The sequence below is a fragment of the Oncorhynchus mykiss genome, chromosome 6 (genome assembly GCF_013265735.2).
Source record: "Oncorhynchus mykiss isolate Arlee chromosome 6, USDA_OmykA_1.1, whole genome shotgun sequence".
Lineage (NCBI taxonomy): Eukaryota > Metazoa > Chordata > Actinopteri > Salmoniformes > Salmonidae > Oncorhynchus > Oncorhynchus mykiss.
In genome coordinates, this window is record NC_048570.1 from 85,564,960 (window position 1) to 85,709,138 (window position 144,179).

Genomic DNA, 144,179 nt, shown 5'->3' on the forward strand with positions numbered 1-144,179 from the left:
GGTATTTAAGCCCATCAGTCACAGTTGGGTTATTTAGGCCCATCAGTCACAGTTGGGTTATTTAGGCCCATCAGTCACAGTTGGGTTATTTAGGCCCATCAGTCACAGTTGGGGTATTTAAGCCCATCAGTCACAGTTGGGTTATTTAGGCCCATCAGTCACAGTTGGGTTATTTAGGCCCATCAGTCACAGTTGGGTTATTTAGGCCCATCAGTCACAGTTGGGTTATTTAGGCCCATCAGTCACAGTTGGGGTATTTAGGCCCATCAGTCACATTTGGGGTATTTAGGCCCATCAGTCACAGTTGGGTTATTTAGGCCCATCAGTAACAGTTGGGTTATTTAGGCCCATCAGTCACAGTTGGGTTATTTAGGCCCATCAGTCACAGTTGGGGTTATTTAGGCCCATCAGTCACCGTTGGGGTTATTTAGGCCCATCAGTCACAGTTGGGTTATTTAGGCCCATCAGTCACAGTTGGGTTATTTAGGCCCATCAGTCACAGTTGGGTTATTTAGGCCCATCAGTCACAGTTGGGTTATTTAGGCCCATCAGTCACAGTTGGGTTATTTAGGCCCATCCGTCACAGTTGGGTTATTTAGGCCCATCAGTCACAGTTGGGTTATTTAGGCCCATCAGTCACAGTTGGGGTATTTAGGCCCATCAGTCACAGTTGGGTTATTTAGGCCCATCAGTCACAGTTGGGGTATTTAGGCCCATCAGTCACAGTTGGGGTATTTAAGCCCATCAGTCACAGTTGGGTTATTTAGGCCCATCAGTCACAGTTGGGGTATTTAGGCCCATCAGTCACAGTTGGGTTATTTAGGCCCATCAGTCACAGTTGGGGTATTTAGGCCCATCAGTCACAGTTGGGTTATTTAGGCCCATCAGTCACAGTTGGGTTATCTATACTCTTTGAATTTAAATTAGAATTTAAGAATTGCATTTGAATTTAAAATCAATTTCTGAGTGGACTACTAGACTTCCAAACTCTGTCTCTCTTCAGTAATTAGGAGTGAACCACTAAGGGTCTGGGCAACATGTGCCCTATGCCTCTTCAAAGACTATGGTCATATGGGCTTGTCTTGTGAGTGGAGGACTGCTAAAGCAGACAGCCTTGGGCACAGATAAAGCATCATGAGGTCCCGTGCTCCAGAACATTGAGGCCTTTATCCAATAGCATGGACAGTCACATTCAACAGTCCCAGCAGAATGACGTGGTGTGTTTTGAGTGGTCACGTGGCACACCTTCCAAAATGTACTACTACTGGCTGATAAACGCCAATGGATAAACAAAAGCTGATGTGCAACAAACTGTGTACAGCGTGCCTCACTTAGAGACAAGGGAGACCAACAAACTGTGTACAGCGTGCCTCACTTAGAGACAAGGGAGACCAACAAACTGTGTACAGCGTGCCTCACTTAGAGACAAGGGAGACCAACAAACTGTGTACAGCGTGCCTCACTTAGAGACAAGGGAGACCAACAAACTGTGTACAGCGTGCCTCACTTAGAGACAAGGGAGACCAACAAACTGTGTACAGCGTGCCTCACTTAGAGACAAGGGAGACCAACAAACTGTGTACAGCGTGCCTCACTTAGAGACAAGGGAGACCAACAAACTGTGTACAGCGTGCCTCACTTAGAGACAAGGGAGACCAACAAACTGTGTACAGCGTGCCTCACTTAGAGACAAGGGAGACCAACAAACTGTGTACAGCGTGCCTCACTTAGAGACAAGGGAGACCAACAAACTGTGTACAGCGTGCCTCACTTAGAGACAAGGGAGACCAACAAACTGTGTACAGCGTGCCTCACTTAGAGACAAGGGAGACCAACAAATTGAGTGCAGGGCAGGTCAATACAGGGCGGTGACACACTGGACCAGTATAAATCTGCCTCAACGGGAGAGAACAGTCAAACACTCAACCTACAGCAGCTTATGTTGACACTGATGGGTGTGGAGCTTCTGTATGCATTAAGGACCATATGACCTCCACCTAACCAGCCACCTTAGACCCATTACAATTCACATACCACCTCCACCTCACCAGCCACCTTAGACCCACTACAATTCACATTTTGCCTCAACATATCCATGGACGACACAATCGCTGGTGCACTGCACACTGCCCTATCCCACCTGGACAAGAGGAATACCTATGTAAGGATTCTGTTCATCGACTACAGCTCAGCCTTTAACACCATAGTACCCTCCAAGCTCATCACTAAGCTCAGAGGCCTGGGTCTGAACCTCTGTGTGCAACTGGGTCCTGGACTTCCTGACGGGCCTACTCCAAGTGAAGGTAGTCAACAACACCTCCGCCAGGCTGATCCTCAACACGCTCAGCCTCCTGCTTTACTCCTGACAGCGTGGTCACACACATCCCCAACTCAATCATCAAGTTTGCTGACAACACAACAGTGGTAGACCTGATTACCAACAGCGATGAAAGCTTTCAGGGAGGATGTGAGAACTCTGGCAGAGTGGTGCCAGGAAAATAAACCTCTACCTCAACAGCTGATCATGAACTACAGGAGACAGTAGTGAGAACACGGCTCCATCCACATCAACGGAGAGGGTCAAAAGTTTAAAATTTCTCTGAGTGCACATCACTAACAACCTGAAATGGTCACTTCACACAGACAGTGTGATGAAGAAGGCGCAACAGCGCCTAAGAGCCTCACGAACTTCCACAGATGAACCATCGAGAACATCTTGTCAGGCTGTACGCATCATTACCAACGCATCACTAGGGCCACACGGTCTGCCCTCCAGGACATCTACAGCAATCGGTATCACAGGAAGGCCAAGAAGACCATCAAGGACCTCAGCCACCCGAGCCACGGCCTATTCACCCCGCTACCATATAGAAGCCGTAGACAATACAGGTGCATGAAAGGTCGGACCGAGAAACAACTTCTGGGTCATTCTCACGAAACTGACATTTGACCCACATTTTCTTTATACAAAATGTCCTCTTTGATCACAGATTAGGATCTGTACTTATCTATTTCATAATTAGGGTAAAGGGGGTGTTTGAGAATAAAAACATAATTCTGGAGGAATATAAGCAAATGAATTAACTTCACTTCTAATACTCCTCTAGATGATGCATCATGGGTGAATAAACATTTATTTAAAAACTGATTCTAATTTTTACAGGAACTTCAAAAAGTGTTACGTAATGAGACATGTCCACTGTGTTTGTACATAATAATTATAATAGTTTAATGCCAACTTTAATTAGTATACAATTTTTATGATTTACAGCAAAACATTGTTCATTTACATAAGTTAGAATTTTCCAAAATAAAATTGTAAAAAATTGACCAAAAATGTTATCCGTACGCACTTCAGTAATGATAATTTGGCGTGAAAATGTACAAAATTCATGCGAAAATGTAAAAATGTATTTAAAGGCACATTGTCAAAAACTAGGCATCTTAATCCTGAGAATGATAGTTGATTTTTGCAGATGCATCATGGTTTTGTAACTCAATTGCCTACAGACATGTTTAAAACCGGTTTCATGAGAATCCCCATTCTATCTCCAGGCCATTAGACTGTTAAACAGTCACCACGAGCCAGCCTCCGCCCAGTACCCGACCCTTAGCTGGCTAGAACAGTGACGACCACCTGTTACTCTAGCTTGCACATTAGAGACTGCTGCCCTATGTACATAGAGTCATTGAATACTGGTCATTTTAATAAATGTTTACTTACTTTATATGTATATACTGTATTCTAGTAATGGATCATCCTATATAACTACTACTATAAACACACCTTTTATTCATATTCTGTCCACACACTCTCTTCAGAAAGTATTCAGACCCCTTCCCTTTTCCCACATTGTTACATTACAGCCGTATTCTAAAATGGATTACATTTCATTTTCCCCCTCAATCTACCTACACACAGCACCCCATAATGACAAAGCAAAATGTTTATTTGTTGTGCTAATTTACTAAAAATAAAAAACAGAAATACCTTATTTACATGGGTATGGCATCCTGTTTCCATTGATCATCCTTGAGATGTTTCTACAACTTGGAGTCCATCTGTGGTAAAGTCAATTGATTGGACATGATTTGGGAAGGCAGACCCCTGTCTATATAAAAAGGACCCAGAGATGACGGTGCATGTCAAAGCAAAAACCAAACCATGAGGTCAAAGGAATTGTCTGTAGAGCTCAGAGACAGGATTGTGACTGTCTCGGAGATCTGGGGAAGGGTACCTAAAAAAATGTATGCAGCATTGAAGGTCCCCAAGAACACAGTGGCCTCCATCATTCTTAACTGGAAGAAGTTTGGAACCACCAAGACTCTTCTTAGAGCTGGCAACCCAGGGAGAAGGGCTTTGGTAAGGGAGGTCACAAGAACCCGATGGTCACTCTGACCAAACTTGTAGTGTCATACCCAACAAGACTTGAGGCTGTAATCGCTGCCAAAGGCACTTCAACAAAGTACTGATTAAAGGGTCTGAATACTTAAATGTGATATTTCAGTCATTTATTTATTATTGCAAAAAATTCAAAAAAAATGGTTCTTGCCTTGTCATTATGGAGCATTGTGTGTAGCTCTGAAGGGGAAAAAACAATTTAATCAATTTTAGAATAAGGCTGTAACATAACAAAATGTGGAAAAAGTCAAGGGGTCTGAAAACACTTTAACTATCTATCCATCCATAATATGTATAGGCCTATATATTATATTCCGGGCTCTGACATTTCTCATTCTGATATTTCTTAATTTTTCTGGATTGTGTGTGTATTGTTTATTTTTATTGCTAGGTATTACTGCACTGTTGGAGCTAAAAACAAGCATTGGACTGCGATAACATCTGCAAATCTGCGTACGCGACCAATAAACGTTGATTTGAAGACACAGGCTGCCCTGTGTCCACACCATGTGTCTACTTCCTTAAGCCACTGTTTGACTTCATACCAGAATGAGCTCAGGGTAAAAAAAACAACAGCCTTCATGCATTAATGCCCAAGGGGGGGATAGAGGGGCGGGGTTGAACAAGCACACTCAACGCAAGATCCCGAGTACCACAACTTAATCAAGTATGCTGCTTCAAATCAGGAGACCACGAGATGGTGAGCAAGGCATCATCCCCTTCTCACTCTCCCGATAGTTGTGCATCCACTCCTGCACTGCTTTCAGATTAATAAAATAAATAAACATCTGATTTTGACTTATTGGGGGGCACGCAGTAGGTGGTAGAGTAAGTATGTGTCAGCAGGGCTTATAGCAACGGCTAATGTTGCTAAACACGCTAATCACCTTAAATGATTAATCTGGGTATTCATTAGCTCTTGTTGTTGCATGAAATAGCACATTGTGAGAACACTTCACTCAGAGACAAGAAGACTGTTCGGGCACCCTGTCCAAACTCTCAAGCTATCACTCTCCCCAGAAAAGGTTGGCTGGCTCAAACCATGCCAAGGGCATTCAGCATCCACCCAATGCCTCTTACACTACCAAAAGGCCTGGGTTTAGTGCCTTCATTAGTTTCTCTCTTAGCACAAATAATGTGCTGGCAAGGAAGTCACAGGACAGAGCCCCTTCAACCGAGATGTTTGTGTTTTTACAAGGGGAGGGGTGGTGAGTTTAAACGTCAGACTGAGGCAAGAACAGATAAAGATGTCCGACTGGCAGGATCAATGTAAAGTAGGCAGAAGAATGCTAGGCCATGAAGCAAGAATGGTCATTGAAGTGGTCATTTTTCAGAATGTGTGTCAACACAGGATCAAGGAACGTCTATCAGGATGTTTTTCGGGGAAGAGGGTTGGTTGTTTTGAAGGTGGCATAGAGCCGGGTACAGGAGAGGGTTGGTTGTTTTGAAGGTGGCATAGAGCCGGGTACAGGAGTGGGTTGGTTGTTTTGAAGGTGACATAGAGCCGGGTACAGGAGTGGGTTGGTTGTTTTGAAGGCGGCATAGAGCCGGGTACAGGAGTGGGTTGGTTGTTTTGAAGGTGACATAGAGCCGGGTACAGGAGTGGGTTGGTTGTTTTGAAGGCGGCATAGAGCCGGGTACAGGAGAGGGTTGGTTGTTTTGAAGGTGGCATAGAGCCGGGTACAGGAGTGGGTTGGTTGTTTTGAAGGTGGCATAGAGCCGGGTACAGGAGAGGGTTGGTTGTTTTGAAGATGACATAGAGCCGGGTACAGGAGTGGGTTGGTTGTTTTGAAGGTGGCATAGAGCCGGGTACAGGAGTGGGTTGGTTGTTTTGAAGGTGGCATAGAGCCGGGTACAGGAGAGGGTTGGTTGTTTTGAAGGCGGCATAGAGCCGGGTACAGGAGTGGGTTGGTTGTTTTGAAGGTGGCATAGAGCCGGGTACAGGAGTGGGTTGGTTGTTTTGAAGATGGCATAGAGCCGGGTACAGGAGTGGGTTGGTTGTTTTGAAGGTGGCATAGAGCCGGGTACAGGAGTGGGTTGGTTGTTTTGAAGACGACATAGAGCCGGGTACAGGAGAGGGTTGGTTGTTTTGAAGGCGGCATAGAGCCGGGTACAGGAGTGGGTTGGTTGTTTTGAAGGTGGCATAGAGCCGGGTACAGGAGTGGGTTGGTTGTTTTGAAGGTGGCATAGAGCCGGGTACAGGAGAGGGTTGGTTGTTTTGAAGGTGGCATAGAGCCGGGTACAGGAGTGGGTTGGTTGTTTTGAAGGTGGCATAGAGCCGGGTACAGGAGTGGGTTGGTTGTTTTGAAGATGGCATAGAGCCGGGTACAGGAGTGGGTTGGTTGTTTTGAAGATGACATAGAGCCGGGTACAGGAGAGGGTTGGTTGTTTTGAAGGTGACATAGAGCCGGGTACAGGAGTGGGTTGGTTGTTTTGAAGGCGGCATAGAGCCGGGTACAGGAGAGGGTTGGTTGTTTTGAAGATGACATAGAGCCGGGTACAGGAGTGGGTTGGTTGTTTTGAAGGTGACATAGAGCCGGGTACAGGAGAGGGTTGGTTGTTTTGAAGGTGGCATAGAGCCGGGTACAGGAGAGGGTTGGTTGTTTTGAAGGTGGCATAGAGCCACAGTAGAGTAGAGGGTACAGTAGAGGGTTGGAGGAGGGGGAACAAACTGAGTGAGGAAATAACTACAATTTACCATGTATGCTAATCCCACACACATCTATTTCAACCTCGGATTTTCCCAGTGACAGTGAATATAAATTGGTCCCTGATCTGCTCTGTTCTTAAATGGCAGACGTGACGATACCCTGTTGACTACTTCTGCATGAGATAATTCCGTGCTTGGAAACAGCAAAAGGCTGGTGACGTTAATGAGGGGGTTGCTGTGGGTGAAACTAGATAGCTGACTGTCTGAAACCAACTGGCTGTATTAGAAAAACACCTTGAAGATGCATTGTTAGCCTAATCTCACACAGAGAGACAGACCTGTTTAAATAACACCTGACGTGATTTAACTAGCTAGCTACTACGGTATTCAAATGACATGTAAACGTTACAGGTATTGCCAAATGGTGAACTTGTCAATATTCTGACAAGTATTGGAGCTATAGGCTAATTTTACATTGATGAACATGTCAACACTTACTTGCTAGCCAACAGTTAACTAGTACCGTTGGATCGGCTTCCTGTCGACAAACTTCTAAATAGATACCGTAGCTAACCAAAAAAAGCACTACCTATAACAGACAAATCAAATTCACAGCGTACACCAGAAATACAACCTACTATAGCTTCCTAGCTGGCTTGCCTTCATTTTTTTATATAGCTAACGGTAGATACAACTAATAATTGTAATGATAAAAATGTGCCACATCTTTTTGCTACATGTTTATCCTTCCAAATAACATCAAAGACAATAGAACTGACTGCTTACCTTCTTATAGAGTACCAATACGTAGAATCCAGGGCTTCTCTGAACATGTTGTGGACTTAGCTATATACCCATACCATGCAGAGTTTGCCTGCACTGCTGCCATCTTGTCCTGGACAACAGGAGGGGAGACCTCGCTCTCGACAACACCCCCATCTCCCACATTTTAAACTTCAAATAACTTGAGCATATAAAGGTTCAATGACACCAATTTAACCCAGGATGTAACTATGCAGTTCAAGTTATTCTCTTGCCTCTTTGGGCGAGAAAGCCCATCTCTGAAAGGGCGTACGTTAGCCCTATTTCCCGAAAGATCTTCCCGTTCTGTCTGTCTCCAACACGTCCCTCTGCTCTGTCTAGCCCAGGCTGTGTGAAAATGTTTCTGAGTTGATGGCATTGAGCTAGACTAGACGAATCGATAGTCGAGCTGCGCGCGCCCAATGAAAAGCGCGTTCACAATGTGGCAGCTGTCAACATGTATATAATGGGCAACAGGGCCACTCATGCGTAGGATTTAGAGATGCAGTGGTCAAGACAAAAATATTTTCTTCCCAAAATAACATTAGATTCTTATTCTCATAAACTGTTTTATCATTCAAATGAATGGCAGACGAAATTGCAATGTAGGTGCCTGTTTATAGTAATATACTTCAAGACAAGTAATACAGAAACGTCATTAAATTCAAAATTGTCCATACTGATATGCGTTCAAAGATTATACATACCGAAGAAAAATATTTCCGAAGCTTGTCTAAAGGTGTTTCATAATATTTATAATATTCCAATGGGACTATTAGTCACTTGTTCTCCAAATCCATTCTCATGTTTGTTCAGTACAGTTGTGAATGTTTGGCTGATTTCTATATAGGTTTATAACTGTGACATATTATAGAGATGTTCATACTTTTTTGTATTTCTAAATTCCAGCAAAATGTTGACACTTATTTTTTTTAAATAAAACTTCTCCATTAAAGCAATAACTCAAGAGGAAATTGTTGTGTAAAATAATGTGTGTTATCTTCTTCGGGTCATACTGTACAATAATCCACAAATGTGTTGATGGTCACCAACTGTATCTTCCTCCAAGGTAGTCATTGGAGGAGGGATCATTGATATGCAAGTTACCAAGGAAACTGCCTTCTTCTTTCTCAAAAGGTCCTTCTATAGAACATGTTGTTGTCGATGGTTCCTGATTTGGAATTCAGTGTAAATAATGGAAACTGCTAAAATGAGTTACATTGACAAATATCAATGGTAACCACAGTGATCAACTTGGCAGCACGTGAGGCACTGCAGGGAAAGAAAGGTTTCAGGGGTTGGAAATACTCTGAAATGGTATTCTCTCCTAAAGAAACATGTGGGCTTGCAATTGGGCTTGTTTTGGACATGGTCTCAGGGAACAAAACAAAATAAAGCTTGAAGCCCACTCTTTCTGCATGATGTCATTGACATCAACTCAACGTATCTCCTCATACACCACTGCAGATACACCAATGAAAGGCAAAGACATAAATGTACAAACATCTGACATGCTGCCTCACAATAACCCTACAGTATAGGAACATGGACAATATGATTGCCATAGCAACTGTTCATGTTTGTCTCAGACATCTTGCTCTGTCCAGCTGTCAGGAACTGCATGAAGCATAAAAAGCCATTCACAAAACTTAAGATTCTGCAGATTCCCTATTTCAATCGGTGACGTCACTTGCTGTCACTTGCTCTGAGACCTTGAAGTAGTGGTTCACCTTGCTCTGCAAGGGCCGCGGTTAAACTGTTACACTAGCCCTAAAAGTGTATTCTACAGTTTCTTCAGAAATTCAGAACATTCATGTCAACCACGCAGTCATAATGCAGAGTTCCACAAAGACCACCCAAAGCAGTTATTAGAAATGTTCTGAAGACAAAGTGGAATCTTGCAGATATTTTTTTTCTTCTTCCTGAGAGCGACAAGCAAATACACAGCACATCCACAAACAGCCTGGAGGCACCAGCCTGACAAAGAGAGTCCTCACTGTCTGAGGTGGCCAACTGGGGTTCAACTGCAACCTAATCCAACAAGAGGCAACTGTCAATCCCAGCCCCCATCTCTGGCAGTGACAGCTCCTGTCCCTGCCTCCAGCCCCACCGTTGGGGACAAACCAAACTCTAGGCCTGGCTTGGCTCAGCCAGTGGCCTCAGCTGGTAAAGGCAACAGGTGTGAGAGGAGGGTTGTAGGGTTCCCCTCTCGCTGCCCTGTAAGCCCTTGCATCTGTCTGTTCAGCGGCTTTAGCTCCCCAGTCTTTGCAGGGAATTTGGACATATTTTTTCACTGTAGCACCACACTAACAAACCTAAGGGCCGAAAAATAGCACCCAATTCAATTCCTTATATAGCCTACATAAATGTATTATATAGCCTACATTCCTTTCTGAATTTGAAATTAATTCAATAAGTAATCATCTAGTTTTTCAAAAGTATCTGTAATCTGAATACAATATGTTTGCTGGTAACAAAACTGATTAGTTACAGTTTTCTGTAATAGGTTTAAACTGATTATGTAATCAGTCACTACCCAACCTTGCCAAGATAAAATATCAAAGGCAAATAAATGTTAATTTTAAAGAAAAGGTAAATCTGCAGAGACCTGGATTGAGTGGGAAGTCTGTACCATAATGGCCTGACCAGCTGTTTGGTGTAGGTCTATGTTGTGTATTGGCCTAAAAAAAAAGGGTCTCCTTCACATATACTATCTTGCAGTTGACATGGCCGTTAAACGTGAAGTCGTCTCACACCCTGTTGTTACCCTATGGACCTGCTCTCGTTAATCATTCCTAAAGTGAGCATTGCAATGCCTGCAGTGAGTGCAAATTACAGCAGATAATGTTTTTTTATTACTATTATAGCAGAACGTGTACGGATGATGAGCTCTGTGCTCGGTTGATATGGTCTGTTTATTTAGTCATAGTGTTGATGTGCATTCTGTCCCCCTCTGCTGTCTTAAAAATATATTACATTAAAAAAAAAAAGAGCTGACGCACACCCAGAATAACAGTTTGTGTGATGCTAACTGCGAATAAACTATAAACTATCAAAATAAAGAAAGTCACACATTCCATGTATAATATCCAAGCAATTTAATGGGTATTTCAGGCACAGTGATGCCGAATCGTTGGTAAATACCCATTAAATTGCTGGGAGATTATACATGGAGTGTGCGACTTTCTTTGTCTTGATAGTTTATAGTTTATTCGCCGTTTGTCAGCACCTCCACATAAACTATTATTCTGGGTGTGCGTCAGCTCATGTTTTTTTTATATTGTAATGAAACAGCAGGGAGCAGGTCTCGAACCCTAGACCATGCAATAGCATGCTCATGCGGCAGAGTCGATCTCCGCGTTTATAAACCCAGGGTCGTAACACTACTCCCTCCTTTCAAAGAGCGCGTCCTCGCGCTAGCTTGCGACTCTACGTCTTACAGGAACGCGCTCACCGGTCAAGCACACGCACTGTCGTGGATGCAAGGTCCGATCACTTCTGACACCAGTGTAATGAAACAGCGGGGAGCAGGTCTCGAATCCTCCACCTTCGAGCCCGAGGTCCGGCGCGCAAAAGCATGCTCATGCGGCAGTCCACAGAGTCGATTTCCGCGCTTATAAACCCAGGGTCGTTACAATATTATAAATATATTACAACAACTAGCTATGCAGACCATTTTCGGACCCAGACGTCATAGCCACGGCGTTTATAAACCTAGAGGCGCATCGCGAGACTTCCAGAACGCTTGCAAAACAGACCAAACAGAGTTTGGTCTTTTACTCAGTTATAAGGAATTCTTATCACTTTACAAGGTCCCTGTAACACCTAAAGATTTTGCAATTGTTTTAGATGCCATTCCCTCAGGTGTTACTCTGTTATTCAGAAACGTGTCAAGACCTGGCCCTCAGAGCCTACCTTCTATTGACCCTGTTGACTCATCAGTAGGAAAGATTTGTTTCTCTATTGGTCCATTCAACAACAGATCGATACGAACCTTGTTTCAGCAGGATGTTGTATACCTTATGTCATGCCTTATTGGAATGGATTTATTGATCATATATGTTGGAAAAAACGTTTGGATGTTGCCACACACGTACCTACTTGTTAACAAAATCAAGGAAGTTTCCTTTAAAATTATTCATAAATATTATCCTGCCAACCACTATATGAAGAAGTTTAAGGAAAACATCAACTCAAATTGCTCCTTTGTAATGACCACCCGGAAACAGTGTTGCATCTTTTTTGTCATTTTATTAATGTAAGAAAACTGTGGCAAGACATCAGTAGATTTATAATTTAACACATTTATGAAGATTTTACACTATTGTGGAGAGATGTACTGCTTGGATTCTTTACATATGGTAGAAATAAGCTGAAACATTTTTATGTAATTCATTTCCTTATTCTTTTGGCCAAATTTCATATATACAAATGTAAATTTACAAACAAACAAAAAACATTTTCTTCCCCACAAAAATAAATTTAACTGTATTTTAAGACAATTAAATACTCTACTAACAAAAAAGCGGTTAGATTTATTAGTGTACGTATGTCCCTTAAGGTCCTTGTGTAATTGCAATGTGATATTGTACCCCCTAGCTCGATTGTCCATTGTATATAATCTATATATACTTGTGTTCCCTCATGTACTTTTTGTATTGATTTGTTGTTAATAAAAAATATATAATAAATAAATAAAAAGAGGCGCATCGCGAGACTTCCGGGAACGCTTGCAAAACAGACCAAACAGACCAGGATGGAGTTTGGGGTTTGAGAAGTCAATGAGAAAAGTGAAAAATGATTCCTTAGTTGTTAATTTTCTCCAAATCTAAAGGTATAATCAAGAATCGAACCAATGTTTTAAGTGGTTGAATATGTTATTACTCAACATTCATGAAATTTACAAACTGACACGTTTTAATTTTCGTCAAAAACAACTTTATATCGAAGGAATGCCTTTGATTTGACGTCTTTGCTAGTCGACGTCGCCATGACAAATGTGATCGGGGTTTTCTATTGGAGAAGCAGTTTTAGCCTGTCTTCATAATGTACTGTTTTTGTCATAACGATCAAAGAGAGTAATTACATTCGTGATTCAAATGTGTTAATAATTCAATGACCCAGATATCCTATGAAAGATATTCCATTAGTGATTAAAATGTGTTGATTCAATTGCATTTTTGTGCTCTAAATATTGGTCTCATCCATACAGATATATAAAACATTAAAATGCTGTACAGAGCAACCTCAAATGTGATTTTTTTTGTCTGTAGGGGGGTTACATCCTCCAGAACATAAGGAAGTGAGCATTCAGCCACGCCATTTTGAGAAAACGGCCAGTCACAGCAGTGGGCAGACTGTGTTCATAGCTACTGGAGTCGTCGTGCAGTCATGCGATATAGCTGTTTTTAATTCAATATTTCTATGTTTAAATACTGTTGAAATTTGTAATATAGGTAAACTAAACGTAACCAGTAATGTCCACGGAAGCAACCGCCGACCAGGTAGAGCATTTCAGTTGTTTGTAGCGAACGGTTGCTAGTTAGCTACGTTACATTTTCACTCGTGTTGCATGGTGGTTCACTGACGTTAGCTAGCTAGGCCTACACCCTAGATACCGTTTAATATAGAATCTATGGATTTGAAGCGCTTTCTACATAGCTACCACACACTATTGACAATAATTACGTTGCATTATGTTTGAGAGATCTGCGGCTAAGCTAATTACGTGCTAGCTAGGTAACCTGCCAATGATTTTGGTCAGAAGTTAATGTCAGTCGACCAACTAACGTTAGCTAGCTTGTACAGGTAACACGACCTGATATGGTCTGAACGTCATGCTAACACGACTAGTTAGCGTGTGCTAGTTAGCTTTTGGCCTGTTGCTGAGAATAAACACTAGTTAATTTCGTTGCAAGCTGAAGTTAGCTACCTAGATAACATTACTGTTGCAGTTGGGCCGCGCTTTTTTGTTACGCTAGCTGACTAGCCCAAGCGTATGCAGCAATGGGTGCACGTTGTATTGCATTTATACAGTTGAGAGCTAGCTTATGGAGTTAACGGTGCGGTGTTAGAAGTTGTGCAATTGTGTTTTACATGATTAGCGAACTACCTTAGTAGCCAACTAGCTAACCATGTAAACAAGCAAGCATTTCCTCGTGTCTGCCGTTGTCCTACTCGGTTTCTTATGTGGCTAAATAAAGTAGTCCAAACTGGAAACAAGTGTAGTAGGTCAATTATAAACGAGATCTTCTAAAATGTACTCTTAAAATTGTCTTTAATATTGGCACCCTGATTGATTTATTTTCCAAAGCCACCTCTTGTTGCAGTGTATGCATGTCTGTAACCCCAATCATCTTTTCATGTCTTGCAGGCAGCTGAGTATATCCCGGAGAAGGTTAAGAAAGCAGAGAAGAAGTTGGAAGAAAACCCATATGACCTTGACGCATGGAGCATTCTGATTCGAGAAGCACAGGTTTAGTGACTCAGGGTTGCATTCCTCTTACCTGGGGTAATCGATTGGGTCAAGGGAGGGAGAGGGTGGGGCTCAAGAGGGTGGTGGGTGGGGATCTAACAGAAAAATTACAAATGTGTCATATAGGACTGTTTCAACTTGTTTGTCAACAAGTGCACATGTAAATGCATTCTACCCTTTTAGAACCAACCAATAGACAAAGCAAGGAAGACGTATGAACGACTTGTGGCCCAGTTCCCAAGCTCGGGCAGATTCTGGAAACTATTCATTGAAGCGGAGGTTAATATTTTTATCAATTTCTCACAACTACATGTGTGCATGGGTGTGCATATCCTAACAGGATCAACAATGTGACTTTCACACAACAAATAGGTCCACTTCATCTCAATGGTATTTTTTTAAAGTACGAGGGGTTTAGGTTACTATCTTAACCATTTATTTTTCAGGACGCAGACTGTATGTTCCTCAGTAGAAAAAACAACTATTTTCTACGTCTTTAAATGGGGTTAAGTGCATTTGTTGCATGTTTGATCTGCAACAGCATTAAAACTTTTTAATGGTATTGGAGTGCTTTAGCCTTTTATTCACTTGTCGTGTCTATTTATTGCCTCCTGTGTCATTTCTTTAAGGTCATTTTTGTTTTTGATCATAAACCGTATGAGTGAATGTGTTCAACTTAACATTTTTTTTCCCCCAGCACAGTTACGCTACCTTACCCCCAACAAGCGACCTATGTTTACTACGGAAGCTGTAGTATTATTGTAGGTCCCTGTTTATGCAGGCGGATGTTCACCCTGGTTTTGACCCAGCAAAGAATCCACATTACTCCAATATGTCTTTTAAAATGGTAGTTCACCCACATTACAAAATGACATTGGGTTTTTGTGGATGGTACCTGCTCCCATTCCTGCCCCCGGCCCTTATCACACCATATTGCCTACATCTTAGATGAGCCTTAAACCCCATTCCTACATAAGATAAGCTCCATCATTTCATGAGTATGCCATTAGTTTTAGACATACAAATGGATGGTTGTAATCCACTTATTTAGGGGAATAAAGTGGGTAAGTATGTGAGTTAAAAGCATGACTGACCAAGCCTCATTAATTGATGCCCACTACACGCAGCTCTGATCCGAACTAGTCATCTGGGCCCTGGGCTGTCTACAGCAGGTGAACAGAAGTCTGGGGAGGAGACCAACTCGTGCCCAGTTTAAAATCATGCCTTACTTCTTGTAGGTCTGAAGGGATTGAGTGGGAGTATGTGAACAGGTAATGCTTCACGGAGCCCCCTTCTTACACCCACAGCTTCCTTTCACATCTACAGGATTGACTAGTACATGGTGTCCCATCTTGGTCCGGCGGTATGCAGGCTTTTGTTCCAGCCCAGTGCAAATACACCTGATTCCATGTTGTTGAATCTGGGTAAAGTATTTTTTTCCCCCTGTTAATTGTGCCTACAGAACGTGACCCATGTGTGTTGGTTCTGGACTAGAGGGGAAAAGCCTGCACATACTGCTGCCCTACAAGATTGGGTTTGGACACCCCTTGTCTAAGGGTTAATTGATACCAGATTGCCTAATAGTCTCTAATGTTCAGACCGTCACCTTTGTTGGTGTATAGTGACTGGAATACAATCAGACTAGACCCTGGGGTATTTGCACCGTGCACATCTGTGAGGAGTTGGGCACATTGTTTTTAAGTCTAGAAGCTCTCCCATTCTATATACTGCTACCCTTGTTAGAATGGCCTCATTCAACACTGTTTAGCACAGCCTGTAGGTCATTCTGTAAAAGTTCAACCACCTGTTGACTTCATTTGTTTATAGCTATGTACCATAGTTTAAAGTTGGTCATTTGCATTAAAACACTTGAATTGTTTTTTTTCCCCTTCCAGTTTGGGTAGCCTTTGATTTATTTCTAGACTGCAGTCTAATCGAGCTTGCCGCAGTCTTTTTATCCCAGTTTCATTTGCCTCAACATGAGCAACCTGGGAAAAAAATAACACATTTTTGAACTTAACCGCAACCTGTCAAATAATATGGTGGTAGTTACTGCAGTATAGAAAAAGGTTACGTCAACATTCTAGTTTGGATCTAATGTGTAGAAAACGAATCATACGTTTGAATGTCTGACCTCTTCACTAACCTTTCAAGAAAATAACGTGTGCTTGTGAAGGAGTTATACAGAAACAATCCAGTATTGGGAATTCAGGTGTTTTACTTGTGAATTCACCCATTGCAGGACACTAACGTTCAGGTACAGCTTAGGGGACCATTGTCTTGATTCTGGGTCACATTTGACCTTTCGCACTTGCTTTGTGGTTTTTGTCTTCGTTTCAATACAGTTTCACTCACCTTGGTGAACTCAAGTGGTTGATCTGTGCATGCACAAGAATAAGGAAATGCATAAGTTGCGTTGTACTCAATTTGACTGTACCCTGCGGTTTGTTGAAAGTGATTTCAAGTTGCATACTGTTTAATAAAACAAATGACCAGAATTCTCTACTGTGACTTATTGCATCTTTTTCTTTATGGTGTTGATGGTTACTGCAGTCCAGTTCACAACCACCTCCTTTCCCCATAAACATTCCCATACCTAATCCCATTTTAAAGAATGCATTAGGCCTGGTGCTCTTGATTATCCCACATAGAAATTGTGCCTGTTACCTTCCTAGTTAATGTTTTTTTTTTTTTTTGGTTGGCTGCTGAGTGCGAGTTAGGTGGTAGGCCTAGTGATGTTGTGCTTGTAATGTGAATGCTTAGTTGATAGAGAACTGATGATAGCATGAAGAACTGGAGTAGGTTTGAATGTTGTGGAAGCTATATATATGGACATGTTAAACATTTGCATAATGAAGTATTTCTGTGTTGATGGACTTGGGTTTTTAAGCCTGGATTGTTGTGACTTCCTGATAAAAGCCCGTATTACTAATAGAATGTATTTTATTTGGTTGAGATTTATACAATATTAGACAATTGGATTGATTCATATTTAATTCCCCACTCGACTGGTTTGCCTGCGACGTAATAGAACAAAGTGCTTTAGAAGACTTAGTCTCTCTTGTGTCTTCTGGGTCTGGTTCTCATGTTGTAGCTAGGATAACTGAGTGAGACGCTAAAACTATTGTTAGTGAATGCTAAAGCCATGGGCTGCCGTGGATTCATACAATGACATTGTTTGCTGGCTACAGATTGTGTGGGTGTGCGTGTCTGCCCTCGAGGTGAGATGTTATCTATGTGGCCTACCTAAAGCTATGTCACTCATGTCACGGGATGTACTTCTCTATGCCTGCAGCTGTCACGGCTGGGGTTACGTCTTCTGTGTATTTTTATGTTGATTTATCTAGTGATTTACTTCAATAAATCATTGTTTACCAATCTTGTTTCATGTTGTCTGTGTAAAACTAGTGTTATTTTTCCCGTCTAACACACTTCCATAGGCTACATTTGACATAGGCCTAGTTCTCTTTAGGATCTGACTTTTTGAACAAATGTGAAATTGTTCGTCGTAATCTTGCAAGGATACTTCCCACCTCTAGATGTATACATATTGAATGAGTTATTTTCTTGCGCTGCCTATTGTTATTCCTGAAAAAGTACTTCTATTCAAGCCATACACTTTGAGGCCTAGGCAATATTTAACGTTGACAGATAATTTGAGAGCCCCTCTAATCAATGATTGTGTTAAGTGGCTTGCACAACAAGCTGAAAGCCAACCTGTGGGCTTGGTGACATTCCACTGTATTGTTCTTAGAATGGATGAGGGAAAGAAGCAGATGGAGAATTATCGAGGCAGGATTCATTCCAAGTTCAAATGTATTCTCACATTCAAACACCTGAATGTTTCTTGTCACTGTGTGTTTTGTCGTCAAAGTTTTAGGAGCTACTACCCTTGCAATTGCAACAGCAAAAGGCCTACAGTACAGGACATGCTGCTAGGCTGCTGCATTGGGAGTCCTGTGCCTGTCAAGGGCCTTTTGTCAGGGCCAGACCAACCAGTAGCTCCAGTAAAGATTGATGTTTCTCATTATGCTTAGTTGACACTGGTCTATGCTGGCAGGCCTTGGTAGAGGGAGAGTTTGAACTCCACAGGGCTTGCAGTAGGGACATAACTGATTGAGGACTCCCTCTCCCACCCAACATCAGCTGCCTGCCAGTGTGGAGACTCTCTCCTGCCACTGTCAGCCAATGAGTCACCTTGATGTCTGGCCAGGCTGACTGTCAGTAACATGTTTAGTGATTGGCACGAGCGTGGTCTTTTCCAGTGTAGTGAAGGGGCTAATATATGATTGTTTTTTAAATGCTGATGAAAATGTCAGTTTTAAAGTTTTTATTGAGCTTATATGTCTAAGTCTACAGTTTATTGGGAAGGTTGGGTATTCACAAATGGGGAAAATGTGTTCTTTACCCCATGGAACAAAGTCTAGACATCAAAACCCATTTTTCTTACAACTGCTTGATCATGTGACTCGTGTATGGTCCATGATGTACAATGAGAATAAACCCCATATCTTACAAAATTGATCTTGAAATGGTCTTTCTTGTGTGAAATTCACTTTGTTGATCTGAAAGGGATTGTATGTGTGTGTCAGAGGGAGTTTGCATGCATGCCTGTTTGTCCATATATACAATGGAAACACCTGCCTGTTGAATTAACACTTCGTTTACACTCTGTCCACAGATCAAGGCAAAAAACTATGACAAGGTAGAAAAGGTGAGTGCCAATCATACCAAAGTCTCCTCCCATTGGCCTTACAGGGGACTGAGACTGCCATGGTTGGTTGATTCTAAGGGAGGTTCCACCTCCCTGTCACTGGATGGAAACCAACATGGTTCTGACTCATCCAGTGTTGCCCTTAACAACTGAAGAAGCCATTTAAGTAACCTCTAATATATCAAGGATCAAGCCTAACCCATAAAATGTAGCTGCATGCTTTACTGCAGTACAACAGTTCACAGGAGTGGAAAATCATTGTTTATTGCCACTTGTTAAAGTCACAGAAGATGTATTTATAACCCACAGGAAACACTACACACTTAGCAGCTCAAACTGTTCTGTCTGGTGCAGATGTTTTTACTGTGTTGGTACTGTCTATTAACCATCCCCTGAAACTGAAAGGAAAAGTAGTTCTCTCATTTTCACCAAGGTGGGTTCAGTCTTTTATAGCAGCAGCGTGTTGCAAAGCCCTCGTGTACACTGCTGTTTATATCTCCAGCTGTGGTACAGTGTGCCTGCTGTCTGTCAGTGAGCTCTGTTCCGCTGGTTCTCCTGCCAGGGTAGGCTTTAGGTCACTTTCTATTAGGCAGCCCTCCCTAGAGGGAATCCCCTACTTCCCCTTTTATACAAGGAAACACACACTACAAATCACCCAGCGTATTGATTTCTCAGTATGACAGTGGGGAATAATTGAGTGCACACTGTTGTCTGAAGCGTTAATTTTCAGTAGACAGATATGTTTTTGAATAGGTGAAACTGAAACGAGGCCCTTCCCTCCTGCTGTAGTTGTTTCAGAGATGTCTGATGAAAGTGCTGCACATCGACCTGTGGAAATGCTACCTCTCCTACGTCCGAGAGACGAAAGGAAAGCTACCCAGCTACAAGTAGGTTCCCCTGTTACCCAGGAAAGGAATTGGAGGGGGACGGGCTCTTCGTGTGCTCACACACACACTTAACCATTCAGCAATGCATTTCACAGTGATAACACAACACCCTATTTTGACAAATGTTCCCAGTGCGTATCTTGATATTGTGATGTAACACAAGTCCTAACCCAGCCCTGCTTGACCTTCACCAGAGAGAAGATGGCGCAGGCGTATGACTTTGCGCTGGATAAAATCGGCATGGAGATCATGTCCTACCAGGTAAATCAAAGCATATTGGCAATTAAATGTTAAAACAAGTTGGTTGAAAATGTGCGATCTGAAATGGGTTTCCAAGCCATGATTTCTAATTCTTCTGCTCTCCCCTCAGATATGGGTGGACTACATCAACTTCCTCAAAGGAGTGTAAGCACTGCTCTTAACACAACACTTTGTTGTTTTCGTTCATTAAAAAGTACTTGAAGTCCCTAATTCCCAGGCCTTGTGTCCTTCCAGTGAGGCGGTTGGTTCGTACGCTGAAAACCAGCGAATCACGGCGGTGCGCAGGGTCTACCAGAGGGGCTGTGTGAACCCCATGATCAACATCGAGCAGCTCTGGAGAGACTACAGCAAGTATGAGGAGGTAAGACCAATGACCTATGACCCCTATGGATGGCTGAATAAGGAACCACGAGGGGTAGCAGAAAATTGTTTTCGTGTGTCATTGGTCTCATCTGTCAGTGGTGCTAAGTAGCCTGGTGTTGTACAAACAGGGCATCAACGTACATCTGGCCAAGAAGATGATTGAGGACCGCAGCAGAGACTACATGAACGCTAGGAGAGTGGCCAAGGTAAGGTACTCACAAACACACTATGATGAGGTAAACGGATTCATACTGTCTGGTAGATGATTTAATGATTGTGAGCTGTTGTTAAACTGTCTCTTCAGGAATATGAGACTGTGATGAAGGGTCTGGATAGGAACGCCCCCTCGGTGCCCCCACAGAACTCCCCCCAGGAGGCGGTGCAGGTGGAGATGTGGAAGAAGTACATCCAATGGGAGAAGAGCAACCCGCTCCGCACAGAGGACCAGACACTCATCACTAAGAGAGGTGTGGTGGGGGGAACAGTGATTCATATAGCTAGTGGTGGTGGGGGGAACAGTGATTCATATAGCTAGTGGTGGTGGGGGGGGAACAGTGATTCATATAGCTAGTGGTGGTGGGGGGGGAACAGTGATTCATATAGCTAGTGGTGGTGGGGGGGGAACAGTGATTCATATAGCTAGTGGTGGTGGGGGGGGAACAGTGATTCATATAGCTAGTGGTGGTGGGGGGGGAACAGTGATTCATATAGCTAGTGGTGGTGTGGGGGAACAGTGATTTATATAGCTAGTGGTGGTGGTGGGGGAACAGTGATTCATATAGCTAGTGGTGGTGGGAGGAACAGTGATTCATATAGCTTGTGGTGGGGGGGAACAGTGATTCATATAGCTAGTGGTGGGGGGAGGAACAGTGATTCATATAGCTTGTGGTGGGGGGGAACAGTGATTCATATAGCTAGCTAGTGGTGGTGGGAGGAACAGTGATTCATATAGCTAGTGGTGGTGGTAGGGACAGTGATTCCTGGTGGTGTGAACTTGATATAGCATGTCATCAGACTTTATAGTCACAGTAAAGTTGATAGAAATCCAGTGTTGCCTAGAGGTTTTGCTAGCATTGCAGCCCTAACGTTGTAATTGTGCTCCGTGTTGCAGTGATGTTTGCCTATGAGCAGTGTCTGTTGGTGCTGGGCCATCACCCTGATGTGTGGTATGAGGCTGCCCAGTATCTGGACCAGTCCAGTAAACTACTGGCAGAGAAGGGGGTAAGAGATGCCACTGATGGCACAATGTGTCCTAATTGGAACAGGGTTTCCTCCACATTTGAAAAGATACGTTTGTTATTTTAGACCTTACTGTTGGTTTGGTTTTTAAATGCCAGACTAGAACCCTTTCTTCCGCTCCTCAGGACATGAACAACTCTAAGGTGTTCAGTGACGAAGCAGCTAACATCTACGAGCGCGCCATCGGTACTCTACTGAAGAAGAACATGCTGCTGTACTTTTCATTCGCTGACTACGAGGAGGTGAGCTGCACAAACACCAATCATCTGTCACGGAACACTTGCCAAAACATGAGGTCATAATATGAAGATGTCAAGGGTTGCCAAGGAAATGTATAATTGACTGTCATCCATAAATGATTAGTGCATCTTTCACTGCAGACGTATTCATTTGTCTCGTCTCGTTCCTATTAAGATGAATTAATTGGATTATTCCGGAGCAATCCTTGTGTTGAGTAAAGTTGTGGAGTGTGAACCAGTATAAATGAATGTTGAATAGAGGTCCTGGAAATGTTTGACAGGCATTTAATTGATGAATGAGCTAACCCACATCTCTCCTCTTTTCAGAGTCGATTGAAGCATGAAAAGGTCCACAGCATCTACAACCGTCTGCTGGCCATCGAGGACATCGACCCCACGCTGGTCTACATCCAGTACATGAAGTTTGGCAGGCGGGCCGAGGGCATCAAGTCAGGCCGCATCATCTTTAAGAAGGCCCGGGAGGACATGCGCACGCGTCACCACGTCTACGTGACTGCAGCACTGATGGAGTACTACTGCAGTAAGGTGGGTCTACATAGGCTACGGAAAATTGTCTGAACATTTGGGATTGAGGCAATGGGACGGAGTCATCGGTTGACGGATGATGGAGAACCGAAAACAGTCGACTTGAAAATAGCGTTTGACGGACAAAAACTGATAATTGATGAATGCATATAAGATTTAATCTGTGTTCCTGTGTCTCTCTGGCCTTAGCCTGACACCCATGCCAACAGTGCAAAGAGAATATAAGGGGAAACATTATTTGTCTCAATGTTTGACTGGTCTTCCGTTACCTTCCCTCACAGGACAAATCAGTGGCCTTTAAGATATTTGAGCTGGGCTTGAAGAAATATGGAGACATTCCAGAGTATATACTTGCATACATCGATTACCTCTCACACCTTAATGGTAAGTGACAAGTGACGGATTCATTTATTGAGACTTGTCATTCACCCTCTTGTGTAACAATAACACAACCACGGGTAGCTGCCATGGCAACAGTCACTGAGATTGTATAGTTGTTTAGCGATGGTATTGAAGACTACAGGGGATCTAATATCAGTGTATTTGTTCAACATGCTGATCCTATTCTCTCTATGACATGGACCCAGTGACATCCTCTATCAATTACTCATATAGTCAAACTAGATCAAACCCAGGCAGAGGCGGTCTATAGACGCCGGTGTGTGTTTCTTTATTTCATTGGCGTGTATATACTGAACAAAAATATAAACAACATCCAAGATTTTAGTCAAGTCAAATTTATTTATATAGCCCTTCGTACATCAGCTGATATCTCAAAGTGCTGTACAGAAACCCAGCCTAAAACCCCAAACAGCAAGCAATGCAGGTGTAGAAGCACCGTGGCTAGGAAAAACTCCCTAGAAAGGCCAAAACCTAGGAAGAAACCTAGAGAGGAACCAGGCTATGTGGGGTGGCCAGTCCTCTTCTGGCTGTGCCGGGTGGAGATTATAACAGAACATGGCCAAGATGTTCAAATGTTCATGAATGACCAGCATGGTCAAATAATAATAATCACATGCAGAACAGTTGAAACTGGAGCAGCAGCACAGCCATGTGGACTGGGGACAGCAAGGAGTCATCATGCCAGGTAGTCCTGAGGCATGGTCCTAGGGCCTAGGTCCTCCCAGAGAGAGAAAGTAAGAGAGAATTAGAGTAGCATATTTAAATTCACACAGGACACCGGATAGGACAGGAGAAGTACTCCAGATATAACAGACTGACCCTAGCCCCCTGACACACAAACTATTGCAGCATAAATACTGGAGGCTGAGACAGGAGGGGAGACACCCCAAACAGGTAAGATATAACTCCACCCACTGCCAAAGCACAGCCCCCACACCACTAGAGGGATATCTTCAACCACCAACTTACCATCCTGAGACAAGGCCGAGTATAGCTGAGTTACAGTTTTAATATAAGGAAATCAGTCAATTTAAATAAATATATTAGGCCCTAATCTATAGATTTTACATGACTGGGAATACAGATATGCATCTGTTGGTCACAGATCGCTTAAAAACAAAAGGTAGGGGCGTGGATCAGAAAACCAGTCCGTATCTGGTGTGACCACCATTTGCCTCATGCAGCACAACAAGTCTCCTTCGCATCAGGCTGTTGATTGTGGCTGGTAAACTGTTTTCCCACTCCTCTTCAATGGCTGAGCAAGTTGCTGGATATTGATAGGAACAGGAACACGCTGTCGTACACGTCGATCCAGAACATCCCAAACATGCTCAATGGGTGACATGTCTGGTGAATATGCAGGCCATGGAAGAACTGAGACATTTTCAGCTTCCAGGAATTGTGTACAGATCCTTGCGTCATGGGGCTGTGCATCATCATGCTGAAATATGAGGTGATGGCTGCGGATTAATGGCATGACAATGGGCCCCAGGATTTCATCACGGTATATCTGTGCGTTCATATTGCCATCGATAAAATGCAGTTGTGTTCATTGTCCGTAGCTAATGCCTGCCCATACCATAACCCCACAACCACCATGGGGCACTCTGTTCACAACGTTGACATCAGCAAACCGCTCGCCCACACCACGCCATACAGGTGGTCTGTGGTTGTGAGGCCTATTGGACATACTGCCAAATTCTCTAAAAAGATATTGGAGGCGACTTAACATTAAATTCTCTGGCAACACCTCTGATGGACATTACTGCAGTTAGCATGCTAATTTAATGCCCCCTCAACTTCAAACACCTGTGGCATTGTGTTGTGTGACATAACTGTATATTTTACAGTGGCCTGTTATTGTCCCCAGCACAAGGTGCACCTGTGTAATGATCATGCTATTTAAAACCTCCTACAGGGTTGGTGTTCCCCCCGCGGGACGGTTGAGCTAACGTAGGCTAATGTGATTAGCATGAGGTTGTAAGTAACAAGAAAATTTCCCAGGACGAAGACATATGTGATATTGGCAGAAAGCTTAAATTATTTTTAAGATAACTGCACTGTCCAATTTCCAGTAGCTATTACAGTGAAATAATACCATGCTATTGTTTGAGGAGAGTGCACAGTTATGAACTTGAAAATGTATTAATAATCCAATTAGGCACATTTGGGCAGTCTTGATACAACATTTTGAACAGAAATGCAATGGTTCATTGGATCAGTCTTAAACGTTGCACATACACTGCTGCCTCTAGTGGCCAAAATCTATTGCGCTTAGATTTCGAAGTCATATTTTGGCCTTTCTCTTATTCACTTTCTCATATTTTGGCCTTCTAACGGCATGTTTTTTTGTAATATCTTTTACCAGATCTAATATGTTATCCTCCTACATTAATTTCACATTTCCACAAACTTCAGTGTTTCTTTTCAAATGGTATCAAGAATATGCATATCCTTGCTTCAGGTCCTGAGCTATAGTCAGTTAGATTTGGCTATGTCATTTTAGGCAAAATTTTTTGGGGAAAGGGTCTGATCCTATATTAATCAGCTTCTTGATATGCCACATGTCAGGTGGATGGATTTTCTTGGCAAAGAAGAAATTCTCACTAACAGATGTAAACAAATGTGCACAACATTTGAGAGAAATAAGCTTTTTGTGTGTATGGAACATTTCTGGGATGAAACATGGGACCAACACTTTACATGTTAACTTTATATTTTTGTTCAGTGTAGATAGTGTTATGCTGTAAATTAGGAGACGGATTCTGAGGCATTATCTGAAACATAGTGGTAGATTCATGAGTTTGAAGGCCTCACCTCTTTCTCTACCGCCCTCCAGAGGACAACAACACCAGAGTTCTGTTTGAGCGTGTTCTCACCTCGGGAAGCCTGTCGCCAGAGAAGTCTGGGTATGAGGAATTATGTTCTTACAACACCCACATTAGATCTGTCTGTTGTTGTGTTATTATAGAACACCCACATTAGATCTGTCTGGTGTTATTATAGAACATCCACACTAGATATGTCTGTTATTATAGAACACCCACATTAGATCTGTCTGTTTTTACTATAGAACACCCACATTAGATCTGTCTGTTGTTGTGTTATTATAGAACATCCACACTAGATATGTCTGTTATTATAGAACACCCACATTAGATCTGTTATTATAGAACAGCCACATTAAACCTGTCTGTTATTATAGAACAGCCACATTAAACCTGTCTGTTATTGTGTTATTATAGAACAGCCACATTAGATCTGTTATTATAGAACAGCCACATTAAACCTGTCTGTTATTATAGAACAGCCACATTAAACCTGTCTGTTATTGTGTTATTATAGAACACCCACATTAGATCTGTCTGTTATTATAGAACAGCCACATTAGATCTGTTATTATAGAACAGCCACATTAAACCTGTCTGTTATTGTGTTATTATAGAACAGCCACATTAGATCTGTCTGTTATTATAGAACAGCCACATTAGATCTGTCTGTTATTATAGAACAGCCACATTAGATCTGTCTGTTATTATAGAACAGCCACATTAAACCTGTCTGTTATTATAGAACAGCCACATTAAACCTGTCTGTTGTTGTGTTATTATAGAACAGCCACATTATATCTGTCTGTTATTATAGAACAGCCACATTAGATCTGTCTGTTATTATAGAACAGCCACATTAAACCTGTCTGTTGTTGTGTTATTATAGAACAGCCACATTATATCTGTCTGTTATTATAGAACAGCCACATTAGATCTGTCTGTTATTATAGAACAGCCACATTATATCTGTCTGTTGTTATAGAACAGCCACATTAAACCTGTCTGTTATTGTGTTATTAACGGGCCTGTGTGTTTGTCAACACCTCTCCCTCAGTGAGATCTGGGCACGTTTCTTGGCCTTTGAGAGTAACATCGGGGACCTGGCCAGTATCCTGAAGGTGGAGCGCAGGCGTTTCACGGCCTTCAAGGATGAGTACGAAGGCAAGGAGACAGCCCTGCTGGTGGACAGATACAAGTTCATGGACCTGTACCCCTGTTCTGCCAGCGAGCTCAAAGCCCTCGGATACAAGGTCTGTACAACTGGTGATTTCTTCAGCTTCATTTACACAGGAAGATGATTCTGACTGCTATGGTCTCTTCACCTGTTGAAGACTTCAATAGAATAGATCTATGGCTATGAAACAACTGGACCATTTGTGTTTCTCTCTTGTTCAACTCTTCAATCATGTGAGGGTAAAGGATATCTGTTTGGAATTCTATGATATAAACCTGTGTGTGTGCAGGACGTGTCCCGTGCCAAACTGGCAGCGTTGCTCCAGACAGAGACGGTGGTGACTCCATCGGCTCCCACGCAAAAGGACGAGGCCGACCGCAAACCAGAGTACCCCAAACCTGACACCAGCCAGATGATCCCCTACCAACCACGACACTTGGCCCGTACGTACCTTACCCCCTCCTCTACCTCTACCAGCTACAACACCTGTCTAGTAGGTACCTTACCCCTCCTCTACCTCTACCAGCTACCACACCTGTCTAGTAGGTACCTTACCCCCTCCTCTACCTCTACCAGCTACACCTGTCTAGTAGGTACCTTACCCCTCCTCTACCGCTACCAGCTACAACACCTGTCTAGTAGGTACCTTACCCCTCCTCTACCTCTACCAGCTACCACACCTTTCTAGTAGGTACCTTACCCCTCCTCTACCCCTACCACACCTGTCTAGTAGGTACCTTACCCCCTCTACCAGCTACCACACCTGTCTAGTAGGTACCTTACCCCTCCTCTACCTCTACCAGCTACAACACCTGTCTAGTAGGTACCTTACCCCTCCTCTACCTCTACCAGCTACCACACCTTTCTAGTAGGTACCTTACCCCTCCTCTACCCCTACCACACCTGTCTAGTAGGTACCTTACCCCCTCTACCAGCTACCACACCTGTCTAGTAGGTACCTTACCCCTCCTCTACCTCTACCAGCTACAACACCTGTCTAGTAGGTACCTTACCCCTCCTCTACCTCTACCAGCTACCACACCTTTCTAGTAGGTACCTTACCCCTCCTCTACCCCTACCACACCTGTCTAGTAGGTACCTTACCCCCTCTACCAGCTACCACACCTGTCTAGTAGGTACCTTACCCCTCCTCTACCTCTACCAGCTACAACACCTGTCTAGTAGGTACCTTACCCCTCCTCTACCTCTACCAGCTACCACACCTTTCTAGTAGGTACCTTACCCCTCCTCTACCCCTACCACACCTGTCTAGTAGGTACCTTACCCCCTCTACCAGCTACCACACCTGTCTAGTAGGTACCTTACCCCTCCTCTACCCCTACCACACCTGTCTAGTAGGTACCTTACCCCCTCTACCAGCTACCACACCTGTCTAGTAGGTACCTTACCCCTCCTCTACCTCTACCAGCTACCACACCTGGCTAGTATGTACCTTACCTCTCCTCTACAGCTACAACACCTGTCTAGTAGGTACCTTACCCCTCCTCTACCCCTACCAGCTACAACACCTGTCTAGTAGGTACCTTACCCCTCCTCTACCTCTACCAGCTACCACACCTTTCTAGTAGGTACCTTACCCCTCCTCTACCCCTACCAGCTACCAGACCTGGCTAGAAGGTACCTTACCCCCTCCTCTACCCCTACCAGCTACAACACCTGTCTAGTAGGTACCTTACCCCTCCTCTACCCCTACCAGCTACAACACCTGTCTAGTAGGTACCTTACCCCCTCCTCTACCACACCTGACTAGTAGGTACCTTACCCCTCCTCTACCCCTACCACACCTGTCTAGTAGGTACCTTACCCCCTCCTCTACCTCTACCAGCTACCACACCTGTCTAGTAGGTACCTTACCCCCTCCTCTACCTCTACCAGCTACAACACCTGTCTAATATGTACCTTACCCCCTCTACCCCTACCAGCTACCACACCTGACTAGTAGGTACCTTACCCCCTCCTCTACCCCTACCAGCTACCACACCTGTCTAGTAGGTACCTTACCCCCTCCTCTACCTCTACCAGCTACAACACCTGTCTAGTATGTACCTTACCCCCTCTACCCCTACCAGCTACAACACCTGTCTAGTAGGTACCTTACCACCTCCTCTACCTCTACCAGCTACAACACCTGTCTAGTATGTACCTTACCCCCTCTACCCCTACCAGCTACCACACCTGACTAGTAGGTACCTTACCTAAGACGCTCCAGCCTTTAGGAATCTCGCTCCACACTCCAGTCAAGTTGGGCTCCACTCCAGCTCCTCTCACATGCTCTGGTCTCTCAACACAGCTCCAGGACTGCACCCTGTTCCAGGGGGGGTGTTCCCGGTCCCCCCGGCCGCAGTCATCCTGATGAAGCTACTGCCTCCACCAACCTGCTTCGTGGTCAGTACCAACACCCCACCACTCGCTGTTGGTGACATCACAGTACCAACACCCCACCACTCACTGTTGGTGACATCACAGTACCAACACCCCACCACTCACTGTTGGTGACATCACTGTACAAACACCCCACCACTCACTGTTGGTGACATCACAGTACCAACACCCCACCACTCACTGTTGGTGACATCACAGTACCAACACCCCACCACTCACTGTTGGTGACATCACAGTACCAACACCCCACCACTCACTGTTGGTGACATCACAGTACCAACACCCCACCACTCACTGTTGGTGACATCACTGTACAAACACCCCACCACTCACTGTTGGTGACATCACAGTACCAACACCCCACCACTCACTGTTGGTGACATCACAGTACCAACACCCCACCACTCACTGTTGGTGACATCACTGTACAAACACCCCACCACTCACTGTTGGTGACATCACAGTACCAACACCCCACCACTCACTGTTGGTGACATCACAGTACCAACACCCCACCACTCACTGTTGGTGACATCACAGTACCAACACCCCACCACTCACTGTTGGTGACATCACAGTACCAACACCCCACCACTCACTGTTGGTGACATCACAGTGCCAACACCCCACCACTCACTGTTGGTGACATCACAGTGCCAACACCCCACCACTCACTGTTGGTGACATCACTGTACAAACACCCCACCACTCACTGTTGGTGACATCACAGTGCCAACACCTCACCACTCACTGTTGGTGACATCACAGTGCCAACACCCCACCACTCACTGTTGGTGACATCACAGTACCAACACCCCACCACTCACTGTTGGTGACATCACAGTGCCAACACCCCACCACTCACTGTTGGTGACATCATAGTGCCAACACCCCACCACTCACTGTTGGTGACATCATGTGGCTGTTGTGCTGATGTTGTGGTGTTTCTGCAGGGGCCCTTTGTGCAGGTGGATGAACTGATGGAGAGCTTCAGGAGATGTACACTACCAGAGAGTAAGTAGCTTTGAAACTGTCAGATATCACCAAGCTTTCCTTTAGATGTTCCTTTGCCTGAATAGCACACTTAATGTTGATGTGAATATCTCTCTCTCAGCTGTAGATGCAGCAGTAGAGTTGATAACGGGCAGGCAGCCTGATACCGGAGGAGAAGGGAACGGTTCCATGGAGAACCACGCCATGACCAAGTCACTGAAGAGACCCAATGCAGACTCTGATGAAGAGGAGGACAAGGGCGCTGTGGCCCCACCCGTTCACGACATCTACCGCGCTCGCCAGCAGAAGAGGATCCGGTGAACACACACTCACTCAGACACACGCACACTTGGGATGGACTCTGTACAGGAATGTAACCCATTACGTCAAACCTTTTAGGGCAAACAGACTCGTCTGCAGTTTGTCTGGAAGATGCTTTATATCCAACCATCGTTGGTCCCTCTACACACACCTGTGTTTGTTTTGTTGTTGGTGTTTTTTTAACAGTTTTATTTTTTAAAGCTGGGTGACTAATACTGTACAAAGTTTTTAATTCAACCCTTAATTTGACACTCAGCTGTTTGGCCTTGTGATCCTCTGGTGATGGACAAATGGAATCGACCTGTTTTTCTAGTCAAATTGAGAGAATACATTTCCTTTCAATAAAAAGAGGAGAAAAGAACCCAAACTAAACTGGCTCCTGTCTTGTGTGTTACTGAAATCATCACTTCTGTTCTCTTAGGTTATTTGAATGTTATTTCAAGGTCAATCATGTTTGAGGGGTAAAAGTCTACAGTATATATCTGTGGCTGTGCACATTTAATAGTCACCACTAGGGTTCAGCGTGGTGCTGTCCAGACCAGAGATTTCCAGCTGTGTGTATCAGTGCATCAGCAGAGGAGCCTGATAAAACCAGTCTCCATCTATCTAATCATATTCCCTGCCTTGATGATGAGACCTGCTCAGTACCAGACCATCATCTGTCTGTTAGGGCTGAGACAGGTCTGCCTCTGGTCACCTCCACCAGCCTGTTATTATCTCAGTAACTATGACTGATCTACGTACGGGTGCATTGTAGGCCGGTATCACACCCAGATCAATCCAGGAACTGGCTCATCTAGGGGTCTTTAAAGTGCCCTGTATTTGTGTTAACTGAATAGATTCTGGGAGAACATCCAAACCAAAGTTTAAACGTGATGGCTAATCTAGGGGTCTTTAAAGGACCCTGTATTTGTGTTAACTGAATAGATTCTGGGAGAACATCCAAACCAAAGTTTAAACGTGATGGCTAATGTGTTGGGAGGGGAGAAGTTGGTTCAGTGAGTTTAAAAATAGTGTTCTTCCCTCCGGTCCAAATCTCCACTGACCGCATTCCTCATGAGTTAAGGGTGTGGAAGAGAAGATGTGGAGAGGGGACTGATCTAAATCCCTGCTGCTATTTCCTGCTTACACAACCTAATATGTAACAATCTGATATGGACGGTAAAACTAGCCAATCAAAAATAGTATTGTTGAACGGAGCTGTGTGTGTTGGTGCATTTCACATGGATACATACTAGAATACATTTTAATGGGGCATTGGCTGTACTCTAGTTGTGTGGTTTGGAGGACAGGTGAGTTTAATATTGGCCTAGGACAGGAAGACACACTCAATAACCTTCTTTCCTAGAGGAAATCTTCCTGCTGTTCATTAAGGCAGGTACATCAATATTTATCCACCCTGCACACAATAGCTTCCACTACGGCTGATAATCAACTGACAATGAGTTGTTTGGCAGCTCACTTACCCTGGGCTCTATTAAACCTATTCACAGTGACAACGTCCTCTGTAGGAGAGAGATCCATAACAGATCACAACACTAACGATGTGCCCTCCACACCATAATGTCATATCATCTGGACACCTAGCCCCAAGTCAATCAGCCCTTTACCAGACACCTACTGTAGCCCCAAGTCAATCAGCCCTTTACCAGACACCAAGCCCCAAGTCAATCAGCCCTTTACCAGACACCTACTGTAGCCCCAAGTCAATCAACCCTTTACCAGACACCTACTGTAGCCCCAAGTCAATCAACCCTTTACTAGACACCTACTGTAGCCCCAAGTCAATCAGCCCTTTACCAGACACCTACTGTAGCCCCAAGTCAATCAACCCTTTACCAGACACCTACTGTAGCCCCAAGTCAATCAGCCCTTTACCAGACACCTACTGTAGCCCCAAGTCAATCAACCCTTTACCAGACACCTACTGTAGCCCCAAGTCAATCAGCCCTTTACCAGACACCTACTGTAGCCCCAAGTCAATCAGCCCTTTACCAGACATCTACTGTAGCCCCCAAGTCAATCAACCCTTTACCAGACACCTACTGTAGCCCCAAGTCAATCAACCCTTTACCAGACACCTACTGTAGCCCCAAGTCAATCAGCCCTTTACCAGACACCTACTGTAGCCCCAAGTCAATCAACCCTTTACCAGACACCTAGCCCCAAGTCAATCAGCCCTTTACCAGACACCTACTGTAGCCCCAAGTCAATCAACCCTTTACCAGACACCTAGCCCCAAGTCAATCAGCCCTTTACCAGACACCTACTGTAGCCCCAAGTCAATCAGCCCTTTACCAGACACCTACTGTAGCCCCAAGTCAATCAACCCTTTACCAGACACCTACTGTAGCCCCAAGTCAATCAGCCCTTTACCAGACACCTACTGTAGCCCCAAGTCAATCAGCCCTTTACCAGACACCTACTGTAGCCCCAAGTCAATCAGCCCTTTACCAGACACCTACTGTAGCCCCAAGTCAATCAGCCCTTTACCAAACACCTACTGTAGCCCCAAGTCAATCAGCCCTTTACCAGACACCTACTGTAGCCCCAAGTCAATCAACCCTTTACCAGACATCTACTGTAGCCCCAAGTCAATCAGCCCTTTACCAGACATCTACTGTAGCCCCAAGTCAATCAGCCCTTTACCAGACACCTACTGTAGCCCCAAGTCAATCAGCCCTTTACCAGACACCTACTGTAGCCCCAAGTCAATCAGCCCTTTACCAGACACCTACTGTAGCCCCAAGTCAATCAACCCTTTACCAGACATCTACTGTAGCCCCAAGTCAATCAGCCCTTTACCAGACATCTACTGTAGCCCCAAGTCAATCAGCCCTTTACCAGACACCTACTGTAGCCCCAAGTCAATCAGCCCTTTACCAGACACCTACTGTAGCCCCAAGTCAATCAGCCCTTTACCAGACACCTACTGTAGCCCAAGTCAATCAGCCCTTTACCAGACACCTACTGTAGCCCCAAGTCAATCAGCCCATTACCAGACACCTACTGTAGCCCCAAGTCTCCTCTACTGCTTCACTCCTCTCTCTTTCACTCCTCCCTCCTTCACTCCTCTCTCCTTCACTCCTCTCTCCTCCACTCCACTCCTCTCTCCTACACTCCTTCACTCATCTATACTTCACTCCTCCACTCCTTCACTCCTCTCTCCTACACTCCTTCTCTCCTCTCTCTCCTCTCTCCTCCACTCCTCTCCTTCACCCCTCTCTCCTCCACTCCTCTCCTTCACCCCTCTCTCCTTCACTACTCTCTCTCTCTCCTCTCCTCTCTCTCCTCTACACCTTCACTCCTCTCTCTCCTCCACTCCTCTCTCTCCTTCAGTCCTTCACTCCTCTCTCTCATCCACACCTTCACTCCTCTCTCTCCTCCACACCTTCACTCCTCTCTCCTCCACTCCTCTCTCTGCTTCACTCCTCTCTCTCCTTCACTCCTCTCTCTCCTCCACACCTTCACTCCTCTCTTTCCTTCACTCCTTCACTCCTCTCCTCCACACCTTCACTCCTCTCTCTTTCACCCCTCTCTCCTTCACTCCTCTCTCTCTTCCACTCCACTCCTCTCTCTCCTCCACTCCTCTCTCCTCCACTCCTCTCTCTCCCCTCCACTCCTCTCTCTCCCCTCCACTCCTCTCTCCTTCACTCCTTCACTCCTCTCTCTCCTCCACTCCTTCTCTCTCTCCTCCACTCCTCTCTCTCCTCCACTCCTCTCTCCTCCACTCCTCTCTCTCCCCTCCACTCCTCTCTCCTCCACTCCTCTCTCTCCCCACCACTCCTTCACTCCTCTCTCTCCTTCACTCCTCTCTCTCCTCCACTCCTTCACTCTCTCTCCTCCACTCTCCTCTCTCTCCTCCACTCCTCTCTCTCCTCCACTCTCCTCCACTCTCCTCTCTCCTTTACTGCTCTCTCTCCTCCACTCCTCTCTCTCCTCCACTCTCCTTTCTCCTTTACTCCTCTCTCCTCCACTCCTCTCTCTCCTCCACTCCTCTCTCTCCTCCACTCCTTCACTCTCTCTCCTCCACTCTCCTCTCTCTCCTCCACTCCTCTCTCCTTTACTGCTCTCTCTCCTCCACTCCTCTCTCTCCTCCACTCCTCTCTCTCCTCCACTCTCCTCTCTCCTCCACTCCTCTCTCTCCTCCACTCCTCTCTCTCCACCACTCTCCTTTCTCTATTCTACATGCTTTCCCTTCCGTTTGAAGAACAACATTAGTATGCTACCCCATCTGAATGGTTTTTACATTAGTATGCTACCCCATCTGAATGGTTTTTACATTAGTATGCTACCCCATCTGAATGGTTTTTACATTAGTATGCTACCCCATCTGAATGGTTTTTACATTAGTATGCTACCCCATCTGAATGGTTTTACATTAGAATGCTACCCCATCTGAATGGTTTTTACATTAGTATGCTACCCCATCTGAATGGTTTTTACATTAGTATTCTACCCCATCTGAATGGTTTTACATTAGTATGCTACCCCCATCTGAATGGTTTTTACATTAGTATGCTATCCCATCTGAATGGTTTTTACATTAGTATGCTACCCCATCTGAATGGTTTTTACATTAGTATGCTACCCCATCTGAATGGTTTTTACATTAGTATGCTACCCCATCTGAATGGTTTTTACATTAGTATGCTACCCCATCTGAATGGTTTTAACATTAGTATGCTACCCCATCTGAATGGTTTTTACATTAGTATGCTACCCCATCTGAATGGTTTTTACATTAGTATGCTACCCCATCTGAATGTTTTTTACATTAGTATGCTACCCCATCTGAATGGTTTTTACATTAGTATGCTACCCCATCTGAATGTTTTTTACATTAGAATGCTACCCCATCTGAATGGTTTTAACATTAGTATGCTACCCCATCTGAATGGTTTTTACATTAGTATGCTACCCCATCTGAATGGTTTTTACATTAGTATGCTACCCCATCTGAATGGTTTTTACATTAGTATGCTACCCCATCTGAATGGTTTTTACATTAGTATGCTACCCCATCTGAATGGTTTTTACATTAGTATGCTACCCCATCTGAATGGTTTTTACATTAGTATGCTACCCCATCTGAATGGTTTTTACATTAGTATGCTACCCCATCTGAATGGTTTTTACATTAGTATGCTACCCCATCTGAATGGTTTTTACATTAGTATGTTACCCCCATCTGAATGGTTTTTACATTAGTATGCTACCCCATCTGAATGGTTTTTACATTAGTATGTTACCCCCATCTGAATGGTTTTTACATTAGTATGCTACCCCCATCTGAATGGTTTTTACAAGATTTTATTGTGAAGCGACTGCTAGTTAGTCAAGTAAACAGAAGTGTCTGTAGGATGTCCAGTCTCAAACAGGACTGTGGATCCTCTACATCAGGATGTGCTGTGTAACCCGGGTTTCAAACACTGTAGCTACTGTGTGTCTCTGTTGTCTAATCAGACCCTTATGTCAACTGGATTGTTATGCAGCATTCAGTATCCTAGTAGTTCCTAAACTGTTGGTTGGGAACCACTTATGGGTCACGGGAGGACTACGAATTTGTTTTGCTTCATTCATCTGCTGCTAGTTAATTCTTTACAATTGGCCCAAAGAGCTCATTCCCACATCAATGTGTGGAATTCAGTAGCTTTATCAAGAGACTATGAGACCAGGCCTCTTCCGCTGCTACAAATCAGTCATGTATCGAGACCTGAATAGGACTCAAGTCAAAACGGGCAACAAGATTCTGTACTGGACTTTGAAGTATGTTTAAGTTTCAAAATATGTAAAGGTGAAGTGCTGTCGGGTTATGACGGGCATCTCCCTTAACTACAGCTGTGAACGGACAAGAGTATACGTTAAGAAACCCTGAGTACTGTCTGTGAACGGACAAGAGTATACGTTAAGAAACCCTGAGTACTGTCTGTGAACGGACAAGAGCATACGTTAAGAAACCCTGAGTACTGTCTGTGAACGGACAAGAGCATACGTTAAGAAACCCTGAGTACTGTCTGTGAACGGACAAGAGCATACGTTAAGAAACCCTGAGTACTGTCTGTGAACGGACAAGAGCATACGTTAAGAAACCCTGAGTACTGTCTGTGAACGGACAAGAGCATACGTTAAGAAACCCTGAGTACTGTCTGTGAACGGACAAGACCATACGTTAAGAAACCCTGAGTACTGTCTGTGAACGGACAAGAGTATACGTTAAGAAACCCTGAGTACTGTCTGTGAACGGACAAGAGCATACGTTAAGAAACCCTGAGTACTGTCTGTGAACGGACAAGACCATACGTTAAGAAACCCTGAGTACTGTCTGTGAACAGACAAGACCATACGTTAAGAAACCCTGAGTACTGTCTGTGAACAGACAAGAGTATACGTTAAGAAACCCTGAGTACTGTCTGTGAACGGACAAGAGCATACGTTAAGAAACCCTGAGTACTGTCTGTGAACGGACAAGAGTATACGTTAAGAAACCCTGAGTACTGTCTGTGAACGGACAAGAGCATACGTTAAGAAACCCTGAGTACTGTCTGTGAACGGACAAGACCATACGTTAAGAAACCCTGAGTACTGTCTGTGAACAGACAAGAGTATACGTTAAGAAACCCTGAGTACTGTCTGTGAACAGACAAGACCATATGTTAAGAAACCCTGAGTACTGTCTGTGAACGGACAAGACCATACGTTAAGAAACCCTGAGTACTGTCTGTGAACAGACAAGACCATACGTTAAGAAACCCTGAGTACTGTCTGTGAACGGACAAGAGTATACGTTAAGAAACCCTGAGCACTGTCTGTGAACGGACAAGAGCATACGTTAAGAAACCCTGAGTACTGTCTGTGAACGGACAAGAGTATACGTTAAGAAACCCTGAGTACTGTCTGAACGGACAAGACCATCCATTGAGAAACCCTGAGCACTGTCTGTGAACGGACAAGACCATCCATTGAGAAACCCTGAGTACTGTCTGAACGGACAAGACCATCCATTGAGAAACCCTGAGTACTGTCTGCGAACGGACAAGACCATCCATTGAGAAACCCTGAGTACTGTCTGCGAACGGACAAGACCATCCATTGAGAAACCCTGAGTACTGTCTGCGAACGGACAAGACCATCCATTGAGAAACCCTGAGTACTGTCTGTGAACGGACAAGACCATCCATTGAGAAACCCTGAGTACTGTCTGTGGGCTGGGAAGGTCTTGTCAGATTCCTCACTTCACTAGACACAGTGATGGACACCAACATTATATCCTTTCCTCAAAATCTGGTGAATGTCCAATTTATAAAAGTAATACTTCAACAGCAGGTAACACAAGTATTGGTAACTTAACCTAAATGAATACTGTGTGGACTGGGAATTTCTTGTCAGGTTCCTCATTTCACTAAGAATACTGATGACACAGACATTTTGCAGTTTTCCTAGAACTCTGGGTAATGACCAGTTCAGCCAGTAATGTGTCTACATGTGTAAATACAGTTATTGGTAACCTAAATGATCTTAGTGAGATGCGGTTAGGGACCCTGAAAACTGTGACAAGCACTTTCCTGATCTAGTATGCTAAACTAGGCCATTAAGTCACATCAGTATCACAGAACCTGTTTAACCAATTAGGCGTCCCTATACTGATTGACTTTCTTTCTCCTGAAGCCAAGTTGTTGCTGCCTTGACAAACAAGATGTTGACGTAGCGTTGGGGAATGCAGGCTAAGAAGTCTGTCTTCTCTGGGACAATATGGGATATGGAAACCCAGAGAATGAATGAGTCTAGGTATGCAACTGTCAGCTGTTGAGTAACAATAGTCTCTCTATTGCTGAGGCAGCTACTCTGTTGGTTGAGCTACAGAGACCAGAAAGAACTCGAGGGATGGTATGAATATGGATATGAATTTCAATGAATGTTTACAACAGTGGGAAAATAAATAGGACTCAAATTTGTGGATTTCAAATTTCCTCCGGCCTGATCTCAATCTCTGGACATTGTTATACTTTGAATGATATTGTGTGAGCAAACCACATGACAGCGTGGACTAGACTGGACGGCCTCACGTCAGCCTATCCTGAAACCCTTCATCTTTATTCCCCACACCATCTCCGTATTGTGTAACCACAGAGAAAGAATACATTCATTGAAACAGGATACGCAGAACGCATTCTGACCTTCTCCCAAAGTGGCAGCAGACCCGAGGTTTTGTTGAGGAATAGAACACTAGAAGCCATGTGCATCTGTCACACTATTAGTTCTCAATAACACTTTTTGTTCAGCCTGTTTCCATAGGAACCGGATAAATGTCAAATAATATCTATTATATTTTGACAGACACTTGTAGTCTCTAAACGGTGTATTTAAATTATATTTCTGGGAAGTTGTCTAGGACTGTAATTTTCTGAACTTATTTCTGAACAAATTGTTGAATGTCCCAATTGCACTGGAAGACAGGACAAATGGGTTCATTTCTTTCTGAGACAATCTCTACTTCATAAGGCTGACATCCAATTTGAACATGAAATTCTATTATCAAAATGTCATCAGAGATGATTGGCCCTGTAACAGTCAAAAGAAGAGAATTCCACATGAACTTATAAAAACAATTCTCACATTTTATTAAAGCTTTCACATTCAACTCTTCACATGAGTGAAGTAAATAAAATCTATTAGTACACTGCATTTTTACAACATTTACATCACCTTTGTCTTTTTATTTTACAAATAATACATTAGTTATTCACTTAAATATCACCCTAGTTAGCTACAGATCATCACTTGACAATCTGCTTCCAAAGTACTGGACAAAGATCTCAGGATGCCCCTTGTAGAACTGTCCCAGCAAGCGTCTCTTCTCTTTGTTGGACAGTTTGGGGTTCTCGTGGATCGTCTTCAGTAGAGCCCATAGTTCCTCTTTGGTGGTCTTCTGTTTGCTCTCCACGTACGCTCTTCCATTGACTCGCCTGCAATATGTAGAGGCTGAGTGAAGAGAAAGATAGAAGGCATTACGTCTTCATTCACCACACAAAACACAGAAGGGAGGTAAAGCTTTGTCATATATTAGTACAGATAGACAGACGTACAATCAAACAAAACAGACACCAAAAGCTCCCATACCTGTTAAGACTTGTGGGTCTTTCCCCTTCACAATGTTGGTCAGTCTATCGCTCACAAGTTTGTGCAACGACCCTGGAATCTGAGAGGAGAGGATCATATAAGTTAAACCATGTGATCAGTGCTGCTTCATCTGTTTAATCTCACACACACAACTCTGTTTACAAACTGTACTCACTGTTGGAGCTCGACTCCAATATTAAAGCTATCAGAGATATGGTAGCCTGGCTAGGCATTACACACTTTACACACTTTACACACCAAAAAAGGGTTCCAAAAGGGTTCTTCGGCTGTCCCCATAGGAGAACCCTTTTTGGTTCCAGGTAGAACCCTTTCCACAGAGGGTTCTACATGGAACCCGAAAGGGTTCTACCTGGAACCAAGGAGGGTTCTTCAAAGGGTTCTCCTATGGGGACAGCCAAAGAACCCCTTTAGAGTGTTCAGATCAGTGTCTTTCATGAAGTCCTATTCAAAGTTCATCCCACTGTTTGAGTAATAAACAGTCTATGAACAGACAGTTTGAGTAGTAAACAGTCTATTAACAGACAGTTTGAGTAGTAAACAGTCTATGAACAGACAGTTTGAGTAGTAAACAGTCTATGAACAGACAGTTTGAGTAGTAAACAGTCTTAACAGACAGTTTGAGTAGTAAACAGTCTATGAACAGACAGTTTGAGTAGTAAACAGTCTATGAACAGACAGTTTGAGTAGTAAACAGTCTTAACAGACAGTTTGAGTAGTAAACAGTCTATGAACAGACAGTTTGAGTAGTAAACAGTCTTAACAGACAGTTTGAGTAGTAAACAGTCTATTAACAGACAGTTTGAGAGGTAAACAGTCTATGAACAGACAGTTTGAGTAGTAAACAGTCTTAACAGACAGTTTGAGTAATAAACAGTCTATGAACAGACAGTTTGAGTAGTAAACAGTCTATGAACAGACAGTTTGAGTAGTAAACAGTCTATGAACAGACCGTTTGAGTAGTAAACAGTCTATGAACAGACAGTTTGAGTAGTAAACAGTCTATGAACAGACAGTTTGAGTAGTAAACAGTCTATGAACAGACAGTTTGAGTAGTAAACAGTCTTAACAGACAGTTTGAGTAATAAACAGTCTATGAACAGACAGTTTGAGTAGTAAACAGTCTATGAACAGACAGTTTGAGTAGTAAACAGTCTATGAACAGACAGTTTGAGTAGTAAACAGTCTATTAACAGACAGTTTGAGTAGTAAACAGTCTATGAACAGACAGTTTGAGTAGTAAACAGTCTATTAACAGACAGTTTGAGTAGTAAACAGTCTATTAACAGACAGTTTGAGTAGTAAACAGTCTTAACAGACAGTTTGAGTAGTAAACAGTCTTAACAGACAGTTTGAGTAGTAAACAGTCTATGAACAGACAGTTTGAGTGGTAAACAGTCTATGAACAGACAGTTTGAGTAGTAAACAGTCTATGAACAGACAGTTTGAGTAGTAAACAGTCTTAACAGACAGTTTGAGTAATAAACAGTCTATGAACAGACAGTTTGAGTAGTAAACAGTCTATGAACAGACAGTTTGAGTAGTAAACAGTCTATGAACAGACAGTTTGAGTAGTAAACAGTCTATTAACAGACAGTTTGAGTAGTAAACAGTCTATGAACAGACAGTTTGAGTAGTAAACAGTCTATTAACAGACAGTTTGAGTAGTTAACAGTCTTAACAGACAGTTTGAGAGGTAAACAGTCTATGAACAGACAGTTTGAGTAATAAACAGTCTTAACAGACAGTTTGAGTAGTAAACAGTCTATGAACAGACAGTTTGAGTAATAAACAGTCTTAACAGACAGTTTGAGAGGTAAACAGTCTATGAACAGACAGTTTGAGTAGTAAACAGTCTATGAACAGACAGTTTGAGTAGTTAACAGTCTATGAACAGACAGTTTGAGTAGTAAACAGTCTATGAACAGACAGTTTGAGTAGTAAACAGTCTATGAACAGACAGTTTGAGTAGTAAACAGTCTATGAACAGACAGTTTGAGTAGTAAACAGTCTTAACAGACAGTTTGAGTAGTTAACAGTCTATGAACAGACAGTTTGAGTAGTAAACAGTCTATGAAAAGACAGTTTGAGTAGTAAACAGTCTATGAACAGACAGTTTGAGTAGTAAACAGTCTATGAACAGACAGTTTGAGTAGTTAACAGTCTATGAACAGACAGTTTGAGTAGTAAACAGTCTTAACAGACAGTTTGAGTAGTAAACAGTCTATGAACAGACAGTTTGAGTAGTAAACAGTCTATGAACAGACAGTTTGAGTAGTTAACAGTCTATGAACAGACAGTTTGAGTAGTAAACAGTCAATGAACAGACAGTTTGAGTAGTAAACAGTCTATGAACAGACAGTTTGAGTAGTAAACAGTCTATGAACAGACAGTTTGAGTAGTAAACAGTCTTAACAGACAGTTTGAGTAGTTAACAGTCTATGAACAGACAGTTTGAGTAGTAAACAGTCTATGAACAGACAGTTTGAGTAGTAAACAGTCTATGAACAGACAGTTTGAGTAGTAAACAGTCTATGAACAGACAGTTTGAGTAGTTAACAGTCTATGAACAGACAGTTTGAGTAGTAAACAGTCTTAACAGACAGTTTGAGTAGTAAACAGTCTATGAACAGACAGTTTGAGTAGTAAACAGTCTATTAACAGACAGTTTGAGTAGTAAACAGTCTTAACAGACAGTTTGAGTAGTAAACAGTCTATGAACAGACAGTTTGAGTAGTAAACAGTCTATGAACAGACAGTTTGAGTAGTAAACAGTCTATGAACAGACAGTTTGAGTAGTAAACAGTCTATGAACAGACAGTTTGAGTAGTAAACAGTCTATGAACAGACAGTTTGAGTAGTAAACAGTCTATGAACAGACAGTTTGAGTAGTAAACAGTCTATGAACAGACAGTTTGAGTAGTAAACAGTCTATGAACAGACAGTTTGAGTAGTAAACAGTCTTAACAGACAGTTTGAGTAGTAAACAGTCTATGAACAGACAGTTTGAGTAGTAAACAGTCTATGAACAGACAGTTTGAGTAGTAAACAGTCTATGAACAGACAGTTTGAGTAGTAAACAGTCTTAACAGACAGTTTGAGTAGTAAACAGTCTATGAACAGACAGTTTGAGTAGTAAACAGTCTTAACAGACAGTTTGAGTAGTAAACAGTCTATGAACAGACAGTTTGAGTAGTAAACAGTCTTAACAGACAGTTTGAGTAGTAAACAGTCTATGAACAGACAGTTTGAGTGGTAAACAGTCTATTAACAGACAGTTTGAGTAGTAAACAGTCTATTAACAGACAGTTTGAGTAGTAAACAGTCTATGAACAGACAGTTTGAGTAGTAAACAGTCTATGAACAGACAGTTTGAGTAGTAAACAGTCTATGAACAGACCGTTTGAGTAGTAAACAGTCTATGAACAGACAGTTTGAGTAGTAAACAGTCTATGAACAGACAGTTTGAGTAGTAAACAGTCTATGAACAGACAGTTTGAGTAGTAAACAGTCTTAACAGACAGTTTGAGTAATAAACAGTCTATGAACAGACAGTTTGAGTAGTAAACAGTCTATGAACAGACAGTTTGAGTAGTAAACAGTCTATGAACAGACAGTTTGAGTAGTAAACAGTCTATTAACAGACAGTTTGAGTAGTAAACAGTCTATGAACAGACAGTTTGAGTAGTAAACAGTCTATTAACAGACAGTTTGAGTAGTAAACAGTCTATTAACAGACAGTTTGAGTAGTAAACAGTCTTAACAGACAGTTTGAGTAGTAAACAGTCTTAACAGACAGTTTGAGTAGTAAACAGTCTATGAACAGACAGTTTGAGTGGTAAACAGTCTATGAACAGACAGTTTGAGTAGTAAACAGTCTATGAACAGACAGTTTGAGTAGTAAACAGTCTTAACAGACAGTTTGAGTAATAAACAGTCTATGAACAGACAGTTTGAGTAGTAAACAGTCTATGAACAGACAGTTTGAGTAGTAAACAGTCTATGAACAGACAGTTTGAGTAGTAAACAGTCTATTAACAGACAGTTTGAGTAGTAAACAGTCTATGAACAGACAGTTTGAGTAGTAAACAGTCTATTAACAGACAGTTTGAGTAGTAAACAGTCTATTAACAGACAGTTTGAGTAGTAAACAGTCTTAACAGACAGTTTGAGTAGTAAACAGTCTTAACAGACAGTTTGAGTAGTAAACAGTCTATGAACAGACAGTTTGAGTGGTAAACAGTCTATGAACAGACAGTTTGAGTAGTAAACAGTCTATGAACAGACAGTTTGAGTAGTAAACAGTCTATTAACAGACAGTTTGAGTAGTAAACAGTCTATTAACAGACAGTTTGAGTAATAAACAGTCTTAACAGACAGTTTGAGAGGTAAACAGTCTATGAACAGACAGTTTGAGTAATAAACAGTCTTAACAGACAGTTTGAGTAGTAAACAGTCTATGAACAGACAGTTTGAGTAATAAACAGTCTTAACAGACAGTTTGAGAGGTAAACAGTCTATGAACAGACAGTTTGAGTAGTAAACAGTCTATGAACAGACAGTTTGAGTAGTTAACAGTCTATGAACAGACAGTTTGAGTAGTAAACAGTCTATGAACAGACAGTTTGAGTAGTAAACAGTCTATGAACAGACAGTTTGAGTAGTAAACAGTCTATGAACAGACAGTTTGAGTAGTAAACAGTCTTAACAGACAGTTTGAGTAGTTAACAGTCTATGAACAGACAGTTTGAGTAGTAAACAGTCTATGAAAAGACAGTTTGAGTAGTAAACAGTCTATGAACAGACAGTTTGAGTAGTAAACAGTCTATGAACAGACAGTTTGAGTAGTTAACAGTCTATGAACAGACAGTTTGAGTAGTAAACAGTCTTAACAGACAGTTTGAGTAGTAAACAGTCTATGAACAGACAGTTTGAGTAGTAAACAGTCTATGAACAGACAGTTTGAGTAGTTAACAGTCTATGAACAGACAGTTTGAGTAGTAAACAGTCAATGAACAGACAGTTTGAGTAGTAAACAGTCTATGAACAGACAGTTTGAGTAGTAAACAGTCTATGAACAGACAGTTTGAGTAGTAAACAGTCTTAACAGACAGTTTGAGTAGTTAACAGTCTATGAACAGACAGTTTGAGTAGTAAACAGTCTATGAACAGACAGTTTGAGTAGTAAACAGTCTATGAACAGACAGTTTGAGTAGTAAACAGTCTATGAACAGACAGTTTGAGTAGTTAACAGTCTATGAACAGACAGTTTGAGTAGTAAACAGTCTTAACAGACAGTTTGAGTGGTAAACAGTCTATGAACAGACAGTTTGAGTAGTAAACAGTCTATTAACAGACAGTTTGAGTAGTAAACAGTCTTAACAGACAGTTTGAGTAGTAAACAGTCTATGAACAGACAGTTTGAGTAGTAAACAGTCTATGAACAGACAGTTTGAGTAGTAAACAGTCTATGAACAGACAGTTTGAGTAGTAAACAGTCTATGAACAGACAGTTTGAGTAGTAAACAGTCTATGAACAGACAGTTTGAGTAGTAAACAGTCTATGAACAGACAGTTTGAGTAGTAAACAGTCTATGAACAGACAGTTTGAGTAGTAAACAGTCTATGAACAGACAGTTTGAGTAGTAAACAGTCTATGAACAGACAGTTTGAGTAGTAAACAGTCTATGAACAGACAGTTTGAGTAGTAAACAGTCTTAACAGACAGTTTGAGTAATAAACAGTCTATGAACAGACAGTTTGAGTAGTAAACAGTCTATGAACAGACAGTTTGAGTAGTAAACAGTCTATGAACAGACAGTTTGAGTAGTAAACAGTCTTAACAGACAGTTTGAGTAATAAACAGTCTATGAACAGACAGTTTGAGTAGTAAACAGTCTATGAACAGACAGTTTGAGTAGTAAACAGTCTATGAACAGACAGTTTGAGTAGTAAACAGTCTATTAACAGACAGTTTGAGTAGTAAACAGTCTATGAACAGACAGTTTGAGTAGTAAACAGTCTATTAACAGACAGTTTGAGTAGTAAACAGTCTATTAACAGACAGTTTGAGTAGTAAACAGTCTTAACAGACAGTTTGAGTAGTAAACAGTCTTAACAGACAGTTTGAGTAGTAAACAGTCTATGAACAGACAGTTTGAGTGGTAAACAGTCTATGAACAGACAGTTTGAGTAGTAAACAGTCTATGAACAGACAGTTTGAGTAGTAAACAGTCTTAACAGACAGTTTGAGTAATAAACAGTCTATGAACAGACAGTTTGAGTAGTAAACAGTCTATGAACAGACAGTTTGAGTAGTAAACAGTCTATGAACAGACAGTTTGAGTAGTAAACAGTCTATTAACAGACAGTTTGAGTAGTAAACAGTCTATGAACAGACAGTTTGAGTAGTAAACAGTCTATTAACAGACAGTTTGAGTAGTAAACAGTCTATTAACAGACAGTTTGAGTAGTAAACAGTCTTAACAGACAGTTTGAGTAGTAAACAGTCTTAACAGACAGTTTGAGTAGTAAACAGTCTATGAACAGACAGTTTGAGTGGTAAACAGTCTATGAACAGACAGTTTGAGTAGTAAACAGTCTATGAACAGACAGTTTGAGTAGTAAACAGTCTATTAACAGACAGTTTGAGTAATAAACAGTCTTAACAGACAGTTTGAGAGGTAAACAGTCTATGAACAGACAGTTTGAGTAATAAACAGTCTTAACAGACAGTTTGAGTAGTAAACAGTCTATGAACAGACAGTTTGAGTAATAAACAGTCTTAACAGACAGTTTGAGAGGTAAACAGTCTATGAACAGACAGTTTGAGTAGTAAACAGTCTATGAACAGACAGTTTGAGTAGTTAACAGTCTATGAACAGACAGTTTGAGTAGTAAACAGTCTATGAACAGACAGTTTGAGTAGTAAACAGTCTATGAACAGACAGTTTGAGTAGTAAACAGTCTATGAACAGACAGTTTGAGTAGTAAACAGTCTTAACAGACAGTTTGAGTAGTTAACAGTCTATGAACAGACAGTTTGAGTAGTAAACAGTCTATGAAAAGACAGTTTGAGTAGTAAACAGTCTATGAACAGACAGTTTGAGTAGTAAACAGTCTATGAACAGACAGTTTGAGTAGTTAACAGTCTATGAACAGACAGTTTGAGTAGTAAACAGTCTTAACAGACAGTTTGAGTAGTAAACAGTCTATGAACAGACAGTTTGAGTAGTAAACAGTCTATGAACAGACAGTTTGAGTAGTTAACAGTCTATGAACAGACAGTTTGAGTAGTAAACAGTCAATGAACAGACAGTTTGAGTAGTAAACAGTCTATGAACAGACAGTTTGAGTAGTAAACAGTCTATGAACAGACAGTTTGAGTAGTAAACAGTCTTAACAGACAGTTTGAGTAGTTAACAGTCTATGAACAGACAGTTTGAGTAGTAAACAGTCTATGAACAGACAGTTTGAGTAGTAAACAGTCTATGAACAGACAGTTTGAGTAGTAAACAGTCTATGAACAGACAGTTTGAGTAGTTAACAGTCTATGAACAGACAGTTTGAGTAGTAAACAGTCTTAACAGACAGTTTGAGTAGTAAACAGTCTATGAACAGACAGTTTGAGTAGTAAACAGTCTATTAACAGACAGTTTGAGTAGTAAACAGTCTTAACAGACAGTTTGAGTAGTAAACAGTCTATGAACAGACAGTTTGAGTAGTAAACAGTCTATGAACAGACAGTTTGAGTAGTAAACAGTCTATGAACAGACAGTTTGAGTAGTAAACAGTCTATGAACAGACAGTTTGAGTAGTAAACAGTCTATGAACAGACAGTTTGAGTAGTAAACAGTCTATGAACAGACAGTTTGAGTAGTAAACAGTCTATGAACAGACAGTTTGAGTAGTAAACAGTCTATGAACAGACAGTTTGAGTAGTAAACAGTCTTAACAGACAGTTTGAGTAGTAAACAGTCTATGAACAGACAGTTTGAGTAGTAAACAGTCTATGAACAGACAGTTTGAGTAGTAAACAGTCTATGAACAGACAGTTTGAGTAGTAAACAGTCTTAACAGACAGTTTGAGTAATAAACAGTCTATGAACAGACAGTTTGAGTAGTAAACAGTCTATGAACAGACAGTTTGAGTAGTAAACAGTCTATGAACAGACAGTTTGAGTAGTAAACAGTCTATTAACAGACAGTTTGAGTAGTAAACAGTCTATGAACAGACAGTTTGAGTAGTAAACAGTCTATTAACAGACAGTTTGAGTAGTAAACAGTCTATTAACAGACAGTTTGAGTAGTAAACAGTCTTAACAGACAGTTTGAGTAGTAAACAGTCTTAACAGACAGTTTGAGTAGTAAACAGTCTATGAACAGACAGTTTGAGTGGTAAACAGTCTATGAACAGACAGTTTGAGTAGTAAACAGTCTATGAACAGACAGTTTGAGTAGTAAACAGTCTATTAACAGACAGTTTGAGTAGTAAACAGTCTATTAACAGACAGTTTGAGTAATAAACAGTCTTAACAGACAGTTTGAGAGGTAAACAGTCTATGAACAGACAGTTTGAGTAGTAAACAGTCTATGAACAGACAGTTTGAGTAGTAAACAGTCTATTAACAGACAGTTTGAGTAGTAAACAGTCTATGAACAGACAGTTTGAGTAGTAAACAGTCTATTAACAGACAGTTTGAGTAGTAAACAGTCTATTAACAGACAGTTTGAGTAGTAAACAGTCTTAACAGACAGTTTGAGTAGTAAACAGTCTTAACAGACAGTTTGAGTAGTAAACAGTCTATGAACAGACAGTTTGAGTGGTAAACAGTCTATGAACAGACAGTTTGAGTAGTAAACAGTCTATGAACAGACAGTTTGAGTAGTAAACAGTCTATTAACAGACAGTTTGAGTAATAAACAGTCTTAACAGACAGTTTGAGAGGTAAACAGTCTATGAACAGACAGTTTGAGTAATAAACAGTCTTAACAGACAGTTTGAGTAGTAAACAGTCTATGAACAGACAGTTTGAGTAATAAACAGTCTTAACAGACAGTTTGAGAGGTAAACAGTCTATGAACAGACAGTTTGAGTAGTAAACAGTCTATGAACAGACAGTTTGAGTAGTTAACAGTCTATGAACAGACAGTTTGAGTAGTAAACAGTCTATGAACAGACAGTTTGAGTAGTAAACAGTCTATGAACAGACAGTTTGAGTAGTAAACAGTCTATGAACAGACAGTTTGAGTAGTAAACAGTCTTAACAGACAGTTTGAGTAGTTAACAGTCTATGAACAGACAGTTTGAGTAGTAAACAGTCTATGAAAAGACAGTTTGAGTAGTAAACAGTCTATGAACAGACAGTTTGAGTAGTAAACAGTCTATGAACAGACAGTTTGAGTAGTTAACAGTCTATGAACAGACAGTTTGAGTAGTAAACAGTCTTAACAGACAGTTTGAGTAGTAAACAGTCTATGAACAGACAGTTTGAGTAGTAAACAGTCTATGAACAGACAGTTTGAGTAGTTAACAGTCTATGAACAGACAGTTTGAGTAGTAAACAGTCAATGAACAGACAGTTTGAGTAGTAAACAGTCTATGAACAGACAGTTTGAGTAGTAAACAGTCTATGAACAGACAGTTTGAGTAGTAAACAGTCTTAACAGACAGTTTGAGTAGTTAACAGTCTATGAACAGACAGTTTGAGTAGTAAACAGTCTATGAACAGACAGTTTGAGTAGTAAACAGTCTATGAACAGACAGTTTGAGTAGTAAACAGTCTATGAACAGACAGTTTGAGTAGTTAACAGTCTATGAACAGACAGTTTGAGTAGTAAACAGTCTTAACAGACAGTTTGAGTAGTAAACAGTCTATGAACAGACAGTTTGAGTAGTAAACAGTCTATTAACAGACAGTTTGAGTAGTAAACAGTCTTAACAGACAGTTTGAGTAGTAAACAGTCTATGAACAGACAGTTTGAGTAGTAAACAGTCTATGAACAGACAGTTTGAGTAGTAAACAGTCTATGAACAGACAGTTTGAGTAGTAAACAGTCTATGAACAGACAGTTTGAGTAGTAAACAGTCTATGAACAGACAGTTTGAGTAGTAAACAGTCTATGAACAGACAGTTTGAGTAGTAAACAGTCTATGAACAGACAGTTTGAGTAGTAAACAGTCTATGAACAGACAGTTTGAGTAGTAAACAGTCTTAACAGACAGTTTGAGTAGTAAACAGTCTATGAACAGACAGTTTGAGTAGTAAACAGTCTATGAACAGACAGTTTGAGTAGTAAACAGTCTATGAACAGACAGTTTGAGTAGTAAACAGTCTTAACAGACAGTTTGAGTAATAAACAGTCTATGAACAGACAGTTTGAGTAGTAAACAGTCTATGAACAGACAGTTTGAGTAGTAAACAGTCTATGAACAGACAGTTTGAGTAGTAAACAGTCTATTAACAGACAGTTTGAGTAGTAAACAGTCTATGAACAGACAGTTTGAGTAGTAAACAGTCTATTAACAGACAGTTTGAGTAGTAAACAGTCTATTAACAGACAGTTTGAGTAGTAAACAGTCTTAACAGACAGTTTGAGTAGTAAACAGTCTTAACAGACAGTTTGAGTAGTAAACAGTCTATGAACAGACAGTTTGAGTAGTAAACAGTCTATTAACAGACAGTTTGAGTAGTAAACAGTCTATGAACAGACAGTTTGAGTAGTAAACAGTCTATTAACAGACAGTTTGAGTAGTAAACAGTCTTAACAGACAGTTTGAGAGGTAAACAGTCTTAACAGACAGTTTGAGTAGTAAACAGTCTTAACAGACAGTTTGAGTAGTAAACAGTCTATGAACAGACAGTTTGAGTGGTAAACAGTCTATGAACAGACAGTTTGAGTAGTAAACAGTCTATGAACAGACAGTTTGAGTAGTAAACAGTCTTAACAGACAGTTTGAGTAATAAACAGTCTATGAACAGACAGTTTGAGTAGTAAACAGTCTATGAACAGACAGTTTGAGTAGTAAACAGTCTATGAACAGACAGTTTGAGTAGTAAACAGTCTATTAACAGACAGTTTGAGTAGTAAACAGTCTATGAACAGACAGTTTGAGTAGTAAACAGTCTATTAACAGACAGTTTGAGTAGTAAACAGTCTATTAACAGACAGTTTGAGTAGTAAACAGTCTTAACAGACAGTTTGAGTAGTAAACAGTCTTAACAGACAGTTTGAGTAGTAAACAGTCTATGAACAGACAGTTTGAGTGGTAAACAGTCTATGAACAGACAGTTTGAGTAGTAAACAGTCTATGAACAGACAGTTTGAGTAGTAAACAGTCTATTAACAGACAGTTTGAGTAGTAAACAGTCTATTAACAGACAGTTTGAGTAATAAACAGTCTTAACAGACAGTTTGAGTAATAAACAGTCTATGAACAGACAGTTTGAGTAATAAACAGTCTTAACAGACAGTTTGAGAGGTAAACAGTCTATGAACAGACAGTTTGAGTAATAAACAGTCTTAACAGACAGTTTGAGTAGTAAACAGTCTATGAACAGACAGTTTGAGTAATAAACAGTCTTAACAGACAGTTTGAGAGGTAAACAGTCTATGAACAGACAGTTTGAGTAGTAAACAGTCTATGAACAGACAGTTTGAGTAGTTAACAGTCTATGAACAGACAGTTTGAGTAGTAAACAGTCTATGAACAGACAGTTTGAGTAGTAAACAGTCTATGAACAGACAGTTTGAGTAGTAAACAGTCTATGAACAGACAGTTTGAGTAGTAAACAGTCTTAACAGACAGTTTGAGTAGTTAACAGTCTATGAACAGACAGTTTGAGTAGTAAACAGTCTATGAACAGACAGTTTGAGTAGTAAACAGTCTTAACAGACAGTTTGAGTAGTAAACAGTCTTAACAGACAGTTTGAGTAGTAAACAGTCTATGAACAGACAGTTTGAGTGGTAAACAGTCTATGAACAGACAGTTTGAGTAGTAAACAGTCTATGAACAGACAGTTTGAGTAGTAAACAGTCTTAACAGACAGTTTGAGTAATAAACAGTCTATGAACAGACAGTTTGAGTAGTAAACAGTCTATGAACAGACAGTTTGAGTAGTAAACAGTCTATGAACAGACAGTTTGAGTAGTAAACAGTCTATTAACAGACAGTTTGAGTAGTAAACAGTCTATGAACAGACAGTTTGAGTAGTAAACAGTCTATTAACAGACAGTTTGAGTAGTAAACAGTCTATTAACAGACAGTTTGAGTAGTAAACAGTCTTAACAGACAGTTTGAGTAGTAAACAGTCTTAACAGACAGTTTGAGTAGTAAACAGTCTATGAACAGACAGTTTGAGTGGTAAACAGTCTATGAACAGACAGTTTGAGTAGTAAACAGTCTATGAACAGACAGTTTGAGTAGTAAACAGTCTATTAACAGACAGTTTGAGTAGTAAACAGTCTATTAACAGACAGTTTGAGTAATAAACAGTCTTAACAGACAGTTTGAGTAATAAACAGTCTATGAACAGACAGTTTGAGTAATAAACAGTCTTAACAGACAGTTTGAGAGGTAAACAGTCTATTAACAGACAGTTTGAGTAGTAAACAGTCTATGAACAGACAGTTTGAGTAATAAACAGTCTTAACAGACAGTTTGAGTAGTAAACAGTCTATGAACAGACAGTTTGAGTAATAAACAGTCTTAACAGACAGTTTGAGAGGTAAACAGTCTATGAACAGACAGTTTGAGTAGTAAACAGTCTATGAACAGACAGTTTGAGTAGTTAACAGTCTATGAACAGACAGTTTGAGTAGTAAACAGTCTATGAACAGACAGTTTGAGTAGTAAACAGTCTATGAACAGACAGTTTGAGTAGTAAACAGTCTATGAACAGACAGTTTGAGTAGTAAACAGTCTTAACAGACAGTTTGAGTAGTTAACAGTCTATGAACAGACAGTTTGAGTAGTAAACAGTCTATGAACAGACAGTTTGAGTAGTAAACAGTCTATGAACAGACAGTTTGAGTAGTAAACAGTCTATGAACAGACAGTTTGAGTAGTTAACAGTCTATGAACAGACAGTTTGAGTAGTAAACAGTCTTAACAGACAGTTTGAGTAGTAAACAGTCTATGAACAGACAGTTTGAGTAGTAAACAGTCTATGAACAGACAGTTTGAGTAGTTAACAGTCTATGAACAGACAGTTTGAGTAGTAAACAGTCTATGAACAGACAGTTTGAGTAGTAAACAGTCTATGAACAGACAGTTTGAGTAGTAAACAGTCTATGAACAGACAGTTTGAGTAGTAAACAGTCTTAACAGACAGTTTGAGTAGTTAACAGTCTATGAACAGACAGTTTGAGTAGTAAACAGTCTATGAACAGACAGTTTGAGTAGTAAACAGTCTATGAACAGACAGTTTGAGTAGTAAACAGTCTATGAACAGACAGTTTGAGTAGTTAACAGTCTATGAACAGACAGTTTGAGTAGTAAACAGTCTTAACAGACAGTTTGAGTAGTAAACAGTCTATGAACAGACAGTTTGAGTAGTAAACAGTCTATTAACAGACAGTTTGAGTAGTAAACAGTCTTAACAGACAGTTTGAGTAGTAAACAGTCTATGAACAGACAGTTTGAGTAGTAAACAGTCTATGAACAGACAGTTTGAGTAGTAAACAGTCTATGAACAGACAGTTTGAGTAGTAAACAGTCTATGAACAGACAGTTTGAGTAGTAAACAGTCTTAACAGACAGTTTGAGTAGTAAACAGTCTTAACAGACAGTTTGAGTAGTAAACAGTCTATTAACAGACAGTTTGAGTAGTAAACAGTCTTAACAGACAGTTTGAGTAGTAAACAGTCTATGAACAGACAGTTTGAGTAGTAAACAGTCTATGAACAGACAGTTTGAGTAGTAAACAGTCTATGAACAGACAGTTTGAGTAGTAAACAGTCTATTAACAGACAGTTTGAGTAGTAAACAGTCTTAACAGACAGTTTGAGTAGTAAACAGTCTTAACAGACAGTTTGAGTAGTAAACAGTCTATTAACAGACAGTTTGAGTAGTAAACAGTCTATGAACAGACAGTTTGAGTAGTAAACAGTCTATGAACAGACAGTTTGAGTAGTAAACAGTCTATGAACAGACAGTTTGAGTAGTAAACAGTCTATTAACAGACAGTTTGAGTAGTAAACAGTCTTAACAGACAGTTTGAGAGGTAAACAGTCTATGAACAGACAGTTTGAGTAGTAAACAGTCTTAACAGACAGTTTGAGTAGTAAACAGTCTATGAACAGACAGTTTGAGTAGTAAACAGTCTATGAACAGACAGTTTGAGTAGTAAACAGTCTATGAACAGACAGTTTGAGTAGTAAACAGTCTATGAACAGACAGTTTGAGTAGTAAACAGTCTATGAACAGACAGTTTGAGTAGTAAACAGTCTATGAACAGACAGTTTGAGTAGTAAACAGTCTATTAACAGACAGTTTGAGTAGTAAACATTCTATGAACAGACAGTTTGAGTAGTAAACAGTCTATGAACAGACAGTTTGAGTAGTAAACAGTCTATGAACAGACAGTTTGAGTAGTAAACAGTCTATGAACAGACAGTTTGAGTAGTAAACAGTCTATTAACAGACAGTTTGAGTAGTAAACAGTCTATGAACAGACAGTTTGAGTAGTAAACAGTCTATTAACAGACAGTTTGAGTAGTAAACAGTCTATTAACAGACAGTTTGAGAGGTAAACAGTCTATGAACAGACAGTTTGAGAGGTAAACAGTCTAACAGACTGTTTGAGTAGTAAACAGTCTATTAACAGACTGTGTCAACAGTCTCAGCACACTGACCCAGATGTCTTTAGTCTATATAGTTCAGACAAGTGCAAAACATCATATTAATCCCCCACCTACCCACACACACACACAAACACACACACCCACGCCTACCTGTTCACCTATTCACACACAGTCTGATAAAAGATGAGTGCACACACACCTTGAAGACGTCACAGTGGTTTTCCACCATAAACAGCACCAGCAGGTCAACCTTCCCCTTGGCCAGTCTCATGCTGTAGACGATGGCACTAGAGAAAGATCTCTTCACCGCCATCCTGTTCTCTACCTGGAAAACAACACAACGTTCACATCTTCCTACATACAGGATATAGAGAGTGGCTGCTAGATATGAACCTTGACCTCTTGGAGTAGTTTGGAAGACACAAACACACACACAAACAGTCAGGGAGGGCTGTAGTAGTATATGCACACACACACACAAACAGTCAGTGAGAGCTATAGCAGTATACACACACACATCCCCCCCCCCCTCACCTCTTTGTGCAGTTTGACCTCCTGCGGTTTGGCAGCGACGGCCATGAATCGCAGCAGTCTGCGTAGCTCCTCTTTACTGCGAGAGTCCTGTAGTTTCAGACACAGCTGTAGGGCCTCCAGAGCCTGCTCCCTCTTCCCATTCACTATGGACACACAGAGAGGACAGGATAGCTGTTACCGTCCCTGACAGGCTGGGAGGAATCACAGGTGTGTGAATTCATGAGAGAGGATCTTAGCCAAACTAGTTGATAAACCCAGGTGTGGCTTCAGGGTCCTCGCTGAGAGTCAGCAGAGAAATCTGAACCCCCCCCTCTCTGTCCCCAGTCATGACGTTTGGGCTTTCACGTACTGGTTTAATCAGCTGAATGAATCCCTTGCATAATACTTGATATTAAAAAGTCTAAACCCATTTAGACAGGGGAAATGCCCTAGACCACATAGACCATGTATATGGCTGTCTTACCCAGTAGTTCAGAGATGCTGGAGTGGATGTCGAAGACGTGGTTGCTGAGTAGTGGAGGGTGCTGTGTCTCTCCGTAGTGCTGGACCAGGATCCCATACACCAGGCTCTTACACTGGCCCTGGTCCTCACCGCAGCGGGGCAGACCCCTGCTCACCTCAACCACCAAGTAATCTGGCAGGAACTCCAAACAGTCCACCGCCGCCGACAACCACTCATCAGCCCTGAGAGAGGGAGGGAGGAGATTATAAGTGATGAAGTAAATGAAACTAATCTAAAGAGGAGAGAGAAGAAGAGAGAGAGAGATATCAGAGAGAGATATCAGAGAGAGATAGTGAGAGAAAGAGCGAGAGATCAGTGAGAGAGAAAGAGATCAGAGAGATCGGAGAGAAAGACAGAAAGAGAGCTAGATCAGAGCGATAGAGAAAGAGAAGAGGGTATTTGGCTTATGTTTATTATCTATTTCACTTGCTTTGGCAATGTAAACATACGTTTCCCATGCCAATAAAGAGAGAGAGGGGAAAGGAGAGAGAAAGATCAGAGAGAGACAGACAGGTTTAATCAAGCTGCTCTTGACTGTCAGACAAACCACAGCCCAGTGACTGCAGTCAGTTGGCCATTTGTCCCTGAGTGCCCGAGAGCCCTGGGGGCAGCATCAACACAGAGAGAGGCCCTCACTGACACGCACACAAACACCAGCTCCATTACAAAACCCTGCCCTGCTGTGACAGAGGCTACGCTAGGCGTCTGGCTGCAACATGTTGAAAGGCTGGACATACAATACACACGCCAACCAAAGCTTAACAAGTCTACCGGCCATACATTTCTGCCAGTCAGATAAATATGTAGACTATGATTCACAGGGAGTGGGAGAGAATGGAGATGTCACTTTATTAGAGACAGGCCTTCTGTGATCAAAATCGTCTGCTTTATGTATAACATGAAAGTTATTGAATGTGCTCAGCCAGCTTTAACTGTAGCTAGTCAGTGAATGTCCTTTCACTGCCTTCTGTGATCAAAATCGTCTGCTTTATGTATAACATGAAAGTTATTGAATGTGCTCAGCCAGCTTTAACTGTAGCTAGTCAGTCAATCAGCCTTATGCCTGTGAATGTCCTTTCACTGTCCTTACCCATGCCTGGAACAAACAATTACATGGAAGAGGGTGGGGGGGATGAGGAAGGAAAGAGAGACGGAGAGAAGTACTAGAAATAGGACTAGTAGTAGTAGTAGTAGTAGTAGTACTAATATTAGTAGCAGTAGTAGTAGTAGCAGGACTAATATTAGTAGTAGTAATAGTAGTAGTAGTAGTAGGACTAATATTAGTAGTAGTAATAGTAGTAGTAGTAGTAGTAGTAGTAGTAGGACTAATATTAGTAGTAGTAATAGTAGTAGTAGTAGTAGCAGCAGCAGTAGTAGGACTAATATTATTAGTAGTAATAGTAGTAGTAGGACTAATATTAGTAGTAGTAGGACTAGTAGTAGTAGGACTAGTAGTAGTAGTAGGACTATTAGTAGGCCTAGTAGTAGTAGGACTAGTAGTAGTAGTAGTAGGACTAGTAGTAGTAGGACTAGTAGTAGTAGTAGGATGAGTAGTAGTAGGACTAGTAGGACTAGTAGTAGTAGGAGTAGTAGTAGTAGTAGGACTAGTACTAGTAGGACTAGTAGTAGGACTAGTAGTAGTAGTAGTAGGACTAGTAGTAGTAGTAGGATGAGTAGTAGTAGTAGTAGGACTAGAAGTAGTAGTAGGACTAGTAGTAGTAGTAGGACTAGTAGGATGAGTAGTAGTAGGACTAGTAGTAGTAGTAGTAGGACTAGTAGTAGTAGTAGTAGTAGGATGAGTAGTAGTAGGACTAGTAGTAGTAGTAGTAGTAGGATGAGTAGTAGTAGGACTAGTAGTAGTAGTAGGATGAGTAGTAGTAGGACTAGTAGTAGTAGGACTAGTAGTAGTAGTAGTAGGACTACTAGTAGTAGTAGGACTAGTAGTAGTAGGACTAGTAGTAGTAGTAGGACTAGTAGTAGTAGTAGGATGAGTAGTAGTAGGACTAGTAGGACTAGTAGTAGGACTAGTAGGATGAGTAGTAGTAGGACTAGTAGTAGTAGGACTAGTAGTAGTAGTAGTAGGACTACTAGTAGTAGTAGGACTAGTAGTAGTAGGACTAGTAGTAGTAGGACTAGTAGTAGTAGTAGGACTAGTAGTAGTAGGACTAGTAGTAGTAGTAGTAGGACTAGTAGTAGTAGTAGGATGAGTAGTAGTAGTATGATGAGTAGTAGTAGGACTAGTAGTAGTAGTAGTAGGACTACTAGTAGTAGTAGGACTAGTAGTAGTAGGACTAGTAGTAGTAGGACTAGTAGTAGTAGTAGGACTAGTAGTAGTAGGACTAGTAGTAGTAGTAGTAGGACTAGTAGTAGTAGTAGGATGAGTAGTAGTAGTATGATGAGTAGTAGTAGGACTAGTAGTAGTAGTAGTAGGACTACTAGTAGTAGTAGGACTAGTAGTAGTAGGACTAGTAGTAGTAGGACTAGTAGTAGTAGTAGTAGGACTACTAGTAGTAGTAGGACTAGTAGTAGTAGGACTAGTAGTAGTAGTAGTAGGACTAGTAGTAGTAGTAGGATGAGTAGTAGTAGTAGGACGAGTAGTAGTAGGACTAGTAGTAGTAGTAGGACTAGTAGGACTAGTAGTAGGACTAGTAGTAGTAGTAGGACGAGTAGTAGTAGGACTAGTAGTAGTAGGACTAGTAGTAGTAGTAGGACTAGTAGTAGTAGTAGTAGGACTAGTAGTAGTAGTAGGATGAGTAGTAGTAGGACTAGTAGTAGTAGTAGTAGTAGGACTAGTAGTAGTAGGACTAGTAGTAGTAGGACTAGTAGTAGTAGTAGTAGTAGGATGAGTAGTAGTATGACTAGTAGTAGTAGTAGGACTAGTAGTAGTAGGACTAGTAGTAGGACTAGTAGTAGTAGTAGGATGAGTAGTAGTAGGACTAGTAGTAGTAGTAGGACTAGTAGTAGTAGGACTAGTAGTAGTAGTAGGACTAGTAGTAGTAGGACTAGTAGTAGTAGTAGTAGTAGTATGAGTAGTAGTAGTAGTAGGACTAGTAGTAGTAGTAGGACTAGTAGTAGTAGGACTAGTAGTAGTAGTAGTAGTAGTAGGATACGTACTGTGCTTCGCTGAAGGCCTTCAGGACCTCTCTGTCCAGGTAGCTGGATGTGTAGAGCAGGTCTGGGTCACTGTCCATGCTGTGTAGAGGGGGCCTGGGCCGCTCCTCTCCCTCCAACAGACTCTCCAGAAGGGGGAGCTCTATCAGCTGTAGCAGCCTGAACACCGTCTGCTGGCGCCACACCTCGCCCACCACTGAGGAAAACAGGAAGACAAGTCACTATAACGGACACTTTACCACACATACACACCACCAAAGTAACAAACACACACTGATAATCATTCAGGGACACATGCCAACATATATTTTCTATGGACACTTACACTCCTGTGAGAGGCCGAGGTTGATCATCTGTGGGGTGATGGTTGAGGTGATGTTGAGGTTCCCCAACACGTCCTCTAGTGATTTGTCTGTTTTGACCGGAGAGTGGCTGTTGGAGTACTGGTCCTCTTTACTGAGGACAACCATATTGAGAGAAATCAGTGGACATGATGGGGGCAATCACAGACCTGTTATTACTGGAACTCAAAGCAGCATTTAGAACATGTTCAATCACAGGTGACCAGAATATGTCTACTTAGTGAAAGATGATTTGATGAAATAGGTGGGAAAACACATTTAGCAAAACAAATACTCTCGACCAATATAGTTCCACGCTCCTCTTTGGCTTTTGATAGAATCAGTCAATTTGACATTTTAAACACTGTACTTGGTGCAATCTTACTTTGCCTCAAGAGTGAGCTTGGTGTGTTTTTATATAAAACTCCTTGGGAGCACAGTTCACCTAAACGTGTGGCTCTGACATTTTATCTATCTATCTATCTACTGTATCTATCTATCTCACTCACTCACTCACTCACTCACTAACTCACTCACTCACTCACTCACTCACTCACTCACTCACTCACTCACTCACTCACTAACTCACTCACTAACTCACTCACTCACTAACTCACTCACTCACTCACTAACTCACTCACTAACTCTACTCTACTCTACTCTACTCTACTCTACTCTACTCAATTCAAGGGGCTTTATTGGCATGGGACACATATGTTAACATTGCCAAAGCAAGTGAAGTAGATAATAAACAAAAGTGAAATAAACAATACAAATGAACAGTAAACATTACACTCACAGACGTTCCAAAAGAATAAAGACATTTCAAATGTCATATTATGTATATATACAGTGTCGTAACGATGTACAAATGGTTAAGGAACAAAAGGGAAAATAAATAATCATAAATATGGGTTGTATTTACAATGTGTTTGTTCTTCCCTGGTTGACCTTTTCTTGTGGCAACAGGTCACAAATCTTGCTGCTGTGACAGCACACTGTGGTATTTCACCCAATAGATTAGTTAGGTTAGTTTTCAATTTCTTTGTGGATCTATGTAATCTGAAGGAAATATGTGTCTCTAATATGGTCATACATTGGGCAGGAGGTTAGGAAGTGCAGCTCAGTTTCCACCTAATTTTGTGGGCAGTGAGAACATAGCCTGTCTTCCCTTGAGAGCCAGCAAGGCTTTGCTCACTGAGTCTGTACATAGTCAAAGCTTTCCTTAAGTTTGGGTCAGTCACAGTGGACAGGTATTCTGCCACTGTGTACTCTCTGTTTAGGGCCAAATAGCATTCTAGTTTGCTCTGTTTTTTGTTAATTCTTTCCAATGTGTCAAGTAATTATCTTTTTGTTTCCTCATGATTTGGTTGGGTTTAATTGTGTTACTGTCCTGGGGCTCTGTGGGGTGTGTTTGTGTTTGTGAACAGAGCCCCAAGGACCAGCTTTCTTAGGGGACTCTTCTCCAGGTTCATCTCTCTGTAGGTGATGGCTTTGTTTTGGAAGGTTTGGGAATCACTTTCTTTTAGGTGGAAGTTACCTGTGCCGCTGATGTTTAGACCAAGGTATGTATAGTTTGTGTGCTCCAGGGAAACGGTGTCTAGATGGAATATGTATTTGCGGTCCTGGCGACTGGACCTTTTTTAAACTTAAATTTTACCATTATTTTGGTCTTACTGAGATTTACTGTCAGGGCCCAGGTATGACAGAATCTGTGCAGAAGGTCTAGGTGCTGCTGTAGGCCCTCCTTGTTTGGTGACAGAAGCACCAGATCATCAGCAAACAGTAGACATTTGACTTCATATTCTAGTAGGGTGAGGCCGGGTGCTGCAGACTGTTCTAGTGCCCTCGCCAATTCGTTGATATATATGTTGAAGAGGGTGGGGCTTAAGTTGCATCGCTGTCTCACCCCACGGCCCTGTGGGAATAAATGTGTGTGTTTTGCCAATTTTAACCGCACACTTGTTGTTTGTTTACATGGATTTTATAATGTCGTATGTTTTTCCCCCAACACCACTTTCCATCAATTTGTATAGCAGACCCTCATGCCAAATTGAGTCAAAGGCTGTTTTGAAATCAACAAAGCATGAGAAGACTTTGCCTTTGTTTTGGTTTGTTTGTTTGTCAATTAAGGTGGGGGGGTGGGGGGGTGAATACGTGGTCTGTCGTACGATAATTTGGTAAAAAGGCAATTTGACATTTGCTCAGTACATTGTTTTCACTGAGTAAATGTACAAGTATGTTGTTTATAATGCAGAGGATTTTCCCAAGGTTGCTGTTGGAGCATATCCCACGGGAGTTATTGGGGTCAAATTTGTTTCCACTTTTGTGGATTGTGGTGATCAGTCCTTGGTTCCAAATATTGGGGAAGATGCCAGAGCTGAGGATGATGTTAAAGAGTTTAAATATAGCCAATTGGAATTTGTTGTCTGTATATTTTATAATTTCATTGAGAATACCATCAACCCCCAGGCCTTTTTGGGTTGGATGGTTTTTATTTTGTCCTGTAGTTCATTCAATGAGTGGGTTCTGGTAGTCTTTAATAGCTGATTCTAAGATTTCTATTTGATCATGTATATGCTTTTGCTCTTTGTTATAGAGCCAACAAGATTGGATAAGTGGTTTACCCATACATCACCATTTTGGATAGATAATTCTTCTTCTTGTTGTTTTTTTAGTGTTTTCCAATTTTCCCAGAAGTGGTTAGTCTATGGATTCTTCAATTACATTGAGCTGATTTCTGACGTGCTGTTCCTCTTTTTCCGTAGTGTTTTCTATTTGAGATTTTTAGATTTGATAAGCTGAGGTCAAATATATTGTGAAGATGTTCTACTGCCAAGTTTACACCTTCACTATTGCAGTGGAACGTTTTGTCCAGGGAGTTGTCCAAAAGGGATTACATTTGTTGTTGCCTAATTGTTTTTTGGTAGGTTTCCAAACTACATTCCTTCCATCTATAGCATTTCTTAATATTACTCAGTTCCTTTGGCTTTGATGCCTCATGATTGACTATTGCTCTGTTCAAGTAGACTGTGATTTTGCTGTGGTCTGATAGGGGTGTCAGTGGGCTGACTGTGAACGCTCTGAGAGACTCTAGGTTGAGGTCAGTGATAAAGTAGTCTACAATACTACTGCCAAGAGATGAGCTATAGGTGTACCTACCATAGGAGTCCCCTCTCTCTAGTCTCTCTCTCGCTCTACCCTGTCTCTCTCTCTACACACACACACGGTCTGCTCTCTCTCTACTCTCTCTCTCCACTCTTTCATCTCAGTGAAACAGATTGGAGGCAGCAGGTTTTCATGGGTACAGTCCTGAGCTGTCACTCAGGACCACTTCACATGGTTAAGGGGAGACCAGAGAGCCACCATGGCCGATGGCCATATCATATGATCATCACACCACTTCAGTTCCCCTTTTGGTCTCAGTGCAGATTTCCGTCCTCTGCACTCTAGTTTCCTTTAGTAAGTTTCATGTAGAATAGCTACTTAATGTTCTAAACTCTTACAGACAGAAGAGAGACACATAGCATCCACAACACAGATTGAAAGCATTGACATCAACTCTTTATGTCTGGACCTCCCAGAATAATGACCAACGGTGCCAAATCTGCAGGCTCTGTGACAAGTTCTCTAAACCCATAATCACTTACAGAGCTCTGAGTCAAACCATACAGTCCCTGTCTCACTGCCTAACAAGGAGCTCTCTAACCAAGTGTCTAGCTGTGTGTTTGGGTAGAGAGAAAAAATACCCGTTCTTTAATACAGAGCCAAAAATCATAGGAATCATGCAAATTAGGTTTACTGGGACATTATCACAATCATCAGCAAGGAGAGCCTTGATTGGTCAACTGAGAAGCACCAATCAGTGAGAGCAAGCACAAGGTCACAGAGGTCATTGGTGAGTTTTGAGATGAAAGCCCCCATAAAAGGAATCCATTGTTAATCCGCTATTTGGGAAGGATTACGAAACATATCAACTCAGCTCAACAAAGCTTTATAAACTCAGCCGACCGTACCGTTTGAGAGGTGGGCTGTAGCTGTTCCGGTGTTTGCTCGGCGAGTCGTATCCACTCTCGATGGTGATGGTGCTCGTCGAGTGCGAGCTGGTCATGGTAGTGGGACTAGACGGAAGAGGAAGCAACCGGTACAGACTACAGCTACTGTCCTCGAAGGTGGCACGCCTCTTCTCCTTATTCCCAAATACGTTGGTGCCCACCGCCTCGAACACCCGCGAATCCATCAGGGCCTGGCAGAGGCGTACGGCCTTGGAGCGAGGCACCTCGGCATCGCCGCAGAACCGTGACTGGATGACATGGGCCAGCACCACGTCCACAGCCTCTGACCCCAGGAAACAGTCATGGTAGGTCTTGAGCTTATGACGGTGGCGCTTGACCTGGATGCGCTGCTGGAGGTTGGCGATGATGCTGCTCCAGATGAAGGTGGCCCGGAACGGCTTACCGGCCATGCCCTGCTCTCTTGGGGGAGGGAATAGGAGGAGGGGGGGTGAGAAAGCATGAAACTCAGTAAATTCAGCATAGATCACAGTGTTCTAAAGTCCACTCTTTAGATCTGAGTAGTATAATTTACAGAGCTCTTCAACAGCTCAACATCTCCTTTACAGAGCTCTTCCAACAGTTCAACATCTCCTTTACAGAGCTCTTCAACAGCTCAACATCTCCTTTACAGAGCTCTTCAACAGCTCAACATCTCCTTTACAGAGCTCTTCAACAGCTCAACATCTCCTTTACAGAGCTCTTCAACAGCTCAACATCTCCTTTACAGAGCTCTTCAACAGCTCAACATCTCTTTTACAGAGCTCTTCCAACAGTTCAACATCTCCTTTACAGAGCTCTTCAACAGCTCAACATCTCCTTTACATAGCTCTTCCAACAGTTCAACATCTCCTTTACAGAGCTCTTCAACAGCTCAACATCTCCTTTACAGAGCTCTTCAACAGTTCAACATCTCCTTTACAGAGCTCTTCCAACAGTTCAACATCTCCTTTACAGAGCTCTTCCAACAGTTCAACATCTCCTTTACAGAGCTCTTCAACAGCTCAACATCTCCTTTACAGAGCTCTTCAACAGCTCAACATCTCCTTTACAGAGCTCTTCCAACAGTTCAACATCTCTTTTACAGAGCTCTTCAACAGCTCAACATCTCCTTTACAGAGCTCTTCAACAGTCCAACATCTCCTTTTACAGAGCTCTTCAACAGTTCAACATCTCCTTTACAGAGCTCTTCAACAGTTCACCATCTCCTTTACAGAGCTCTTCAACAGTTCAACATCTCCTTTACAGAGCTCTTCAACAGCTCAACATCTCCTTTACAGAGCTCTTCAACAGTTCAACATCTCCTTTACAGAGCTCTTCCAATAGTTCAACATCTCCAAAGTAAAGAACCTTCTAGGCCAAGAACAATAGCACACTCACCAGCCTTGACATTACACTACATAGCACACACACACACACACACACACACACACACACACACACACACACACACACACACACACACACACACACACACACACACACACACACACACACACACACACACACACACACACACACACACACACACTGTAATGCTCTTACATGCCTTGTAATGGCACCATTGGGACTAATGTCCCTCCCCAACCGATCCCCTATAACATACAGACACTCTTCTAACACACACACACACACACACACACAAACAGATGGACACACCGCACCCATCCCTCTTCATCCAACTCTGATACAATGATGAGATTGTCAGCCGCATCTCCAGGGCTATCTCAGCCACAATGATGAGATTGTCAGCTTTTTGTCTCCAGGCTGATCCATCCCAGCATGCTCTTTCCTATCCAGCCACATCAACAGGGTGGGCCGTATCCCACATCACACACACACACACACACACACACACTGAACGTCATCAGATCGCACCAGTGAGGCTAATCATTTCAAACTCATCAAAAACCTTCTGTAATCTTCACATGCATATATAATTACAGGCAGACACACAGCAACCCACACTTTTACCTCAATACGCTGTGCATCAATGCATGGCTCTACTTCAACTGCTGCACCATAAACCACATTGACCAAGGGCTCTACTTCAACTGATGCCTTATTTATCTGATGTCAGAGGAGAGGGGGGAGAGGGGAGGGGGAGAGGGAGAGGGAGAGGGGGGAGAGGGAGAGGGAGAGAGGAGGGGGGGACGGGGAGAGGGGAGGGGGAGACGGGGAGAGGGGAGGGGGAGAGGGGGAGAGGGGACGGGGAGAGGGGAGGGGGAGACGGGGAGAGCGGGGGGAGAGGAGAGGGGAGGGGGAGAAGGGGGGGGGGGGGGGGAGGGAGAGTGGGGAGAGGGGAGGGAGAGGGGGAGAGAGGAGGGGGAGAGGAGAGTGGGGAGAGGGGAGGGGGAGAGGAGAGGGGGAGAGGGGGGGGGGGGGAGGAGAGTGGGGAGAGGGGAGGGGGAGAGGAGAGGGGGAGGGGAGAGGGGAGAGGAGAGTGGGGAGGGGGAGAGGGGAGAGGAGAGGGGGGAGAGGGGCTGGTGAAGTCCTCGTTGAGATGTTGAAGGGAAGGGAAAGGGGCTGGTGAAGTCCTCGTTGAGATGTTGAGGAGAAGGGGCTGGTGAAGTCCTCGTTGAGATGTTGAGGGAAAGGGGCTGGTGAAGTCCTCGTTGAGATGTTGAGGGGAAGGGGAAAGGGGCTGGTGAAGTCCTCGTTGAGATGTTGAGGGAAAGGGGCTGGTGAAGTCCTCGTTGAGATGTTGAGGGAAAGGGGCTGGTGAAGTCCTCGTTGAGATGTTGAGGGAAAGGGGTTGGTGTAGTCCTCATTGAGATGTTAAGGGGAAGGGGAAAGGGGCTGGTGAAGTCCTCGTTGAGATGTTGAGGGAAAGGGGCTGGTGAAGTCCTCGTTGAGATGTTGAGGGGAAGGGGAAAGGGGCTGGTGAAGTTCTCGTTGAAATGTTGAGGGGAAGGGGAAAGGGGCTGGTGAAGTCCTCGTTGAGATGTTGAGGGAAAGGGGCTGGTGAAGTCCTCGTTGAGATGTTGAGGAGAAGGGGCTGGTGATGTCCTCGTTGAGATGTTGAGGGAAAGGGGCTGGTGAAGTCCTCGTTGAGATGTTGAGGGAAAGGGGCTGGTGAAGTCCTCGTTGAGATGTTGAGGGAAAGGGGCTGGTGAAGTCCTCGTTGAGATGTTGAGGGAAAGGGGCTGGTGTAGTCCTCGTTGAGATGTTAAGGGGAAGGGGAAAGGGGCTGGTGTAGTCCTCGTTGAGATGTTGAGGGAAAGGGGCTGGTGAAGTCCTCGTTGAGATGTTATGGGGAAGGGGAAAGGGGCTGGTGAAGTCCTCATTGAGATGTTGAGAGAAAGGGGCTGGTGAAGTCCTCGTTGAGATGTTGAGGGAAAGGGGCTGGTGAAGTCCTCGTTGAGATGTTGAGGGGAAGGGGAAAGGGGCTGGTGAAGTTCTCGTTGAAATGTTGAGGGGAAGGGGAAAGGGGCTGGTGAAGTCCTCGTTGAGATGTTGAGGGAAAGGGGCTGGTGAAGTCCTCGTTGAGATGTTGAGGGGAAGGGGAAAGGGGCTGGTGAAGTTGTCGTTGAGATGTTGGGGGAAAGGGGCTGGTGAAGTCCTCGTTGAGATGTTGAGGGGAAGGGGAAGGGGAAAGGGGCTGGTGAAGTTGTCGTTGAGATGTTGAGGGGAAGGGGAAAGGGGCTGGTGAAGTCCTCGTTGAGATGTTGAGGGAAAGGGGCTGGTGAAGTCCTCGTTGAGATGTTGAGGGAAAGGGGCTGGTGAAGTCCTCGTTGAGATGTTGAGGGGAAGGGGAAATGGGCTGGTGAAGTTTTCGTTGAGATGTTGAGGGAAAGGGGAAAGGGGCTGGTGAAGTCCTCGTTGAGATGTTGAGGGAAAGGGGCTGGTGAAGTCCTCGTTGAGATGTTGAGGGGAAGGGAAAGGGGCTGGTGAAGTCCTCGTTGAGATGTTGAGGGGAAGGGAAAGGGGCTGGTGAAGTTCTCGTTGAGATGAACAGGAGGCACAGCTTGCCTACCCCACTGCTGTCATTGGTTTTGCTGGGGGTTGTGGAAGGGAAAGGGTGTGTGTGTGTGTGTGGGGGGGGGGGGGTTGTGGAAGGGAAAGGGTGTGTGTGTGTGGGGGGGGGGGGGGGGTTGTGGAAAGGAAAGGGTGTGTGTGTGTGTGGGGGGGGGGTTGTGTTTTTTTTTGTAGGTCTGTGAGAAGCTTTTATTCCTCCCCCAGTGGGAACCATTTAAAGACTGGTAAGCAAATGTTAGTGCAGTCTTCAGGAAGGAGCTGAGAAAAGAACACTGGGGACTGAACCTCTTCAATCACTTCCTCACAGCACCACTACAGACTCACATGACATCACAACCTGATAAAGACCATTATGACCCCAAAACACCCAAAACACACTGTGCCAGACGGCACCAGACGGAGTAGGATAAAGTTGCTCCTAAGATGATCTAACACCAGTTTTACATTTTCACCCTTAATGGTTAAGGTTATGATTTGAGGATGGTAATCTGATTCTAGATCTGTGTCAAAGGGCACCTTCCACCTGGAGCGTAGGTAGCAGGCAGTGAGCAGACATTAACTGTCCTTTCATTGACGTAACAAAACAGGTTCATAAGGAAGAAGGTGTGTGCTGGATGTCTCCTATCTCCATGAACCACAGGTTAATGTGTCCCATTAATGTCAAACACAGTTTCCCTCTTCGGACGGCACTGCGACAACACAATATCCTGTACCGCTTGGAAGGTTTTGCATATTACTGATGTAACCAATGAACTATGTTGTAACAGGCACCGTCCAGTCACTACAGCTGTCTGACAGCCTGCTGATAGCCTGAATAACAGCACAACTCAGGATAAAAAAAACAATACAAAGATCTTAGCCTGACATGACCATCACAGCATGGTAGATAACCTGACATGACCATCACAGCATGGTAGATAACCTGACATGACCATCACAGCATGGTAGATAACCTGACATGACCACCACAGCATGGTAGATAACCTGACATGACCACCACAGCATGGTAGATAACCTGACATGACCATCACAGCATGGTAGATAACCTGACATGACCACCACAGCATGGTAGATAACCTGACATGACCATCACAGCATGGTAGATAACCTGACATGACCATCACAGCATGGTAGATAACCTGACATGACCATCACAGCATGGTAGATAACCTGACATGACCATCACAGCATGGTAGATAACCTGACATGACCATCACAGCATGGTAGATAACCTGACATGACCATCACAGCATGGTAGATAACCTGACATGACCATCACAGCATGGTAGATAACCTGACATGACCATCACAGCATGGTACATAACCTGACATGACCATCACAGCATGGTACATAACCTGACATGACCATCACAGCATGGTAGATAACCTGACATGACCATCACAGCATGGTAGATAACCTGACATGACCATCACAGCATGGTAGATAACCTGACATGACCATCACAGCATGGTAGATAACCTGACATGACCATCACAGCATGGTAGATAACCTGACATGACCATCACAGCATGGTAGATAACCTGACATGACCATAACAGCATGGTAGATAACCTGACATGACCATCACAGCATGGTAGATAACCTGACATGACCATCACAGCATGGTAGATAACCTGACATGACCATCACAGCATGGTAGATAACCTGACATGACCATCACAGCATGGTAGATAACCTGACATGACCATCACAGCATGGTAGATAACCTGACATGACCATCACAGCATGGTAGATAACCTGACATGACCATCACAGCATGGTAGATAACCTGACATGACCATCACAGCATGGTAGATAACCTGACATGACCATCACAGCATGGTAGATAACCTGACATGACCATCACAGCATGGTAGATAACCTGACATGACCATCACAGCATGGTAGATAACCTGACATGACCACCACAGCATGGTAGATAACCTGACATGACCATCACAGCATGGTAGACAACCTGACATGACCATCACAGCATGGTAGATAACCTGACATGACCATCACAGCATGGTAGATAACCTGACATGACCATCACAGCATGGTAGATAACCTGACATGACCATCACAGCATGGTAGATAACCTGACATGACCATCACAGCATGGTAGATAACCTGACATGACCTTCACAGCATGGTAGATAACCTGACATGACCATCACAGCATGGTAGATAACCTGACATGACCATCACAGCATGGTATATAACCTGACATGACCATCACAGCATGGTAGATAACCTGACATGACCATCACAGCATGGTAGATAACCTGACATGACCATCACAGCATGGTAGATAACCTGACATGACCATCACAGCATGGTTGATAACCTGACATGACCATCACAGCATGGTAGATAACCTGACACGACCAACCTGACATGACCATCACAGCATGGTAGATAACCTGACATGACCATCACAGCATGGTAGATAACCTGACATGACCATCACAGCATGGTTGATAACCTGACATGACCATCACAGCATGGTAGATAACCTGACATGACCAACCTGACATGACCATCACAGCATGGTAGATAACCTGACATGACCATCACAGCATGGTAGATAACCTGACATGACCATCACAGCATGGTACATAACCTGACATGACCATCACAGCATGGTAGATAACCTGACATGACCATCACAGCATGGTAGATAACCTGACATGACCATCACAGCATGGTAGATAACCTGACATGACCATCACAGCATGGTAGATAACCTGACATGACCATCACAGCATGGTAGATAACCTGACATGACCATCACAGCATGGTAGATAACCTGACATGACCATAACAGCATGGTAGATAACCTGACATGACCATCACAGCATGGTAGATAACCTGACATGACCATCACAGCATGGTAGATAACCTGACATGACCATCACAGCATGGTAGATAACCTGACATGACCATCACAGCATGGTAGATAACCTGACATGACCATCACAGCATGGTAGATAACCTGACATGACCATCACAGCATGGTAGATAACCTGACATGACCATCACAGCATGGTAGATAACCTGACATGACCATCACAGCATGGTAGATAACCTGACATGACCATCACAGCATGGTAGATAACCTGACATGACCATCACAGCATGGTAGATAACCTGACATGACCATCACAGCATGGTAGATAACCTGACATGACCACCACAGCATGGTAGATAACCTGACATGACCATCACAGCATGGTAGATAACCTGACATGACCATCACAGCATGGTAGATAACCTGACATGACCATCACAGCATGGTAGATAACCTGACATGACCATCACAGCATGGTAGATAACCTGACATGACCATCACAGCATGGTAGATAACCTGACATGACCATCACAGCATGGTAGATAACCTGACATGACCTTCACAGCATGGTAGATAACCTGACATGACCATCACAGCATGGTAGATAACCTGACATGACCATCACAGCATGGTATATAACCTGACATGACCATCACAGCATGGTAGATAACCTGACATGACCATCACAGCATGGTAGATAACCTGACATGACCATCACAGCATGGTAGATAACCTGACATGACCATCACAGCATGGTTGATAACCTGACATGACCATCACAGCATGGTAGATAACCTGACACGACCAACCTGACATGACCATCACAGCATGGTAGATAACCTGACATGACCATCACAGCATGGTAGATAACCTGACATGACCATCACAGCATGGTTGATAACCTGACATGACCATCACAGCATGGTAGATAACCTGACATGACCAACCTGACATGACCATCACAGCATGGTAGATAACCTGACATGACCATCACAGCATGGTAGATAACCTGACATGACCATCACAGCATGGTACATAACCTGACATGACCATCACAGCATGGTAGATAACCTGACATGACCATCACAGCATGGTAGATAACCTGACATGACCATCACAGCATGGTAGATAACCTGACATGACCATCACAGCATGGTTGATAGCTGCTTAAATGACTAACAAAGAACCCCCAGGCTGATATTGATGACAATGTAATAGCAGCCTAATGCAGGCCTGGAAAAAGACATGAGGGTGAAATACAATTACACAGGATTACAAGACATTCATTGGTTTAACACCCAGAAAACCCCATTACTGGATAAATTACTGTAAACTGCATTAGAGTGGAATCCTTCATTTGGGGGTTAAGAAAGCGTTATTAGAGGGCGACCATCTGGAAAAGCCGTCTGGGGATCCTGGTACAGTAATCCGGATCTACTCAATGTCAGCATCACTCGAGTTGAGGAGTTCACGGGGTCGATGTGCGGATGAAAACAATCCTGGGAATCGGAATGGTCTGTCACCTCGGTTTGCCCGCCCTAACTGAGATTGGAGCCAGTTTGCATAGCTGTCGCCAAATATCCCACTTCCCCGCCCTCCCCCAGTCCCCAGCTCTCCTTCCCTCCTCTGGCGGGCGCGTTGCATCAGGGGGGAATTCGCTCTATTCGGTCAAGGGCAACAGAGAGCGGTGTGTTTGCACACCATGCAGGTAAATAATCCCAATGGGAACAGTATCACCGCATACTTACTCCCAAACGGAACGCGTTGATTTGTGGACTGATAGGGGAGACTATCTGCTGTAGCCGGAAGTGTACCTATTGGAAATAATTAGGCTCAGGTAGAAGACCTTGGAGTTTTACATGATTATTTTTTTTATAACCTATTAAGAAGAATATTTCGAAGAATGACAAAAAAGCAACAGGCATCAGACAGAAAGTAAACTAGGCTTGGTTCTGTGACGTTCATTCCTCTACGCGCTCAGACTAGTCACAACTGATAGAGCCTGAAGGAAACTACTAACGTACATCTAAAACCCATGCAGTTTGAATTTGTCTAAATACCTCTCACTGCAGATTATGCCTATAGCCTACAAGAGCTGAGAAACTGCACTGCCATAAATCATTGGAATCAGAAATACTGTTGTTCCTCCGAAGAAAAAAAGACTCTGAAAGTAGCCTAATAATGTATATAGCTATGGTAATGAATTAATTATTTGAAAATATGAACTGTTAATTATTACATTAGGAAACAATATATACAATGTTGAGCAATTACAGGCTATATAGTTTAGTTGACTGGGATGTGACCCATCTGGGTTACACCTAAAAACAGAGCCATAAGGCTTATAGAATATATTTCAACTATAAACCATTTGGATCTATTCAGCTCCATGGCCTAAACAGTTATGTATTGACACAAACTATAGCAAAATCAAAGCACTTTCTCTAATATTTTGTGTTAGGCTTACTGGAAAACGAAACAAAAGCTGTGACATGATTTCGTAATAAATAAATAAACATTTCAAAGTTATCAATAAGGATGAAATATTTTATTAGGCCTACCTCGTGGTTTGTGCAGCATGAAAACAGTTCCCGGAGCGCTAAACGGCTACCTCTCGTTTCCACGGTATCATTTGGCTCCTACTACTAACGTCTGGTGTCCTCTTGCTTCTCCGAAGTCCCTTCTCGCACCACAGTGACGTAACTGCAAAGTCGACCCGAAACCGCCTCGCTCGCTATACGTTATTCAGGACGATTACAACGTTAAATAACGCCTCCACCTCCAACCTCATTTACATGATAAGTATTTCGCTTTTTAGACATTTAGAATATGAAAAGACCGAGAATATGTTTTTAAGTGTTACATTTCCCCCTTAATCTCTCTGTCTCCCCTTCTTGGTCTCGCTCACACTTTCGCGCACACACACACCATTCATTTTATCGGTTTCGAATTCTTTAACAGAGACCAAAGGTTTATACACTTCAGCTGTTTACATGTTCTGAATTGACATCTTACATTTAGCTTGTCACATGTAAATTACAGGGCCATGTTTGATCAGCAGTTAACCAGGCAATAAACTATTGTTAGGCTACCTCCTAAAGAATTCCCATCAGCATGACTCAGATCTGAAAACTCTCTAAAGGTATTTCCTAGAACAGAGAAATCACAGCTTTAGCTAGCTTCAGTCACATTCAACCAGTGAACCACATTCACTCCTCGTGGATATTCTTTGGTTATGACACCATAAAGGCAATCCATTCCAATGGCAAAATACAGAGGCAAAATCTGTGCAGAGGTTGTCTACAGTCTCCAGGCTCTGTGGTGCTCCCTCTCCCAGCCTCACCTTGTTAAACATACAGTAGAAAACCGCTGATAGCAGAGCAGCTGATAGAAAGAAACCACTATTTCTCTTTGACAGCGCGTAGGGAGGAGAGTGGAGGCATGTGGAACAGTTGGATGTCAACCTGCTCTGTGTGTTTTTATAAGGCCATTTACTTCTACTGAGTGGAGAGAGAGAGAGAGAGATAGAGAGAGAGAGAGAGAGAGATCGAGAGAGAGACAGACAGAGAAATAATTGAATTGCAAGAGAGAGCAGGAGGGTGACAGTGGGAGGATAGTTACTGAGGAAGGGAGACAGAGAGACAGACAGACCGAGAGAGAATTGAATTGAAAGAGAGAGCAGGAGGGTGACAGTGGGAGGATAGTTACTGAGGAGGGGAGACAGAGAGACAGACAGACAGAGAGAGAATTGAATTGAAAGAGAGAGCAGGAGGGTGACAGTGGGAGGATAGTTACTGAGGAGGGGAGACAGAGAGACAGACAGACAGAGAGAGAATTGAATTGAAAGAGAGAGCAGGAGGGTGACAGTGGGAGGATAGTTACTGAGGAGGGGAGACAGAGAGACAGACACACAGAGAGAGAATTGAATTGAAAGAGAGAGCAGGAGGGTGACAGTGGGAGGATAGTTACTGAGGAGGGGAGACAGAGAGACAGACAGACAGAGAGAGAATTGAATTGAAAGAGAGAGCAGGAGGGTGACAGTGGGAGGATAGTTACTGAGGAGGGGAGACAGAGAGACAGACAGACAGAGAGAGAATTGAATTGAAAGAGAGAGCAGGAGGGTGACAGTGGGAGGAGAGTTACTGAGGAGGGGAGACAGAGAGAAAGGGGTTGAAGAAAAGGAACAAAGGAAAAGACAGGAGTCCTTTTTTTATTTATTCTTATTTAACAAGGAAAGTCCATTAAGAACACGTTTTTATTTACAATGACAGCCTACCGGGGAACAGTGGGTTAACTGCCTTGTTCAGGGGCAGAACAACAGATTTGTACCATGTCAGCCCTGGAATTCGATCCAGCAACCTTTCGGTCACTGGACCAATGCTCTAACCACTAGGCTACCTGCCTCTAACCACTAGGCTACATGCCTCCAACCACTAGGCTACATGCCTCTAACCACTAGGCTACATGCCTCTAACCACTAGGCTACATGCCTCTAACCACTAGGCTACATGCCTCTAACCACTAGGCTACATGCCTCTAACCACTAGGCTACATGCCTCTAACCACTAGGCTACATGCCTCCAACCACTAGGCTACATGCCTCTAACCACTAGGCTACATGCCTCTAACCACTAGGCTACATGCCTCTAACCACTAGGCTACATGCCTCTAACCACTAGGCTACATGCCTCCAACCACTAGGCTACATGCCTCTAACCACTAGGCTACATGCCTCTAACCACTAGGCTACATGCCTCTAACCACTAGGCTACATGCCTCCAACCACTAGGCTACATGCCTCTAACCACTAGGCTACATGCCTCTAACCACTAGGCTACCTGCCTCCAACCACTAGGCTACATGCCTCTAACCACTAGGCTACCTGCCTCCAACCACTAGGCTACCTGCCACCCCAGGTCCTAAAGTCCTAAAGACTTGGATTGGAGTCCTAAAGTCTTGGGTTGCTGACTGACTGATAATGACCCCTTATTCAGACCCTCCAAATCCTGTGGTAGATGGATTCATTCACAAATTTGGGCAGTAGCCCCAACCGGGAATCGAACCCCAGTCCAACAACTGTCAACCCAACACATTAGTCAACAGATCTGAACCTCTCAACAAGGTCGCCAAGGGTTGGGTCCCTCCACACTTCTCTATACCAAGTCCTTCACATGCACACGTAGCTAGGTGTTGGGTTAAGGTTGATACAATATGATAGAGTCCTATAGGTGATGTGAGGTTGGAGGTCATTAAGGAGGCATCGTAACAAGCTGGTTACAATGGAATTGCCTCAGCTTTGTGTTATTATGACGTCCGTAACAGATGACTGTCTCTACAGCCCACTTCATGTCCATCATTCTCCCTACAACCCTTCTATAAGCTGCTGCAGCCATGGACACCTTTATGCTGTTGACATCAACAGTTACTAACATGTGGGGTAGGTGCCAGGGCTGAGTGGTCACCCAAAGTGACACGTTACTGAAACAGAAGCAGCAGTCTCATGCATAAAACAGCACACACACACAGTGAGAGAGACAACTTGCACATCGTTACGACACTGTATATAAACATAATGACATTTGAAATGTCTTTATTCTTTTGGAACTTCTGTGAGTGTAACGTTTACTGTTAATTTCACTTTTGTTTATTATCTACTTCAATTGCTTTGGCAATGTTAACATATGTGTCCCATGCCAATAAAGCCCTTGAATTTAATTGAATTGAGAGTGAGGAGGGGCCGAGGACACAGATCTGAAACTTAACACCTGTGCACAGACACCCTCAGGTGGCAAAGCCTCCATAATGATGTGGCTAAACACAGCCCTTATGTTGTCTACAGTTTAGTAAACATTCATTGTGGTCGGAATCTCATGATTGTTTGGCAAATTGTCAGAGGCCACACAGACTCACTCACGCACATGCAGGAAGGCAGGCACGCACAAACCCACCCACGCAGAACACACACACACAAACAACCACACACACACTTCATCCAGTCTGAAAGGTATAGATCCAGTCTGAAGGGGATAGATCCTGTCTGAAGGGGATAGATCCAGTCTGAAGAGGATAGATCCAGTCTGAAGCGTATAGATCCAGTCTGAAGGGGATAGATCTAGTCTGAAGGGGATAGATCCTGTCTGAAGAGGATAGATCCATTCTGAAGGGGATAGATCCTGTCTGAAGAGGATAGATCCAGTCTAAAGCATATAGATCCAGTCTGAAGGGCATAGATCTTGTCTGAAGGGGATAGATCCTGTCTGAAGAGGACAGATCCTGTCTGAAGGGGATAGATCCCATCTGAAGGGGATATATCCTGTCTGAAGGGGATAGATCCTGTCTGAAGGGGATATATCTAGTCTGAAGGGGATAGATTCTGTCTGAAGGGGATAGATCCTGTCTGAAGGGGATAGCTAGTCTGAAGGGGATAGATCCTGTCTGAAGGGGATAGATCCTGTTTGAAGGGGATAGATCCTGTCTGAAGGGGATAGATCCTGTCTGAAGGTGTTAGATACAGTCTAAAGCGTATAGATCCAGTCTGAAGGGCATAGATCTTGTCTGAAGGGGATAGATCCTGTCTGAAGGGGATAGATCCCATCTGAAGGGGATATATCCTGTCTGAAGGGGATAGATCCTGTCTGAAGGGGATAGATCATGTCTGAAGGGGATATATCTAGTCTGAAGGGGATAGATTCTGTCTGAAGGGGATAGCTAGTCTGAAGGGGATAGATCCTGTCTGAAGGGGATAGCTAGTCTGAAGGGGATAGATCCTGTCTGAAGGGGATAGATCCTGTCTGAAGGGGATAGATCCTGTCTGAAGGTGTTAGATACAGTCTAAAGCGTATAGATCCAGTCTGAAGGGCATAGGTCATGTCTGAAGGGGATAGATCCTGTCTGAAGGGGATAGATCCTGTCTGAAGGGGATATATCCTGTCTGAAGGGGATAGATCCTGTCTGAAGCGTATAGATCCAGTCTGAAGGGCATAGCTAGTCTGAAGGGGATAGATCCTGTCTGAAGGGGATAGATCTAGTCTGAAGGGGATAGATCCTGTCTGAAGGGGTTAGATCCACAGACTGAGATCCTCACTGGAGAAGCCCCCATTTCGATAGAAATATAATCCATTGTCATGGAAATGATAATGCATTAAGGTGATACATTGAACTCAAGGCGTACAGTCCGTCATGAGTACTGAGAGGAAGACTGAACATTACAGGTCATCTCTCAAAGACACAATGCTGGAGAAGAATAAAGAAGGCAACTGTGCCGGTGGAAACCGGTCTGACAGAGGATGGTTACATTCTCTAACATTATGTGTGTGTGTGTGTGTGTTGGAGTGTGTATGTGTGTAAGAGAGAGAGATAGAGAGACAGAGACCGAAAGTATGTGTGTGGGGGGTGCATTTGCTTGAGTCTCCTCCCTGTCCCTGTCACCTAATTTCCTAGATGATTATAGATAAAGAAAAATATAAAAAACGTTCTAGAGAAGAGAGAAAGAGATAAGATACATTCAGAGACACATCTTTAGACATTCTACAGAAGCACACATTCTGGGAGGACTCACATTCAGAGGAAACAGTTCCCAGAGCAGTAACTGTTAACCCCTAACCATAAAACACAATGTAACACGCCTATAAGCAGAACAATACAGACTGCTCCACAGTGTGACTAAATACAGACTAGAGAGAATTCACATGAAAGACAAAGCTCAGGACGATGTCAAACGCTATGAATGAAATTCCACAACATAGAACTAAAACTCACTAAGCATGTTCAGAACATAGAACTAAAACTCACTAAGCATGTTCAGAACATAGAACTAAAACTCACTAAGCATGTTGACAACATAGAACTAAAACTCACTAAGCATGTTCAGAACATAGAACTAAAACTCACTAAGCATGTTCAGAACATAGAACTAGAATGATTATATTTCTATGGATGAGATTAATTGATCACAGCTTCATTAAATACTACCCGCAAAACACCAGTCTCAATGATCAATTAGCCTTTTAAAATGATAAACTTGGATTAGCTAACACAACGTGCCATTGGAACACAGGAGTGATGGTTGCTGGTAATGGACCTCTGTACGCCAATGTAGATATTCCATTAAAAAAATCAGCCGTTTCCAGCTACAATAGTCATTTACAACATTAACAATGTCTACACTGTATTTCTGATAAATATGATATTATTTTAATGGACAAAAAATTTGCTTTTCTTTCAAAAACAAGGACAAGTGGAAGTGACCCCAAACTTTTGAACAGTCGTGTACCTATATAGGTATATGAAATATTGTATGCTAATGAGAAACCTTTATACACACACAGGATTACCTATAACATAATCTAATAGACTAACTCACCACAAATGCAAACAGCGCTATCAAGAAGGTCCAAATGTAGTTACAGGAGAATATTACACTTGAATTCAGACCTGTCTCTTTTCCGTACCGACTGTCAATGTCAAGCCTGAAGCGTGAAAACCATGCAGGTTGGCATTTATTGGGATGACTCGTGTAATGGAGGCAGCTCTGCAGAGTGGTCACTCGCTGGCACAGTCACAAAGTCATAAAATCTGATTTGAAACCTTACCCTAACCTTAACCACACTGCTAACCCTAATGATGGCTAACCATAACCTTAAATTATCACCAAAAAAGCTAATTTTAGTTATCATGAATTTTTACAATATCGGCAATTTTGACTTCGTTGCTGGCCAATCTGGCATGAAACCACTCAGTGCTGCCTCCAGGGCAAGACTCATGACAATAAATGTCAACCTGCGTAAAACATCCACATAAACTGGTTCTACTGCTCTCCTTAGCCCTGTTTATACCTGGTGCTAACATTCGTTCTATGTCCTGATCTTGTCCAAATTCTCATTGTCCCCCCATTAGGCGATTAAAAGACACATTCATCCGATTGTGATCAGATCTTCCTGACCTCCGGTTCTGGATGGTCAAACCATTTAAATTATAATTATACCAACCACTAAAATCATTGACAGGAAGCACCATTGACCTAAGTCTTATGGCACCAGTAATTGCCTTAAATTCAATAAATTCATAATATTTTGAAAGAATTTCTGTCAAATATCAGGTCACAATGTGGACACAGTGGACAGATGAGACACATTTTAACACCATGTGTAGACGCAACAAAACTTGTTCAGAAAGACATTGGATCATATTCATCTGATCACGAAACTCACATGTTAGCGCAAGGTGTAAACGAGGCTCTGTTCAGATGTAATTGTGTTTCTTAAACCAGCCATCAGTACTGACTGTACAAAACATTAGGAATAACTTCCCCCTTTTTGCCCTCAGAACAGCCTCAATTCGTTGGGGACATGGACTCTACAAGGTGTCGCTCCACAGGGATGCTGGTCCATGTTGACTCCAATGCTTTCCACAGTTGTGTCAAGTTGGCTGGATGTCCTTTGGGTGGTGGACCATTCTTGATACACACAGCACACTGTTGAGCGTGAAAGACCCAGCAGCGTTGCAGTTCTTGACACACTGAAACCGGTGCGCCTGGCACCTACTACCTACCATACATCGTTCAAAGGCACTTAAATCTTTTGGCTTGCCCATTCACCCTTTGAATGGCAAACATACACAATCCATCTCTCAGTTGTCTCAAAGCTTGAAAATCCTTCTTTAACCTGTCTTCTCCCCTTCATCTACAATTATTGAAATGGATTTAACAAGTGACATCAATAAGGATTCATAGCTTTCACCTGGCCAGTCTATGTCATGGAAAGAGCAGGTGTTCCTAATGTTTTGTACACCCAGCGTATCATAGCTGCAAAACAGAAGACATTTCTCACACACACACACAAACACACCTCTCCTCTCTTTCACACACCTCACATGTACACACACATGCACACATACACCTGTGCTGAAATGTCACCAAACAGCTGTTTGGTTAATACACTTAGAGAACTAGTCCACAAGGTGAAAGCAATGTTGGCTCTCCTCTTTCAGTTCCTGTTCTGGGAAAATTAACCAACTTTATTTCCTTGACTTTCTCCTTCAAACTTATCACGCACGCAATGTCAGAGGAGAATGATTGCTTTAGGGCTGATGTGGTTATTAATTAGCTAAATGTATTTGTTTAGCGATCGTTCCCGGTTTATTGGTTAAATTCAGAGGAGGCTGGTGGGAGGAGCTATACGGGCTCGTGTAATGGCTGGAATGAAACCATGTGTTTGATACCGTTCCGTTGATTCTATTCCAGCCATTACAACGAGCCCATCCTCCTATAGCTCCGCCCACCAGCCTCCTCTGGTGGATTGCAGTCTACTCCCTCATTCAGTGTGAGGACAGATTATCTAGATGGACTCACTGTTTATGACCAACATGAGTCTCTTCTCTATTAGGATACAGTGTTCCCATGACACAGTGGGTACATGGGACATCATCAGCACATCATCAGGCTGGCATCTCAATGTAAACAAATTCCCATTAGTATAGAAACCAGCTCATTCTCACCCAGTCTCAATGCATTCCACTCTGTTCATCTCCCACATATCTAACTATGTATCAATATTCATGCTTTTCAGCTGTAGGTCTAGAACAATGGTTTGTGTTCCACAAGCCCGGCGTCTCTCCCAGTGATGCCCGCACTGGAATCCCAAACGCCCCACACCCCACCCCTGCCCAGAGGACAGGGCCCTCCTTCACAGGGCCGTGGTGGGAGAACAGGGGTGCTTTTGTCTTGGGGAGGGTACAGGGGAACATTTTCTGCATTGTGGTCGTCTGGACAGTCATATTTTATTCAACAGGCCGCTGGCTCAAGGCGGAGGCTAGGCCACAGGTCACAATGTCAGCCGTCCATTGTCAGATGGAATAGTCTGTTCCAAGACAGGGTGAGCAGCATCACAGTCTGATCTTCCTCCCTCAGTGTGTTCTCTCTCTGTAAGCTATAGAACATCTGTCACATAGTGGACACGCAGACAAAGACAGACAGACACAATATTCCCCTTTTCTCCCTCCCTGGCTCTCTCTATATCTCTCCCTCACACACATCGTAGGGTAGGAGCAGTGCTCTCAGGTTTTAGAGGCTTTCAGTACGTAAGGAGAAGTAACTGTCCTCCACCATAAGTTACTGTGAGGCTACAGCATGTTTTATAAGCAGGTTAAACACATCTCCCTGTGTGGTTATGAAAGTGAAGTGTGTTGCCAAGGGAAACCTCTCACTCTCACCTCCATAGTCAAACTCAGATCCGTTGAAGTCTGTGGTATTGAAGAGGAACTGGATGGGTACACTAAAGGTCTAAGTGTGACGATGGCTAGAGATGCCAATCACAGTGCTTTTAGGTAGTTTCCTTTCCACATTTCCATGACAGGTGAAAAGGGAAATTCTAGTCTAATAACCTTCACACTGTCTAACACAGATTTATTACAAAGGTGAGATAAGAGTTTTTATGTATGACTGGGCCAATACAGTGTTATTCTCCATCTACCAGCCAGACCAGGAAAAACAGTCAAACATGCAGTCAAACGGACCCCTAAAAACATGGAGTCAAACGGACCCTTAAAAACATGCAGTCAAACGGACCCTTAAAAACATGCAGTCAAACGGACCCTTAAAAACATGCAGTCAAACGGACCCTTAAAAACATGCAGTCAAACGGACCCTTAAAAACATGCAGTCAAACGGACCCTTAAAAATATGCCTTTCTTGTCAGAGATTTGGTTCTAGATGAATGTTGATTGACCGGTTAAGTGTACATTTTCAGTAAATGGAGTGGTTAAGTGTGCATTTTCAGTAAATGGAGTGGTTAAGTGTGCATTTTCAGTAAATGGAGTGGTTAAGTGTGCATTTTCAGTAAATGGAGTGGTTAAGTGTACATTTTCAGTAAATGGAGTGGTTAAGTGTGCATTTTCAGTAAATGGAGTGGTTAAGTGTGCATTTTCAGTAAATGGAGTGGTTAAGTGTACATTTTCAGTAAATGGAGTGGTTAAGTGTACATTTTCAGTAAATGGAGTGGTTAAGTGTACATTTTCAGTAACCGGCCTGTCAGAGTACTACTGTGGTATGTGAAACATTTACCCACCATGTGCAGCTCATAATGCCAGTCTCCTGTCATATGGCCTTGTCATATCTAGACAAAAAACACCATCTTCTTTATACGGTTTTGTCTTGAAAGGGGTAGGAGGTAAAACATTTGGTCAATTAAAACCCGCCACAATACCTAGTCATGGCTTGAATCTTGTTTTCTTAAACATGCACAGACATCTCAATGACAGCGCAGTACCTTGAAGTAAACAGACACATACAGATGAATTAAACCACTTCAATGTCTATGTTTAGTAGGAAATGTATTTTCACGTCAGAAAAATAATCAGCAGCTACACTTGAAAAGAAAAAAACTATTAAAATGCGGTCTGCATAAATCTGTTCAAAATGGAGGCAAACCCTTAAAGAAAAATGACCTTAAAAGCACAGTGCAGTCAAGAATGTGACTTTTCTGTTTTACATTTCCACAGAGGTTGAAATAATACTGTGAAATTGTGAAAATGACGACAATGCCCTTTTAGTGTGAGAGCTGTTTGAAAAGACTGCCTGACATTTCCAACTGTTTTGGTGGAATGGAGTTTTGACCTGCTGAAATGAGTTAGACCAATAAGACTCATTCTTATTGAAACTAGGTTACACAAAGTTCCAAACCTCTCCACCAATAACAGCTCATTTTCCCTTCCCCCCTCAGACCACTCCCACAGTCCTGGGAACATTCTTGATTGATAAATTGCTCTGTGCTAAGAAGCCATTGGTTCCATTTTGACCATTTTAATTGAAAATAATCACAGTAAGGTACTTAACTGTTACCCAGAAATGATTTGATATTGAGACAAAACAGCTGCATTAGACCTTTAAGAGAGATATATATTTATATATATGTAAGTATACAATATGTAATCGAAATAAACGCATAGGGAATCTTCTCTGAAAAACAATGAAAAGTGCATTGCAAGGTGTAATGAACAAGAAACAATTATGACCACAATTTTCTTCTGTGAAAAATACATCTATAAGTGAGATAAAATGTACATTTGTAAAGAAAAACACAAGTATAAAGGCTGTTTTTCTGTTTTCTTCTCATTTGACCTCAGATACAGCAGTTAGGTAATAGCATTTCATTAGAATAAAAGACACAAAGCCGTGTTAGAATTGCACCAACTCTGTTCGGATCCACAACTCGTCATGAGAAAATGACTTTTTGAAGCACAAAAGGTAAGTATCTATATTATATAAAATTCTTCCTGGAAAGAATCAATGTGACAAAACTGCTCTTTTTACAAAATGTACATTATATGTATAGAAATTTGGCGATCCATTGTGAGAAAACATGTTTTACATATAGATCTATGAATATATATTTATATAATAACCCCTGCCCCTTCATTTACTCATCAAATATCGGACTAAGGACTTGATTCAATCTGTAGTGCTGAAGATCTCAGCACGATAGAAATTTAAAAGTGATGTTCCTGTGTTTTCGCGGAAACTGCATTCACTGTAAACTCTGCATATGTCGGCTCAATCAGTATTTACCTTTAAAATTACGCCACATCGCTAATCGTCAGCGCAACCGATTGAATCGAACCCAAAAGTTTGCTGTAGGTAGTCAAGGGTCTGCTTTCTGATTGGCTGTCCTCTATTTCCTATGCTAATCTCTGCCTATCTAGTGCATGCTCATTGGTTGCGATCTTTCATGATTTGCAAAACAAATACAAAACTACATAAGAAAAATAGGTCTATGAAAAGGTCCACTAGCAGTTTGCTAGTTACATATATTTTTTACTACAAAACCCAGATTGTCCTCGTACTCTGTGGTTTCAGAAGCGTCTAGCCAATCAGGTAGTGCTGAAATGCTGGACCCTCCTCTTCTCATCATGGTGACAGCGCTGATCTCCAGACACCTCTGCTTCCTCTGGTCATCCAGTTAGTAGATTAAAACAGGAGGGCAAGAGGTTGATGCTCTGTCAGCTGACTATAGCTCCCCTGCCTCTCTTGTCTGGGCAGGCTATAGGCAGGCCTCTTATTCCATCTCTCTAGGCTGTAGGAAGACATCTCTGCCCCCCCCCCCCCTGCTCTCTCTCTTCACTATAGACCCCTTCCCATCTCTCAGTCTCTGTTTTAGGCAGACCTCCCCCTATCTGTCCTTCACTCTGTCTCTCTCCCTACATGCTATAGGCAGGCATCTCTCTCCCTCAATCTCTGTCCATGCTATAGGCAGGCATCTCTATCCCTCCATCTCTCTGTCCGTGCTATAGGCAGGCCTCTCTCTCCCTCCATCTCTGTCTGTGCTATAGGCAGGCCTCTCTCCCTCCAGCTCGCTCTCTCTCCCTCTTAGTCCGTGCTATAGGCAGGCCTCTCCCTCCAGCTCACTCTCTCCATCTTAGTCTATGCTATAGGCAGGCCTCTCTCCCTCCAGCTCTCTCTCTCCCTCTCTTTTAGTCTGTGCTATAGGCAGGCCTCTCTCCCTCCCTCTTAGTCTGTGCTATAGGCAGGTCTCTCTCACTCCAGCTCTCTCTCTGTCTGTGCTATAGGCAGGCCTCTCTCCCTCCAGCTCTCTCTCCCTCTCTCTTAGTCTGTGCTATAGGCAGGCCTCTCCCTCCAGCTCTCTGTCCGTGCTATAGGCAGGCCTCTCCCTCTCCCTCTTAGTCTGTGCTATAGGCAGGCCTCTCTCCCTCCAGCTCTCTCTCCCCCTCTTAGTCTGTGCTATAGGCAGGCCTCTCTCCCTCCAGCTCTCTCTCCCTCTCTTTTAGTCTGTGCTATAGGCAGGCCTCTCTCCCTCCCTCTTAGTCTGTGCTATAGGCAGGTCTCTCTCACTCCAGCTCTCTCTCTGTCTGTGCTATAGGCAGGCCTCTCTCCCTCCAGCTCTCTCTCCCTCTCTCTTAGTCTGTGCTATAGGCAGGCCTCTCCCTCCAGCTCTCTGTCCGTGCTATAGGCAGGCCTCTCCCTCTCCCTCTTAGTCTGTGCTATAGGCAGGCCTCTCTCCCTCCAGCTCTCTCTCTCTCTTAGTCTGTGCTATAGGCAGGCCTCTCTCCCTCCAGCTCTCTCTCTCTCTTAGTCTGTGCTATAGGCAGGCCTCTCTCCCTCCAGCTCTCTCTCTCTCAGTCTGTGCTATAGGCAGGCCTCTCTCCCTCCAGCTCTCTCTCTCCATCTTAGTCTATGCTATAGGCAGGCCTCTCTCCCTCCAGCTCTCTCTCCCCCTCTTAGTCTGTGCTATAGGCAGGCCTCTCTCCCTCCAGCTCTCTCTCCCCCTCTTAGTCTGTGCTATAGGCAGGCCTCTCTCCCTCCAGCTCTCTCTCTCCCTCTTAGTCTGTGCTATAGGCAGGCCTCTCTCCCTCCAGCTCTCTCTCTCCCTCTTAGTCTGTGCTATAGGCAGGCCTGCTGCACCTGGTTGAGGAGCTCTCCGAAGCGGTCGAACAGGCCCTCCACCCAGGCTCCGTTCCTCATGCACAGCTGCACCGTCTCCTCCTGCCCCATGTCACCAGCCTGCACCCGCAATGACGCAATCTGCAACACAGCAACCACAAAACAAGCCACACGTCAACCACAAAACAAGCCACACGTCAACCACAAAACAAGCCACACGTCAACCACAAAACAAGCCACACGTCAACCACAAAACAAGCCACACGTCAACCACAAAACAAGCCACACGTCAACCACAAAACAAGCCACACGTCAACCACAAAACAAGCCACACGTCAACCACAAAACAAGCCACACGTCAACCACAAAACAAGCCACACGTCAACCACAAAACAAGCCACACGTCAACCACAAAACAAGCCACACATCAACCACAAAACAACCCACACATCAACCACACCAGCGTTTCTGTGCCAACTAAACAACCCTGGTAGCACACAACAGTTGTATGCCAATCATGGGTTTCAGTTGTACAACCAAACCGTGCCCAGGGCCCTCACTGGCCAGGGCCCTCACTGGCCAGGGCGTGACATATTGCCTGACAAAGGCACAAGCCGCAAACAATTACACATACAGAGGGGTTGTTACTGAAGAGATAACCTAGGTTCAAGACTATTCTAAACTGAACATGACACTCAGTGGTCATTGCTGATACAGCGTCTCAGTTCTGCAGTCAAAATATCACGTTGGAGGTTTGACCGAGGGCCAACTAGACAGCTGGTTAGTGTGTATTGTTTAGACTGAGGGCAATGTGGACCAACTAGACAGCTGGTTAGTGTGTATTGTTTAGACTGAGGGCAATGTGGACCAACTAGACAGCTGGCTAGGGTGTATTGTTTAGACTGAGGGCAATGTGGACCAACTAGACAGCTGGCTAGGGTGTATTGTTTAGACTGAGGGCAATGTGGGCCAACTAGACAGCTGGCTAGGGTGTATTGTTTAGACTGAGGGCAACGTGGACCAACTAGACAGCTGGTTAGTGTGTATTGTTTAGACTGAGGGCAATGTGGACCAACTAGACAGCTGGTTAGTGTGTATTGTTTAGACTGAGGGCAATGTGGGCCAACTAGACAGCTGGTTAGTGTGTATTGTTTAGACTGAGGGCAATGTGGACCAACTAGACAGCTGGCTAGGGTGTATTGTTTAGACTGAGGGCAATGTGGACCAACTAGACAGCTGGCTAGGGTGTATTGTCCACAGACACACTCCTGTACATGGTCTTCTTCTTAGCATCCCTGAAGTATTCCACCACAGACCCACTGGGGAACACACAGAGCACATGCATGCCCCCACTAGGGTGACCACATTTAAAACACCCAAATGTGGGACAACGGGATGACTTTGGGGGACAGTGTAGCCTGGTGGGAGGGAGTTTTAATCTGTTGATAAAATGTGGGACATGATTGTTTGCTTGCAGGACAAAGGACCAACATGCAGGGACATGTGGTCACACTCGGCCAATCACAGAGACACAGAGTGTTGTCTCACCTCCTCCTGACACATGAGGTATGTGTGGTACTTGTAATGCTGTAGAGAATGGTAGAGGGAGAACCACTGTGGTTTCTGCTGGTCCACTGTGTATTCCTAGAGACAGAGAGAACAGAGTTCATTACACTACATTTTCCTAAACACTCCACGCAAACTTCACAGTTTGGTCAAGTAAGCATAAAAAACTAAATGCATTCACATCCAGCAGTCACAGAAACATGTTGCATCAGAGACACAAACTGAGTGCAGGACGCCCTCTACTGGACAAAAGCAGAAAGGGCTTCTTCTTTCCCTCTGGCCTGCACTGTAAATAGCAGTGTCAACATAGAGCCTCTTCTTACCAGGGGCAGTTTGCTGGGGGACTTGGAAGGCTTCATGTTCTTCCTGTTGTAGGCCTTCCCACTGAGCCGCACCTTAAAGGCTGGAGTCTCCCCATCCTTGTTGAGCTCTGTTACCACGGAGATCTCTGGGAAGCTGTCCAGCGCCGTCTGAGGAGAGACAATGTGAGAGGTACTCAATAAAAGGTTGTTGAGGAAGGCAGAGGCCTATATTTATTTTCAGGAGAATGCTAAAACGCAAACCTTAAAGAGTTGTCCCACTCGTAGTCTGGGCAGCAGGCGTCTCCTGTTGTCCCAGATCATCCCGTCCACTCTCTTCATGTGGGGCAGCAACAGCTCATCTGAACCCCAGAAACAATGTGATCAGCTTCCTAAATTCTACAAACAACTATTCCACTCCCTTCCCCTCTCTCTCTCCCCTCAGGTATGCCAGACGTGATTACTCCTCCGTGAATACACCTGTCTCCGTCCCCCCTCTCTCTCTCTCTCTCCCGTCAGGTATGCCAGACCTGATTACTCCTCCGTGAATACACCTGTCTCCGTCCCCCCTCTCTCTCTCTCTCTCCCGTCAGGTATGCCAGACCTGATTACTCCTCCGTGAATACACCTGTCTCCGTCCCCTCTCTCTCTCCCCCTCAGGTATGCCAGACCTGATTACTCCTCCGTGAATACACCTGTCTGCGTCCCCTCTCTCTCTCTCCCCCTCAGGTATTCGCGACCTGATTACTCCTCCGTGAATACACCTGTCTGCGTCCCCTCTCTCTCTCCCCCTCAGGTATGCCAGACCTGATTACTCCTCCGTGAATACACCTGTCTGCGTCCCCTCTCTCTCTCTCCCTCAGGTATGCCAGACCTGATTACTCCTCCGTGAATACACCTGTCTCCGTCCCCTCTCTCTCTCCCCCTCAGGTATACCAGACCTGATTACACCTCCGTGAATACACCTTTCTCCGTCCCCTCTCTCTCTCCCCCTCAGGTATGCCAGACCTGATTACTCCTCCACGAATACACCTGTCTCCGTCCCCCCTCAGGTATTCCCGACCTGATTACTCCTCCGTGAATACACCTGTCTGCGTCCCCTCTCTCTCTCTCCCCCTCAGGTATGCCAGACCTGATTACTCCTCCGTGAATACACCTGTCTCCGTCCCCTCTCTCTCTCCCCCTCAGGTATGCCAGACCTGATTACTCCTCCGCGAATACACCGGTCTCCGTCCCCCCTCAGGTATGCCAGACCTGATTACTCCTGCGTGAATACACCCGTCTCCATCCCCTCTCTCTCCCCTCAGGTATGCCAGACCTGATTACTCCTCCGTGAATACACCTGTCTCCGTCCCCTCGCTCTCCCCCTCAGGTATGCCAGACCTGATTACTCCTCCGTGAATACATCTGTCTCCGTCCCCTCTCTCTCTCCCCCTCAGGTATGCCAGACCTGATTACTCCTCCGTGAATACACCTGTCTCCATCCCCTCTCTCTCTCCCCCTCAGGTATGCCAGACCTGATTACTCCTCCGTGAATACACCTGTCTCCGTCCCTAACCCCCCTATGGCAGTCGTTCCCAAATCTTTTTTTAAGGAACTCAGTCCGGCTTTCATGTAACTGTTGAAAGTTGTAACAGTAACAGTTGTAACAGTTTGGGAACCCTTGGAAGGGTACCAACCATCCCCCTCTCCCCCTCTGTTGGGGGTATACCCACCGTTCTCCCTCTCCAGAGCGCTCATCACGTCTGCATCCAGGGCGACGCTGATCAGCAGCTCTACAAAGCTCTTAAACGTCTCCTTCATGGTCCTGGTGTTGAGGAACCGAGAGGAAAACGGCACTGGGGGAGTGAACTCTGAGACAGAGAGAGAAGAGACAGAGGGAACGAGGGAGAGGGAAGAACAAGAGATAAAACAGCACATAACAGAGGAAGTTGCAGAGCTCCATCAAGTCATCAAACCCATGGGAATGAGCCTAAATGTAGGCCCTCTAAAGCATCAACCCTCACCATCATCTTCAGCCTCATCCTCAGGAGAGGACTCGGAGGGAGATGGAGAGTACTCCTTCCACTTCCTCCTCTTCTTGGGCGGGGGCTCTGCCTTGGTCTTGGGCTGCTTGGTGCGAGGCTTGGACTGGGACTTCTGTGATGTGGGCGTGGCGAGAGGGTCAGAGTTCACTGAGCGGGGAGGAGTCTTCAGACCGAGCAGTGTCTTCGCCTGACAGCCTCTGGAGGAGAGAATGAAGGTAGAAATGAATGAAACCAGACTCAGAATGATGAAGATGAGACAGACTGAGGTAAATAAGTAGAGGAACAGATATCAGTACCTCATGGAGGACATGGGCTTGCAGCGGGGTTTGCGGTTACAGACCCGGACGTACTCCTTCTTGTTGACTGTGTCCAGGAACTTGACGTACACCCTCCTGTACATGGTCTTAGCGTCACCAAAGTAGCCCAGATACTAGAACGGATGTAGACACACACAACAGAGTGGATTCATGTTACTCTGCTTACAGAATAATGTTAAGAATTCAAACTCTATGGGGATTTATACAAACACACTAATCATCATCTGTGAGTGTGTGTGTGTTCATGAGTAGTGTGTGTATGTGCATGCATAGGTGTGTGTGTGTCTAATCAGATGTACACCTGTCCTTACACTGTTAGTGGCTGAGAACACTCTCTTGCTGTCCCTCAGCTCAGGGACAAACTTCTGCAGCAGAGCTTTCTGGACCTTCCAGATGGCTGGGGGTTCCTGTCCGGCTGTCAATGTCACCTACACACACACACACACACACACACACACACACACACACACACACGAGTAGAACAAGTCTCAGCATGGATCAATAGAACAAACCACAGACAGACAGACACAAATATGTTTTATATATCTGGACTAACTGCATTAGGGGAAAAAAAGAAAAAAATGTGAATCTCTGCCAAGGTTTCACACAAATCCCCTCCCATCCCTCCCACCTTCAGGCTCCCGGTGTCCTCGTTTTTGACCACAAACTCGTCCCTCTCGCGGTACATGCCCTCTCCCCCGCTGTCCGACAGTTCTTCGTCCGTCAGTCCTTCTATGGCCACGCTGGTCAGCTGGACGGCCAGCTGGCCTGGGGGGGCCGGTTTCACCCCCTCCTGCCCCGACGACCCAGTCACCGATGATGACAAGACGGTTCTCGAGGACTCCTTCGGTGCAGCCGTCTGCTGCTCCTGGGCTTTGGAGGCTGAGTGAGGCATGCTGGGAGCCTGGTCTGGCTTCAGGGGAGAGTTGGAGAGTCTGTTGTCTGTTGATGGAGAGAAGAGAGAGGGGATAGAGGTTAGGGTATTAGATGTTAAATGTAACAACTGGAATTAACATGGGTACTAATGAATGCCCTCCTTGATTTATGAAAATGTTTTTGGAGATAAAAAACAAAGCGTTTTATTTAAATGGTATCCAATCAGGACACAATGCTGTCTCACACTACACTGATAACTAACAAACCAGATGACTGAATCCTAAGGGCTTGTGAGGGCAGCCCATTCCATGTTTACCCGCTGTGTGTGTCCTGTCTGAGGGCTCGTCCAGGGCCGACAGGGCTGAGCTGATGCTGTTCTGGAGGGCCTGGTTCTTTCCAGCGCTGCTCTCATCCTCGTCCGAGCTGAACGATGGCAGTGTCTCCAGGTTCTTCTGGAGCTCTTCCTCCAGACGCTGCTGCTGAGAGCTCCCCGCAACCCCAAGGCCCTCATCGCCTATCAACGGGGCTGATGGGGGTTGTATTTTCAGAGGTAGAGGCGGTATGGCGCACAGTGGCCGCTTGGACGAAGCCGAGGGCCTGCGGGAGCGACTGGGGGTCCGTACGGGGGATGAGGAGAAGTGCTGTTTGGGACCTGACTTGAGGAAGTCCAGAAAGGAGCCGATGAAGCCTGTTTTGACCTCTGGCTGTTGCTCCTCCACCTCACGGATCTTCTGCCTCATCCTCTCCTGCTGCTGGTAGCTGTCGTAGGCCGCCTCCGAGGTGGAAGGGGAGCTGGTGGGGTCGCTGCCCCGGGAGTTCTGCCTCTTGGCCTGGACTGTCTTCTTCCTTGGTTGGATGTTCTCTTCCTCTGGAACGGGTGGCTTGGCCGAAGCCTTGGAGCGCACCCTCTTTTTGGGGTTGACAAAGCCGTCAGAGGGACACTCGTCAAGGCCGTCTTCTCTCTTGATGACTTTGGACCCTTTGGGGTTCTGCTTATTGGCCTTGCCTCTGTTGAGGTTCCCTGAGGGGTCGTACCCCAGGCCAGCCAGGTGGTACTCATTCTCAGAGTGGCCTCCGTTGGGGTTGCCATCGGCCCTGTTGCTAGGGTAAACAGACTGTCCTTTGGGTGAAATGTTGTTTGGCTCGTCTCCGGGCTTCTGTAGCAAACCTTTGTCGGCGCCCATGTCGTGCCTGGGGTCGACTACAGTGGTGTGCGAGTGTGACATTGAGTACTGTTGCCCCAGATGCCCCTCCCCTTTAGGAAACTGGTGTCTGTCTGAGCTCATAGGAGAGCCATTGAGTGTCAGGGTCATGGTGTTATGGGAGTTAGTGTTGGTGATGATGGAGGTCTGGGAAGATGAAGAGGAGAAACTAGGTGACTGGTGTCTGGTGTCCCCAGTCTGGAAATGACCCTTGGGGTCGGGCATGCCGCCCTCAGCAGCGCCGGACGTGGCTTTGACAAAGTCCTGTGGCGTGACACCGCAGGCGGCTGCCGTGGCAGCCAGGATGTCATCCACGTTGGACAGGATGTTCCTCTCGTCTGCCAGCAGCATGGACTCTGGGAAGCAGATGGAGCTCAGGGCGAAATGGTGCTTGGCGTCCTGCGACTGCTGCTGATTGGTCGACTGGCTGTAAGGGTCTTTTGGCGAAGAGAGGTGCAGTATGGAGGAGTCCGTGATGGTGTTCTGTCCTACTGCCCCAGGCTGGCTCTGGCTACCATTAAGGCTAACGCTGATCAGATGATCTCCCTCCATGTGAAGGTACTGGACCTGGCCTGACCCCGGTGTCAGCTGCACCTTGGAAGGGTTGAGACCACAGTGGATGAGAGGCTGTTGGATCAGGACCATCTGCTGGTCCCGATTAGGCTCCAGTAGAACCTGAGAGTTGGGGACCCTGATGTACTGGTTCTGGGTGTGGTTCAGGGCAGACTGGGCGTTGGCCTGGTGATTTTGTTGCCGTGGCTCAGGCCCTTTGAGCAGGAGTGAGTGCTGTTTGAGCTCCTCATGGGAAGACATGAGCTGGGCGTTGGTCCTAGTCTTTGTGCCTATGAGCTGGTCTTCGGCTCGCGAGTTGCTCCGGATCACACTCTGAGTGTTGTAACGGTCATCCATTTTGGAGACTACGTAGACCACATTGTCACTGCCCCCCAGGCTGGAGGTTTCTAAAGAGACCTGCTGGAGAGCCTGGAGGTCCTCGATGGGGATCTCTCCTTCCAGTTTCAGTTTGCAGTAGGCTGGCTTTAGGTCCTGTACTGAGGCTCTGCAGTTGTTCTGTAAGGCGAGGGGAGGGGCTGAAGAGAAGGGGGTGTAGCCCTGGCCCGATATTGATGTGGGTAACCTCTGGGCGATGGCGGAGGGGTAGGGGGCGCTGAGGGATTGTCCTGCGGCGTAGCTCTGAGACTGAGTGACCGAAGCCTGCCCCTGAGACAGGTAGCTCACGTTAGGGGCACCCTGAGAGTGGCTGGCAGGGGAGCTCTGAGAGGGGTTGCCCAGACACAGGCCCTGAACCTGGGCTCTGTACTGGCCCACATCCTCCTGGCTCTGCCCAGGGCTGGAGCAGTAGACCAGGGACTGACTGACAGACGCTACATTGCCTGAATGGCCAGAGAAGGAGGGCAGAGTCTTATAGAGAGAAGGCCTGAGGAGGTCTGAGGAGGAAGAGGAGTAAGCCTGGGAGGTGATGTAACTCTGAGAGTGGCTGAGAGTGGACAGCAGACTGGGTAGCGGGGCCGATGTGTATGGTTGAGTCTGTTGGCTGGCAATCACCGAACCATGCTTCAACCCAGGCCCCTGCCCTGGGGAGGGGTAGCTCTCTGGAGATCCACCCTGTGACTGGGGTCCGCCATCTGGGGCCAGTTTGGAAGAACAGTCTTTAGTCTTGGCACCCGTGGAGGACGAGCAGTACCCAGAGGGGGAGGGGATGGAGGAGGGGTAGGCCTGAGATTGCACACCCGTCTTAGGCTGCTGCGCACCGTTGACCCCCTGGGAGGAGTCCGTCCCCATGGAGGTGCTGCAGGGCACTGTGGTCTGCCTTGAGGGGTCCTGCTGGAAGGAGCCATCCCCCTCCCCGCTGCCTGAGCCGAGGTAGCCCTGCAGGGAATGCTGCAAGCCAGGCAGCTGCTCCGAGACAGCGTGGCTGCTGCTAGAAGGCCTCTGGTGGTGCTTGATCACACTACATTCCCGCTGGAGTGCTCTCTCGATGGAGCCCGAGAAGACGGGCACCCCGTAAGGCTGGGGGGCTGACTGGGTAGCCAAGGGCAGTAGCCCAAACTGGGGCTGCAGGAGGTGAGGGGCCGACTCCTGGGCCGAGCGATATGTGGATGACTGGGGAGGGAGGGCGGTGCCCAGGGAGGGGGTGGGGAGGCGGTCGAAGGCCAGGGAGGTAGGTAGCGTGGCCTGGCTGGGTTTAAGCTGCAGCAGGGGGTCGAGGTGGGAGGAGAGCAGGCCGTTGGTGGAGGTGCTGAAGGCGTGGTCCTGGAGGGCCAGGGAGGGGCTGGTGGCGTAGCTCCGCGAGGGGAAGGCACTAGGGTGCTGATAAGAGGAGAGGGGGGCAGGGTAGGGGAATGTGGCGCTGGTAGGAAGGGCACCGGTGAGGAACAGCTCTGTGGTGGGGTTGGCGCCTAAGTGAAAAAAAAAGAAAGATGAATAAAGATAAATCTTCGGGCAAGTTCACATCCAAACAAAATACAAAATGATAGACAAAAACAAGCCGCTAACACAGCTCACATACGACAGATGAACCAAACATGAGAGAGAGAGGTAGAAAGAGAACAAGGCCAACGATGTGTAATATATGAACTGAGTGGAATGGATACAGGTCTCATTTCCCAATTGAAACCAGCCTGGTGCCTCAATTCAAAATGTCATTTTCTTTGGAATCCATGACGCACAGAACAATTCATAAATCCACAACAAATAATTAACTCAAAACCAAGTGTGTAAAATGGCAGCCATTTGGTGTGTGTATATACTGTGTGTGACCTCACCGGTCTGCCACGTGGTGGTCCTAAAGGGGGGGAGCAGAGAGGCCCCGACAGGACCAGCCTGCTGCAGGGCTCTAGACTCCATGGCCGACAGGAAGTTCATGACAGAGGTCTCAGTAGTGTTAGTGCCTGAGTCAAACCCCCCCGACAGACCTGGGAGAGGTAGAAGAAGGGGGAGGCGGTGAAGAGAGACAGAGAACATGTCATGAGGTTACTGAGGTTATGTCTAGAAGGGATACAGATTGTGTCAAAAATGTACTTTTCGGAGCAGGTTAGGTGAATTAGGTTAAGAAACGGGTTCGCTGAAAAAATGTCAAATTTTACAAAAGTTGTATCCATCTAGACATGACCGGTTACTGATGCAGGCGCAGTAACATTCTCCTAATGGTCTTCCTACAATAACAACACAGAGTGGCAGCCCGCTACAGTTCATTAAACAAGTCTCGTAGTCCTTCATTAAATCTTACCTGTAGGGTGATGGGTAGTGGTGTAGGTGGGCAGCTGGGTGCAGGCGTAGGTCTGCCGATGGAGGAGCTCCGACTCCAGGTGTGTGGCACCATAACTGGCACTGCGGAAAGGAACACACACACACACACACACATATACACATTAGGACACGCACATGTTGCACCTTTACTGTGCAACCTCACCATGCCTGAGGCACTAAACCAGACAAGCTTATTCCACACATCAACAACACGATGTGAGCACCATCACAACAGCACACTGTGCCCCTGTCAGCCCCCTGGGCCTTGCCCTGTCACACAGAGACCCAGACAGTATTTATAGGCCCATGATGCAAGCTTACAAAAGTGTGTCAGGCACAATGGAGGCCCTTAAAAATGTGGTGCAGGACGGGTCTCATTTGATATATAAAAACATCTCTCACCCATTGATAATATTATAATTGACAGTCACATAAGAGGTTATTATTTGTTCAGCATTAGAAACGGAGTTAAACAGATTAGAAAATGATATACGTTGACAGAACTCAAACATGACACGTTATTTTTATAGAAACACTAGTATTGATTATAACAGGGTGTCAGACGAGCTCATATGAAGACTGCTGTACTAAACAGGGATCACACACAACATGAGAGCAGACACACTTGTTGTTCCCTCCTCACAGCTGAACTACCACAGGATAACATGTAGCACTATCAACCTGCACTGTCATGAATAGTGTCAGTGTAGCTAGACAACCAGCTGGTGCTCTCTCATGCCCTTTCCACAGCCCCCCAGAGTGACACAAAGAGACTGGCATGGCCAGAGGTGAATTATTCATGTACACTGTACAGGGGAACCCAAGCAGGTTGAGGAGATTGTTACAAGTCATAACAGGGTTATGAATGAGAGCTCTGGGATATTTTTATGTCGGCCTCAGTCTTGAAACCTACAAAGGCCTAACCCACACACAGAAGTGGAGGCAGAAGAAGAACAGAGAGCGAGACTTTTTAAGAGGACAGACTACCTTATGAACCTTGGGTTATATTTGCATCCAATGAAACTTTAATTCCGCACTTTACAATTCACTGGAGCATCAAAACAGCCTTGTCAGTATAAGAACTTGAGAATGAAAGGCCCTGTACAAACAGCTAGCTACTACTTTCCATCAAAACGTGTGGTAAAAACAACTAGGGCCGGTACGATACAATACTCATTAGTATCTTGACAAGGAAACAAAACGCAAAGCGGATTTTACTTTTTTAGGAAAACAGTCCTAATGTTGGAAGCAAACATTATGTCATCCAGAGTCACATTTATTTATTTTCCATCTGTAGCTCACAATATTTTACATACAGCAGGTTTTTAAAGTACCAAAGAGTTGTCTGCTTCATGTTTTTATTTTCGCTTTCAAATAAATATTGTTATATTGACATCGTCACAGCGCCCCGCCCCCACCCCAAAAGACCCCAGAACGAGTCAGTCTGTTCATCACATGGTAACAAAATGGAGCCGAACATGTCCCATTTCCTATTATTCAGATAATACGAGACGTCTCGGTGCGATGAACACAGAGCAGACTGACTGATGTTCTAGTCAGGAGACAAACGCTCAGCTGGGAGTCATCTCATCTGCTTCTCTCTCTCTGTCCCTGTGTTTCACTAACACATCCCTACTAATCTACAATAAAAGGGTGAGGGAGAGATAAACTAGTCACAAACTAGGACCCAAGTCAAAGCTAAATTCCCTGAGTTGATTCTCACTGATCAGTTTGGAGGAACCAACCAAAACGCTGATTCTCACTGATCAGTTTGGAGGAACCAACCAAAACGCTGATTCTCACTGATCAGTTTGGAGGAACCAACCAAAACACTGATTCTCACTGTGATCAGTTTGGAGGAACCAACCAAAACGCTGATTCTCACTGTGATCAGTTTGGAGGAACCAACCAAAACGCTGGTGCTTTCACACAGACAAGAGAAAGTGAAAAGGTCAGGAAGACATTATCGCACTCAGGGATGATGAGGAGGTGGTGATCTCCACCTCCTCCCTGAGTGGGATAGTCTATTTTCTAGAGTGAATCCACCGTTCTCTCTAAAGACAGACGCTTTCCAAGTCCTTTTTCCTGGAGGTTAGAACAGTCACAGGGACAATGAGCAGTTGGAGAGAGAACTCAGGAACAGGCTTCAAGCATGTTCAGTCTAGCCTACTTTCATAATGTAATGACATAGTACTAGTACGAACAGCTTCACCGTAAAAAAAAACTACAAAGTGTTTTAAAACCCACCTGTCTGATATGCTACCTTCCCTGATTTAACTTACCTACCCCTAAAACTGTTCAACTAAACATGTGTTGGTGAGTAGGTTAAAACAAGACCCACGCTCCCCCCCTAAGGGTGTCAATCTCAGTTTCCCTCCATAACCTGAGAAGTGACTGATCTCTAACCAGCCCCTCGCTCTCCCTTTACTTCTCCCTGTCTCCTCAGACCCTGGGGGTGGGAGGTGGAAGGAGGAGGGTGGGTGGCACAGCCCCCCAGAGGCACTGTGTGGGGCTCCACAGTTCATGTCTGGACAGAGATTCCCCACTCACACCACTAACGAGGGCTCCTCTCTTCATCCAGGTGGAAATGAGTTGAAGAGCCCAGTCTGCCAAGACGAGAGACATGATTCTGTTAAATGTGTTTCAACTTAATGTCAAAAAACAGGTAGTTAGGGTTTAGGGTTTAAACAGGTTTAAACAGGTAGTTAGGGTTTAGGGTTTAAACAGGTAGTTAGGGTTTAAACAGGTAGTTAGGGTTTAAACAGGTAGTTAGGGTTTAGGGTTTAAACAGGTAGTTAGGGTTTAGGGTTTAAACAGGTAGTTAGGGTTTAGGGTTTAAACAGGTAGTTAGGGTTTAGGGTTTAAACAGGTAGTTAGGGTTTAGGGTTTAAACAGGTAGTTAGGGTTTAGGGTTTAGTGTTTAAACAGGTAGTTAGGGTTTAGTGTTTAAACAGGTAGTTAGGGTTTAGGGTTTAGTGTTTAAACAGGTAGTTAGGGTTTAGGGTTTAGGGTTTAAACAGGTAGTTAGGGTTTAGCTAAAGACTGAACCTCAACATCCACATATCTGATCAACTGTTACGCACGGACTAACTTCACTTTGTCTCTCGCTGTGTGTCTGTACTCAGCAGATACCATAACTAGGGCAGCTGGTGTCCCACATTTTCAGCGCTATCCATTTATAAAACAGGATATTTTAACAGGCAATTCAGGTTAACTCCACACAGAGAGTGGACCAAAAAAATACACATTATCAACCACACCACTGAGCCTCCCAAATATACGTTTGACAAGCACGACTTTCATATTCATCATTTTGTTCAATGGTCAAATGACAGCGATGCTCTGAAGAAGTAAACATTCAGAGTTGACCACGATGTAGACGTCAGACAGCTGTCAACAAACTGTACAAAACACCAGTCTTTCTGTGACTTCACTTTCAGTCAAAACAGAATCCAACCAGTCAAGCTACTTCCTAAAAATTGAGACCATGTCAATGACCAGATTATCAGCGAATTAAACACCTCGGATTTGACAACCTTACGCTCAACAACGTATCTAGCTAGCTATGCAAATATACCCGTACATCAGTGTGATTAAGCGGACCTGTCTGGCGACTTCTTTCCTAGTTAAAGATGGTTCATTCTAAGCGATCGAATACTTGATTGAACTATTCGACATCATTGCATTCTTGCATGTAGATAGTTAATTGTGCATATTGACAATTAACGTGCAACACAGCTACGTAGCTGATGGCGTGCTACAGATTTTAGGGGTGTCCAACATTTCCAAAACACTGTTCAATGAGTGATCAGTAACTTTATATTCATATGTCAAGCCCTCCACACAATTGTTCCATAACACGACGCGTTAACTTTAAAAGCTCGTCACATTTCTGTTTGTTGTGCTAGGCCTTCCATCACCGGAATTTTCCGTGAAAGGTGACCCGCCCTCTCCTTCATCTCATTTACCTTGGCTTTATGCTTGCGGTGCTCCGCTCATAGGCCCAGGCTACGGTCTGTGCTGGTGGAGCCAGCGGGTCTGCGAAACTGGAATTCGGGTAATTCCGGTCCATCATCCGTCGAAGGCTGGGAGTGATGCACTTCCCCGATGGCGCTTTGTGAAGCAGTAGGCACACATACGAGCGCGGCGCCGGACAAAACAATCACATTCTCCCGGACCATAGATTACTAGGCGCCGTCAAGTTCATCTGTTTAGTCCTGAAACTTTATAACCACTTCTCTTTAGCATGAGGTTATGATGATAATCATTGTTCGTTTTCCTTAATCAAAAACTGTGCAGGCACTGCATGGTGGTTTGGTACTTGGATCAGGTCCCCATGTTGGTTTATTTCCCATGATGCACCGCCAACCCTGCTTGAGTTGGAAGAGTTCTTTCTCATAATTTTCCTTCAGTATAATAATGGAGCAATATTTCTTTCTGTGAAATGTTTTTACCTGTCTGAAATGACATCAAGTCAGTCATATCACTGATCATATATTTTTTAACACGACCTTTGCACATACTTTTTTTTTAACCTTTGCACGGTCACATAATTATGTAAGAAATCGTGATATAATTTGCAGACAATTTAATGATCAAAATAATGATCGCCTTTGGTGTTGCTGCAAACATTAACACTTCACCATTCAAACATTCTTCAGAGAGACAAGACAATCATTAAAATGTCAATTTATGAAATGATCCTCTGACAGTTAACATGTTTCATAGACTTAAAAGTACACAATCAGTCAAACCAAGCATCATCAGCACACATACAGTACATTGTCCCATGATGTCAACCTCACCATTGACATCATTCATAGATCTATGTGTCACTATACCTCCTAATCCTTACAGAAGTCATGCTCAGATGTGAGCAGTATTAATTCAATATCCTATTTTACAAATGAATGGGTAAAGAAACAGCCCACTACTCAACAGTGTCCAGAAATAAAAACAGAATTATCCCAACCTGTGGTTGTAAAACCCTAAAAGAAAGTGCACCCTGTTATGACAATTTAACAGGCACTTCATTAAATATCACGGATAGGTTTCTTCTTCATTAATGAATAGCTTCAGAAAAGAGCAAAGACTTCCTGGGACACTCATAATAGCATAGCATGTGATCTGTGCTTGACGTGGGCAGGATCTCACCGGAACTGAGTACTGGCACCAACAATGTTCTACTGCTTCAGTTTCTGCACCGCCTATAGAATATTAGCTCAAAAGTATTGCAGAGCTCCTGCACAGGCATACATATATATATAAAATATAATATAAACAACAGTACAGGTAAATGAGTACAGGCACGTATAGTATTTCAGTCCAAGTCAAGCACTGAGTGTGATGTCATCAAACTCACACAGTCTACTTGAGCAGTTACTACACATACAGTGAGCGCCAAAAGTATTGGAACAGTGACACATTTTGTCTATGTACTTTGGTTTTGAAATTATACGACGAGGAGGTTAAAGTGCCGACTGGGATGATATTTGTGCATCTAACTTTGTCACAAAAAAATTGTCACTGTCCCAATACTTTTAGAAGCCACTGTACATCTAATGTGATTCAGAGAATGTGGAAGTGTCAATTATCTCAGTCTGTCCTAACACTATGCTCATATTGTGTCATTAACCAACAGGCTACAGTAGTAGGCAGACTTGTGTGTATACCACAGGTTGGTGGCACCCTAACTGGGGCGGATGGGCTCGTGGTAATGGCTGGAGCGGAATCAGTGGAATGATATTAAACATGGTTTCCATGTGCTTGATGCCATTCCATTCCACGCCGTTCCAGCTATTATTATGATCCGTCCTCCCCTCAGCAGCCGACACTGGTATATACTCAATACGGTTTCTCATGCTTCATTTTCCATTCATCAAAGCAGAGCAGTTGACAGGTTACAGTTAAACTAAGATATATCATGTCAAGTATTACCTCACTAGTTGTTATGGGTTAAAGCAGGTCCAACTCAAAAGTGAGGAATAAAGTGATGAGGAATAAATCAACTTTGGCACATGCAGAAAAATGTCTAAACATTTGTACAAATAGATAAATATGCTAAACATCTCAAATTGCAGGTAACGGAAGAGGTAATCAGTCACACAGATCTACAATTATCACAAGGTATTACAATCCAATAAAATCACATGTTGAACATGCACGGTAGAGAACAACCATGTCAGGTAAATAGATCTAAACCTCTTTAGTAGCATTTGATGATGCTCAACATGGAGACATTCATCCAGCGAGGTCAAAGGTGCTATCGTCGAATACTTCCAGGTTGAGACCTGTGGGAAAGAAACAAAGTAAACATGTTGTTCACCTAACAAGGCAAGGTTAGAAAGATCCCTACTGTCTATAAACCAAAATAAAATTGTACAAAAAAATGTTTTGAAAAATATTTTAATGTATGAACATTTTTGTAGTTATAATTCAATTCAGATAGGTAGAGCAAGTTTTGGGTTTATGTGTAACAGTGTTGGTTGTGTCAATCTCCTTCCCACAACCTGGGCTCGAACCAGGGAGGACACTGAACACATCGACAACTGTTACCCACAAAGCATCATTACCTGTCACTCAACAAAAGCAGTGGCCCTTGCAGAGCAAAGGAAACAACCAGCTCAAGGTCGCAGAGCGAGTGATGTCACGGATTGAACACTAGTAGCCCGCACAGCTAACTAGGTAGCCATTTTAGGTCGGCAACACTCACTCTTAAGCATCAGCTGTCAGAGCAGCTCACAGATCACTGCACCTGTACATAGCCCATCTGTAAATGGCCCATCCAACTACCTCATCCCCATATTCTTATTTATTTTGTATCTTTGCACCCCAGTATCTCAACTTGCACATTCATCTTCTGCACATCTATCACTCCAGTGTTTAATTGCTAAAATGTAATTACTTCGCCACTACGGCCTGTTTATTGCCTTACCTCCCTAATCTTACCTCATTTGCACACACTGTATATAGATTTTTTCTATTGTGTTATTGACTGTGCGTTTGTTTATTCCATGTGTAACTCTGTGTTGTTGTTTGTGTCACACTGCTTTGCTTTATCTTGGCCAGGTCGCAGTTGTAAATGAGAACTTGTTCTCAACTAGCCTACCTGGTTAAATAAAGGTAAAATAATAATTAATTTTTTAAACTCCCCTTTGACCTCCTCTGCAGCAACCGGCACAATCATGTGTGTGTGTGTGTACATGAGCATGCGTGTGTATACCCAGGGTAAGGAGGAGGTGGGGCGTCGTGCGTTCCAGATTTGCCGATGGCGTCCTCATAGGAGGGCAGGCCTGGGGGGTCAATCTCCTCCGGCGGGGGCAGGAGCACAGGCTGCAGAGAGACCTCATCCAGTCTCCGCATGATCAGCGAGGCATTACTGCGCCTTGGACGCACCCTAACAGAGCTGGAAGAGACAGTCAGGAATGATGCAGTATCCCTTTGAAGAATGTGTGCGTATACACACACACACACTTTACCCCTATCTACATATTACCTCAATTACCTCGACTAACCTGTAACACTGCACATTGACCCGCCTATATATAGCCTCGTTATTTTTTTTTTTTTTTTACTTTAGTTTATTTAGCAAATATTTTCCTCAACCCTTATTTTTCTTAAAACTGCATGGTTGGTTAAGGGCTTGTAAGTAAGCATAAGTAAAGTCTACACCTGTTGTATTCGGCGCATGTGACAAATAACATTTGATCTTATTCAAACTATTGATCCAGCGACCACTGTCATTCAGTCAACATAATACCCCTCATCTAACTCACCCTGCACGTGAGAGGTTATCCTTACAACTCCCCTTGCAGAAGTACCAGACCAACAGGCCGAAGATGACGATGGCCACCCCTGCCGCGATCAGACCCACAAGCAGGGCAGTCACATCCAGCCGCGATGGCCGCGTGTCCTCATCTGTGGGATCACACAAAAACAACCAACTGAAGAATTTTTGCATGTATGACACACTGCAAGATTCCTAAATATGCTGCTAACTCTCCTAAAGAGTCACAGTGTATGGTGCTTTTTTTTTTTAACTAGACTGATTTCTACCAGAGTAACCAGGTTTCTCTCCAGCCATCCTGTAACATTTATGGACTAATAAACCTGTCAAGGAGAAAATAAACTGGACTGCAGAACTTAAGGGCCTGAGTTGAACCGCTGGGCTATAGGCTGCATTAGGTTTTGCATTTCGTCCTCCTGATTGAGGGGGTCTTCCGCCACCCTGTACCCATCAGTGTAGTTAGAAAAGTCTGTGCGATTAGTAGTAGTACAATGGAAAATAGTTGACCTGCGACATACATGTAGATGTACTTAGTCATACTTCTCTTACCCTCGGTGTACTTTTTCCAGAAGTCATCCTGCGAAGTTACATAAAGACAACATCAGGTTGTGGTCATGAGACTGGGCCTACCACTACCATTGCCTGAACCACTGCCTGAACACCATCTCAGCATCACTTACAGTCTGAGGGACATTTTCAAAGACCTCTCGTGCTTCCTCGTAGCTGCAGACTTCTTCAAAGCACTCCCTCTCCAAATTCCCAGGAGTGAAGAGCTCAAAGTCAAATCGGTTGGCCAATAGATGGCGTCCTAAGAATGCATTTGCCTGCTCCTCTTGCACGAAAACTAGGGGACTCAATCACACGAGTGGAACAAAATGATGCAAACTTTTAAACACAATACTTTAATACCATAATTTAGGAATATAACAAAATTATATTTGAAGATGTTTGGAAACTCATGTCTCACCTTCTTTTGACTGGTTCTCTGTCCCTGTGGTGTGTAATAACTTTCTCACACAAGCAAAGTTTCCACAGGGAAGCAGTTGATACAGTATGAATAAATGCAAAAGCATCGCCATTCACCTGCGGATAATGATTTGAGCATAGGTCATAGAGATTAGATAAGAAGTTACAACGTGCATTTCACAAGTTAGTGACAACAAGACACACCCAGTTTTCACCAGAAAGCTGTTCAGAAGCCTATACAGTTTATCGGTTGATTGCTTAGCAATTCTTTCCTTAAAAACGTAAGTTTTAATTTTACACCTTAAATTGTTCACACTGAAACGTCACTTTTTGGGCGACCCGACCAAATTCGTATACAAGTATGAATTGTAGATCTGTAATTCTCATTGAAAGCAAGTCTAATAAGCGGTAGATCTGTTCCATGTGCTTTATTTATATGCTTCCTGTTCTTAAAAATGTCGTTTTTTAAACTCTTTTACTTTAGGTTTCGTACACCAGCTTCAAACAGCTGAAAATACAATATTTTTGGTTATGTAAATGATATTTCACAGCGGTTTAGATGATATAATGATTCTCCACACTATACTTGGCGAACTATTAGAATTTTAGCAACCAGGAAATGGCAGAGCAATTTCTACATAGTGCACCTTTAACTTTAAAACGTGTAAAATCCAAGAAGAGCGGAAGAAAACAGGCTACCTCACGAAATTAAGTTACTGAGCAGGTATGACTGACATTGATTGTTGACAGGTGAAACTGAAATGAAACCACCTACCTCGAACGTTCGCCGATAACAGCTGTGTTTGATGTTATATTTCCTTATAAAAACAATCAGAACACGTATCGTCAATAATCAACAACACCGCATTACAAAATATTATAATTCGTTAAATCAATACAAGTAGAATATTCCAGGAAGCGCGAGGTTTCTGTTTACTCCCAACAATTTTTTTTACATTTTCTTGTACTCCCAAGAAATGTGAGCTCACCTCCTGTTCTGTAGTAGTTACCTACCTGTACAGACCTGACTAATCAAGCTTTTCACCTGGATACACTGATCTACAGTTCAGTAAAAACACAAGGTGGCACTTGAAACCACTAAACAAGAGAGAATCGGCACAGGAGTGAATCAAGTAGAGTAGTAGACTTCCCAGAGCCTTTAAAAACGTCTACTTTACATTTAGCCTAGAACAAATAAACAGACATATTATTAATTGAAAGGGATATGCCTACTCATGCTCCACTGTCGAAACAGGCACTTCACAATCAGGGAAATGTGGGAACTAATGGATGTCATTGTGGCTAAAAAATACCATGTAATGTCACACCAAAACATGAAATCACATTCTACTGTAAGGCTTGGTTTCCACTCTCAATTTACTTTTGTAATATTTATTTAAAAGAAAACACAAGTCCATATCTAAGAGAGGCCAGAGGCATATATTTGACTAAACATTGTATTACACGTTGTAGAAAGGGAAACATGTCCTCTCTGAATCTAACGGATGTGTCCCAGTTTTCCACAAGATCTGTTCAAGTGACGCACATTTCCTTTTGCGACCATGACGTCATGGCCTGGATTCTTAATGGGTCTGCCTCGCGACCTGTCTCAGCAAATTGACCTTTATCCCTGAGATTTACTGGGATTGACTAGGATAGCCCAGTTTAACGACCTCTTAATGGGGGAAAAACCTGTGCATGTAATATTTCACCCCAAATGGCTAAACATTTTATCCAGAGTGCTCTTTGTGGTATCCACAATGCTGCCTCTGTCCTTTCAATATGAGTGTATAAATTAGCCAGGTTAAAACAAACAGGTTCATGCTCCTCTCAGCACACAGAAGAGCAGAGGTGTGTGTTCTCGATAAGACAACCTTCCTTGTGCTACACTCTGTCATAAAAGATCCCTGTCACAACAGCAACCCCAAAGACTCGCTACAAACGTATCACAAACCCCCAAGACACGCTTGTAACGTGTTAGTATTATAATCAGAGCAAATAGCCTGCTCCTGCCAGGTCAACACTCCTGTCAGTGTCATTACACTTGTGTTTGTCTTGTGCACTCTGTCTAAATAGGTTTATCTCCATCATGGGTGCAAGGCCACTATTTATGTAAAGTAGTGATATGGTAGTGATATGGCGAGAGAGAGAGAGAGAGCGATAGCGAGAGACATACATAAAGAGAGAGATGGTGCTAATTGAAAGTTAATAGGATGTCTTGTCCTGTGCTCTGCTGTGTGTCTGGACACTGTCACGGTTTTAGATTTGCTATAAGGAATGTTCATACACAGAATGAAAGGCTGATGCAAAAGTGAAATTCCTGACTTATCTAGTGTCTGACGCTAGATGATATTACAGAAAGGCTTTAAACATGCACTCTGAGGCAAGGCTGTGATGATTGAGCACCCTGCTCTGGAAAAGGGATCATATTCTCAGCGGTGGGGAAATTCCAAGTCAGCATGATCTGTTGAGAGTCTGTCTTCTTACACACATCCATAGTCTTTAAGGCATAACGAACTGGATAACATTCTAAAAGTCACTGCTGTCCATATACATACTGTTCATATTTAGTGGAGTACACGCATTTCACATAACACACGGGAGATCAAATTCACCTTAAAACTGTTTTAAGGTGAGTAGCCAGGTTACCATATGAGTATCAGCTCATTTGCTTTTCAGCACTGAACTGCGTGGAACTAACTACCAGCTTCCAACCATGATAAGACGGGTCATGAAAGCAGATAAACCAACTGGAGAATGACGTGAAAGTTACAGCTGGGAGATCTCACATGACACACCATCCATGAAGCAGTAACTTAGGACCCGAAAGACAAATTAGAGAGAGTGAGAGGGGAGAAAGGACGAGAGAAAAACAATGTGAGAGAAGATAGAGAAACAGAGTTCAAGAAAGAGAGGGGGAGAGAGAGAGGGGGAGAGAAAGGGAAACAAAGATTGGCAGAGAAAGAGGGGAAAGAGAGAGCGAGCGAGAGAAAGGGAAACAAAGATTGGGAGAGAGAGGGAGAGAAAGAGAGGGGAACAGAGAGAGAAAGGGAAACAGAGATTAGGAGAGAGTGAGAGAAAGAGAGGGGAACAGAGAGAGAGAGAGAAAGAGAGAGGGGAACAGGGAGAGAGAAAGAGGGGAACAGAGAGGGAGAAAGAGAGAGAGAGGGGAACAGAGAGAGAGAGAAAGAGAGGGGAACAGAGAGAGAGAGAGAGAAAGGGAAACAGAGGGATTTGAGATTTGTTTTATTTGATTAGGATCCTCATCAGTAACAACTAGTCTTACTGGGGTTCGACATATGAAGACAAATACATTACAGACAAAAGGCTTTACAAGTTATATGTAGTGTGTGCATGTTCATCAATCAGATACACATACATGTCAGTACATACACACTTAAAGCCGAGAGGGAGAGAAAGAGGAATATGGGGGTAGAGCAGGAGAGATAGACAGATGGAGAAAGACTCGTACAGAGAGAGATGTGGGGCAGGTTAATGGGGACTTCCACAGTGTTCAGTAAACCGAACTGTCTCACTACATTAGTCTAAACCTGCTTTCTCTGTATCCCACCTTGCTGGTGGTGACCATGAGGAGTGTTGTGTGATTTACTCCCTCTGAAAAGTCCAGGGGATGCTTCTCCCAGAGGACTCTGGGATAGGAGTGAGCCTTGAGCTTCTGCAGACGCTGCTGGGCCAGAGCTGTGACATCACCATTAACACACAGGTTTCTGTTTGGTTTTTGGCTCTGCCCAGTAGACTGGCAAACAATGGTGTTGCTCCCTTCCTCATGTCTCTTCAAAGTAGACTTAGTTTTGACTGACAAACCACCGCTGTATTTCTGCTGTCTACATTAACTGTGCAGTGATGCAAAATCATTTTGGAAAAAGTCCATTACAATGTTTATTTATTTTACCTTTATTTAACCAGGTAGGCAAGTTGAGAACAAGTTCTCATTTACAATTGCGACCTGGCCAAGATAAAGCAAAGCAGTTCGACAGATACAACGACACAGAGTTACACATGGAGTAAAACAAACATAGTCAATATGTAAAGGCACGTTGTCAGGCAATTTGTCGTCAAAAGTATGACAGCAGTGGTGTCAACTTCTGTGCTTCATCAACTACATTTCATCAGTCCCTGAGGGAGAGAACCCTTTCATATCTAATGCCTGATTCAACACATACACCAGCACAGTTCAGAACATAATGCTCTGGAATGCTGCTAGAGATCACATTCTAACACACCAGTGTAACAGCCAATAATTTGTCCTCTTACAGCATTAGGAGGGAGTGGAATTCCATTCTGGTCAGCTCATTAGTGTATTTTGTGAACATTTTCTCTTTTATCATTCAGAATTGTCCAACAGTGTCCAGGGCTGTTGAAGTGTTTTAACGTTTCCTGTTGACATTTTGCATGAAATAAGATGGACCAGGCTAGTGCAAGGAATGTGGTCAATGCCAGTCGCTAGTCTTCTGTGGAAGTGGCACAGATAAAGAGAAGACTAGTCATACCATAAATATTACAGTAAATCTTGAGTGAAATCATAAAACTGCTTTGTATTAGAGGTGGGAGACCATTGAGATAGGACACGGTATTCCTAACCTGTGTAACAACATCAAACTAGATCAGTTTCCCAACACCTCACCCAAAGTCTAAAAACCTAGTGCTGAAAGTAACACTGCTCTGACCTCAGCTGAGGAGTCAGGTTTATAGCACTGATAAGAGTAGGGTCTATAAAGTTCTTAATCAGGTGACCCATTTGTCACCCTCAGTAACAGGCCCCGTCACCCCCCCATCTCACATGGCCACTCTGGGTCTAACTAGAGCCAGATGCTCCGGGTCGCCAGGTGAAGAACAACCATTAACACAACAGACAGCAGCTTCTCTGGAGAACACGGTCACTGCTGATGTTCGCATGTGATGCTGAAACTTCTGCGCTACCACTTGCCCCTGTAAACAGCTAGACATGATTTACATCTGGTATTAAGACAAGCAAAACAACCATGGAAGATCTCAATTAGTCTTTTATTGGGTGAATAAAAAAATGGTGACAGAAGATTCAACCAAGGGAGTTTAACAAAGGGGGAAGTTTTTTAAAGAAGGTTTTGGAGAGAGAGATCTTAGGCAGAGGGGGACAGGGTCTGGAGGCTGGTCTTCACAGTTGCCAAATTGCCCTTCCAGGAGCTGAGACTGTCGTAGAGCTGCTGCCACTGCTGCTTGCCGAAGGTGCGGTGTGTGCTGTGGCTGATGGGGGCAGAGATGAAGACACCTGGTTAGGGAAAGGGGAGCATAATGCCCTACCTGGCAACCCTGAAAGGTATCATTGGAAATCTTAAGAGCTTTGAGTCTCCCTCTGACAGTGTAGTGCCTAATACATCTGAAGTACCTAGAGGGAAGACATTTTCCTTGTCATACACACAACCAAACCCTATGATAAATAGATATGCATTGAACATACCACAACTGTAAGCACCAATCAGATCAGAGTCAAAGGGAACCTGCTTTGTAGCACAGAATAAAAATAGATGTCTAGATTTCCTTTGCGGAAACCCATCAACAATAGCATTGATACTCAACTGGCAAAAAAAAGCCTCCAAAAGGTGAAAAAAAGTATTTCTGTACAGCAACACAAGAACAAAGACCATCGCTATGGTTTTATAGTGGGGAGCTCTGAAGAACGGTTGTCAGAAACCTTGAACTGATTGCTACAGTGTCTCTATTACAGGGTCGTTCATTAGGTACCAAACGGAAGAAAAGGGGAGGGACTACTACAACGGCAGTTTCCATTTTCTGTTGCAAAATGTTTTGCTACATTGCGCCGTAATACGACACAGCTTCAGCCTGCCAAACGCAGCCGCTGACATCGCAGAACACACTTGATTAGAATAGCACGTTTTTTTAAAGATTATTATTTTGGCTTACCTCACGATAACCTTTCGCTGTGTCTGGTCAATCTTGCAGTACACCATCTTAGTCCGAACGGCTACAGACAAAAGAGACAGGAAGACATTGAGAGAGGTGGGCGGCAGACAAGAGGGAGTATCCGTGTATCAAGGCAACCCTCAAACACATTACAGACTTCTGAGAGGGCGACCAACGTCACAGTAACAATAAGGATACTAACTCCTACATGTCTGCTCCTAGGACAGTTTGGTTCCTCAATTTGTCGAAAAAATACATCTACAGACAACATCCTGTTTTGACCGTTTTAACTTTTTGTGTTTATAGATGTTAGGTGGACTGTTGCATTGAGGGGGAATTCCAGTGTTGTCAGAGGGGGGTATAGTATTATTAGAGAGAGTGTGTGTGGGTCAGATTGGATTTGAGGCGGTGTTGGTACCGTCGATGACGAAGGCTTCTACTTGGTCTTCTTCTAACTGCAGCTCCTGCTGCATGGTGCCAAAGGAGATCTCTTTAAACTCCACCGCCATGCCCATGAACGTCAGCAGACACATCTTAGCCATGTTCTGCTCATGGTTGAGACCTGGGGACAGGAAGACCGTCAATAAAACACAGGACTAACATCATGGTTGAGACCTGGGGACAGCAAGACAGTCAATAAAACACAGGACTAACATCATGGTTGAGACCTGGGGACAGGAAGACCGTCAATAAAACACAGGACTAACATCATGGTTGAGACCTGGGGACAGGAAGACCGTCAATAAAACACAGGACTAACATCATGGTTGAGACCTGGGGACAGGAAGACCGTCAATAAAACACAGGACTAACATCATGGTTGAGACCTGGGGACAGGAAGACCGTCAATAAAACACAGGACTAACATCATGGTTGAGACCTGGGGACAGGAAGACCGTCAATAAAACACAGGACTAACATCATGGTTGAGACCTGGGGACAGGAAGACAGTCAATAAAACACAGGACTAACATCATGGTTGAGACCTGGGGACAGGACTAACATCATGGTTAAGACCTGGGGACAGGAAGACCGTCAATAAAACACAGGACTAACATCATGGTTGAGACCTGGGGACAGGACTAAGATCATGGTTGAGACCTGGGGACAGGACTAACATCATGGTTGAGACCTGGGGACAGGACTAACATCATGGTTGACACCTGGGGACAGGACTAACATCATGGTTGACACCTGGGGACAGGACTAACATCATGGTTGACACCTGGGGACAGGACTAACATCATGGTTGACACCTGGGGACAGGACTAACATCATGGTTGACACCTGGGGACAGGACTAACATCATGGTTGACACCTGGGGACAGGACTAACATCATGGTTGACACCTGGGGACAGGACTAACATCATGGTTGACACCTGGGGACAGGACTAACATCATGGTTGACACCTGGGGACAGGACTAACATCATGGTTGACACCTGGGGACAGGACTAACATCATGGTTGACACCTGGGGACAGGAAGAGCGTTATTAAAACACAGGAATAACAAGACATGACAATGAAATAGATATCAATCAATGACAGGTCACCAACTCTTAGGTACCATTAATCATGAGATCATTAACTATAATTACTGAATGCACATTAATTGTCAGTTGTCTGGGTGATGAAGAATGTAACTGACTATGGTTCAAACTCTCAGGGAGACCTTGGAGGGAAACTCCAAGAGGTAATCGTTCTGTGATGAACACACAAGCACACTCAATTCCACTTGACTCAGGGAGGGTCCCTTGGCTAATTGCCTCTGTGCCCAGCAGTGTGGAACTACAGTGACTAGGCATATTAACACAAACACCACCATGTCTGCAGTGAGAGCCAATACCACCTGACTTATGTGGGAGGACCAACCATGTTAATTGGACCCCTACGTTCTCAGCAGTGTGTGGACAGAGAGACACTGCTGACACACACATTCCAACCCTGTATCCACAGAGGTCAGCGATTTAGGCTAGGCAGGGTGTGTGTGTGTGTCCCCCGGGGGATTTGATCTCTGCAGTCAGGTCACTAGCCGAGAGGTAGCCCCATTGAGTCTTGATCACTCACCGAGGGAATCGATAAAGTCTTTGTTGCTCTGGTAAAACTTCACGTAGGCAGCTAGCTTTGCACTCACAAAGATGGTTAGGAGCTGTGAATGATGGAGAGAGAGCGAGAGAAGTCACTGTTAAAACAATCAGGTAATAATGTAGCATCATTGTTATGAATGGATTCATATGAAGCTATTAAATCCTCAGAGTTCAAATGTCACGGCCTTGTTAACAGCAGGATGAGCTGTTCCCTGAGCTGGGCTTCAGTACTCACGTCGTGGAGGAGTTCTCCCTCTAGGAAGCGGACAGGTTTGAGGGCCAGGAGGTGGTCCAACAGGAAGGTGTTGGGGTCTTTCAGGGCTCGTACAATGCATCTGGGGGGAGGAACCAGAGAGGGGTGAGTGACAGCAAAGACAGCCAGTCACGTGTCAGATCTTGTAGTTATGATGGTAGGATAACAGTAGGATAGAGGTGTGTATGTGTGTACCTGTGGGCATCAACGCGTGCTTGTGAGGCGTTGTCCTCTGTGTAACTCCCCAGCAGCTCCACCATCACCTTAGCTGCAGCCTCGCTGCAGAGGAACACACAACCTCAGTGACACAAGAACCAGCTCAGAAAAAGAAAGCATTGCAGATACACAACACATATCCCATTGTACTGAGGAATTACTTTTGGAAAAATATGGAAAATAAACAATCATAACAGAGAGTGAATGTGCCGATGACACCACCAGGCACCAGGCAGGGTCGAAGACACCACCAGGCACCAGACAGTGTCGAAGACACCACCAGGCACCAGACAGTGTCGAAGACGCCACCAGGCACCAGACTGTGTCGAAGACACCACCAGGCACCAGACTGTGTCGAAGACACCACCAGGCACCAGACTGTGTCGAAGACACCACCAGGCACCAGACTGTGTCGAAGACACCACAAGGCTGTGTGCAGTTAGTTACCTCTTCTTACATTCGACCAGGGCCTCGTACACCAGCCTTAGCAGTGTGTGTTTCTTCTCTGTGTTCAGGTTCCAGTCTGTGATCCACTTACGCACCTGAACCACAAACACACAAGCAGAGCCATGGAAACGTCAATCATCCTTCCTCTACAAGGTCTTGTTCCTGCACAGAGCCCTTACATATGACTGGTAAAGTGTGGTCTGAGCGGATTGGATGAGCACATCGGTGAGAGTGACCGTGTATGGCGAGTGTGCACGGTGAGTGTGACAGTATATGGCAAGTGTGCACGGTGAGCGTGACAGTGTATGGCGAGTGTGCACGTTGAGTGTGACAGTATATGGCGAGTGTGCACGGTGAGAGTTTTTATTTATTTTTTTTATTTTACCTTTATTTAACCAGGCAAGTCAGTTAAGAACAAATTCTTATTTTCAATGACGGCCTGGGAACAGTGGGTTAACTGCCTGTTCAGGGGCAGAACGACAGATTTGTACCTTGTCAGCTCGGGGGTTTGAACTCGCAACCTTCCGGTTACTAGTCCAACGCTCTAACCACTAGGCTACCCTGCCGCCCCCAGAGTGACAGTATATGGCGAGTGTGCACGGTGAGAGTGACAGTATATGGCGAGTGTGCACGGTGAGTGTGACAGTATATGGCGAGTGTGCACGGTGAGCGTACCTGGTCGAGGTCCGTGGGGATGAAAGCGATGGCGTTGCAGGTGGTTGCTACCTTGATGAGGCTGCAGTAGACTGTGTACCTCACTGGGGCTGTCTCATCCATACCATGGAACAGGTTACTCAGCCTATACAACCAAAATCATACATGTTAACTTGACCATTAAGACATGACTTACGGTTAGTGTTTACAAGGGTCCCACTTCTTCCATCGTGCATAAACAAACCCAAATCTTGGGTCGCTGACTCCATTAACTATGTCCGAGTGCTCCAGGCATCTAGTGGGTGGCTGCATACTTCACCGGTCAGGGAGACTAGTAGAGAACAGAGATAGATGAGTGTGTGGACTTACAGCTGCATCCTGAGGGAAGGCCTCTCTCCCTCTCGGGACTTGACCAGCTTCTCACACAGACTCTCGATCAGGGTCTCCTGTTTCTCCGTCTCCAGGATGAGTAGCAGTGACACTATGCTGTTCATCACACTCTCCACTTCTACAGAGAGGAGAGAGAGACAACGATCAATCACAATGACACCATTCATCATCATTCATACCAGCCACTTTTAGGAGGAAACAGAAAAACAAACATAAGTGGGGGTCCAGGAGAAAACAGAAAGGACAGGATGGGTAGGGAGATGGAAAGGAAAACAGCAGATGAATTAAGGGAAGAAGACAAGGAGGGGGAGGGGCTGACAGACAGAAAGACAAGAGTGAGAGAGGACAGTTTACAGTTCATGTGTGTGCTGACATCATGCAGACAGGTGTATCTGTAGATGCCTTGGGCATGTTTGCCTTCTCTACATGGATACTTCACCAATGTGAGCAGTCCTTTAGAAGTGCCACTGGCTATAGGTTAGCGTTTCCCTGGTGTCACTCACCTTTATCGTCGTCCTTGAGGCAGACGTCACAGGCCTCGATGATTTGAGCCAGGTCCACATGGAGACCACCTTCCGAGTTTTCCTCTGAGATCTCTGCTCCTTTGGCTTTGATGTAGGCCCTGAGCTCTGAGGCCTGTCAACAACAACACGTTATAAAAGAACAGGGGTGTATTTATTAGTTGGATTCCAATGCGAAACATTTTGTCTGTGAAACCAAACGTAAAAAGTTCTGCAACGAAAACTACAGTTTCTATTGGGTCCTTTCCCATTTGCTTCTGTTTGGTTCCTTGAGTAAACAGTACATGTTTTCCGTTGTAAAAAGTTTTCAACGGAATCAGACTAATGAATACACCCCAGATTAAACTACAGACACAGCGATGACACTTAGTCCAATAACAAAACGTGCACTACTTAACAGCTGTCATTAAAGATATTTAAATTGTACATTTGATTAAGGCTGCACAATGACAAAAAATTGTTGATGTTGTAGACTGCAACTAACTGTTAGCTAGTTACCTAACGTACAATCCTAGTTACGTGTAAAACAAATGCATCAGCTGGCAATACGTTGTATTAAGTAAACATAAATCACGGGGATATAGCTAAAGTTTACAAAGAGCTCTAGATCCATTTAACTGGGGGTGAAAATGGAACCAGCTGTAAAGTTAGCATACTTGCTAACAAACAGCTAGGCTAACTAGCTAGTGTACTGATCATAGTCATCGACTCATGGCTAACGGTAGCATGCTAATGTTATCTGGCATGTCATCCTTTGTCGTAACGTTACATATCATGTGCTCATTCTTTTGTAACTATTACTAAAACACTTCAATCGTACCTGGTCCTCTTCGGTTATGTCGATAAATGCTGGGACACTCATTTTATAGTTATTTTAGTGAGCCTAGATCAAATCCACGCTCGCACTACCGCTGAGGCCACCGGAAAAGAGAACGCTTTACGACCGGCAAACATGATGCACTTCCGGGTCATCCTGTTAAAGTGACCGTAGTGATAATTCAGCTGGACTGGACTTTTTCTCATATTGTTTCATACAAAATGCTTAGGTAGCCTAACCTCTACATTTACAACATATGGCCAAACGATTTAATGTTTATTCGTGTTTGATTATGTAATTATGATACAATGTAACCATTTAGTTTTTGTTCCCCCCACCAGTTGTTACATGTTTAAATGTAACCTTTATTTAACTAGGCAAGTCAGTTAAGAACAAATTCTTATTTAGAATGATGGCCTACACTGGCCAAACGACGCTGGGCCAATTGTGCACTGCCCTATGGTACTCCCAATCACGGAGTGTTACAGCCTGGATTCAAACCAGGATGTCTGTAGTGACACCTCTTGAAAATAAAAGAGAGCCACACACTCTTGGAGCTCAGATGCAAAAATGTAACACCAACGTTTCGACAGCCAAGCTGTCTTCATCAGGGTCATCCCGCAGTGTTTGTGATTATACCCTGATGAAGACAGCTTGGCTGTCGAAACGTTGGTATTACATTTTTGCATCTGAGCTCCAAGAGTGTGCGGCTCTCTTTTATTTTCAAGTTTTCTACTCCGCTAGCCAGCACCTCGTCTTAATAGGTGTGCGTTTCTTTTTCTTCTAGATTGTAGTGACACCTCTAGCACTGAGATGCAGTGCCTTAGACCGCTGCGCCACTCGGGAGCCCCAAGCCCCAGTTTCTTTGAGAACATCCTACAATCTTGTTAATAAACACTTTTATTGAAGGATTTCAATAAGGATTCCCGAGATACTGAATGTGTGAAACAGGTAGTGGAATCATATAATTCTGTTTATTTTGCTAGATGACTTATGCACCATCTGGAAATGGATAACCTCAGCTTGAGCGCTCCAAAAAGAACAGACTGGGTTCAAAGTGTATGGTCAGGGTCACAAGTTAACGAGACCCACTGCCATGGTCCATGCCATCCTTTCTCCTCTTCTTATCCAGGTATCAATCTATCATCTGGGGGGCTAGTCCCAGGATGTCTTGGCTGAGAGTTACAGTGGTAGAGGTGATCCTCGGACGGAGGTTATCTGGCTGAGTTACCTCTCTGTTCGGACCACCATGACTTTCCCCAGAGTTGACACCGGAAACAATGTGAGCATCAGAGGGGAGCACATTTACACAGCCCTCCCACTGACCCAGCGATATGGCACCAGGGCCTGTATATCAAGTGGGATGCTGTGATTTAGTCAGCCGCAGAGGCAGGCCACTTTCTCCTGGAGTGATTGAGGTGGGGGGGCTTAAGAGTAACTGGAGATGCAATTGCCCCTAAAAGCTGGCTCAGGTTACAAGCTATTGGGGTGTAAAGCCATACATCTTCACGTTAAGAGTAAAGCCAAGCACCCTCCACTCCCAAACAATGGTGTTCTCTTCTTTCCTCTTCACTGTCTCATAAAACGGATACTATCCTGACCTTGGATACCAAGTCTTGGTGGGTTAACTGTCTCAACTTTACTCAGCCATACAGTACTGTTTCCTTTATAACATGTAGAGCAGTTTGCTGTAATCCATGTCTATGTATGTTGCCCATTTGAGACACTTTGACGTAGCATAGAAATGGATTTTTAACTGATCTAATAGCAGTGAGATATGAACTGCACATAGGTCACAGTTTGCTTATAACAAGTAATTCCTCTTTGATTACAGGAACATTTCACATCATGAAATGGAGAGAGAGAGCGGCCAGACCATAATTCCTGGAGAGTCTGCCAGTCAGATATTTCACGTTGCAGTTACAGTTTAAACCAAGTTTAGACCAACCAAGTTAATTTTTATTATGTTTAGTAGGATAAGGATCTTAAATAGGGAGCTAGGGGTAAATGGTCGGTGGAGTGTTTCACCATGGCCCCTGTACAATGTGTAACACTCATCAGCCTGAGAGTGCCTGGTACCAAGCACCAAGCTCCCCCCTCACTCTCTCCTTGCCCTCTTTGGCTGTCACAGCCAGGAATTTATGGCCGCTTCTACTCCCAAAGTGTGCTTGCTTGTGTAACTCTGAGCATTTCATTAGGTGATTAACAACTGTTGTCAAGTGCCTGTTGTATTTCAACTGCAGAATAAAAGGGTATTTTTTATGGTTTTGAAGCTCCAGATGCATACGAGACATTGTTTGTCTTTTTTAGAAGAAGCATTAAAACGGCAGGTTTGGATATGATCCTCTGTATGTAACAGAGAGGGCATGTCTTCCTATGGTTAGATCCCGCTGGGAAAAAACTGGTTGAATCAATGTTGTTTCCACGTCATTTCAACAAAGAAATTCAAAGCGATGACGTTGAATCAACATGGAAAATTGATTGGATTTGCAAAACGTCATCAGCATAAGGGAATTGTTTATGTTTTTTCACCCAACTTTTAACCTAAATCCAATGATCTGGTGAAATGTTTTGTTGAATTCACGTTAGTTGAAAATTAAACCAAAATTTGACCGCAAATGAAGGCTGTGGTCAGGGTATAAGCCGCAGACATTATGAGGCATGGTCTTACAGGTTCATTGGACTGAAACATTACTTGGTCCACTGTGTAACAATCTGTCTGTCTTATTTCTCTTAGCCAGGCTGACCTCACTCTGACCCAATATACCTTGTATGTGTTTGTGTGTCTATGTGTGTCTGTGTCTGTCTGTGTGTGTGTGTCTGTGTGTGTGTGTGTGTGTGTGTGTGTGTGTGTGTCTGTGTGTCTGTCTGTCTCTGTGTGTGTGTGTGTGTGTGTGTGTGTGTGTCTGTGTGTATTGAAGTGTTAGCGCACATTTCAGTAGAAAATGACTGGTCAGTCAGCCCCATTAGCTATTGCAGTATGTGTGTGACTCATCGTCAGAGTTTGTTCACAGGAAATGGTTGGTACATGACTGTTTCAGAGTAGCAGATCATTTAGGTGTGCTGTGCCCCACTGCTATCAGAGTGTGACTTATTCAGAAATTCAGCATAAATGTCCTCAATGACATCAGCTATAGCAATGGCAGAGATGAACCCGTCTTCTCTTTGACATTATGGGGGTGTGAAAAGAAAAGGCTGTATTAGGAGAGGATTTAGTTTAGGTGTCTGTTTTCTCAGCCAAGTGTAGCCTACCCACCTACTAACCCATCACGTAAATCGCTCTCATGATCATCATCACACAACATGGCCGCCCAACTTTCTCCATCTGGTTCCCACTGTCCTCCTCACCTCTCCAACCACTGTCCAATCCCTGCCCTGGGCTCATCTATCAGACTAGCAGTGACCTCATCAAAGAGCGCCTCGCTTGAGTGAGCACTGGAATAAGACCAAGTTTCCCCTAAAAAACGGCTCTATGGTTTTGCCATTTCATCCTGTATGTAGGTACCGACTCGCCAAGTCTTGGCGCCACAAGGAATAATTAATAGCTTCTACCCCCAAGCCATAAAACTCCTGAACAGCTAATCAAACAGCTACCCAGACTATTTGAATTGTTGGTTTAAGGGCTTGTCAGTCAGCATTTCACTGTAAGGTCTACTACACCTGTTGTATTCGGTGCGTGCAACAAATAAAGTGTGATTTACATGTTTTATTTGAATGGTTCAGGTTAGGATTTGAGGCTGGTAAACTAATCCTAAATTGTATTGTATGCCATTGTGTGCCAGTCAGAGGTCTATCTTGGTGTAGAATTGTAATGGTGAGAAGCAGATGTATTCTGTCATAACTTTTCAGCGTTATGATAGAAGTATGCAATGATGCTGACCCCCCTAAATATTCTACCCCTCCCTACACCTCTTGCACACACACAATGTACTCAATCTAAAATAAACATGTAGACCTTATGTTGTTCATCTAGTTGATTACTTGTTTTCTCTCAAAGCATCAGACATGACCTTTGGCGTAGTCGGAATGATTTCCCATGACAATCTGCCTCCCTGTGTGTGTGTGTTTTCACATGCATGTTTGTCTGTGCTCGCCTGTGTGTATCTTGATAGATGCTGCATGTCTGTGGTCTGCTTAGATAGCGGTTCAATGACTGTGATCCCTTATCTGGCCAGACACGAGATAATCAATACTGAAAGGGAGTCACGATCTGATGGATCTCTGACCTGCCAGATTGGGAAAGAAAAAAGATACCCTAAACGAGGTGACAAAATATTTTTAATTGAAACATTAGTTTCCTATTTCACACACACAGAAGCCACATGTGGACTTTTATTTTACACCTTCAGGAGAATAGCATTTCAAACCCTCATCTGCCACATAGGACCACTGTTTTACCAGGATGCATTTACATAGTGGGCATAACTATGTCCACAAAAGAAACATACGGTATAAAACACTGACATCAGTCACATGCCATATCTCTTAATGAGCACATACCAACTCCATATCACTGAGAAGTTGGCTAACGATCAAACTGTGGGTGAACAGTTAGCATTGAGCTATCTGAGGTCATTAATTCCCCTTTGTGGAATATGTGTGCTCTGTTTCAACCTAATGTCATGAACAAGGAGCCCCAATCTGCTAAGAATCCCATCTGAAGGACCCAGTCAGTGCAGCGGAAATGGGAAGGGGGCTTGGGAATGATAGATTGGCCTCTTGTCATCATAGAGTGTTTACACAACATACACTCATTGACGACAAAGAGAGACTGGGTTTAGAAAGGAGAAGGAAAAAGGAATATGTTTTGATTTTTTTGTTGGGGAGGATACTGTGTGACTAGAGCGTAGTGTGGCACGCATACGATATCATCACAGATCACAGACGCTGGGGTGGCGGTCTATGTATATTTGTAAACAACAGCTGGTGCATGATGTCTAAGGAAGTCTCGAGGTAGAGTATCTCATGATACAATGTAGACCCCACTATCTACCTAGAGAGTTTTTATCTGTATATTTCGTAGCTGTCTACATTTTAGATTAACTAACTTCTTAGTAATGACTCGGGACGTCGGGTTTGATACGAAAGCTTATTTTTGTAAGAATACTTGTTTACGTTACATTTAACAACAATTGTTTTGGTACAGAGCAATGCAGGTAAGATGCTGTTGGAAAGTCAGCCACAATCCCCCGCACCTGCACATAATTGGCGCGTTATCACTCATTCCTCTCGCAAGGCATTCTGGGACTTGCAGTCAAAAAGCGTAATTCAACACAACCCAATACAATTACATATGCAAATAAATCTAAAGAAATATCTTTAGATACAGCTCAAAGAATAAACTTAAACATTAACTCTGTAACACATTAAAGTTACAACACTACATACCCCCACAGACCGATGCTGGCACTAAGACCGCACTCAATTAGTTGTATGCAGCCATAAGCAAACAGGAAAACGCTCATCCAGCGGCAGCGCTCCTAGTGGCTGGGGACATTAATGCAGGGAAACTTAAATCAGTTTTACCTAATTTCTATCAGCAAGTTAAATGTGTAACCAGAGGGAAAAAGATCTAGATCACCTTTACTCCACACACAGAGATGTGTACAAAGCTCTCCCTCGCCCTCCGTTTGGCAAATCTGACCATAATTCTATCCTCCTGATTCCTGTTTACAAGCAAAAATGAAAGAAGGAAGCACCAGTGACTCGGTCAATAAAAAAAGTAGTCAGATGAAGCAGATGCTAAGCTACAGGACTGTTTTGCCAGCACAGACTGGAATATATTCCAGGATTCTTCCGATGGCATTGAGGAGTACATCGCATCAGTCACTGGCTTCATCAATAAGTGCATTGATGACGTCGTCCCCACTGTGACTGTACATTCATACCCCAACCAGAAGCCATGGATTACAGGCAACATCCGCACTGAGCTAAAGGGTAGAGCTGCCGCTTTCAAGGAGCGGGACTCTAACCTTGAACCTTATAAAAAATCCTATGCCCTCCGACACACCATCAAACAGACAAAGAATCAAAACATGACTAAGATCGAATCGTACTACACCGGCTCCAACGCTTGTCGGATGTGGCAGGCCTTGCAAACTATTACAGACTACAAAGGAAAGCAGTGACACAAGCCTACCAGACGAGATACATTACTTCTATGCTCGCTTCGAGGCAAGCAACACTGAAACATGCATGAGAGCATCAGCTGTTCCGGATGACTGCGTGATCATGCTCTCTGCAGATGATGTAAGTAAGACCTTTAAACAGGTCAGGGTCAGACGGATTACCAGGACGTGTACTCCAAACATGCGCTGACCAAATGGCAAGAGTCAGATCCACAGACGATGCAATCTTTATTACACTCCACACTACCCTTTCACACCTAGAAAAAAGGAACACCTATGTGAGAATGCTATTCATTGACAGCTCAGCATTCAACACCATAGTGCCCTCAAAGCTCATTCCTAAGCTAAGGACCCTGGGACTAAACACCTCCCTCTGCAACTGGATCCTGGACTTCCTGGTGGTAAGGGTAGGTAACAAAACTGATTGTCAACACGGGGGCCCCTCAGGGGTGTGTGCTCAGTCCCCTCCTGTAGTCCCTGTTCACTCATGACTGCACGGCCAGGTACGACTCCAACACCATCATTAAGTTTTCCGATGACACAACAGTCTGATCACCGACAACGACGAGACAGCCTATAGGAAGAGGTCAGAGACCTGACCGTGTGCTGCAAGGACAACAACCTCTCCCTAAATGTGATCAAGACAAAGGAGATGATAGTGGACTACAGGAAAAGGAGGACCGAGCACGCCCCCATTCTCATTGACGGGGCTGTAATGGAGCAGGTTGAGAGCTTCAAGTTCCTTGGCATCCACATCACCAACAAACTAACATTGTCCAAGCACACCAAGACAGTCATGAAGAGGGCATGACAAAACCTATTCCCCCTCAGGAGCCTGAAAGTATTTGGTGTGGGTCCTCAGATCCTCAAAAGGTTCTACAGCTGCACTATCGAGAGCATCCTGACGGGTTGCATCAGTGCCTGGTATGGCAACTGCTTGGCCTCCAACCGCAAGGCACTACAGAGGGTAGTGCGCACAGCCCAGTACATCACCGGGCCAAGCTTCCTGCCATCGAGGACCTCTATACCAGGCAGTGTCAGAGGGAGGTCCTAAAAATGGTCAAATACTCCAGCCACCCTAGTCATAGACTGTTCTCTCTGCTACCGCACGGCACGCGGTACCAGAGCACCAAGTCTAGGAGGCTTCTAAACAGCTTCTACACCCAAGCCATAAGACTCCTGAACATCTAATCAAATGACTACCCCAACTATTTGCATTGCCCCCCTACCCCCTCTTTTACGCTGCTGCTACTCTCTGTTATTATCTATGCATAGTGACTTTAATAACTCTACCTATATGTACATATTACCTCAGTTACCTTGACTAACCGGTGTCCCGGCACATTGACTGTGTACCGGTACCCACTGTACATGGCCTCACTACTGTTATTTTCCTGCTACTCTTTAATTATTTGTTTATTTTATTTCTAACTTTTTTCTAGGTATTTAAAAAAAAACTGCATTGTTGGTTAAGGGCTTGTAATTAAGCATTTCAATGTAAGGTCTACACTTGTTTTGATTTGATTTGATCACAAATGTAATTACAGCAGATAAATACCCTGTTGTTGAGTGGGGTATTCATTTCCCAGTATACCTTGAGGCATGTTAAAGTACTTGACTTTGAGATTTTCTCCTGAACTGTGCCATTTATTTAATCAACTTCCACTGGCGAATGACCTCAGGAAACTGGTCACACTAAGATAAGACTCAGACCCAGAAGCACAAACATATCATCCTCACACATTGACTCTGGATGACTGTGCTGACAACCTGTCTCATGGGTCTGAATACTCGGAAAGCACTGATTTAGAAATATCAAATAACATCATCCTCATTTTCACTCTCCGTCAGGATTTCTTAGAAATAAGCTTAGTAAAAGGGGAGAGAGTGGGTGGATCTATATGTGTGCTGCTTCCTTGGCACTCTAGTGGAGGTCAGTAAGAAAACAACTGGCCTCTTACTGGAACACAGTAAACTGATATGTGGTGAGCCATCTCCTTCACTGTGACATATGGACCACTTTTAAAACCACGTCTGACCTAACACACTTCCCCCTAGCCATCATTATCTTCATCATCTTAATCATCCCCATCATCATCACCATCAACATCATTGTCACCATCATCACCACCATCATCATCACCACCATCATCATCACCACCACCATCATAATCATCATAATCACCACCATCATCACCATCATCACCACCATCTTCACCACCATCATCGTCACCATCTTCCCCATCATCATCAACATCACTACCATCACCATCATCATCACCACCACCACCCCATCATCACCACCATCATTGTCACCATCATCACTGTCATCTTCACCATCATCACCACCATCATCACCATTATCATCACCATCATCATCACCACCATCATCATCAAAATACATCCAAACTCCCTGTAGGTAACAGGTAAAAGGACTTTGCAAAAGAAGGAAAACCACACAAGCTATCTCAGATACTTGCTGATGTGTAGTATATTACTGCACAATGTCAACACCCCAGAACATGTAGAAATATCCTGCTTCAATTCCTTTCAGTGCCTTGTTGTATTATATTAGTATCTTGTTGTGTTATATTAGCATCTTGTTGTGTTATATTAGTATCTTGTTGTTTAGTATCTTGTTGTATTATATTAGTATCTTGTTGTGTTATATTAGTATCTTGTTGTATTATATTAGTATCTTGTTGTGTTATATTAGTATCTTGTTGTATTATATTAGTATCTTGTTGTGTTATATTAGTATCTTGTTGTATTATATTAGTATCTTGTTGTGTTATATTAGTATCTTGTTGTATTATATTAGTATCTTGTTGTATTATATTAGTATCTTGTTGTGTTATATTAGTATCTTGTTGTATTATATTAGTATCTTGTTGTGTTATATTAGTATATTGTTGTATTATATTAGTATCTTGTTGTATTATATTAGTATCTTGTTGTGTTATATTAGTATCTTGTTGTATTATATTAGTATCTTATTATTATTCATGAAGCTTTTATTTTCTACTACTCTTTTATTCACTTCAGTACTTTTCTATTGTTGCACTTTGTACTCCACGTATATGATGTGTATATGACTAATAAACACAGTTGAACTTGCTGGGTGTGTTCCTCAGACAGACACATCTGTTGGGGTGTGGCAGGGTGAAGACAGTGTTACTGTAAAGAGCTGATGATGGGCGTCTGTATCCTTCCAGAGCTCTGACTCACTAACACCTGCTGTGGTAAACCAGTGAGCGTCATAGGTACTGTAGCCTCATAGGCACTGTAGTTTGATAGGCACTGTAGCCTGATAGGCACTGTAGCCTGATAGGCACTGTAGACTCATAGGTACTGTAGCCTGATAGGCACTATAGTTTGATAGGCACTGCAGCCTCATAGGCACTGTAGTTTGATAGGCACTGTAGCCTCATAGGCACTGTAGCCTGATAGGCACTGTAGCCTCATAGGCACTGTAGCCTCATAGGCACTGCAGTCTGATAGGCACTGTAGCCTGATAGGCACTGTAGTCTGATAGGCACTGTAGCCTGTTAGGCATGGTCCTGGAGTATGGAGCCTCAGTATTAGAGTACTGGGAGTCAGAAATGTTAGTATACATTGTTTAGGTTAAAAAGTATCCATCACTCTTACCAAGTAATTAGCCAACATAACGACCCTCAGTCATCCCATCCACTGTCTGGGTGATTGTGACCACCCTGGCTTGGAGGGATCCTGTCCCATTTCCCAGACTATAATTTGGAGCTGGAGTTTTTCCTCAAGAAGAACTATAGTTCCAGGCTGTTGAAGCTGGAGCGTGGGCAGAGAGAGGGATAGAGGGATGTGTGAATGGCACCACTCTTGCTAGTAGTATATGGGCCTAATCCAGTGTCCAACTACAACAATTATATGTTGGTCCTCTTGAATAGTCCCAGTATCTCTTCTGCCTTCCTCTCCTCTGAACTTGTGCCAGCTCCAACAGATGCTGTACTTCGTTGTGTCTCCAGACACTCTTGGAAACAGCTTCTCATTGGAAACCATCAAGTTTAGTCTTCCCTTCATATCATCCACTGTTTCATATCAAACATCTATCACCACATGTGATACTGATTGGAATGTCTGTAGTTTTTGACCTTTGACATATCCCTAGTTATCGTCCCTTGAAATGTACTCTGAGGCCTTGATTGATACATTTTGGCACATTTGATACACTCACTATGGACTTCAGACGTCTGGTCTTATCGTGTTTTCATTTCAGAAGTTTGTCATTCAGCACTGACTTTATTTCATCTAGTATATTGTCTTTGTGCTATCTGAGGCTGTCTCCTGTGTTTGTGAGAGAGAGAGAGAGAGAGAGAGAGAGAGAGAGAGAGAGAGAGAGAGAGAGAGAGAGAGAGAGAGAGAGAGAGAGAGAGAGAGAGAGAGAGAGAGAGAGAGAGAGAATTTCTGTATCATGTTGTGGGGGACTGAGAGACTAAAGCAGGGAGATTAGGTGGGGGTGACCGGAGGGAGTGTGACCCATCAGCCAGCCTCTAGACCAGTGCTGTGTCTCATGCTAGCTCCCCTTTTCTTATCTCCACTCTGATACCCAGCTCACTTTGAAGTATGTTGAGAGTTGATATGAAAATAATATAGGAAATTGTGTTTTCTAGCTTGCTGGGTAACTTTTGGAGGTTTGCCAATGTTGGAGAGATTGTAGGGACACTGTTTTTACCTTTATTTAACTAGGAAAGTCAGTTAAGAACAAATTGTTATTTACAATGACAGCCTAGGAATAGTGGGTTAACTGCCTTGTTCAGGGGCAGAACGACAGATTTTTACCTTGTTAGCTCAGGGATTCGATCTAGCAACCTTTAGGTTACTGGCCCAACACTCTAACCACTAGGCTACCTGCTGCCCCAAGTGTATACTTATTGATATGCTGAAGTGTACAGTACAATGGACCTTCAGTTGTTTTGATGTTGTTGACTGTCTGTCACTATCTCTGTGGTGAGAGAGGAGAAGGCAGATAAAGGAACATTGTTCAGAGTGAGTTTTGTTTTACTTTGTAAACATTTGGCAGAGGCCACAGGCAGATATGGAGGAACTGATGACTCACTGTAACAAATGGCTGTGTGGCATTATCAGCTCTTCTCTGTGCTTAGTACACTGTGTTTCTATATTATAGTCAGGAACACTTCTCTGTGCTTAGTACACTGGGTTTCTATATTAGAGTCAGGAACACTTCTCTGTGCTTAGTACACTGGGTTTCTATATTAGAGTCAGGAACACTTCTCTGTGCTTAGTACACTGGGTTTCTATATTAGAGTCAGGAACACTTCTCTGTGCTTAGTACACTGGGTTTCTATATTAGAGTCAGGAACACTTCTCTGTGCTTAGTACACTGGGTTTCTATATTAGAGTCAGGAACACTTCTCTGTGCTTAGTACACTGGGTTTCTATATTAGAGTCAGGAACACTTCTCTGTGCTTAGTACACTGGGTTTCTATATTAGAGTCAGGAACACTTCTCTGTGCTTAGTACACTGGGTTTCTATATTAGAGTCAGGAACACTTCTCTGTGCTTAGTACACTGGGTTTCTATATTAGAGTCAGGAACACTTCTCTGTGCTTAGTACACTGGGTTTCTAGGCTGATATCAGGAACACTTCTCTGTGCTTAGTACACTGGGTTTCCATGCTGATATCAGGAACACTTCTCTGTGCTTATTACACTGGGTTTCCATGTTGATGTCAGGAACACTTCTCTGTGCTTAGTACACTGGGTTTCTATATTAGAGTCAGGAACACTTCTCTGTGCTTAGTACACTGGGTTTCTATATTAGAGTCAGGAACACTTCTCTGTGCTTAGTACACTGGGTTTCTATATTAGAGTCAGGAACACTTCTCTGTGCTTAGTACACTGGGTTTCTATATTAGAGTCAGGAACACTTCTCTGTGCTTAGTACACTGGGTTTCTATATTAGAGTCAGGAACACTTCTCTGTGCTTAGTACACTGGGTTTCTATATTAGAGTCAGGAACACTTCTCTGTGCTTAGTACACTGGGTTTCTATATTAGAGTCAGGAACACTTCTCTGTGCTTAGTACACTGGGTTTCTATATTAGAGTCAGGAACACTTCTCTGTGCTTAGTACAATGGGTTTCTATATTAGAGTCAGGAACACTTCTCTGTGCTTAGTACACTCTGTTTCCATGCTGATGTCAGGAACACTTCTCTGTGCTTAGTACACTGGGTTTCTATATATATTAGTACACTAGATAATTTGTTGTTTGCTGTGGATGGGAAGAAATACATTAGTATTGGGATCCATTATTTTTCTTTTGTTGTAATTTGTCAAAATGGTCGCCTGGACGTCTTCAGAATGTCTGTGTGCTCCTTCGGGAGAGAAAGCTGCCTTTGCACAATTGTTTTGTCCCAGAAATAGAGTGAGTCAGAGAGCACACTGTTCTTTTCATCACCACAACCTTATCATTTCAAGGATGTGAATAGATTAAAATGGTGTTGGATTTATCATAAATATGGATTTATTAATTACCAATTACTACATAACTGGAGGTCATGGTGCAGTCATGGTGCAAACTCTTAGTAAATATGTCCCTCTAACTCAAGCAGTGAATCAGCCTCTGTGTGTCCAGTCCACCCGTCCCTTCACCACAATAACCAACATAACATAGGAACTGTGACACTTTCTTGGCAAACGTTGTGAAAAGGGAAAACATTGAAAGAACATTTCTTCATCCAGGCCATAGTGTTGCGTCACTCTGTCTGAAAACAGAATAACAGCAATAATGCTTCATCAGCACTCCATGTCTTTTGAGTCCAGCAACAGGAAGTGTGTTAATGTAATAATCTGTCCTGTCTGTTGGTGTATGTTGTCTGCATCGCCGCTTTCAGCCCAGAAACAATGTTCCTACATGGATAAATGAAGTTCATTTAATTTATTGTCTTCTCACCCAGATATGTTGATTTCTTCACTTCTACAGGGTTGTGAGAGTCTGCTGTATGTATTTCTCAGTCTAATGCCAAAGTGAGGACTTTCTCCAGTAGCTTTAATCCCCTGGATAATGATAAAACAGAGCACACTCTGACACACTGGGCTATCCATTCATGACAGACTGCTCCCGCTCCCTTCCTCCTTCCCCCAGTTGAATCAGGGGTCAGTGACTTTCTCTGGAGTACAAGACTGAAATTCCACATAGTGGATGTGGTGGTAGGAGAGGAGGTGGTGACGAGAAGCGGCCCACTAACCTCACTCAATTCCTGGGTAGCAGTTCCCCGAGGCAGGCACTCATCCTACTAGGGCCTAGCCCACACCTCAGACCCATGCAGAGTAAAGTCAGACATAGACCGCTAGCCACAGTCATGAGAGGAGAAACAGGGTGTGGAGCTTCTCATTAACTCCCTTCATCAGGGATGCAGCAACCACTGGATTACGTTCACATTCTTTCAATACATTATCATCATTAAGAGCCTCATGTTTAGGGTCATGTATCGTAAAGGACGAATCTGCGATTGCTACATCTATTTTTTTTTTACTTTTAAATTCATAATATATACCTATTGATTCTTGAAGAATATACAAGTAACTTATAAATGACTCACGGGCTTATTTCAACTGTTTAATCCCATCAGAACCCAAAACAGAAGACTGATTAACCCCATCAGAACCCGACACAGAAGACTGTTTAACCCCATCAGAACCGAACACAGAAGACTGTTTAACCCCATCACAACCCAACACAGAAGACTGTTTAACCCCATTAGAACCCAACACAGAAGACTGATTAACCCCATCAGAACCCAACACAGAAGACTGTTTAACCCCATCACAACCCAACACAGAAGACTGTTTAACCCCATTAGAACCCAACACAGAAGACTGTTTAACCCCATTAGAACTCAACACAGAAGACTGATTAACCCCATTAGAACTCAACACAGAAGACTGTTTAACCCCATTAGAACCCAACACAGAAGACTGTTTAACCCCATTAGAACCCAACACAGAAGACTGTTTAACCCCATTAGAACACAACACAGAAGACTGTTTAACCCCATTAGAACCCAACACAGAAGACTGTTTAACCCCATTAGAACACAACACAGAAGACTGTTTAACCCCATTAGAACCCAACACAGAAGACTGATTAACCCCATCAGAACCCAACACAGAAGACTGTTTAACCCCATTAGAACCCAACACAGAAGACTGTTTAACCCCATTAGAACTCAACACAGAAGACTGATTAACCTCATCAGAACCCAACACAGAAGACTGATTAACCCCATCAGAACCCAACACAGAAGACTGTTTAACCCCATTAGAACCCAACACAGAAGACTGTTTATCCCCATCAGAACCCAACACAGAAGACTGTTTAACCCCATTAGAACCCAACACAGAAGACTGTTTAACCCCATTAGAACACAACACAGAAGACTGTTTAACCCCATTAGAACCCAACACAGAAGACTGTTTAACCCCATTAGAACACAACACAGAAGACTGTTTAACCCCATTAGAACCCAACACAGAAGACTGTTTAACCCCATTAGAACACAACACAGAAGACTGTCTAACCCCATTAGAACCCAACACAGAAGACTGTTTAACCCCATCAGAACCCAACACAGAAGACTGTTTAACCCCATTAGAACCCAACACAGAAGACTGTTTAACCCCATCAGAACCCAATACAGAAAACTGTTTAACCCCATCAGAACACAAAACAGAAGACTGATTAACCCCATCAGAACCCAAAACAGAAGACTGATTAACCCCATCAGAACCCAACACAGAAGACTGTTTAACCCCATTAGAACCCAACACAGAAGACTGTTTAACCCCATCAGAACCCAACACAGAAGACTGTTTAACCCCATCAGAACCCAACACAGAATACTGTTTAACCCCATCAGAACCCAACACAGAAGACTGTTTAACCCCATCAGAACCACCCCAAAAAAGATTGTTTTACGCCATTGTTTTTAAAGTAATTGTAATCAAACACTATAAAGCTTCACAACATGGTTAAGACTATCACTCGGATCTCATGGATGGTCAGTCTTTGCATCCACAGCCCCATCTATGAATTTGAGAATGGTTCTATTTCCAGGACAGAGAACAACCATGTCACTATGTCATGTCACTATCAAATACAGTCACGGTGGAAACTCTACAATTCACTTGAAAGGTGTTGACCTGAAAAGTGTGGACTAGTAGAGACACTGGACCAGTGTTACATTTGACACTCTCAGTGTTGATTTAACACTGGACAATTTGCTGTGAGGGAAAACCTTTGAATCTTCATGAATCTTCAGAAGCTATGGAGTTTTCCAGAGTTCCAGAATCCTGTCGCTCCATTCCTCTTTGTCCCAGTCTATCCAAACCTGGGTCATCACCTCTCTAGTCAAAGATAAACATCCCTTGGCAAACCAACCAATATAGTAATAAACGGCAGCAGCAGCAAAGATGCTGTCGTAAGCGTCAATATATTTTTAATAAGGTCCCATCCAATTCAAACTATCCAATTCAGCCAGTAAATAATTCGTTTCAGTTTAATTTAGTTCAAGAAGTGAATATGAACAATTGTTTTTCATTGCAGACTAGGCCTACATATTTCTTAAAATTGTAACAATATAGATTCGTAATAATTGTATGATTTAATAAGTAATTAAAAGAATGACCGGGAAATATGTTTAGCCCTATCCTAATTTTAACGTGGAACCATTTGTAATTTGTAATAGACTATATTTAGGCTTTATTTAGACGCTATATTTTGTAAAAGTTTGATACATTTTTCGATGATAATGGAATTTATCTATCGACACAAGTGTTATTTGTAGATTTTTTTTATGTTGACTGTGAGCGGATCTTCTGTATTTTGTGCTTATTAGCAGCGAATACGTCTCTTGTGTGGATGAATGTGGATGAAACACCCGCGCACTGAGGAGCAGCTGGGCCCTCGCTTCAAGCTCTCCCAAAGCTGTCAGCAAGTTTTACACGAAGCTTTGGCAACAAAATGCGTGTGCTGTGCTCCAACGGAACACGGCTAATAAATCTTTATATTAAAAAGAATGACAAAGTTGTGCAAAATAAGTGGACAATATCGTAGAGCAAACAGTAGGCTTTGATTGAAAATGCTGTATTTTGGTTATTTGTACCCAACAAAACAGAATTTTAACTGCTTAACATATTTTAATAGCCTGATAAAAAAGTTAATTGTAATTGTAAAATGTCCAATAAGCTCATATGTAGTGGACCTAAGGAGACTTTTCTATGTGTGAAACATGTCAGAATGAAAGGACATTTAGGGAATGCATGTTTGGAACTATCCATGTTTAGAATGATCCATGTTTAGAACGATCCATGTATAGAACTATCCATGTTTAGAATGATCCATGTTTAGAACGATCCATGTTTAGAATGATCCATGTATAGAACTATCCATGTTGAGAACATCCATGTTTAGAACGATCCATGTTTAGAACGATCCATGTTCAGAACATCCATGTTTAGAACGATCCATGTTTAGAACATCCATGTTGAGAACATCCATGTTTAGAACGATCCATGTTCAGAACATCCATGTTTAGAACGATCCATGTTTAGAATTATCCATGTTTAGAATGATCCATGTTTAGAAGTTTATATCAAAAGTGATGAAAAATGCAAACACACAGCTTAGTGAGTGTATGTGTCTCATAGACTTAGATAGATATCACATCATTGTATCTGTCCCATTATGATGGGCAGGGCCATTGAGGCCACTTCCATTTCGAAGTAGTCTGTTTTATTCTACTACTACAAGTCGGTAAACAAACTGAAAAGGTGTGTACTGCCACCGGGAGATTGTTGTTTAAACAGGTACAAACAATTTTACATTTAGCAGATCCTCTTACCCAGAGCGACTTACAGGAGCATTTAGGGTTAAGGGCACATCGACAGATCTTTCACCTAGTCGGCTCAGGGATTTGAACCAGTGACCTTCTGGTTACTGGCTCAATGCTCTTAACTGCTAGGCTACCTGCCACCCCCTATCTGGTCAAAGATTTGCCCCCTGCAGTTATGGAATGTTTGCTCACAAATAAAATTAATTGGCTGATCCCTCCTGGCGACCTTCCTTAACCCATAGGAAGTCCCAACCAGTTGACAACTTCAAAATGGTGAAAGTCCTCCATAGTGCTGCCCATGTTAAAATGAGCTTTTGGGCAATAGAGTCCTCTATATATCTCTATGGTATGCCTGTAGTGGATAAAGTGAAGGAGTCATCCTTTCGGTCCTTGCTCCTCCCCCTGGCCTGTGAGTAAGGCAGTAGAGCCTTCAGCAGTGTAAGGAAAACCAGACATCACACTCAGAGACAAGGCACTGTTACTACTACACACACTCCCACACAGCACAGCATCCACACGGCTGTGATACTACACTCTCTGGCCTGTCCACTGAACTGACAACCTGAACACTCTACGACTCCATTGGACGATCGCTGAAATGGACTGAAACAGAGAGGATCCAAGTGGAAAAAGATGGTTCGTTGGTGGACTTTTTGACTTTGCGTTCAGTTCCGGGTTAAATCGCACCGAAGAGAAGTTGCCTTGACTATTTTTTCAATATTTTTCTTCACTGTTCCTAAGGAGGCTCTCACACCCATACATAGTTAGATTTTTCGACTATCCTCCTCTCTGCGCCTCAGGAGTCTGTTCCAGTCTCTGCCTCTCAGGGGGTTGTGTTTTTCAGGGTCCATCTCCTGCCATCCTCCATGATGCTGACAGAGCCGTATGGGATGATGGGGTCCATGGGTTCCGAGGTGCGAGACCTGAGCTCTCTCTTACCCCCGGTGCCCTCCGTACCTTCCCTATCAGTGAGCAGCGGGGGCTGTGGCCTGCCCGTTGGGGGTGCCCCTCAGTGGGCACCTTACCTGGACCTCCACCCTGGCTCTCCCTACGGTTCCCTGCCCTCCCACCACTCCCTCATCAAGCAGGAGCCTGGCTGGGGCTCCACGGACCCTCTGGAGGACCCTCACTGTGGCCTGGGGGCCTTCACGTTGCACTTCTCTGGCCAGTTCACTGGGACAAGCCCCTGTCGGGTTGGGGCCTTCGGTGAGCCAGCTCCAAGCCAGTCCAGGGTGTTTCCTAATGGAGCCTACCTCCCAGGCTGTGTGGACAGCCCGCCGACCCACAGGAACCAGGGTAAGGCTGCTCTCTGCTCCCCTCTCTCCTCCTCTATAGCCACCTCATTGACCCTCTCTGGGCTCACTCTATCCTCTGCAGCATCTCTTGAATTCAGCTCAAGCTAAGCTGTCTACTCCTCACCACTCAAGGCCAAAGTTATTGTACATCTTCATTGCTTGCTGTTTGGGGTTTTAGGCTGGGTTTCTGTATAAGCACTTTATGACAACTGCTGATGTAAAAAGGGAGTTATAAATACATTTGATTGATTGATTGATTGTTAGGCCATCAGCGTTGCACCTACACTGTCTGATGTCAGTGACGGAGTGTGTCTGTGAGTTTCTCATGTGGCCATGCCCTACTTCCTGGGTCATTGTGTGAATGTGTTGGACTGTGTCTATTTGCATTGGGTGTAATTGTCCAGAGTTGATGTTTGGGCCTTGTCCACAGTGTTGTGTCTGAACAGGATGTTTTGTATTAGACAGGGTCGTTCTGCCCTGTACAGGGAAGAGAGCTGTCAGTTTTCCTATCGCTGGCCCGACTCACGGAGTTAATGCAACAATATGGCCTAGAGGTCTCCCTCAGCCTGTGTTCAAACACGTTCACTTTCACTTTTATTCTCAAAGAACATAGTGCTTCAAAATAATGAAACATAATAATACAAAAAGCAGTGTTTTAAAAAAATACCTAATTTAAATACAGCTGTAAATGTATTGTTGATTGTAATATCCAAGTTAAAGGGGCAATTAGCGGTTGAAACAATAACAATGCGTTTTCCCCATCCCTGTTTTGGTTAAAAGCTGAGGGATGGGGCTGGAGAAATGTAACCTCTCTCAAATACATAGACAGAGCTATGGATGCAAGAACTGGCCATCCATGATATACAAATGATAGTTTTAACCATGATTTGAGGCTATATACTGTAGTGTTTATTTACATTTACTTTATTTACAAACATTGTAGCAAAACAAGATTATATGTTGGGTTCTGATGGGGTAGGACCGTTGAACTAAGCTCATGAGGCATTTATAAATTATATTATTGAAGAATCAATGTGTACATCATTTATAAATCACCAAATGGATGTAGCAACTGCAGATTTCCCCTTTATCCCCCCCAGTATTTTGTAAAACTTACAAATTCATATTGTTTTGATGCTGTAGTTCTGGACAGTATTTTGTAAAACTTACAAATTAATATTGTTTTGATGCTGTAGTTCTGGACAGTATTTTGTAAAACTTACAAATTAATATTGTTTTGATGCTGTAGTTCTGGACAGTATTTTGTAAAACTTACAAATTAATATTGTTTTGATGCTGTAGTTCTGGACAGTATTTTGTAAAACTTACAAATTAATATTGTTTTGATGCTGTAGTTCTGGACAGTATTTTGTAAAACTTACAAATTAATATTGTTTTGATGCTGTAGTTCTGGACAGTATTTTGTAAAACTGTCTTCTTTTTTATTCAGCTAATTTCAAACCATCAGCTATTTCAGTTCAGTTGATCATTTCTCATCATTCTGCATTTACTTTTTTTGTTTGTAAAAAAATCATAATATATTTATTTACATGACATAAACAGGAACATTGTTACATCATAGTAATCCCTGACATAATGAACGGAATCTATTACTACCTAGCTATCACAAAATAATGTTGTCAACGATGGACACATATTCTACCTCATAGATGTGGTGGCTGGTACAACATTATTATAGCTATGATAATAAGCATGATAAACTTGTTGTTCACAAAATCTATTTATAATACAAAATGTTGTTTAATTAAGCAATTAGGCCCGAGTTGGTGTGGTATATGGCCAATATACCACGGTACAGGAGTGTTCTTATGCACGACGCAACGCGGAGTGCTAGGACACAGCCCTTAGCCGTGGTACATTGTCCATATATCACAAACCCCCGAGATGCCTAATTGCTATTTTAAACTGGTTACCAACATAATTAGAACAATAAAAATTCATATTTTGTGATATACGGTCTGACATACCACGGCTTTCAGCCAATCAGCATTCAGGGCTCGAACCACCAACTTCATAATACAATTTTATGTTCACTTTTCCCTAATGAATTGTTCAACTCAAATTCAAATTCATAATGGGCCGAATCCGTAGCTGAGATGAGAGAGTAAACACAGCATTGACGTGCATATGAAAGACAGACCTACCATGCACACTAATCTCAAATTAGGATTCAGTCCATTAAGGGAGGAATTCATATGATGTCATATTTTACCAGTTTAGCTACATTATCAGTGTTTCCCCTCATCCAAAACAATGTAATCATATCTTCCCAGTTTAGCTACATTATCAGTGTTTCCCCTCATTCAAAACAATGTAATCATATCTTCCCAGTTTAGCTACATTATCAGTGTTTCCCCTCATTCAAAACAATGTAATCATATCTTACCAGTTTATCTACATTATCAGTGTTTCCCCTCATTCAAAACAATGTAATCATTTCTTCCCAGTTTAGCTACATTATCAGTGTTTCCCCTCAGTCAAAACAATGTAATCATATCTTCCCAGTTTAGCTACATTATCAGTGTTTCTCCTCATTCAAAACAATGTAATCATATCTTCCCAGTTTAGCTACATTATCAGTGTTTCCCCTCATTCAAAACAATGTAATCATATCTTCCCAGTTTAGCTACATTATCAGTGTTTCCCCTCATTCAAAACAATGTAATCATATCTTACCAGTTTAGCTACATTATCAGTGTTTCCCCTCATTCAAAACAATGTAATCATATCTTACCAGTTTAGCTACATTATTAGTGTTTCCCCTCATTCAAAACAATGTAATCATATCTTACCAGTTTAGCTACATTATCAGTGTTTCTCCTCATTCAAAACAATGTAATCATATCTTCCCAGTTTAGCTACATTATCAGTGTTTCCCCTCATTCAAAACAATGTAATCATATCTTCCCAGTTTAGCTACATTATCAGTGTTTCCCCTCATTCAAAACAATGTAATCATATCTTACCAGTTTAGCTACATTATTAGTGTTTCCCCTAATTCAAAACAATGTAATCATATCTTACCAGTTTAGCTACATTATCAGTGTTTCTCCTCATTCAAAACAATGTAATCATATCTTCCCAGTTTAGCTACATTATCAGTGTTTCCCCTCATTCAAAACAATGTAATCATATCTTCCCAGTTTAGCTACATTATCAGTGTTTCCCCTCATTCAAAACAATGTAATCATATCTTACCAGTTTAGCTACATTATCAGTGTTTCCCCTCATTCAAAACAATGTAATCATATCTTACCAGTTTAGCTACATTATTAGTGTTTCCCCTCATTCAAAACAATGTAATCATATCTTACCAGTTTAGCTACATTATCAGTGTTTCTCCTCATTCAAAACAATGTAATCATATCTTCCCAGTTTAGCTACATTATTAGTGTTTCCCCTCATTCAAAACAATGTAATCATATCTTCCCAGTTTATCTACATTATCAGTGTTTCCCCTCATTCAAAACAATGTAATCATATTTTTTTACAAACTAAAATACTAATGCAGTATGATGACAAATGATCAAATAAAAACCTTCCTATCATAATGTTTCCTGATTTAAATGAACCTGTTTGGAAGACAACATTTTCCTGTATAATTTTCCTAGTTGTACAGTTTCTTACTGTGTCTAGTTACAGTCATATTACTGTTTATTCGGTCCCCCCTTAAATAAAGTAGACCTTATAAAGGCTTTATATACTATACATAAAGGCTTCATAAGCACTACATAAACGTTTCACAAATAATTTATAAGCGTATGTCATACTCTATAGAAGGTGTATAAAGGGTGACAAAACCATTGTAGGTTGAATTGCCAAATGTGACAAAACACACTATGAATGTTCATACACCATTTACAGAGCGTGAGATAAGCTTAAAGATGATTAGTGAAGCATTTATGTAGTGTTTATGAAGCCTTTATGTATGCTCTATGAAGCCCTCAAAAGTTGTTTAAAGAGGTGTGAAGATGTTGACTAGTAAAGCTAACAGTATAGTCGCCATACAGGGCGTGGGAAAAGGACATTACCTTGGACCGTCACTGTCTGTGCCATAGAAATTGATAACACACCTGCGCACAGCACGCACTAATGCACGCATCGCACACGCGTGTGTTCATCCATGCATGCACACACACACAAGCACGCACACACAAGCACGCACACACACACACACACACACACACACACACACACACACACGTGAAAACACACGCCTGATTCTTAGGATTTCTGGAATGTTGTAACATTTGATGTTATGTGTTCTATGTGTGATAATGTTTGAGTGTTTTCATGTAGTTTCCTCAAAAACACCTCACATTCAAACACACTTTTTGCAGACTAACACTTAGCCTTACTTTATTATTGTCACGCCCTGACCATAGAGAGCCTTGTTATTCTCTATTTCGGTTAGGTCAGGGTGTTCCTATCTAGGTTGTTTATTTCTATGTTGGCCTGGTATGGTTCCCAATCAGAGGCAGCTGTTTATCGTTGTCTCTGATTGGGGATCATATTTAGGCAGCCATTTCCCCACCGTGTTTTGTGGGATCTTGTTTTTGTGTTGTTGCCTGTGAGCTCTCCAGAACGTCACGTTTCGTTTCTTCTTTGTTGTTTTGTTGTGCACTTCACTTATCATAAAAGATGTGGAACCTATATCACGCTGCGCTTTGGTCTGAGTATGCTTACGACTATCGTGACAATTATCCAGACCTTGAGAACACTTTTCCTTCCAAAGGAGAAACCTATCCTGAGCCCAAATTGCAATGATCCGCTCCGAAACAGGCTTTTCTAAATCAAAATTATATATTGGGTTAAGATGTTTACTCCAAGATTTACACAAAGCCTAAAAGAATATCTAGGGTCTATATTTCTCTCCAATTTCCGAATCCCATATTGTTCATTATTTTCATTTAAAAACAAATGTTGACATGAGACAAGCGCTGACTTACGGGTTTCTTTTATTTATTCGTCCCAATAGTATTTGGGGTCTTTTATTAGTCCCAATAGTATTTGGGGTCTTGTTCTCCCAAGATCTGACCCCAGAAGATAAGTCAGGGGAATTGTTTAACTGATATTTATCTGAATTTATATTTAATTTCTCTGTTTCCTGTGTGCTATTATTGAGACGTTATCAAATTTGACAACAGCAATAAACATGATAATTTGTCAACAAAGAGAGTCTATTTTCAGTATTGATTCATACTTCCATTGGTCATATAGGGTTTAGCCTGTGTGATCGGTAATGTGAGGCTCATAGGGTTTAGCCTGTGTGATTGGTAATGTGAGGCTCATAGGGTTTAGCCTGTGTGATTGGTATTGTGAGGCTCATATAGGGTTTAGCCTGTGTGATTGGTAATGTGAGGCTCATAGGGTTTAGCCTGTGTGATTGGTAATGTGAGGCTCATAGGGTTTAGCCTGTGTGATTGGTAATGTGAGGCTCATATAGGGGTTAGCCTGTGTGATTGGTAATGTGAGGCTCATATGGTTTAGCCTGTGTGATCGGTAATGTGAGGCTCATAGGGTTTAGCCTCTGTGATTGGTAATGTGAGGCTCATAGGGTTTAGCCTGTGTGATTGGTAATGTGAGGCTCATATAGGGTTTAGCCTGTGTGATTGGTAATGTGAGGCTCATATAGGGTTTAGCCTGTGTGATTGGTAATGTGAGGCTCATATAGGGGTTAGCCTGTGTGATTGGTAATGTGAGGCTCATAGGGTTTAGCCTGTGTGATTGGTAATGTGAGGCTCATATAGGGTTTAGCCTGTGTGATTGGTAATGTGAGGCTCATATAGGGTTTAGCCTGTGTGATTGGTAATGTGAGGCTCATATAGGGTTTAGCCTGTGTGATTGGTAATGTGAGGCTCAGACCCACTGAGCACTGAGAGTTTGTTGATTCTGTGGAAAGTAGTTTTTGATGAAGTGGTCTGTGGGTCAGTGTGGGACTTTAAGGGCTCCAGTGATTTAGAGACGTGTAGGTGAGTCAGTCTCCTCAGGAACTGTCCAACACTCCCCTTGACTCCTGTCCTGTTAATGTCATGTGTGGGTGAGTGTGTGCGTGAATATGTGCATGCTTGTGTGTGTGCGTGTGAGTGTGTGTGCTTGTGCGTTTGTGTGTATGAGCAAGTGCAGACACACACACCACTTGGTCCTTAGATTTACTGACCTTCATATTCTCTGGATGCCAACTTTCCTCTCCAGCTTTACTGAAACCGTGAATGAAAACCTTCCAGGGAGACGGGGTTCAGTGGTGTCATAAACTTACTACAGTGATGTTGCTATGAGGATTCAGATATCCGTCCGGCTCCCGGAGACTCACAGTTTCCTCCAAAATGTTGCCATGATGGTGAAACTGAGAAAGTATTGTCTTTATAATGTGTATTTTCTCTGTAGGTTATGGGACAGTAGGTCTGGACGGGGCTCCCAGCTATGGTCACACTCCGTCTCAACACTCCCCTCAGTTCTCCTGTCATTCATTCAAACACGAGGACATCCTGTCCCCTCCAACTACCATGGGTAACATTCACTGTCATTAACACTTCCTGTCCACCTGTGTGTATGATAGTGTGTGTGTGTTTTAGTGTTTGTGTGTGTGTGTGCAGCATGTGAAAGTTAACCTCACAAACAATGAAGACTCTGAGGTCTCAGCAAGGTTAGTAAGGAAGTCACCCAGAGGTTGCTATAAACAGGGCTATAAATGACTATCATCCATTCTCTCTCCCTGTCTCCCCTCAACCTCTCTCTCTGTGTTTTTAACACCACCTCTCGCTATGCTCTTATTCAAAGCAGTGTACGTTTTCTTTTCATTTTGGTCAAATGAATATACTGGCTCTGGAAATGATAAGGAAACAGCTTTATGAGAGACTTGGTGGAATGTTGACCGCCACCAGGGGACCAATCCACAACTGAGCCAGAGAAGGAGCTATGAAGGTCCTTTAAAAGGAGTTGGGTTGGTTTACCACCTCTGGGAGGACTGCTGTTTTGATCATTGTTTAGAGGAAACGTGTTTTTATTGGTGTTTGTGTGGGAGTCTGTCTGTCTGTCTGTCTGTCTGTCTGCCTGTCTGTGTGTGTGTGTGTGTCTGTGTTTGGGGATGACATATCTTTTCTCTGTGACTCCTGGGGATATAGCAGCAGAGATAGTCAGCTGGTAAACAGACCAATCTGGTGTTATATTGAGCATGTGGTTTCATCGTGCTGTAACTACTGTCCAACAGGTCTTTATGCTAATTCATTGGTTTGTTTGTCTGGTTCATTTACTGTATGCTATGCAGGTGACCAGCAGTACCCTGCCCCTCCCCCCATGTTTGGTTGCCACCCCCCCTCAGAGAACTGTCCAACCAGCCAGGCTCTACTGCTGAGGAACTATAACAGGTACCTTTCTGTTCACAAACCTCCTCATCACCTTGGATCTCTATAGCTTGAGATCCATACGCCTGACTCTCATACCATTACACTGTACATGTTTGTGCTACCGTTGCTAGGATACCAGGGTTCATTTTGACTACATAGTTATTTAGGATCTGACTCCAGTGATGATCACAGATAGATACTCATTGTACTGTATTTATATTTCAACCAGGAAGTCCTATAGAGATAATAATATATATATATATATTTTCAATGGCCTTTGATGAGCTCATCAAATGTCAGTCTGTCTTTGAGAGGGAGGAGGACCTTATGACCAATGGAAGGAAGTGAGATCACCAGGGTAGGAAGGAAGTGAGATCACCAGGGTATGAAGGAGGTGTACGTCTGAGACTGTACACAGAGCTAAATCAAATCAAATCAAATGTTATTTGTCACATGCGCCAAATACAACAGGTGTAGTAGACCTTACAGTGAAATGCTGAATACAACAGGTGTAGTAGACCTTCTAGTGAAATGCTTACTAACAAGCCCTTAACCAACAATGCAGTTTTAAGAAAGTACCTAAAAAAAACAATAGATAAGAAAAACAAATGATTAAAGAGCAGCAGTAAATAACAATAGCGAGGCGATATACAGGGGGTACCGGATACAGAGTCAATGTGGAGGCTATATACAGGGGGTACCGGATACAGAGTCAATGTGGAGGCTATATACAGGGGGTACCGGTACAGAGTCAATGTGGAGGTTATATACAGGGGGTACCGGTACAGAGTCAATGTGGAGGTTATATACAGGGGGTACCGGTACAGAGTCAATGTGGAGGTTATATACAGGGGGTACTGGTACAGAGTCAATGTGGAGGCGATATACAGGGGGTACCGGATACAGAGTCAATGTGGAGGCTATATACAGGGGGTACTGGTACAGAGTCAATGTGGAGGCTATATGCAGGGGGTACCGGATACAGAGTCAATGTGGAGGCTATATACAGGGGGTACTGGTACAGAGTCAATGTGGAGGCTATATGCAGGGGGTACCGGTACAGAGTCAATGTGGAGGCTATATGCAGGGGGTACCGGTACAGAGTCAATGTGGAGGCTATATACAGGGGGTACCGGTACAGAGTCAATGTGGAGGTTATATACAGGGGGTACCGGTACAGAGTCAATGTGGAGGCTATATACAGGGGGTACCGGTACAGAGTCAACGTGGAGGCTATAAACAGGGGGTACCGGTACAGAGTCAATGTGGAGGTTATATACAGGGGGTACCGGTACAGAGTCAATGTGGAGGCTATATACAGGGGGTACCGGTACAGAGTCAATGTGGAGGTTATATACAGGGGGTACCGGTACAGAGTCAATGTGGAGGCTATATACAGGGGGTACCGGTACAGAGTCAATGTGGAGGCTATAAACAGGGGGTACCGGTACAGAGTCAATGTGGAGGTTATATACAGGGGGTACCGGTACAGAGTCAATGTGGAGGCTATATACAGGGGGTACCGGTACAGAGTCAATGTGGAGGTTATATACAGGGGGTACCGGTACAGAGTCAATGTGGAGGCTATATACAGGGGGTACCGGTACAGAGTCAATGTGGAGGCTATAAACAGGGGGTACCGGTACAGAGTCAATGTGGAGACTATATACAGGGGGTACCGGTACAGAGTCAATGTGGAGGCTATAAACAGGGGGTACCGGTACAGAGTCAATGTGGAGGCTATATACAGGGGGTACCGGTACAGAGTCAATGTGGAGGCTATATACAGGGGGTACTGGTACAGAGTCAATGTGGAGGTTATATACAGGGGGTACCGGTACAGAGTCAATGTGGAGGCTATAAACAGGGGGTACCGGTACAGAGTCAATGTGGAGACTATATACAGGGGGTACCGGTACAGAGTCAATGTGGAGGCTATAAACAGGGGGTACCGGTACAGAGTCAATGTGGAGACTATATACAGGGGGTACCGGTACAGAGTCAATGTGGAGGCTATAAACAGGGGGTACCGGTACAGAGTCAATGTGGAGGCTATATACAGGGGGTACCGGTACAGAGTCAATGTGGAGGCTATATACAGGGGGTACTGGTACAGAGTCAATGTGGAGGTTATATACAGGGGGTACTGGTACAGAGTCAATGTGGAGGTTATATACAGGGGGTACTGGTACAGAGTCAATGTGGAGGCTATATACAGGGGGTACTGGTACAGAGTCAATGTGGAGGCTATATACAGGGGGTACTGGTACAGAGTCAATGTGGAGGTTATATACAGGGGGTACCGGTACAGAGTCAATGTGGAGGCTATATACAGGGGGTACCGGTGCAGAGTCAATGTGGAGGCTATATACAGGGGGTACCGGTACAGAGTCAATGTGGAGGCTATATACAGGGGGTACTGGTACAGAGTCAATGTGGAGGCTATATACAGGGGGTACTGGTACAGAGTCAATGTGGAGGTTATATACAGGGGGTACTGGTACAGAGTCAATGTGGAGGCTATATACAGGGGGTACTGGTACAGAGTCAATGTGGAGGCTATATACAGGGGGTACTGGTACAGAGTCAATGTGGAGGTTATATACAGGGGGTACCGGTACAGAGTCAATGTGGAGGCTATATACAGGGGGTACTGGTACAGAGTCAATGTGGAGGTTATATACAGGGGGTACCGGTACAGAGTCAATGTGGAGGCTATATACAGGGGGTACCGGTACAGAGTCAATGTGGAGGCTATATACAGGGGGTACCAGTTCAGAGTCAATGTAGAGGCTATATACAGGGGGTACCGGTACAGAGTCAATGTGGAGGCTATATACAGGGGGTACTGGTACAGAGTCAATGTGGAGGCTATATACAGGGGGTACCGGTACAGAGTCAATGTGGAGACTATATACAGGGGGTACCGGTACAGAGTCAATGTAGAGGCTATATACAGGGGGTACCGGTACAGAGTCAATATGGAGACTATATACAGGGGGTACCGGTACAGAGTCAACGTGGAGGCTATATACAGGGGGTACCGGTACAGAGTCAATGTGGAGGCTATATACAGGGGGTACCGGTGCAGAGTCAATGTGGAGGCTATATACAGGGGGTACCGGTACAGAGTCAATGTGGAGACTATATACAGGGGGTACCGGTACAGAGTCAATGTGGATGCTATATACAGGGGGTACCGGTACAGAGTCAATGTGGAGGCTATATACAGGGGGTACCGGTACAGAGTCAATGTGGAGGCTATATACAGGGGATACCGGTACAGAGTCAATGTGGAGGCTATATACAGGGGGTATCGGTACAGAGTCAATGTGGAGGCTATATACAGGGGGTACCGGTACAGAGTCAATGTGGAGGCTATATACAGGGGGTACCAGTTCAGAGTCAATGTAGAGGCTATATACAGGGGGTACCGGTACAGAGTCAACGTGGAGGCTATATACAGGGGGTACCGGTACAG

General features: G+C 43.5%; 7 protein-coding genes across 13 annotated transcripts in view; 2 read left to right on the plus strand and 5 right to left on the minus strand.

The window, feature by feature from the left end:
• The window catches only part of LOC110512935 (homeodomain-interacting protein kinase 3-like), an 89,582-nt gene extending 81,368 nt beyond the window's left edge, over positions 1 to 8,214 (minus strand). The window contains exon 1 of the mRNA XM_036981296.1: positions 7,839 to 8,214. The gene's annotated coding sequence lies outside the window, so the exon portion shown is untranslated. The remainder of the gene's footprint in view (positions 1 to 7,838) is intronic.
• Positions 8,215 to 13,152: 4,938 nt separating this feature from the next.
• Positions 13,153 to 31,073, plus strand: cstf3 (cleavage stimulation factor, 3' pre-RNA, subunit 3). Its single transcript, XM_036981298.1, has 20 exons — positions 13,153 to 13,357; positions 14,227 to 14,328; positions 14,512 to 14,607; positions 19,010 to 19,042; positions 19,832 to 19,929; positions 20,124 to 20,190; positions 20,300 to 20,334; positions 20,425 to 20,551; positions 20,682 to 20,759; positions 20,858 to 21,020; positions 21,665 to 21,774; positions 21,918 to 22,034; positions 22,359 to 22,577; positions 22,859 to 22,961; positions 25,819 to 25,888; positions 26,865 to 27,060; positions 27,274 to 27,427; positions 29,296 to 29,390; positions 30,341 to 30,401; positions 30,502 to 31,073. Exons 1-20 carry the CDS (start codon positions 13,331 to 13,333, stop codon positions 30,699 to 30,701), a joined length of 2,151 nt encoding a protein of 716 aa, XP_036837193.1. The 5' UTR covers positions 13,153 to 13,330; the 3' UTR covers positions 30,702 to 31,073.
• Positions 31,074 to 39,301: 8,228 nt separating this feature from the next.
• Positions 39,302 to 78,498, minus strand: LOC110506192 (DEP domain-containing protein 7). Of its 3 annotated transcripts, none has more exons than XM_036981301.1 (9): positions 78,378 to 78,498; positions 63,150 to 63,608; positions 59,118 to 59,248; positions 58,796 to 58,988; positions 55,643 to 55,863; positions 55,180 to 55,322; positions 54,845 to 54,970; positions 39,822 to 39,900; positions 39,302 to 39,683 (listed from the first exon to the last, which is right to left on the minus strand). In XM_036981301.1, the coding sequence occupies exons 2-9, from the start codon at positions 63,596 to 63,598 to the stop codon at positions 39,469 to 39,471; spliced, it is 1,557 nt and encodes a 518-aa protein (XP_036837196.1). In that variant the 5' UTR covers positions 63,599 to 63,608; positions 78,378 to 78,498; the 3' UTR covers positions 39,302 to 39,468. The 3 variants fall into 3 exon arrangements, with proteins under 3 accessions (XP_036837196.1, XP_036837195.1, XP_036837194.1); XM_036981300.1 differs by lacking the exon at positions 78,378 to 78,498 and adding an exon at positions 72,577 to 72,725; XM_036981299.1 differs by lacking the exon at positions 78,378 to 78,498 and adding an exon at positions 65,160 to 65,191.
• A 6,770-nt stretch (positions 78,499 to 85,268) lies between these two features.
• Positions 85,269 to 99,332, minus strand: LOC118936664 (glutamine and serine-rich protein 1-like). The gene is made up of 13 exons (XM_036981302.1): positions 98,929 to 99,332; positions 94,941 to 95,041; positions 94,477 to 94,626; positions 90,808 to 94,110; positions 90,247 to 90,557; positions 89,927 to 90,043; positions 89,595 to 89,728; positions 89,278 to 89,495; positions 88,987 to 89,124; positions 87,536 to 87,633; positions 87,296 to 87,442; positions 86,955 to 87,050; positions 85,269 to 85,547 (listed from the first exon to the last, which is right to left on the minus strand). The coding sequence occupies exons 1-13, from the start codon at positions 99,033 to 99,035 to the stop codon at positions 85,407 to 85,409; spliced, it is 5,061 nt and encodes a 1,686-aa protein (XP_036837197.1). The 5' UTR covers positions 99,036 to 99,332; the 3' UTR covers positions 85,269 to 85,406.
• A 210-nt stretch (positions 99,333 to 99,542) lies between these two features.
• LOC110506935 (transmembrane gamma-carboxyglutamic acid protein 4) lies at positions 99,543 to 104,826 on the minus strand. 4 transcript variants are annotated; one of them, XM_036981304.1, is made up of 8 exons: positions 104,727 to 104,826; positions 104,488 to 104,530; positions 103,714 to 103,829; positions 103,427 to 103,590; positions 103,296 to 103,323; positions 102,736 to 102,877; positions 102,183 to 102,365; positions 99,543 to 101,250 (listed from the first exon to the last, which is right to left on the minus strand). In XM_036981304.1, the coding sequence occupies exons 3-8, from the start codon at positions 103,823 to 103,825 to the stop codon at positions 101,223 to 101,225; spliced, it is 657 nt and encodes a 218-aa protein (XP_036837199.1). In that variant the 5' UTR covers positions 103,826 to 103,829; positions 104,488 to 104,530; positions 104,727 to 104,826; the 3' UTR covers positions 99,543 to 101,222. The 4 variants fall into 4 exon arrangements, with proteins under 4 accessions (XP_036837199.1, XP_036837198.1, XP_036837200.1 ...); XM_036981303.1 differs by having other exon boundaries at positions 104,702 to 104,798; XM_036981305.1 differs by lacking the exons at positions 104,488 to 104,530; positions 104,727 to 104,826 and adding an exon at positions 104,412 to 104,430.
• A 3,894-nt stretch (positions 104,827 to 108,720) lies between these two features.
• Positions 108,721 to 115,151, minus strand: eif3m (eukaryotic translation initiation factor 3, subunit M). Its single transcript, NM_001165101.1, is given in 11 exon segments — positions 108,721 to 108,956; positions 109,635 to 109,695; positions 110,053 to 110,196; positions 111,703 to 111,784; positions 111,958 to 112,057; positions 112,171 to 112,254; positions 112,639 to 112,733; positions 113,314 to 113,437; positions 113,662 to 113,800; positions 114,186 to 114,318; positions 115,024 to 115,151. Coding segments are annotated over 11 exon segments (1,128 nt in total). The 5' UTR covers positions 115,066 to 115,151; the 3' UTR covers positions 108,721 to 108,832.
• A 17,312-nt stretch (positions 115,152 to 132,463) lies between these two features.
• Positions 132,464 to 144,179, plus strand: part of wt1b (WT1 transcription factor b) — a 21,485-nt gene continuing 9,769 nt past the window's right edge. The window contains exons 1-3 of one of the 2 annotated variants that reach the window (XM_036979128.1): positions 132,464 to 133,332; positions 139,740 to 139,862; positions 140,620 to 140,719. In XM_036979128.1, the coding sequence (XP_036835023.1) occupies positions 132,903 to 133,332; positions 139,740 to 139,862; positions 140,620 to 140,719 (653 nt within the window). In that variant the 5' untranslated portion in view covers positions 132,464 to 132,902. 2 annotated transcript variants of the gene reach the window in all.

What these genes read in the sequence shown, in the direction of transcription:
- cstf3 (XM_036981298.1), top strand. Translation starts at nt 13,331, where the DNA reads ATGTCCACGGAAGCAACCGCCGACCAG. An exon ending in CGGAAGCAACCGCCGACCAG is followed by an intron (nt 13,358 to 14,226) that starts GTAGAGCATTTC and finishes CATGTCTTGCAG; the next exon opens with GCAGCTGAGTATATCCCGGA. An exon ending in TTACCTCTCACACCTTAATG is followed by an intron (nt 22,962 to 25,818) that starts GTAAGTGACAAG and finishes ACCGCCCTCCAG; the next exon opens with AGGACAACAACACCAGAGTT.
- LOC110506192 (XM_036981299.1), bottom strand. An exon ending in AGGTCAAACTGCACAAAGAG is followed by an intron (nt 54,971 to 55,179) that starts GTGAGGGGGGGG and finishes GTTGTTTTCCAG; the next exon opens with GTAGAGAACAGGATGGCGGT. An exon ending in ACCACTGTGACGTCTTCAAG is followed by an intron (nt 39,901 to 54,844) that starts GTGTGTGTGCAC and finishes CTCTCCTCTCAG; the next exon opens with ATTCCAGGGTCGTTGCACAA.
- LOC118936664 (XM_036981302.1), bottom strand. Translation starts at nt 99,035, where the DNA reads ATGATGGACCGGAATTACCCGAATTCCAGTTTCGCAGACCCGCTGGCT. An exon ending in CGCTCTGGAGAGGGAGAACG is followed by an intron (nt 87,634 to 88,986) that starts GTGGGTATACCC and finishes TCTGGGGTTCAG; the next exon opens with ATGAGCTGTTGCTGCCCCAC. An exon ending in ACCTCATGTGTCAGGAGGAG is followed by an intron (nt 85,548 to 86,954) that starts GTGAGACAACAC and finishes GCTGTGTTGCAG; the next exon opens with ATTGCGTCATTGCGGGTGCA.
- LOC110506935 (XM_036981304.1), bottom strand. Translation starts at nt 103,825, where the DNA reads ATGGCGATGCTTTTGCATTTATTCATACTGTATCAACTGCTTCCCTGT. An exon ending in CTGGAAAAAGTACACCGAGG is followed by an intron (nt 102,878 to 103,295) that starts GTAAGAGAAGTA and finishes GTGATCCCACAG; the next exon opens with ATGAGGACACGCGGCCATCG. An exon ending in GATAACCTCTCACGTGCAGG is followed by an intron (nt 102,366 to 102,735) that starts GTGAGTTAGATG and finishes TGTCTCTTCCAG; the next exon opens with CTCTGTTAGGGTGCGTCCAA.